The sequence below is a fragment of the Myotis yumanensis genome, unplaced genomic scaffold (genome assembly GCF_028538775.1).
Source record: "Myotis yumanensis isolate MYYU_CA2020_CCGP unplaced genomic scaffold, mMyoYum1.0.hap1 SCAF_1, whole genome shotgun sequence".
NCBI classification, from domain to species: domain Eukaryota; kingdom Metazoa; phylum Chordata; class Mammalia; order Chiroptera; family Vespertilionidae; genus Myotis; species Myotis yumanensis.
The window spans coordinates 72,477,846-72,582,471 of NW_027223752.1; the positions used below are offsets into that span (position 1 = coordinate 72,477,846).

Below are 104,626 nucleotides of genomic sequence, written 5' to 3' on the forward strand. Positions count from 1 at the left end.
TCAAGACTTTGAATTCTAAGGTTCACAAACTTCTCCCAATGCCAATGCTTCTTACTGTACAGATGTGCCTTTATTGGAGGGGATGTGCCAGAGCACGTTGACTGTGGGATGGGAGTTTAGTATTTGGGCAGAGCTCTGGTTCAGTCCTCACAACAGGACATAAGCAAGAGAGAAAGCGGGGCAGAAGGCTGTGGACAGATAGGGCTTCTCTCCCTGAGAGTCGCATCCAAAAGGATGTTAGGAGGAAGGGAGTCCCTAGGCGCTGGAAAGAAGACTGGCCCAGGACATCGTCCCTGAAGGAAGATGGAGGGCGAGGTAAAGATCACTGAACTTTAATAACAAAGGCCAGTGTGGCTCAGTGGTGGAGCACCGGCCCATGCACCAGAAGTTCTCGGGTTCGATTCCTGGTCAAGGGCACGTACTTGGGTTTGTTCCAGGCCCCAGGCTGGGGCATGTGGGAGGCAAGCAATCGCTGTGTCTCTCTCACAGGAATATTTCTCTCTCTGTCCCTCTCCTCCTCCCTCCCTTCCACTCTAAAATAATCAATGGAAAAAGTGTCCTGGGGTGAGGATTAACAACAACAAAAAGGGAGCCCTTCTTCAGAATAAAGGGAACCAGCAGCTATGAGGGCCACCCCTCCTGCTCTAAGAACCAGGAATGGAGCAGGAGGGAAACGTGGGTAGATGCCCCTCCACAAAACTCGGGGTCCTGGAAGGCTGGCTTTCTCTCTTCCTGGACCCTTAAGGCTGGTTGGGAGCCTTCCTCTTAGAATCCCTTCTCTTCTCAACCAACAGACAAGATTGCCCTTAAAAGTGGGAAGTTCTTCATGAGACGTGGCTTTCAGGAGCCCAGGCACAGAGCTGGAGGAACTCAGGGAGGGCACAGAGTGTAACAGGAAACCAGCAGGGAGATGACAACTTTACCGAAGGCCTCAAAACAGGGAGCGCGGAAGAGGCAGGAGGCATCCCTGTGCTGGGCCCATATCACTTCGCAGAGAGGAACAGCAGACCATATTGTAAGGGAGATATGTGTTTTGTTTTGTTTTAAAAAGATTTTTTATTGATTCTTAGAGAGGAAGGTTGAGGGAGAGAGAGAAACATTGATGCAACATCGATCGGCTGTCTCCTGCACTTCCCCAACCGGGATCGAGACTGCAACCTGGGCATGTGCCCTGACCAGGAATTGAACCAGCGACCTTTCAGTGCATGGGACAAAGCCCAACCAACTGAGCCACACCGGCCAGGGTGGGAAGGACCTTTTTTGATGATGGGACACACATGGGCCTTGGGATCCGACAGACTGAATCTGAATCCTGTTTGCCATCTGCCAGCGGGATGACCTTGGTCAATTTAACTTCTAAAAGCCTGTTTTCTTATCTGCAACATGGGGCTGGTAATACCTATCTTGAAGGATTGTTCAAAAAATTAAAGAGTACGCAAAATATGCCTGCACACAATAGGCACTTTATTAATAGTAGCCTGCCACCTGGAAGGCACTTAGTATTTGTTGAATAAATGAAGTAGCTATTTGGTGTGACCTGTCTACTTGGTTTGCCATCTTTTCTTTTACTTTTTCTTCTAGTCTCATCTTCACTGGGTCAGTACACCCTCAGGGAAACAAGGGATGGTGTATAGAGCTCACCAGCGTTTATCCCGGGAAGTCTAGCTGAGTCAAAGCCTCAGGAAGTGGCCCTTCTCTTACAGGGAGGGTTCTTTGTCCCCACCCACCAGTGGGATCCGAGGATGTGCTAGGCCAGTGGTTCTCAACCTTCCTAATGCCGAGACCCTTTAATACAGTTCCTCATGTTGTGGTGACCCCCAACCATAAAATTATTTCCGTTGCTAATTCATAATTGTAATTTTGCTACTGTAATGAATTGTAATGTAAATATCTGATATGCAGGATGTATTTTCATTGGTACAAATTGAACATAATTAAAGCATAGTGATTAATCACAAAACAATATGTAATTATATATGTGTTTTCTGATGGTCTTAGGCGACCCCTGTGAAAGGGTCATTCAACCCCCAAAGGGGTCTCGACCCACGGGTTGAGAACCGCTGTGCTAAGTGCTTCTGCCTGCCTTTGCACATTGGCTCCCACAGTTCAGAGCGGTTTCTCTTTTCCTCTGTTCACATCATTAGGAATCTCATGAACTCCCACCGGTATTTCCCCCACAAACAAACTCGACTTGTGGAGTTTGCTCCATGCCTCCCAGTGTTAAGTTTTGTCACTCAAAGGAGCAGCATGAATATATTTTCTTATGGTCAAGGGATGGGTAATTGGGGATCCCTGGAAGCAGGAGCTCCCCAGCTACCCAACAAGGCACAAGTTGGGAAGGTTTGACCACCAGTCAACTCCAATCCCAACCCTGGCCTCAGGGACTGAAATAACAGGTAAAGATGGTACTAGCTCCCCAGAAGAACAAAGGAAACTGCAAAAACCCACCATACCTTCTTATTTTGGGGACTAATCAGAGGGGATCAAGGGCATAGGGGAAAGTAAAGACACCAACCACTTCACTTCTGCCTCTTGAGTCATTTATCAGCATCCACAGACCGCGGCAAGCGGCTTGCTGAGCAAGGGTTATCGGGGCTTATGAGGAAGGGCTGACACTGGGTAACCACAACCTCACCGAGGGGGAGAACTCAAGGCTGGGAAAGGCAATGAGAGGAGCCAGCATAAGGCCCAGACTGAGGCTGCTTTTTCTCAACAAGGCTGCTGGCCCGCGTCACAGCCTCTCATTAAGCATCCACTTGACGCCAGGGAAGTGAAATTGCGCAGACCTGGCACCAGAAGGAACCAATGTGGCACCCACTGCTCCTTTTAAGGACTGGCTCGAGGAGCAGCAGGCTCAGGGAGGAGGTGAGGCAAACACATCCGTACCTTTGTAGGAAGGGGCGAGAGGACTGCTCTCCAGGGCAAGTTCCACTGTAACTGTCACAAATATTCAACACTGTAGACTTTTCCTGTTTTCGAACAAACTCTGGGGACATAGCATTTCCCTTCCCCCTAGCAGGGCAGCTGGCTTCAACCAAGAAGATCAAAAGTCCCCTTGATAATCATCTGTCAAAACAGAAATACCCTCAGCCCTGGCCGGTGTGGCTCCGTTGGTGGGGCATCATCCCATATACCAAGAGGTGGTGGGTTCGATTCCCAGTCAGGGCATGTGCAGGAGGCAGCTGGTTGATGTTTTTCTCACATTGATGTTTCTCTCTCTCTCTCTCTCCCTTCCTCTCTCTGAAATCAAAATAAATAACAGGAATACCCTCACCTGTTACAGGTTCAGAGGGAAAGGCTGGACCAGTGGTTCTCAATTTTAGTATGCATCAGAATCACCTGGAAGGCTAGTTAAAACACAATGCTGGGCTCTATTCCTGGATTTCTCATTCAGTTGGTCTGAGATGGGGCCCAAGACATGGCATTTCTAAAGTTCCCAGGGATGCTCATGCTGATGGTGTTTGCTACCTGTCCCTTCACATTTCTTTCCATGCATCCATTTTTCCCAAAGGGACAGACATTCCCTTGAAAATATAAGACCTCATGTGTGTACACTGTACTTTTATTCCCAAGATCTCCAAGCCCTGTCGCATCTATCACCTCCATTTGCTCTCAAGGGCCATAACCAATGCCATTATTGAGTCCTCAAGTTTCCAGTTCAGGAGTCCCTCCTAAGAGCACGCGCCTCCCACCCAGGTCCTCACGATACTGTGAGCTGTCAGTGGATCAGGGACTGGCTGTGTGACACACATTGCCCAGACTGACCGGCAGGGAGCTGAGGGGATAAGTGGCCTCCAGGACACAGTGGGGGGAGACTCAACTCATGACTCAGGATACTACGGAGGCAGCAGAGAGAGGTATATTTAAAAATAAGTCCTTGGTAATCAACATAATTGCTCTTTTGGACAAGTTGGTTTTGGGACTTTTGAGGCTCACTTGTCACACTGTAGGCACTAAATAAATAGTTCTTGAATTAATGGTAGTGGTTTATGGAAAACAATCTAAATTAAGTTAGAATCTTGTTGTTGTTTAACTGATAAGCTATTAGCAAAAACAGATTACTGAAGTTAAGAAAACAGGGCAATAACAAGGGTAGATAATTGTTGGCATGGCTGTCCATGCCTTGGGGTGAGAACTGTGCAGTAATTTTCTGGCCCCTTAGCAGTAGCTTAATGAAGGTTCAGAGTAGCACACGGGAACTGTGCTCCTTACTGACCAGGTGGCTCCGTGCATCCTGGGAGCATAGCAGTTTCTGTACTTAGGATGGAAAGCCTGGTAGAGTCTGGCTGTGTGGAAAAAAAAAGGTTTTGTTTTTGTATTCTTAAAATTAGATACTGGAGGGAACAAAGAGCGTAACATAGGTTTTCTGGCAGCAGAAACCCACAGGCTATGTCAGCAAGTAAAACAGATGTGACCAAAAAACTGTTGACGGGGCAGGTATTTTTATAGCTCAGCACCAGGCATAAAGGGTCAGAACGGAGGAGACAATGAATGGGTCACACATTCTGTGTTGCCTCCATTAAGGACCTCGTGGAATACAGCTTCCAGGACTTCTGGAGCCTGGAGAGAACACGCAGGCCCAGCCCAAGTCCCCCAACTTGCAAATGAAGAAAACAGCGGCTAGCAAGGCCAGTGCCGCTGTGATTGGCAGGGGTTCTCTTCGGCAATCAGTCCACTCCCTTGAAGCAGATTATGGGCTGTGGATGTAGGTCCACAAGTGAATTATGACAGCGACACCACAGTGACACAAGGAACGAGGCTATTCAACACAGTGATTAACCAGGGGAGCACCTACTACTGCGCCAGGAGCTGAGCTTCGTGCTGGTCCTGAGAAATGAGCAAAGTCCCTCTCTCAGCCCAGAGAGACCAAAACACACACACACACATGCACGCCCCTACAGCTGTAACCCTTTTGTTAATGCAATTGCAATTCCAGAAATACCTCCATTCTCTGCAAACAGGAAGGGGAGGACAATTATTACCCCTTTTAAATAGCTGTGGTAGCCCTAAAGCCTAGGAGCTGACCTTTCAGTTCCCCTTGAAGAAACATGTAGAAACAAGTAGATGCTCTCCACTCAGCATTTCAAAACAGGATATAAATACTCAACTAAAGAACACAGCATCTTAGAATTCCCTAGTGAAAACTGAAAAACAAGGTAGACAGAAAATGGTCTCATACTGTGCAGAAATCGAGAGCTTAGGAAGAAAAACATTTCTTATGCTTAAAATTTCAGAGAAGCACGTTTTGTACCTCAGCATCCATCAGGGAGAGAAATGATACCCACACAAACTCAGTGTAACCGGCTTAGCAAACTCCTGGCCCCTCACCCTCCCAAACCTCACTTTCAGAAGAGGATTATCTGTCTCTTCCTTCCAACTCGGGCTGTCAGAATAAGCGCACAGCCGTAACTTCTAATATAAGCAAACATCGAGAAATTATCCTGGTGGTGCAGGTACAAAGCAGTTGAAGGAAAAGTAACTGCCTTTGCACAAATCTCTCCTCTCTGGCTCAAAAGCTGTTGGACAATGTTGCAGGTAATTTCTCACTCTTGAAAATAAACCTCTTCAGACCACTGCCCCCCACCAACAGGCCCTGTTCTGGTGGAACAGCGCCCTTCTCATCAGCCAGCAGGCCCCTGCCACACACACACACGCTGCTGCCTGGCCCACCGTGTGAAGCCGGGAGCAGCAGCAAAAGCCATATGTCACCATCCACGGGAAGGGGAGCCTGACTAGAACCAAAAAACCCTCTCCCTCCCCTTCGGCTCTGCCTTACCAAGCCCTCGCACAGAAAGCCATTGTGTAGGCTGATGAGGGAAATAAAAGCAGGGCGGACTTTTTCCACGCTCCCCTGCAGACTACAAGGTGATGTAAAAGAGCAGCAGCCACCCCCCAACAGCTCTGTAGAAGTGCGGGCCCCAGGGGGCCCCACCAACACTGGCTTTTGGTTGTGTACTGGGCAGCGCCGTCTAATAATGAGCTGAGCTCAATTGCTTGCCATGTATTTTGCGGCATAACTAATCCCTTAGTTTTGTGCTTCTCACCCACATGTCTTTTATTGTTTGCTTTGGGGGGAGAAAAAGCCTCACCTTTGAAGCAATCTAAAGTTCTCTCAGCATCTGGCTCTCTCGCCTCCTCCATTTAGACAAAGCTCTGACCAACCACTGCAGCCTCCTCAGTGTGTCTTTCCCAGTGTTAGCATTTCCTGAACTATCTAGGGGCCAATGGTTTGTTTAAAGCTGAGAAGAGTGATGCTATCAGGCGGCTTATCCTCACCTCAGCTCTCAGCCAGCTCAATATTTGCAATAATTCTTAATATGCATGCTGGCTGATCCCTTAGCTTCTTCAGCTAGGCATCTGTTCAGAGTCCTATAAAAGCAGAACTTTTTTTTCCTTCAGTCTTTTAAAGCTGGATATCACTGTTCTGCCAACCCCGTCATTGCTTCCCTGCTTCCCGACTAAGATGGATCTTGCCACCCTTGACTAATCAATTCAGTCAAGCCATCGGGCACAGAGAACATTAGGGCAATTGTTTTTTCCTCCGACAGCTATTTACCATCAGCCATCCACCACATCTCAGACCATTTCCTCTTCCAACTTCTACTCCTTCCCCCAAGAAATTCGAAAACAGAAACAACTTACACAGGCTTACGTAGAGTTCTTAGAATGTATTTTTGTTCACCTGAAAAATAAAACTTTTAAAAAATATACAAGACTTTTTTGAGTACAGGTATATCTTAAATGGCTGAGTTATAAATAATGTCTCTGGTCATGTTCACAGCTAGGGCTGGAACGAATGTCCCAGTTCCAGTGAAGGCGTTAGAGTCAGGAGGCCAGCAGTTGGGCCTAGGAGTGATCCGTCCCAGAGTGGATCCAACAGTCCCGGATGCAGGGGTCAGGATGGGGACAGGGGGTTGGACTCCCAGATGTTCTCCTGCAAGTTCAAAGAATCCTTGGAATAAGAGATCCATTTATAAATTATTAAAATATAGGACTAAAAATTCACACAATAAATATAAAGTACAGGCTATTATTGAAGTTATAAAGTGGCATTTTATGTTTCTCCCCCATGGGTCCCCACCAAAATTTTAAAAGGCCTCAGAGGCTTTCTAATGACCAAAGTCAAGTCAGCTGCTTAGAAATCTCCCCCAGCGGGACACCGTGGGGTGCGATCAGCCTGCCCCCAGGCTATGACAGCTCAGCGGCAGTTTTCTTGCCCACAACAGGACATGGCTTAAAGCAAGGCTGTGCCTCCTTGGATCAGAGCTAACTAGAGTGTAGGCCAGAAAACTGGAGAGACAAACTGTTTCTGGGCTCAGGTGGCGAAATTTGTCCTTTTTTTTTTTTTTAAGGTGCCTCATTTCCCAAAAAGGAAACATTAAGGGGTTTGGTATCTTGTCATACCCACACTCAATTGCCTAAAAGCAAGTGGCAGGAGGAAATGGAATCCTAATTGAGGATGTGTAATTCTTGCTGCCCCAGAGCTCTGCAAGTGTCATTCCCCTTGATGTTTCTCCTCTCAGTAAAGGCACAGGCGTTCTTTACGACAAGCCCACTGAACCTTGCCGCCACCACTCGTCTATTAACTGGCCATCAACGCACAGTCCTGAGCTTTAAAGCCCGTCTTTTAAACCAGAGGATGTGCTCAAAGCTCCGATTTCACAACAAATTCCATCCCGATCGCTGGGCTAAATTGCCACGACAAGCTCAGGAAAGAGGGAAGGCTGGGATGCTTACTGGACCAAGACAAGATTTTGGGGAGGGGGGGATAGAACAAACACGTGCGAGTCACTCTACTTACAAAGCTTGCTCTTCCTAAACAACTGTGAGGAGGCCAAAGACCGAAGCACACAGGCATGGCTCTTTCCCTTCCTTCCTTCCTGGCCCATATCCAGACCCTTAGGGTGCCACAGCAAACCTCCTGGGTGGGGGCACTGGGTGGGAAGAGGAGGAGATCAGCACCCCACCCCGCCTAAACTGCTTCTACTCCTCCTGGGCAGTGGTCGGCAAACTCATTAGTCAACAGAGCCAAATGTCAACAGTACAACGATTGAAATTTCTTTTGAGAGCCAAATTTTTTAAACTTAAAAACTATATAGGTAGATACCTTGTTATTAACTTAATTAGGTTACTCCTAAGGCTTAGGGAAGAGCCACACTCAAGGGGCCAAAGAGCCGCATGTGGCTGGCGAGCCTCAGTTTGCCGACCACGGTAAGGGTTTCCACGGTCCTTTCAACAAGTCCAAGAGTGATTATAGGCTTTTTATGTCATAAACCTATTTCTGAAGTAGGAGGGGAAATAGGGGAAAGAATGGATGATGGAAAAAACAGTTTGTGCCCTGTGGCCGGCTGCACTTTGGGGCCCAGCAAATAGCCCTGGCCCGGCCCCATCAGCCACCCAGGCGGTGGGAGAATATACATAACACGATGCAATTACAACTTCTGGTGCCTATGTCAACAACTATATACAGGGATCTATAAATTAAACGCATTTGTGGCCACTGCCACGAGGCTGACGTACCTGAGCTCCCCTCCTCCTGGTGCCCTCCCGCCTTCCGACAGCTTCAGCTGATTTACGAGCCCGAACGGCTCCCTCTTTCCCCTGAGTCTCGGGGGGAAGCCCGAGTCCCCCCTGCGCGAAGGACGCACCACCGCCAGCGGCGCAGAAGGTTCGGTGCTGGGACCCCCCACCCCACCCCCTTATGGCTCATCCACCCGGCGCCGCCGCACAGTCCTGGGGAGACCAAACCCCCGAGTCCCAGACGAATCGTGGTCGCTCCGCGGAAGGTCGGGCTGCAGGCCACGCGCCCCAGCGCTCGGCGGCCGTCGGGGAAGGCGGCGTTCGCTCCGTGAGGGTCCCCGCCGCGGGCTCTCCGTCCGGCTGCCAAGTCCGGCGCCCAGGCTCCGGGAGGACGGCTCCCCGCCGCCCGGGTGCGAGGACCTCATCGGCTCCGGGGCGCCGCCGCTTCCTCCTCGTCCTCCTCCGGCCCGCGCGCCCGCCCCGGCGGCCCGGCCAGGGGGCTGTCGGCCGGGGGCTCGGGCGGCGGGGGCCGGGCCGCCTGCAGCGGGGGCGCGTCGCGCGGCGCCTCGCGGCGGGACGAGCCGGTGGCGTTGGGCCCCGCGGCCGCCCCCGAGGTCCCGGACTGGCCGGTGGCGTTGGAGCCGCCGGGGGGCGGGCCGGCGGCTCCCGCCGAGGTCCCGGCGCCCACCGGCTGCCAGATGAGGCTGTAGTAGACGGCCAGCACGATGGCGGCCAGCGACACGGAGAGCACGTAGGCGAACACGGTGGCGAGCCGGACCCACTTCTTGTTGGTCTTGGCCGCCATCTTCGCCTTCTTGTCCCCGGTGTAGGTGGCCGGCTTGCCCCGCTCGGACGGGGCCGCGTCGCGCTCCTTCATGGGGGGGCCCCGGCCTCTGGCGCGGCGCTCCACGGCCCCGGCGGGCGGGGGCCTGGCGGCCTGGAGGACGGGGGGCGGGGGCGCCCCGGGGCCCGGCCGCTCCGCGCTCCTCACACCGCCCGCCCGCAGCCTGCCACCGCGTCGCTGTCGCTGCCGCTGCCGCTGCCGCTGCCGCCGCCGCGGCCTGGGCCAGTCACCGCCGCCAGCGCCGCCGCCGCCGCCGGCCCGTCAGCTGCTTCCCCGCCGCCGCCACAGCCACAGCCGCCGCAGCCGCCCGGCTCCGCGTCCCCATCCGCCGCCGCCACCGTCTGCCCGGCCGCCGGCCGCTCGGTCTCCAGTGGCCGCGCCGACCGCGCTGCTCCAGCCCGGCTCCCCCGCCTCGCGCGCCGGGACCGGGGCGGGAGCGCCGCGGGGGGCTGTTCTTAAAGGGGCGACGCCGGGGTCCGGAAGCGCCGCGGGAGGCGGGCTTCGGTCGGCGCCGCGAGCCCGTCGGGCGCCCGGGTGCGCGAGGGTTAAAGGGGGCTGGTCTTAAAGGGGCAGCGTCGCCGCAGCCCCGCGCCGGCCGCGCGCGAGGAGGGGCTCCGGTGCTGCTGCTTTAAAGGGGGACCCGCGTCCTGTGGGGAGGAGAGCGCACAGGAAAGGGGCGGGCGCAGCGCGGAGCTGTCAACTCTGGCGACTCTCCTCGCTGCTGAGGGTCCCGGGGAGGGACAGCGGCCCCAGCCTGGGCCCCAGGCCTGTGCACCCGGGGCGGGGGTGACTGCACGCGCGTGCCGCCGGCTCGCGCCCCGCTCCACGTGGCCTTCCAGACCCCTTTGCCCCCAGCGACGCTAGCCCACGCCCCGCGCCGGCAGGCAAGGACCAGCCCCGCGCGCGGTGCTCCCGGCAGGTCGCGCCCCTTCCCCGCCGGCCCCACCCCCGTCTCGCCCGGGCTTCGGGGCTTCAGGGCTGAAATTGATCCGATTCCTCGTCCTCTGAGGGCCCCACTCAGGGTGCGCGGAGCTTCCGGGCCAGCACCACGTGCCAAGCTGGTTTTCCAGGCTCGCCTCCCATCTTAGTGCCAACGTTTGCAACACGTGTCATCACGCTTTTGGGGGGCTTCCGACCTCCCCCCCCCCCATGTCAAGGGGCTGCACGGAACCCGTGGAGCGGCTCCAAGAGCTTTTCCCACCTCCCATCCCTCCAGGCGCAGAGCCTGGGCGTTTGTTCCCTCGCCCCCACCCCCAACCCCGCTCCCATGTGAGCTTTGTCCTCCGGTCGGTTCTGACGATTCCTCTCCCAACTCGGACTCTTCAGCAGACGCTTTCTCCGGCGCCTTCCCCCTCCTCCTGCCCTCCTCTCTCCTGCCTTCTCTTCTCCCTATTCTCTCTCTACAGGACTTTCCAGAATGTCTAGGTCCCTCCTCCTTGAATTCTGCTTCCCATGTTCCCAGAACCGGATGTATGGACCACCTGGGTGTGGGCGACTGTGCCGGTGTGGGGAGAGGACTGTGGCCGTGATGGGCTTCTGTGGGTGGACAGCTTTTCCCCAGCTTCTGCCCCTGCAGATGCGAGCCTGACTTTTGGCTTCTGACTCTGTGGGGCAGGACCCTCTGCCTTTCCCATTTCCCTCATCCTCCACAGGAGACCTATGGTATCCAGATACGATGCCCCATTGTGAGGAATCCCCTTCCCAACACTCCTGTCCTGCCCGCACTAGTGAGAGAAATCAGAGAACCAAGGCAGGGTGGGGACAGAAGGGGCCCAAAAGGCCATCTTTTGTAAATACCCCCACAGACCCTAGAACAGCGGTTCTCAACCTGTGGTTCGCGACCCCTTTGGGGGTCGAACGACCCTTTCACAGGGGTCGCCTAAGACCATCGGAAAACACATATATAATCACATATTGCTTTTGTGATTACTCACTATGCTTTAATTATGTTCAATTTGTAACAATGAAAATACATCCTGCATATCAGATATTTACATGACGATTCATAACAGTAGCAAAATTACAGTTATGAAGTAGCAACAAAAATAATGTTATGGTTGGGGTCACCACAACATGAGGAACTGTATTAAAGGGTCTCGGCATTAGGAAGGTTGAGAACCACTGACCTAGAACCTCCTGCACAGCGTCCTATGGAGCACTCTTCAGCGTCCCGTAGAGATTCTCTGTGATGGTGGACCTTGCCTGCTCCCGGAGGCAGCTTCTTAGCCCTTGGACAGTTCTGACCAATTACACACAGAAGTCAGGTGGCTTCTGGAACTGAGTGTGCTGATGGCCAAGGGAGCCAAAGGCCTATAACCTGACCCCTCACTCTCATCCCTGAGGCCCAGCTGCGAGCCGCCACTAACAGTGGCCAACGGGATGCTATTTCCAGAATAGCCTGCCTTTTCACTTTCTGAGAAATTTCAAGAACATTGGAAGTTTGGAGTGTGTGAAAGACAACCACTCCTTCCCATCCTGCTCCCAGGTCAGCCACAGGAGGTCTGCTAAGTTAAAACCCCTGAATTGCCTCTGGATGTTGTCCTCTCCTCTCCCCTGCTCTCCTGGCTTTCCTGGCAGGACTGATCATACCAACTATACAAGGTAAATTATTCCGAAAGAATCCAGGTAAGGCCAACCCAAAGCCTCCTCCTTGAATTCACTCGGTATTTCTTCTGTTGCAAATTAAACTTCTTTCTTCTTGCTTGGTTCTCAGTGGAGCGGAAACAGCATGCCATTCTTTTCTATACTAAAGAATAAGCATACTTGAGAAGCACTTATTCAATTCCTCTCAGCCTATTTTTCTCTAAACAGTGCCAGATTCTTTAACCTATCAATAAGCCCTATTTATTATCTGGATTTACATAGTGTCTTTTGCCCCAGAACTCAAATTGCTTTCAGATATAATTGAGCCTGATCTCCCTGGTGCTTGAGCCATTAAGAAACCATTAGTGTATTCCTGCTGCAGGCAACTAAATGGCCCCCTAGTGGCTTGAAGGTGCATATGCTTCCCTAAGTGCCTCTCCCCGACTAAGGGTAGGAGAGTGAGAGAAATCAGCATCTAGGCAGGTTGGGGACAGAAAGGGCCAGAAGGTCATCTTTTGTAAATACCCCAAAGGACCCTAGAAGGACATCCCTATGGAGCGTCAACTAAAAGACCCTCCACGATCGCGTACCTTGTCTGCTCCCGAAGGCAGCCTTGGAAAGTTCCGACCAATGATAACAGCAGCAACATCCATGCCCTTATGGGCTAGGTACCATACTCAGTACCTAGGTTCCTGGTGTCACAGCAACCTATCAGGTAGGCACTCTGGAAGGGTTGGTGACCCATCTTGACTTGAATGGGCATATATTCTTGCTAACGGTCTCAACCAGCACCACTCTCCAAGGGCTGAAAGAGTGTGTGATTCACTGACTGACCTAGGATCTCACATAATGTTGCATCAGATCAAGAGTCCCACTTTCTAGCAAAAGAGTGGTCATATGATCGTCTGGGCACATCACATACTTTGCTGCCCACTGGTGAATAGAGTTGATAGAGTAAAAGAACTGCCTTTCAAAGGTGTAGCTGAAGCACCATTTTAGTACTGTGTGCTCCGGTGTGAAGTATGCACCCTATCCAATAACTATAATCTGGGCTATGGCTCAACAGCTAAAATACAGAGGTCTAGGGAACAAGGGGTAGAAGGAGGAATAACCTCACTTACCATCACTCCCAGTGACCCTTGGGGTAGGGGTGGGTTTTGTGCTTCCTATTCCTACAGTTCCAGGTGGTTTAGAGAATCTGGGTCCCAGAGGCGGAACACTTCCAGCAGGAGACACAGCAAGGATCCCATCGATGTTCCGTGTGGCTGCTTTTCATCCTTCAGACTCCTTGCACCAAGAGACCAGCAGGCAGAGAAAGGAGTCACTTCCTGTCAGGGATATGTGACCCTGGTCCTTTAAAAGGTGAGCTGCTGCTACACAGTAGGGTTAGGAAAGAACATGTTTGGCACGCAGGTGATGCACCTGGGTGTCTCTTGGTACTCCCTTGCCCAATTTTAATAGTAAGTAGACAAATTCAGAAGCCTGGTTTGAGAAGGGCCTGGTGATTAGGCACTCAGACCCCTCAGGAATGCCACCAGGTTGAGCCACCTGGACCAGCAGAGGTACAAACTGAAAGAGAATCTAGACTGGGTAATGGGGCGGGGAGAATGCTGATTATCAGTGACACCAAGACAGGCTGCAGGAGTGGGGAGTCAGGATTGAGCAGAGGAATACATTGACCAGCGATGCAGTCACAACAAAGGACGCCTCCACAGGGAGCTCTGGAGTGGGGGTGACGCTTCGGACCTGGCCCCACCGAGGTAAGAGGGCTGGACCTCTGTGTCCCCACATTGGCCAGGCGGATTGTCCCTGCTCAGGAAGCCGGGCCAGGTAGCTCCCTTTGGAAGTGTTCAGGGAGAGACTCAGCTGTGAGCCCCCGCCGCCAGCACCCCTGCAATTTGGGGTTATGTTTCTTGGTCCCGGGTGCAGGACCTGGGGTGGGGAGGGCGTGCCATAGCCACCGCGATAGTGCCTCCCGGACATGGCTTAGACCTCCATGCTTCGTATGGGAAGTTTGCTTTGTGTGGAAATAGCTCCTCCAGAATTCTAGTGACTGTTTTCTCTGGGAATCTTACAGGAAGGTAAGTAGGAGGAACGATTGCCCCTACTTCCTGAGCTCTTCCTAGGGATAATCTGCCTGGTCAATGGGGGACGCAAAGGTCCAGCCCCCTTGCCTCAGGTGGGGCCAGGTCTGAAGCGTCACCCCCACTCAGGAGCCCCCTGTGGGGGCGTCCTTTGTTGTGACTGCATCGCTGATCAATGTATTCCTCTGCTCAGCCCTGACTCCTTCACTTCCTCGGATGCCATGTTGTTTCTGAGAGTGCTCCCCATAAGCTTTCTGCAAGCAAAGCTTCCTTGTGATGATGTCTCATGAGAAACCTGAACTAAGACAGTCTAGTCACCGAAGATTCTAACCTTGGGGACCCAGGAGAACAAGCCTCATCCATCTGAAGGTGGACCTCCTGGCCACCTGAGTCTCTGAGCCATGGTTCCCTCCACCAGTCCTCACAGAGTGTGGTGTCATCCTACATCCTGGCTGTCCTCCACCAAATGCCCTCCTGCCGTGTGTTCCCCGACGATAAAGCAACTAATCGGAAGTCCCTGAGTACATCAGACGTGGTCTGACGGGACAGGAATGAGAATGTGACTGCGTCGTCCTTGGTTCTAGAGCTCTGGCTGCACATTGGAACCAAGGGTGAAACGTTAGAAATACAAATTCCTCACCTTCTTCCTCCCCTACCTCCTTCCACATCCCAGGTCCTGATTCAGAGGGCCTGGGCACAGCAAGGACAAACAGTGCTACCAGAGCTTCCCAGGTGATTCTGGTTGATATCAAGATGGAGAGCCACTGGGCTCAGTGTTCCACTTCAACTCAGCAGCCTCAGAGTCTGTCTGCTTTTCTGGCAGCCTTTTCATTTGACTCATATGGAGCTGGCTGTCAGCAAAAACCCTCAGTTTTATTCACACTTGCTTCTGCTAAGCCGCCACTTCCCCACTCTGTCCTTGCACAGTCGGTGCCGTGGAGCCAAGCCCAGATCTCAGTTAAGCCATGTTCATTTCACCTTTGAGGTTCAGGCTGTGACTCCAGCAGGTTAGGAGGTTTTGAGGATCCTGAGTGTGTCTCCCAACACACCCCCTGTTCTCACTGACTTCCTGTTATTCACAATAACTTCCTGTTATTCACAACGTTGAGGGGCTTGCTCCCTGTGGCTTTGCCCAGGTCCTGATAAAAAGATGGACAGGACAGGAATAAGGACAGAAGCAAGCCATCTTCCCGAGGGCCTTCCTTACGTGCAATGCACCATGCCCGCCTGGAGAAGGACATCGTCTAACTTGTTTTCCTCACACTTAGGAAAATGGGTTCATTTCACAGACGGGGAAGCAGAGGCAGGGAAGATGCGGACTGTGTCCAAGAAGACCCTGCTGCGGCAGGGGGCCAATCCTTTCCTGCCATCTACAGCTCTACATCTCCCAGAGGAAAGGTGGGAGATAAAAGTGACAAGGTTGACCCTTCTGATTAGAAAAAAAGAGAGATTTTTAGAACTGGAAGGAATCTTAGAAACAATTAAAAGCTAACAGATTAGAGTGCTCAGGTAACTTGCCCAGATCACACAGCAAAAACCTTTCCTCTGTTGGAAATTACAATCTGGGTTTCTTGAGAACGATCCGGTATTCACTCCGCTACATCTCCAAATAAGTTTGGTCCAAAATGGCACTTCAAAGGAAACACACAGGGGACCCGATCTTTTCTACTTCTAAGTCCCAGTTGTTTCCCTCTATGATTCTAGAAGGGCTTAGTTTGGGAGGAGAGGCAACATCTCCCTCCTGGGCTTCTACGGAAAACTCTTGATCATCTCTCCTCTCCTACATGAGGAATTAGAACCTCAGCACCTGCTATCCAGCCTTGTTCCTTCCTCCATTCACACTCAACTCTGTGTGTAGAGGGTGGCTGGATCTGGAGCCACAGATGGACATAAACAGACTGATGGACAGCTCCTGCTGTTCACTCTACCTCATCAGCTGTGGGGGCTGTGGTGGTGGGAGGCTGGCACTCAACTTCTTGAGTTCTGGTCATCTGGGGGACAGCCTGCTTCAAGTCTACAACCAGGAGCACCCCTAACTCGGCCTGCCCTGGGAAGGTGGGTCCAGCCTCTGACCCACACAGACTGCTGGGGGCGGCGGGGGTTGGGGGGGGGGACAAATAAAGAGCAAGTCAGTGAAGATATTTGTTATGGAAAGAGTAGCATATATACTGAGGAGGACGTAATAAGAAATTGCGTTGCTCCTGTCAGTGACTGCTGCTACTCCTACCACTACTAAGCTCACGTGTAGGTATTGTATTGAGTACTTTATATTCATTATAGTATTTAGTTCTTACAACATTCCTTGAAACATAGTTATTTCCATTTTACAGGTCAGAATGTTGATGCACAGGGAGGTTAAATATCACAAGATAAACCCGCTAGTGAGTGACTGGGTTCATAGAGTAGTGAATTTGGCTCATGTGTCAGACTGAGGAACAGACCCCAGAGGATGTCACAGCAGCCTTCCTCATTCCAAAACGAAGCTAGCCATTGGCCCAAGAGGCACAACAGGCCTCAGGGCTCCTGAACCCCAACTGCTTCATCAGGGAAGTCACGGCATCAGCTAAGAAACCCACCTAATCTGACTCTCTTGTTGGCTAGTAACTGGGTCACCGGAAGATCTGAGTTCAACTTCCACCACTAAACTTCTCTGATGAGCAGATTGGGAAACCTCACACAAGCTGCCAAGTGAACCAATGAATTCGGGTCCTGCCCCCGAGGCTTTGGGCCGCCACCATCTCCCCGGGAGGCAGCGATGTGCTGACTGTAAGTTCCCAGTGACTTGTGTGGCCCGGAGCTCACACGTGCAAACTCTCCAGTGTAGGTGCCTCCACCATCACAGCTGACACAGACCCTCCAGCGACTTCACTCAGGATCTGCCCTCCCTTGATCCCCAGCCTTTCCCCAGGAGGCACGAGCTTTTCAGTGTGCCCAGTAGGGGGCATCGTCGCCCTTCCACCTTCTGCTCTGGAAGGGGAAGAGAGGGGGAGAGATTGGCAGATTGCCTGGGGCCCTCTGCTCAGCTCAGGCCAGGAGTACATTTCCCAAACTGGGTATTCGTGACCTCCTGCTTTCTCCATAGCCATTCTGCCATTATTTATACAGTAGTAGTTTTCTTTGTCAATACACGTGTTTTAAAAGCCTCAGTATATTTTTAAAAGAAAAAAGCCCTTTGATGAAGGTTTCCCCAGCTTCCCTCACTGCGTGAATTCCCTGCATTCTAAGGGCTGCTTTGCAGGATATGGAAAGGAAAATACAGGCCCCGCGGAAGCTACAGTGGGGTTCTCAAGAACTTGCTCCAGGCAGTGCCATCACTGGGTAAAGACGGGTGAGGATTTATTCTGTGGATCCATAGCTTGCTCTTTAGAGCCAGAGAGTGGAAGGATCAGAGTAAACTATCCTGAACTCCCTGCTTTCCTGTGGCACCCCCAAACCTGTCTCTCCCCTGCTACCTCTCCCCCGACGCCCCAAGGGAGAGAGAAGGGATTGTCTTTCCAGGCCCAAAGTGGCGAGAAGGCTGATGGCTGCAGAGCAGATAAGAGGGAGGGACGTGGGTGCAGGGCCAGAGGTGGCTGCAGGTGACAGGTGCAGGGGCTTTGAGAAGGAGCTGGGATTTCCCTTGCAAAATCTATTCAAACAGACAAACAGGGAACCTGATCCCAGGAGGGAACCAAAACTACAGGGACACCAGAGGGGCCCTTGGCTAGAGGGATGGGAAAGGAGAGAAGGGGGGCAGCAGGATTTGGAGGGAGGGGTGCGAGGATGAGGGCAAAGGGCAAAGAAGCAGGAGGATTCCCAAGCTGCTTCCACAGGCTCAGTCAGGCCTTGCTTGTTCCAGGCTCCATCCCAAGTCTTAGAATTGCTCTCCTAGAGGTTATTTTAGTGCTAGGAGTCCCCTTAGCTCCAGCCCCACTAGCTCCCACCCCCTGACCTGGCCCAGACTGGCCAGCAGAGACAGTTCTAGGGCCTGAGGATCTCACAGTCGTCAGGGGCTGGCACAAAGGCTCATGGCAGAACCTGGGGCAGAAAGCCAGGCCCCGAGAGGGAAGGAAGTCCTGGGCAGAGCTCCCTGCTCCCCCAGTTGAATTAGCAAGGGCGATAAGCAGATCAGATTAAGCAAGAGGAAGTGGGCTGGCTGAGCTGGGCCAGGACTGAGCTCCCTGGGCTGAGGCAGTGTAGAGGCCCTGCAGGTACCCAGAGCAAGTGCCCAGAGCCGAGGCCTCTGCGAGCAGCCTCCTGCCGCAAGTGTTCTCAGCCAGGCTCTGGGCACAGGTCAGAGGAGGGGGCCTGGCAGGAGAGCCTCGTGAAGTCTGGTGGCCAAGGGTGGCTCAACTGGCTGTATCCTAGGGTGGCTGGTCAGCAGGGCGTCCAGGTATCAGCCGGGCCTAGAGGTCCAAGAGGGGAGAGTCACGTGTGGGGGGTGAGGTGTGTGATTGCCTCACTTGCACCTCATTTTCATGGGGAGGAAGCGTTGAGAAAGAGGAGCTGGGTATTCAACAAACTTTGCTTATTCAAAAATGCTCGGTCCCAGCTGGGCCCTGCCCCACCCTCAACTCCCACTAGCAGGGTGGTCCCAGCTCCTTGGGCTCTGGGAGAAACCCTTGTGCTTTGGACCCCACCTCTGTGGAAGTCCCTTCCCTGGTCACCTCCTTGCTTCCTCCCCTCAGTCCTTGCCTGCGCAACAGTATTCCCAGCTGGCCCCACATTATTCCTTCTCTAGCCCCCGGCTGCATCTAGGGGAGTAGGAACTACTTCTGGGACCGGGAGGCCACAGCTCCAAGCGGACCAGACCTCCTGACTGCATCCTGAACAGCAGCGAGAAGGAAGCCCTGAGCAGGAAGTGCTGAGGCACTGGGTGAGGGCGGGGGCTTCGAGGAGGGGAGCCGGCCTCCCAGGTCAGGAGCAATAACCACAGCCCCCCACTGCAGGCAGGCAGGAGGAGGCTGATTTAAAAGGCAGCGGGGCCTCTGTCCGAAGCACTCAGCTCTGCACCCAGCCACTGCCACCGTGGGCTGCAGGAGCACCCAGACTTCCGGACCAGCTCCGGGCGGGTGCCATGTGAGCCCAGCTTGGCTCTCCTCCTGCCCGCCCTCCTGCTGCCGGCCTCTGCCTTGTCCAGCTTCTCCAAAGAGGAACACTTGGCACCATGTCTCTGCTCAACCCTGTCCTGCTGCCCCCGCAAGTGAAGGCCTATCTGAGCCAGGGGGAGCGCTTCATCAAATGGGACGACGTGAGTCGGGCAGGGCTGTGGGCCGCGGGGACACGGGTAGCAGGTGGGGCTGCGAGGTGCTTTGCCAGGGTGGTGGGTAGGTTTATGTCTGTCAGGACTCGGGCGCCTGTGTGGCTTGGCCAGGCAGCAGACACAACTGCCTGGATAAACAAACCTGGGGCTGAGGGTGTGTGCCCCAAACATGTTCCTGGGCTGCGGGGCTAAGGCTCTGTGTCTGGATGTGAGAAGCTGGCGGGCTGCCTGGGAGGATGGTTCTCCGGGTCCAGGTGGGTCTTTCCCCATCGCCCCCAGGGTGCGCTGCTCCTGGTCCCGGCTGGGTGGGAGGAAAGTGCCCCAGGGCTGAGGCAGGGCCAGAAGCAGCGGTGGACCAGGGCCTGCTCCCAGCCCAGATGCCCCACTCTTGCCCATTAGGATTGTTCGCCCATCCCCACCCGCCCTGTCCCTGTCCCTGTCCCTGTCTCTAGCCCAAGGATGCCCTGCTCTCCCCAAAGCGGCTGTGGGGCAGCCCCTAAAGGCCCCTGCACCCCAAGTAAGAACTGGAGGCTTCTGGTCCCAGGGACCCCGGAAGGAAAGGATTGACTTCTGCTTCTGCAGGCTGCTCGCCCTGCTCCCTGCCGCCTGCCTGTCTGCAGGGGAAGGGGGAAGGCACTGCTGTGCCCTGTAGTGTGTCTCCACTGTGTCTGCTCTTTCCCAAACTGGGGCCTGCCTCCAGCCTCTGGTCCTCCCAGACCCCAGGGGCCAGGGATGCCCTGGGGCAGGTGAGGAGAGCAGGGAGGGGAGGCTGCTGGGCTGGCCCTGTGTGAGAGGCAGAGGGGCTGGTCCCAGAAAGGGAACATGAAGGCCGGGGAAGGGTGTGGGGGTGGAAGAGAGGGCCTTAGGGCTGGCTAGTCCTCCTCACAGGTGGGGTGAGGGGCTCTGGGTCTGTGAGTTAAGGTAGCCTGGGCTCTCGGCCTTTCAGGGCTGGGCTGGGCTGAATAATCTGGTTGCCATGACTGTAGGGAGGAGGCCATGGCCAGATGCTTTCTGCTTCCCTCGGGGTGTGTGGTAGATGTGGCATGGCGGCGGCATGTCCCAGGAGCCTGTGGAATGGGGGAAGTGGCTCAGAATGAAAAGCGAAGTGGCCTCTCTCGGTTCCTCTGGGAAGTGTGCGTAACCCGGCTGGGCAGAGGGTCATTAGGGGTGGGGGCATGCTTTGTGGCCTTCTCTGCAAGCCAGCACCTGGGCACTTGGCTGCCCCCTCCCTTCCCCCAGGCGGGGCACTGCAGGGCCCTCAATCCTGATTTCCACAGCAGGCACCGCCCACACCCGGCCACAGGCACATGGACCTATGGCCAGGGCTCTGCTCTCAGACTATTCAGCCCAGCTGGCAGGTGGCTTGGGTACGCCGTGCCATGTTGCATAAGCACAGCGCACAGAATGTGATGAACTCCCCACTGCATGCTGTCCCCTGTGCCCCTTTACAGTGCATTTGCCGGGAGAAGCTCTCCCCCCGGCCATGGAAGGAAACTCAGGCAGCCATAGGCAATCCATTTGCTCTCAGGGAACACAATTCTATGGTCACTTTTCCTCGCAAAGCCAAGTCTTCTTTCAGAAACAGTTACATGAAGAGCTCCAACCTTTATTTAGAATGACATCTTCTGCCCTCCTCCCGCTAGGAATGGTTTGAGGTGGTCTGCAGGCCTCTGGCGGGGTTTCCTGCTCCTCCTCCAAGCGCCAGGGGTGAGGTGCAGGGAGGGAGGTGAGAAAGGGGTATCAAAGGGCTTCATCGAACAGGCATCATCATCAACTGGCTCGTGCTCTCTGCGCCTGGCAGGCGGTTTGGGCTGATTCTTTCTTTGGTGCACATTTTCGAGGATTCTCAGGACCTCTCCACCCTGCACTGTGGTCCTCTTGCTTAGGGCCCTGCTGCTATCTGTATTCCAGGCCGCTTGCAATGGCTTCTTCAGTCTCTCCGAATCCAGTGACGGCCGCCAGCTTCCTATGGCTTTGGACTTTGCCCCTCTCTCCCACAGGCCATGCTGGACCCAGCAAGTGCGTGCGTGTGCATGGTCCCAACAGACTCCGGGGTCCGGCTCCTCTCGCACACCAGGGTCTCTCTGCCTCCAACAGTCAGCTGGTCTGTCACCAACTGTTTCCTGGGCAGAAGTCAGGCCCCAGTCTGTTATGTCCCACAATAGCAGGGGTGACAAAATCTCTCCAAGTGCAGTTAAACCCCTCACTAGGCTTAAAGTGAGGGGTCAGGCACCCCAATCCTCCCTTGGGGAAGGAAGGGAATGGAGCTCACAGCACAGCTTTCTCCAAAATTAGCCTCCTCACAAAGTGTCCTCTTTCTCCAGTCCATTAAGCACTCCAGATCTGAGAACCTTTTTTGACTCTTTCCTTGGTAAATGCTGCCCCTGTCTTGGTTTGGGGTGCAGGGACTACCATGTTTTGTAGGAAGCTTCAACTTTAATATCTTGTTATATATGCATACAAATCATTACAATCAGAGGTAGCCTGTGTGCTCCGTGAACGGAACAGGAATTTAGAAGTGAGTTCATTCATCATTCATTCACTCTTTTAGCAAACCTGGGGCACGGGGCTCATGGTCTAGTGTGGGCTTGTTTCCTGAGGGTCCGAGCCCCTGGGGATTTCCTGGATGGGTTTCTAGGTCTGAGGATAAGCCCCTCTCAGGCTGTTTCAGAAAAGGCTTTTCTGAAGCCATGAGGCTTCTGCTGGTCCGTAACGGTGTTTCAGGCAGGGAGGGTTGGAGGTGAGAACGCTCTTGGTATCTACGGGGCATGGGTGGATGGGGGGAGCAGTTCATGGAGGGGAAGGCTGAGCGTGTGGGAAGCGAGATTTTAGCCGGATGGTGTAGGGCTGTGGTTGGCAAACTGCAGCTCTCGAGCCACATGTGGCTCTTTGGCCCCTTGAGTGTGGCTCTTCCTAAACCTTAGGAGTACCCTAATTAAGTTAATAACAATGTACCTACCTATATAGTTTAAGTTTAAAAAATTTGGCTCTCAAAAGAAATTTCAATCGTTGTACTGTTGACATTTGGCTCTGTTGACTAATGAGTTTGCCGACCACTGGTGTAGGGCCTTGGATGCAGGTGTGGGAGTTGGGTTCTTGGCTCTCACTGTTGAGCAACCCTGGAGGTGATATGGACTTTTAAGAGAGATATTCTACACCTTTGACTGAGCTGTGGCCCTTACGAACAGGATGAGGTGGGGGCCAAGACTCCGTTTGGGGTCTAGAGGGAGAACCTCTCTTTGGGTCTTAGAGAGGGAAGCCCTCTTTTCTCCCAGAAATACCACCTCCAATCCTCTACCCCTTTCCTCCCCCGGTGCAGAGCTTTTGAGGCTTATGCCCAGCCTTTAGCTCCGCAGGATGAGGGAAATGCCTGCAGATTCCCGGGACAGCCACCTCCTAGGGCAGTGATGGGGAACCTTTTGAGCTCAGCGTGTCAGCATTTTGAAAAACCCTAACTTAACTCTGGTGCCGTGTCACATATAGAAATTTTTTGATATTTGCAACCATAGTAAAACAAAGACATATTTTTGATACTTATTTTACATATTTAAATGCCATTTAACAAAGAAAAATCAACCAAAAAAATGAGTTCGCGTGTCACCTCTGACACGCGTGTCATAGGTTCGCCATCACTGTCCTAGGGAGACGGTGAGCTCCGAAACGCCCGGCGTGGGCCAGGGAAGCTTGGCCTGGAGTCTCAGAGCAGGGCGCTGCCTCTCTCTCCACAGGAAACAACACTAGCCTCCCCGGTCATCCTCCGTGTGGACCCCAAGGGCTACTACTTGTACTGGACGTATCAGAGTAAGGTGAGGCAGCCCCTCCTGGCGTGGCCCTGAGCTCCTGCTATTCCATGGAGTCAAAGCGGCCTCGTGGCCATGGGGGCTGGAGGTGCATGCTGGGAGTGTCGAATGACCCAGCCAGTGGCTCTGGGGGGATCTCCCGTGAGGGGGCGCTATTTGCTTTGGGGGGGGGGTGCAGTCCCTCCAACCACGGCTGCCTTCAGCCTAGATGCTCCGGCCTTAGCTGGAAAGAGAGAGAGAGAGAGAAGGGAAAAAGCTGCTACTGAAGGCTGGCTCTCTGCCTGGGGTTCCAGGTGTACTTGAGGGCTCAGAGACATCAGGGACGGGCCTCAGCACCCAGGCAGAAAGGAGGGAGGGAGAACCGGAGGAGAGTCCAGGATGGTGGAGGCCAGACCGTGGGCTACCGGGTCCTGAGTAACTCGAGTGGCCAGGGAAGGAATGGACAGAAGGGCAGCCCCACACAGTCTTAGCATCTAGAGGGGGCGGTTGGCCAGGATGTGAAGGGGTGTGGAAGCTCCCTCCTCCCTGCTCTATGTCCACCTCCCTTCTTTTCCCCCCTGGATCACCCCAGGAGATGGAGTTTCTGGATATCACCAGCATCCGGGACACCCGCTTTGGGAAGTTTGCCAAGATTCCCAAGGTAGGTGGGCCCAGTAGCAGCGCAGGCTCAGCATGGTCACCGGCTTGGCGGGGCTGGGGCAGGAGCCCTGGAGAGTGAGGAGAGGTCCCTGGGCTGGGCAACCGGGCCTCCTCCTGAGCCGAGCAAGGGGCATGGCTGCTCCTGTCTCAAGGCCAGCCCTTGCCCCCAAATCACCCAGGCTGTCTGGGGTGTGGCTCCCAACCCCCTCTCCCAACTCCCTGACTGGTTTGCTTATATTTGCTTAATGCTCATAGAAAGATTGGAGGAAGGGATTGGGGGAGCAGGATTCCCTGAGCCAGGGAGCTAAGAATCTAGATTCAAATGAAAAAAATGGCAAACAAAATACACAGGACTCCCAGACCCCATGGCCTGGGTTCAGCTCTCTGGTGGGTTTCTCCCTCCCGGCCCCAGGCCCTGAAGGCGGGGATAGGAAGATGCTGGGGCCGGTGGCTCCTACGATGGAACTGGGGTTCTACCCCAGTGGCTGAAGGGGAGGGACAGCAGCGCCACCGTGGGCAGGGGCGACCCTCACCCTGTCCCCTTTGCTGCAGAGCCAGAAGCTCCGGGAGGTCTTCAACCTGGACTTTCCTGACAACAACTTCCTGCTGAAGACACTCACTGTGGTGTCCGGCCCGGACATGGTGGACCTCACCTTCCACAACTTCGTCTCCTACAAGGAGAACGTGGGCAAGGTGCACTGGGGTCACCGGGCCTGGGGCCCGGCGCCGGGCATGGCCTGGACTTCCTGAGAGACAGGCCTGGGCCGGGGGGGTGGCGTGGCCACCGTTGAGGTCAGGGGCCTGACTGCTGTGCTCTGGGGTCCTGCAGGACTGGGCTGAGGATATACTGGCGCTGGTGAAGCACCCGCTGACATCCAATGCCCCCCGCACCACCTTCCTGGACAAGATGTAAGTGCTTGCCTGGCTGGCCTTAGAGGAGGGGGGGGCTGAGTGTGCCAGCCCAGGGCCTGACAGGCTGCTTTCTGCCCACCAGCCTGGTGAAGCTCAAGATGCAGCTCAACCCTGAAGGGAAGATTCCTGTGAAGAAGTGAGTCTCCCCCGTTCCCTCCCCACACTTCCACCCAGCTCTCCACAGCCTTCCCCCTCCAGGCATGACTCCTCTCTTTGTCTCAAGCCTTCCTCTGCTCCTTTAGTTTTTTCCAGATGTTTCCTGCTGACCGAAAGCGGGTAGAAGCTGCCCTCAGTGCCTGCCACCTCCCCAAAGGCAAAGTGAGTGGTTCTCCCCTCCCCACCCCACTGTTCTCCTTGTCCCCTGAGCTGGCTCTGACCAGGAGGCAACTTGGCCAGGCCTGGTGGGGGTTGGAGAGGGTAAGAATGATAGCATATTCCCAGCAAACAGCCCCAAAGCCAGCTAACTCTAGAAGCGCTGGTTTCTGATACACAAAGACAGAACCAGGCAAAGGGAGGGGAGGGTGCGGGGGGGGGGGGGGGGGGAATGCTCCAAGTTTGAGCAGGTTGGTCTCCTCCCCCTGGGTGACAGTGGGGCAGGGGGTGGGGTGGGAGTGGAGTGAATGTTTGCAGCTGGAGGAGCCAGAGGAGGTCAGCAGGGACAGGAGGCGTCTGCAGGGATCTGAAAGGTGCAGCAGGCAGGGACCAGTTCTGCAGGGTGTGGGAGAGGCACAGAATCCAGGGTGTAAGCTGCCAGGACACAGACTTTAGCTCAACAAAGAAAAATGTTTTCCCTTTCTTTTTAGTTAAGTAATTTTTAATTACAAGTTGTATGCAGGTGTATTATGTAATACACCCATAAGGTATATTATGGGCAGATGCAGGGCTGAGCCAGGGTTCGTGCCTGGCTGACAGAGTGGGTCTCAGCCCCCTCTCCCGCCTTGGCCACGCCTTTGCACAGGGCACCACTTGCACCCCATGGAGTCTTTTCTCCTGCTAAGAATTTGGAACATAGTAATTAAACTAAGACCTCGCTAATCACTTGTCCCCAGGAGTCTCAAGAGGATACTTCCCCCACAGTCACAGCTTTATGGGGCTGGTGACCCCTGGGTGCAGTCAGCCCCAGGGGATGCCAGCTTGGGGTGGGAGAGAGGGTGGGAATGGGCTCCCGCTGAGGGCCCTACAGCCAGCATGGCATACTGCGGTCAGTACACAGCCACTCCCCTTTCTTCCTGCCCCCTGAGCTCCCACCTTGGCTAAGTCCTGATTTGTGAGCTCTGCTGTGTCCCAGTAGGGGCCACTGGCCCATCTTTGCTTGAAGCTGATGGGTCCAAGAGCCAATCTTCGGGAAATCTGTTCTCCCTCTCCTGTTCCAAACTCATGTTGGCCTTCCAGTGTGACCCTGGAGGACAGAGGATGGGTGTTTCTGGGATGGGATGCAAAGGCACAGAATCCCTGGCTGGCGCTAGTCTACTTTCTGTTTCTATTTCTATAGATTTGCCTATTTTGGACATTTCGTGTAAATGGAATCATACAAGATGTGATCTTTGATGTCAGGCTTTATTCACTTAGCATGTTTCCAAGGTTCATCCATGTTGTGGCATGTATCAATACTTCATTCCTCTCTATGGCCAAGTAGCAGTCCATTGTGTGGATATATCACATTTTGCTTATCTATGCATCAATTGATGAACATTTGAATAGTTTCCACTTTTTGGCTGTTATGAATAAAGTTGCTATGAACACTCATGTACACATGTTTGTCTGGACATATGTTTGCAATTCTCTTAGGTATATATATATACACCTAGCAGTAGAATTGTCAGATCATATGGTAACTATGCTTAACATTTTGAGGAACTGCCAACTGTTTTCCAAGTGATCACACCATCTTACAGTCCCACCAGCATTGCATGAGGGTTCCAATTTCTCCACATCCTCACCAACATTTCTTTCTTTAACTTTAGTCATCCTAGTAGGAGTGAAATCATATCTCATTGTGGTTTTGATTTGCATTTCCCTGACTAATGGTATTGCACATCTTTCTATGTGTTTATTAGTTGTTTGAATATCTTCTTTGGAGAATTATCTATTCAAATCTATTGCCCATCTTTCAATTAGGTTATTTGCCTTTTTACCGCTGAGCTGTTGCTTTGTGGATATCTGATTTGCAAATACAGGGTGGGGCAAAAGTAGGTCACAGTTGTTCTTATGGAAAGCAATCAAATAATTAATAAGTAAGAATATAAGAATAAACCTTAGTGTACTCACAACTGTAAACCTACTTTTGCCCCACCCTGTATTCTCTCCCATTCTCTCCATCTACACAATGGAATACTATGCTACTGTAAAAAAAGAAAGAGTTCTTACCATGTGCAACAGCATGGATGGAACTGGAGAGCCTTATGCTAAGCAAAATAAGCCAGTCAGAGAAAGATAAATATCCCATGATCTCACTCATTTGTGGAATAGAATGAACAACATAAACTGATGAACAAAAATAGAACCAGAGTCATAGAAGCATCAAACAGACTGTCCAACCTATGAGGGAAGGCGGGGGTGGGGGTGTAAGAGATCAACCAAAGGGCTTGTATGCATGCATATAAGCATAACCAATGGACACAGACAGGGCGGAGGTGGGCAGGTGGCAGCCGGGGAGAGGTCAATGGGGGACAAAGGATAATACTTTCGTATAATACTTTAAACAATAAAGAATTTAAGTTAGAAAAGAAAAAAGAAAAGTGGGGCTCAGCATGTCCTTAATGCCCCTGTGTCTGCCTGAGCCCTCCTTTGGATCGGGCTCCTAGGGCAAGGCCGGGCCTAGTCTGTGGTCCTTCCTGCTGAGAAGGTGGGGCAGAAGTGATCAGGTGACTCTGTCTCCCCAGAATGACTCCATCAATCCTGAGGACTTCCCACAATCTGTCTACAAGAGTTTCCTCATGAACCTCTGCCCTCGGCCGGAAATCGACGAGATCTTCACTTCCCAGTGAGCTTCTTGGATTGGGCTGGGCATGGGGAAAGGGTGTGGCTAAAATTCCTACCTGCTATGCTGACCATTAGGGAGCTTTGCTGGACAAAGGGCCTGCCTGAGCTCCCAGCCTAGAGGATGGAGACCTGTGCTCTTCCCTTTGGCCTGCAGCCATGCCAAGGCCAAACCCTACATGACCAAGGAGCACTTGACCAAATTCATCAACCAGAAACAGAGGGACCCTCGCCTCAACACATTACTGTTCCCGCCAGCGCGGCCTGACCAGGTGCAGGGCCTCATCGACAAGTATGAGCCCAGTGGCATCAACGTGCAGAGGGGTGAGGACGGATGGAAGCCCTTACCCCTGTGGGCTTGTCCTGCTCTGAGCCCTGGGCTGTGGCCCTGATAGTTATCCTCTGCCCCCGCCCCAGGCCAGCTGTCACCCCAGGGCATGGTGTGGTTTCTCTGTGGGCCGGAGAACAGCGTGCTGGTCCAGGACAAGCTGCTGGTTCACCAGGACATGACCCAGCCACTCAATCATTACTTTATCAACTCCTCGCACAACACCTACCTGACAGGTGGGCCCTAGCCTCCTCACACCTTCTCCTTCTATGGGGGCTGCTCCTGTTCCTTGAATTCCTCGCGGGGTTGCCCCTGGGCTGCCAACAGTACAGACCATGCCGGAGTGGGGTGGAGAGAGCCCCTGAGTGAAGCCCCTGCCCCCCGCTTGCTCTGCCTCAGCCGGCCAGTTCTCGGGCCTCTCCTCTGCGGAGATGTACCGCCAGGTACTGCTGGCGGGCTGCCGCTGTGTGGAACTGGACTGCTGGAAGGGGAAGCTCCCCGATGAGGAGCCCATTATCACCCATGGCTTCACCATGACCACAGACATCTACTTCAAGGTGAGACTCCGAGTGAGGAGGCTGGTGGTAGAGGCACTAGGGAAGGGCCCCGGGCCCCAAGCTTTCTGGGTGTCGGGAACCTGAAGCAGGAGGAATGGCTAGGGGCCTCAGACCAGCATGGGGGCTAGAGGAGGTCAGAGGAGGCAGGGGGCCAAAGGTGGCCCTCCGGTTCTGCTTTCCGGTGTGTGTGAAAACTGGGGAGCGGGGAAGGGTGCCGCTGGGGGAGGGGAAGCCTGGAGCACGGACCTCGCTCCAAGGAGTCCTCTCTCTTTCAGGAAGCAATTGAAGCGATTGCAGAAAGTGCCTTTAAGACCTCCCCCTATCCTGTTATACTGTCATTTGAAAACCACGTGGACTCGTGAGTACCCAGGCCCATTCAGCCTCATTCTCTATCTGTCCCCACCTTCCGCCCGTGCTGCCCTCCCCCAACTATCCCGGCCTCTACCCATGCCCTCCACACAATTTCCTCGAGACCCAGGCCCTCCTGCCTGTGTCCCTGCCTCCCCCACCTCTTGGGCCCCTGATGACCCAGATGGGGGGCGGGAGGATGGCCAGGAGGAGGGTGGTGCTGCTGAACCCTCCACGCTTCTGCTCCCTCAGGCCCCGCCAACAGGCCAAGATGGCTGAGTACTGCCGGGCGATGTTTGGTGACATGCTGCTCACCGAGCCCCTGGAAAAGTTTCCGGCGAGTGGACTTCTCTGTGGGACACCTGGGGCTGGGGGCTGGGACTGGTGGGGCCCATGGTGGGGCCAGGTTAACCCCGGGTCGGGCACTGTGCGGGGCTTGGGGGGTATGCTAGTGGCAAAGGCGCAGTCCCAGCCCTCACACTGCTTACCGTCTGGTGGGGAGAAAGACAAGGAACCTGGCCATGACAACCAGTGGCTGCTCTGGGAGTCCTTGGGGAGTCCTGAACTGGTCCTGGGGATCGGGGAAGGCCTCCTGGGGAAAGTGATGGCTAAGCTGAAACCTAAGAGTGATGCTGTGTTTGTGTTGGTGAGAGTGGGGAAAGCAGTGCTAGCAGACAGAACAGGCGAGAGAGAACCTGTCTGAGGAACAGGGGAGAGTCGGGCCAGGCAGCGGTTTGGCCCCCGGGCGGTGGTGAGAGGCCAGGCTGAGCAGTGGGCAGGGCAGTGGAGCAGTGAGTGCTCCGTATGAAGGAACCGAGGCTGCTGACACTCTCCTCTCCCACAGCTGAAACCAGGCAGCCCCCTGCCCAGCCCTGAGGATCTCCGTGGCAAGATCCTCATTAAGAACAAGAAGAACCAGTTTTCAGTCCCAGCATCCCCCAGTGGGGAGGCTGAGGGCAGCTGCCCACCCAGTGCCCCTGGGGGTGGGGACACAGGTGAGTCAGCCCCGGAGGAGTGGGGGTAGCGGTGGGTGTGAGGAAGGATCTGGAATGGGAGAGAGGGGCTGGGCCTGGAGGAGACGTGCTGGAGAGCCAGCCTGGTGTGGGGGTCGCCCCCCGCCCCCACCACCACCCCCCCCCCCCCCCCCCCCCGCCCCAGAGCTGATGGAGTTGTGTGCAGCAGTGTTGGCTGGTGAGGAAAGGGCTGAACCAGAGGAGGAGGAGGAGGAGAAGGAGGAGGAGGAGGAGGAGGAGGTGGGAGAAGAAGAGGAGGAGGAGTCGGGAAACCTGGATGAAGAAGAGATGAAGAAGATGCAGTCGGATGAGGTGTGTGGAGACAGCCCTGAGGCCCTTCTGCCATCTCCGCTGGAGAGTCCTCCGGGGGGACATGGGGCCATGTCCCTGGGCTCTGGGCTCCTACTCTCCACTCTCCTCTCGCTTCCCTAGGGCACAGCGGGCCTGGAGGCGACAGCTTACGAGGAGATGTCCAGCCTAGTCAACTACATCCAGCCCACCAAGTTCACCTCCTTTGAGTTCTCTGCCCGTAAGTTCGCACGGGGTGGTGGTAAGCTGGAGGTTCGGCTAGATTCAGGAGGCCCTCAGGAAGTGTGTCTGACACCAGGCACTTCGATGGGCGGGGGTAAGAGGAAGGGGTCCTCCCCTTCCTTGGCCCGGGGCCCTGTCTATAAATACGCATCAGAGTCAGGCCGGGGCTTAAGTGGCAGTGGCTCCATTTCCCAGCACAGTTCCGGGGGTCTGGCACCAAGCAGAATGCTCTGGAGTATGTCAGTGGCAGGCTGGCCGCTTATGACAGGCCACCTCAGCGGAGCTGGCCTGGGTCTCCTGCGGCTTCCTGCAGGTTCTGTGGCCCCTCAGCCCAGAAGCCCATCCCCAGGGCATAAGAACTCGGGGGGGGGGGGGTGGCGCTGGAAGGCAGAGCAGCCAGCCAGTGCACCCTACTCCTTGCAGCCTTCCCTTTTTGTGCACACCGTCATTTATCTTCCCCGGACACACACAGTGCCTTACTCTCCGCCTCTGTGCGTGTCCCCAACATGATCACCTCTTTCTGTGTACACTTGTGTGAAGTGTATACCTCTGTAACCTTGTTTCCTCACCCCTGAACCCACAGCCTGCACCCCTACCTGTGCCCGAGGGCGTGTACCACCCTTGGTGTATACTTCTCACCGCCGCACGCACTCTTTGTGTTTAGACCCTGCACATCACAGCATGTTCCTGTCTCTCTGGGCTCCTCCTCTCCTGTTCCCCACATCCTCTGCACCCACCCAGGCATGCACCCCTCACCCTCCAGGACTGTGACACCCCCCATCCCTGTGCACACCTACCGCGCATGCCCTTTACCCCCAGCACACAGTTACCAACACAGATCTGCACATCCCCCTGCCCCTCGGGTTCACCCCCCCCAACCCCCGAACCCTCAAGCCTCAGGGGAGATGCTGGGTTAGATGCATCTCTGTGCTGGAGGCAGCTGCACCGAAGGGGCGGGGGGGGGGGGGGGGGGTGTCGGAGGGAGTACCTCAGCCTGACATAGACCCTCCCTCTTCTTACTCCGCCACAGAGAAGAACCGAAGTTATGTCATCTCTTCCTTCACGGAGCTCAAGGCTTATGACTTGCTCTCCAAAGCTGCAGTGCAGTTTGTGGAGTATCCTTGAGGCCTCAGGAGCCAGGGTCCTGGTTGGGAGGAGGGAGGGGGAAGGGATCCAAGGGGGGGGGGGGCTGTTGGGTACTCCGGGTGCAGCCTCAGGCTGGCCTCCTATACTCTGGAGCAGCTACAACAAGCGCCAGATGAGCCGCATTTACCCCAAGGGCACCCGCATGGACTCCTCCAATTACATGCCCCAGATGTTCTGGAATGCTGGCTGCCAGATGGTTGCCCTCAACTTCCAGACAATGGGTAAGGCACTCTCAGGCCCTTAAGCCCCTTCCCTTGCCCTTCCCACCTTCACCCCGTTCCTGTTCCTGGGGGGTGGTCTTTAGAACAGACCGGATGTTCAAGTATTTGTTAGGTCCTCTCCCTCTCTTGGACGGGGACCCTGTCTATAAATGTGCACCAGAGGAGTCAGCACGGGCTCCTACCTCCAGGTAACCTCTGGGCAGCTCCTGTGGATCCCTGGTCCCTTGTGTGCGTGTTTTGGGGTAGAAATGCGTTAGCTCATGCCTATATGACTGCACGTATGTATGAGTGTGTATGCAAAGATGCCAGGAGCCGGCATGGGTGCTGGCTGCTCTCTGAGTGGCTCTGTGGGAACACCTGCTCCACTGGCCTCCACTCCCACTGTGAGCCCGAGGTCTGGCTGTGGCTTTGGTCCTGCTGATTCCAGGCTGTGGGACATTCCTGAGGGAAGAGACACCCTAAGAAACTCTCATGCCATGGTCGTTCAACCTCCCCGTTCACAAGCCGGGAGGAAGGCTGGGAACATGGAAATAGAGGTCGGACCTTCCTCACAAGTACCCTGTCCCCCCAGATCTGCCCATGCAGCAGAACATGGCGCTATTTGAGTTCAATGGGCAGAGCGGCTACCTCCTCAAGCATGAGTTCATGCGTCGGCCAGACAAGCAGTTCAACCCATTCTCGGTGGATGGCATCGACGTGGTGGTAGCCACCACCCTTTCCATTAAGGCAAGGCCCTGAGGTGGACAAGTGGCCGGGAGGGCTGGCGTCTTGAGGAGAAAGACACAGGAGCCCCATTCCTCCACGCCCAACCCCCTCTCTGATATCCTGCAAACTTCAGCCCCAGCCAGCTCCTGCAGTAGCAAGTTGCCTTGGAAACTGCCTCCTCCTCAGCCCTGGAGGCTGCCTCTTGGTCCCCATGGAAACCAAGGGGAAGGACTGAGGCTGGGATGGGGGAGGGGAGAAGAGTGGGCAAAGTGGGGTTGTAGGAGCCCAGGCCCTGGGAGAGAGCCCTATTCCTTCTTTGCCTGGGAGGGGAGGGGAGGAGGCCCACACCCCTTCCCAAAATGCTGGAAACACCCTCGTCACCAGAGCTTAGCTGTAACCTTGAGCCACACAGCCTCTGGTCCGTGGCCAGAGCTGAGTGGCGCTCTTCACGCTTCCCAAGAACGGATGCTTCAGCCAGAGAAGCCAGAGGCCCAGGTGCTGGGGAATGGCTGGGTGGGGGAGCTGATGCTGGTCTCCCACCTCCAGGTAATCTCGGGGCAGTTCCTGTCAGAACGCAGTGTGCGCACCTATGTGGAAGTGGAGCTGTTTGGCCTTCCTGGGGACCCCAAGAGGCGCTATCGCACCAAGCTGTCCCCCACTGCCAACTCCATCAATCCCGTCTGGAATGAGGAACCCTTTGTGTTTGAGAAGGTGGAGGGCTAGGGCAGGGCAGGGGCTGGGGTCTGGGCAGGGTAAGGGCTGTCCCTAATTCTTGGCCTCTACTTATAGAAAAGAGAAAATACATAGAGGGAGTTCCTTGATCCTCCTCCTCTCCCCACCCCTCACTTTGTGCCCTCCTGAATTTCAAGAGTCCAAAAAACCAAGTTTACAGAAATATACTTGGTGCACAGGTTGTGTGTGTTTGTGCACATGTGTACGTGTGTGTGTTCATGTTAGGATCAGAGGCAGAAATATGAACGCCCAGACCAGGGTGCAAGGTCCCATGGGGTCACAAGGGGGCCTTTGCCCCCCTGGATACTTGTGATAAAGCTGTCACAGTTCTCTGCACCAGGACCCCCAGAGCCGTGGCTGCATGTCCAGCCCTACTCCCCTGAGTGGACCGGCCAGGACATGAGCTGTGAGGATGTCTATGTGTGTGGCCTAGAGTGTGCCCTCTGTCCTCACCAAATCTGGTCACACCTGCTATGTTCACACTGGCCCTGGACTTCTCAAACTAGGGAGGGGGTCAACTTGGCCACCCTCTCCTCCCCAGCGTGTCCTGTCCCGAACTCTCCCCAGATCTTGATGCCTGAGCTGGCCTCCCTCAGGGTGGCTGTGATGGAGGAAGGCAGCAAGTTTCTCGGACACCGCATCATCCCCATCAATGCCCTGAACACTGGTAAGGGTAGGGGCCCTTCTTCACTGTCCCCTGCAGGTCTGAGACCAAGGCCAGCAGCAGGAGCCCGTCCAGAGGGTGGGCAGCTTCACGCCATCAGCCCTCAGGAGTGCAGCAGGAACAGCACCTCTGCAGGAGACGGACAGAGGCGGGGCTCCGGCCATCTAACAGAATGTCTGTCGTTTTCTGAAACCACTGGGGCAATCTCCCAAGTAGCTGACATCTATTGGGCACTTAAATTCTTTAAGGGCTTATATTCTCATGTAATCCTGCTAACCTCATGAGGTAGATACCGTTATCCTTATTTCACGGACAAGGAGCGGCTCAGAGATTTAACCTTCCCAAGGTCACACAGCCAGGACTTGGACCCTGGCCTCTCTGACTCTGCAACCACAAGCCTTGAGTGCTGGGCTGCTGGCGTACAGTGCTGGGCGGCAATGGCTCTGCTCACGGCCCCTCTGTCACGCCCGCAGGATACCACCATCTGTGCCTGCGCAGTGAGAGCAACATGCCCCTCACCATGCCTGCGCTCTTCGTCCTCCTGGAGATGAAAGACTATGTACCTGACACCTGGGCAGGTTAGGCGGCCCACGGAGTGCCGGGAGCCTGGGGCTGTCCATTTCCGCTCGCCCTTCCTCAAGGCAGCCTCCAGAGGGGGGCAGGACAGGGTATCCTGGGGTAGGTGAGGGTTGGGGGGCTTCCGGGTACTCTCCATCCCAGGCCTGTGACGCCCCTGTGCACCCAGATCTCACTGTGGCCCTCGCCAATCCCATCAAGTTCTTCAATGCCCATGATAAGAAGTCTGTGAAGCTCAAGGAGGCCATGGGCGGTCTGCCTGAGGTCTGTGTGGCTGGGTCCATGGGCGGTGGGGGCAGCAGCTTTGCCCTCTGCGGGAAGGGGAGGGAGGCGCAGAGTCCAGGGCTGGGGAGAGAGGGCTGTTGGAGCCGTCTTCCTAACCTGCTCTCCCTCCACAGAAGCCCTTCTCCCCCGGGAGCCCACTTGCCAGCCAGGTGAACGGGGCACCTGCCTCGACCAGCAATGGGTCAGCAGGTATGCACTGCGGGGGTGCTCCCACCTGCGGGAGGGGTCCTGGCCTCTCTGGCTGCATCTGCAGGCGCCTCCCACCGGGGCGGCAGATCTGTACAAAACTAAGACTTTCACGGAGGAAGGGAACGCGGTGTCTGAGGCCTCAGCGCTGAGAAAGTGCACCGCGGGGGGCCCACGCTGGCACCCCCAGGGGGCGGGGAGGAGCAGAGCTGAGCCGGGGACCCCAGGACACCTGTCAGCCCGTCCTGTGGCTCCTGTAGCAGCTGGGCCCGGGCGGGGCAGCGATGGGCTGGAAGGAAGCTGTGGGTGAGGCCTGCTGAGTGGTCTTCAGGACCCGCTTGGGGGACGTTCGGGCCTCGTGGGAAAGGCGGGGGCTCCCGGGCGGCGGGACGCCTCACCCGGTTCCCCGCAGAGCCGCGCACGGCCAGTCTGGAGGAGCTGCGGGAACTGAAGGGCGTCGCGAAGCTGCAGCGGCGGCACGAGAAGGAGCTGCGGGAGCTGGAGCGGCGCGGCGCGCGGCGCTGGGAGGAGGCGCTGCAGCGGGGCGCGGCGCAGCTGGCCGAGCTGGGGCCGCCAGGCGCGGGGGGTGGCAGCGGGGGCCGCAGGCTGGGCCCGGGCAAGGGCTCCCGCAAGAAAAGGTAAGGGCAGTGGCGGCGGCCTGCCCTCCGTGCGGGTGCGGGCGGCCCAGGGCTCAGGACCTGCTCCCTCGCGGCCTCCGCAGGATCCAGCCCGGGGAGGAGCCGGCCGGGGCCGTGCCGGGCGAGGGCCCCGAGGGCGCGGACCTGCGCGTGCGGGAGCTCAGGGACCGGCTGGAGCTGGAGCTGCGGCAGCAGCGCGAGGAGCAGTGCCGGTGCGTCCTGAAGCGCAAGGAGCAGCACTTGGCCGAGGTGCCAGGGCGGGGGAGGGGAGAGAGCTACAACCGGACCAAACCCACACCCTCTGCACGACCGAGGGCTCCCCGCGAAGCCAATTTGCTAAACCCATCCTTCCTCTCCCTGCAGCACATCGCCAAGATGATGGAGCTGGCCAGAGAGAAACAGGCCGCAGAGCTTAAGACCCTCAAGGAGACCTCAGAGAGGTATGCCTGCCTCCCTCCCAAGCCTGACTCTCAACTCCCAGGAGGGCTCAGGCCCCCACAAAACATCTGGCCCAGCCCCCCACCCCAACATCTCCCTGACGCCTGTCTCTCTACAGCGACACCAAAGAGATGAAGAAGAAGCTGGAGGCCAAGAGGCTGGAACGGATCCAGGCCATGGTGAAGGTCACCTCTGACAAGATGGCCCAGGAGCGGTGAGCCCGGGAAGAGAGGCCCAGGACTCCAGCTCCAGGCCCAGTGCTGAGCAGGAGCCACACCAGGGGGGGAAGGGGCCTCCCTACCGAGGATCCTGACTCGCTTCCTAGCCATGTGCCTGTCCCCTGGCTCTTGAAAGTTAATCTTACTTCTGTCACCTCCGATTAGAGTGACCTCCTTAGGCAAAACACAGGTGCCAACACTGTTTGACCAGAGAGGAGAATTTAAGGGAAAATCAGGAGGGAGGTGAAACCTTGGCACATCTTGAAGGACAGTGCACGCTCCTTCAGAGGGTCCCCCAGGACTTCCAATGGACCCTCAAATCCTCCTTGGATCCCCATGTCACCCCTCTGGCTGCTTCCTGCCCCTACTGCATAGTCCTTATTTGGTCTATACCCTGAGGAGTCTTCATCTCACCCAGCTCTTCCCAGGGGCCTCCTGCCCTCTGTGAAACTCTGATCACCCCAACAGGTTGAAGAAAGAGATTAACAACTCCCACATCCAGGAGGTGGTACAGGTCATCAACCAGGTGTGTAACACTGTGTCCTTCACACACACACACACACACACACACACGCTCTCCCTCGGAGAGAAAATGGGTCTTACTTTGCCCTTAGGAGATATACTGTCCAGAGTGGCCCATGCAGCTAGGGAAGGCAGGAGGCAGTGGCAGTGCAGGCGGAGGGTACCCCCTAGGCCGCCTGAGGTTCTGGTCTTTCTGTGGAGATTGGGGTACTAGCCTACAGGCTTCTGTCAGCCGCCCTGTATGGAAAGGATGTGAGCCAGCTGGCCAGGGAGGATGGAATTGGGGTGGGTGGGTGAGAGGGAGTGAGAAGGAGTCCGAAGAGAAAGGAAACGCCTGCTGGGAATGGACCGAAAGCTCTCCTGGGGATTAGCAAAAGTAGCAGAACTACCAGCTACCGAGTCCTGCCCTTATGCCAGACACTAAACCAGGTGCTTTACATGAACTGTGTCATGTAAACCTTCATAATCCAGCGAGGCAGGTACTATTATCCTCATTTTACAAATTAAAAAGACAAAGGACTTTACTCTAAGTTTTATGGCTGGTTAACTGGGATCACAGCTGGCTGCCAAGCCAGATGGCCTGTCTGAGCTGCCCTGATTCCTGCCTCTCACTCCCATCAGATGACAGAGAGCCTGGAGAGGCACCAGGAGAAGCTGGAGGAGAAGCAGGCGGCCTGCCTGGAGCAGATCCGGGAGCTGGAAAAGCAGGTGACGGGAACCGCCACCCTGGCCCCCAACAGAGTTGTCCTGGCCCCAGGTGTAAAGGGGCCCTGCTCCAGGGAGCGTCCAGTCAGGAGTTCAGGAGGCGGGGACTCACCCCTCACCAGTGGGTTCCATTGGGGCCCCAGAGCCCTTTTGCATGAGGCAGCTCTGCAGGTCTCTTTGCTTGTTTGGCACCCCCTCTCCCGAGAGGCTCCCTGATGGGCTCCACTATGCCCACTTCCCACCTCCATCTCCTGGGAGCTTGGCAAAGACTGGGTATCTCCTTGTTCCATTGTCCAAGGGCGGGTGAGTGGGCAGGTGGCCCCTCCTGAGCCAGCTGGTGGTGCTTGCTGTCCCCACAGTTGCAGCAGGAGGTGCTGGCAGAGTACGAGGCCAGGATGAAGGGCCTGGAGACTGAGGTGAAGGAGTCGGTGAGGACCTGCCTCAGGACCTACTTCCCTGCTGAGGCTGAGGACAAGCCTGAGAGGTCCTGTGAGGCATCCCGGGAGCTGTGTGAACAGGACTCACTTACAGTCAATGCAGACACCCAGGAGAGCTGCCTCTGATACCCCCATCCAGCTGGGACATTCTGCAAGGACATTCCCTCTCCTGTTGGATGGAGCGCCATCCCCCCCAGGAAGAAAGGCCCCAGCAGCCCCAGTGCTCAGAGGCTGTAGGAAGCTGGGGTTCCCCTGGACTCTGGAGCCGTCTCCTCAACAGCCAGGCTAGAGGAGGAGGCAGGGATGCCATCAGGGCAGGGGCTCGTCTGAGGCCCAGAGGTCCTCTCTAAGCTGCCTTCCTGCTCCTGCTCCTTCTCCTTGAATTAGTGTCATCTATTTGTTGAGGGCAAAAGAATATGGACTGAGAGGCAGGGAATGGGGTCCTGGCCTCACCCTGCGTTTCCTAGGGTGCAGCTAGTGGCGCCCACTCTGGAGTCAGTTTCCTCACCTGGAGGGTTAGGCCTGGCCTCCTGGAACCTCCACTCAGCACCTGTAATTCAAGCAGGACTTGTTCTGCCGTAAGGCTGGCAGCTCACCCAGGCTTCTCGGCCCCATCGCGGGCGGGCCGGCCCTGAATTGGCCTCGTTGTCTGCTCCCTGATTCAGAGCCTGGCACTACCTCCAAGCTCCCTGGGGCCTGCTACCCCTAGGATTCCAGGCTGAGGTCCCTTCCCTGGCTCCCTGCCTGAGGGGTGGGGTGGGGGGACGCTGACATGAAAAAGCTGCCTCAGCTGTCTGGCTCTCCGCCCCAGAGGCAACTGGGGCTGTGGCTGGTGGTGAGAGGAAAAGGATGGCCTTTTGAGCAGTTTCCATCCAGAGCCCGGCTCACCCCTTTTTCTATGCTTGGGGGGTCTATTTGCTAACATGTACTCCAACCCAGGCCTCCTGACAAGGTCACATTTGTTTTCTATTCTAACTTTATGAGGTTTATTTATTTTTCTCATTTTTTTTATTCCTACAAAAGAACTCTGTCCCAATATTTCCTGCCTAAGCCTGGCCTCTGTTCCACAGCTGAGAAATGGGGAGGAGGGGAGGAGAAAGCCCTGAAATGAAGCAGGCTGGGAAAACCCTTGGGAGTGGAACCCGGGGGAAAGGTGTCCTCCAGAGCCCAGCAGAATGGCCCTGCCTCTAGGCTTGACGAGGATTCACTTCCCCTTCTGTCGACCCTGCTGCCACAGCCACTGGAAAATGATGTCACCCCTCTTCTCCACCCTCACCCAGATGTGGCCCTTCCTTGTCTCCACCTTCAGGGCTGGAGCAGAAGAGCCTATGCAAAGGTGCCCCCACCCTCTTGGAAGTTGCAGACCTTCAGGCCACCTTACAGGGGTCAGCTTCTCAGGCCCCTGGGGTAGTGAGGGTTCACCCAGCACTTGCTGCAGAGGGGCTTGTGGGCAGCCACTCACTGCACCTATGGCACCGTCCCAAATCCAAATGGGAGGAGACACTGGTTTGGGAGAGGCAGGGTGGGGTTGATTCTGGGAAGAGGTTGTTTTCTTATCAGAGGGTTATAGCAAATGCCATTAGCTGTGAGCACCTGTGCCTTTGGAAAATGAACAGGACTCCCCCCCACCCCCACCCCATCCCTCTGGGATCCCAGCAGTCCCTGGCCGCAGGGTGAGGCTAAGGGCCTGCTCATTGATACAGCCAAGGGCAGTGCCCTGTCTTCAGTCCTCCAGCCCAGGGTAGCACCCAGGCCTAGAGGAACTCACTGACCCAGGCATGGGGCAGAAGCCAGAGCTAGCACCAAAGAGAGCCCATGTGGCATCATCCCCCTTGTTGTGCCAATGACTGCGCAGGGGTAGGAGGGCTGTTTCCCCTGCCTCTGAGCCAGGCCTGGCAGAGTCTCTGAGCCCCTGGTGTGGAGCTGGGAAGCCCAGGAATGGGGAAGGAAACACAATCCTGCCTCCTGAGGGGCCTCTGCACACCACGCTGGAGGCTTCCCGGCCCAGTACCACCTCCCTGCCTCTGTTCTCTTAGAAAAGGGCCAGGTGCCCCCGGGGAAATACCAGTCTCTGGGCCTCGGAGATGAGTTAATTTCTGGCATCAGGGGATGTGCAGAGGAAGAGTTGCCCTCCCTCGGGCACTGGGCAGGTGAAGGGTACCTGGGTTCCATTCCTGATGTGTATCTATGGGGCTGGGGCAAGGTTCCCTGCCCACTTGTCATGCCTCAGTTCACCCTTTGAAGGGTCCCTACCCACTTCCCAATCCCAATGCTGATTCAGTTGCCCGAGTCCCCTGTTGACTCACCAGCCCCCTGCACCCCCACAACCTTCAAGCTCTCTAGATCTTCCAGCCTCGTGCCACCAGGCCCAACCCTGCTGAGCTGGTGCAACGTGACAGGGTGAGGGGGTTGGTGACACTTGAGGAAAGAAGCAGGCCTGGGGGGAGGGGGCCAGCGGCAGACAGTGACAGACTGCAGACCTGAGCCGCCTCTGCTAGGAAGTCCTTTTGCCAGCCTGGGGCCTGCAGGGGGAGAGGATCAGCGGGTGGGAGGGGAGGGGAGTGTGGAGCGCCTGCCTGCCCCCTGCCTGCCTCAGCTCTATCTCCTGTCAGCCTTCAGCTCCCTAAGCGACAGCTTCTAATTCGGGCTCTTGGTGCCTCTGTGCTCTGCAGCGAAGTCTCAGCCTTTTTTTCAGCTTTTGCTATTTCTTTTCTGTTCAGAACATATTGAGCCCACAGGAGGGAAGTCAGAGTAAAGGCTCCAGGGCCAGAGACCTGGCACCCCCCCCCCCCCCCCGCCAGCCTCCCTACCGCCACACACACACACACACACACACACACACACACACACACACAGGTCAGGCCTGCTTGGCAAGGCCAGCTGGGGGAAAGGGAGCCAAAGAGCAGCCAGCATGGGGCTCTCCGACAGGCCAGGATGAGGCCCTGAAGGGGACCTGCCTCAGCGCCTCTTCTTCCACGGAACTGTCCCCTCCTCCACACTCCACAGGGACATAAATGAGACAGAGTTGACTCAGGGAGGCTTGGGGGAGAGGGGCCTGACTCTTTAGGACCCAGTCCGTGTTCCTGCTGCTTCTCTCCTTCACCTGGGGGGGGGGGGGGGGGGCGGGGGGACAACACTGCCTGGGTGTAGGGTGGTCTGCCACACGCAGATTCCAGAGATGCCCTCTCCCCTGACCCTGAAAACAGAGAAAGAAGGGAAGAAAGCAATCCCTCAGGGGGGAGAAAGGGGAAGTTGAGTCACAAAGGGAAGAAAAGCGTTTCTTCTGCTGTCTGAGTAAAGAGAGAGAGCATTCCCCATCCTTATGGGGGCTGGAGAGTCTGTACGCGCCCTGGGCGACAGCCAGGAGGGGCCCCCAGGTCTGAGGGAGGCACTGAGCTTTCTGCTTGCTGAGTAATTGTGCAGCTCTCTTCCTGACACTCGAGCAAGATCTTGCTCAAAGCAGGCAGGGTGGTATTATCCACTTCATTTTGAAGGTGGGGATATGCAGGCCTGGAGCCGCTCTGCTGGTAAATGCCTTCAGGCTGGGACTTAATTCTGATGTTGAACACTGTGCCCTTTCTGTGACACCATGAGAGGAAGCTGGCAGAGCCCTGAGCAGAGGGATGAAAAAATGCAAAGGAAAAAGAGTATATGCAAGCATACATCACATGTTCCCTCAGGACAGAGTGATCTGGGAACACCTGCTCCAGGGCTGGCCCCCATGGCAAGTGGGCATCCCTGGGGCCTGGGAGCTAGAGAGAAGCAAGAAGTTCAGGGTGCAGGGCCATGTGCCCACTTTGCCACCCAACCACCGTCTTCTTCCTAGAGGCAAATCCTCTGCCTGCCCCATACCTTTCCCCAGGCAACTCCTGCTGCAAAGCCTTTTGTCACTGCTCTGCCCAGGCTAAGGACACTGTTATTCTTCCCTTAATTTCCTGTCTTTCATAGGGAGGGACCCTTCCAAACAGCCTCCAACACTGTCCCTCCTCCCTCCATGCCCTTGCTTCAGTAAGCCCGTCTGGAATGCCTTCTTCCTTGTTTCTTAGCAGCCAGATCCCATCCCACGCTTCCTTGATGACCACCTTGGAAGCACTATCCTTAGAAGATTTCAGAGCCCTCTCTTCCCAACAACTCCACCTTTTCCTTTGTCTTTACCAGATGTGTTCCGCCCTCAAGTGATAATCTCCACTTTTTATGTCTTGGTCCTGTCTTCCCCCTTGAGAGGGGAGGTCTTTTCTATCCAGAACTGAACTTCTGTTTCTGTATTTCCCACAGCTGGAAACAGTTGGAAATCTGGCTCACTAAAAAAATCTCAGTAAAATCTGTAGTTGGTACCTGATTCACTTCTTCCTTTACAAAAATCCATTCCAACCCTACACACCCTCCCACATCCCTTCAGCTCTGAGCGCCCTGACTCCCCTCACCGGAGGCCTGCCCGCCCCGCTCTCCAAGGCCACCACCAGGGCGGCCCACCGGAGGGAGACTGGATGCGGTGGTTTCCAGGGCAGCCATTGCCATAGAGACCCCCCCCCCCCCCCCCCCATTGACTTGAGCTCTCTTCTCTCTATTGGAAGGGGTCAGGTAGCGGACAAGGTCCGAGCCTTGTGGTCTAGGGGTGGTGTTATGCTGAAGAGGGAGCTGGGAACTGGGGGAGCCTTGCGTGTGTCCCTTGATCATTGCTCTTTCCCGGAGGGCGCCTGTCCTGAAGCGGCGAGGAGGCGGCGCCCGGGAGTTGCTACCGTGGCTGCAGCACTCCGGGATCCGAAGGCGCCCGCTCCGCCTGCTTCTCAGCCGCCGAGAGCTGGCAGGCGGGCACGTTGTAGGGGTTGGAGACGTCTGAGATTGGCGGGCACCCTCTCCTCCCACCCCCACTCCGAGTGAGCCTGTGCGGGAGGAACAATTGTGTGTGCGTGGTTTGCGACACTTCGAGTGGCAGTTCCCAGCCAGACTGAGCGCCCCCCATCCCGCGCACAGCGCAGCTACTCCCTCCTCCGAGTTACTCCCAGCCCGCCTTTCGCAGCCACCCTGGCTCGCTTAGGGTCCAGTTCTGCTCTCATGGGGCACCATTTCCTTCCACCCGGACGGCTGGGGGCAACCCGCGGTCTTCCCCGACGGCCCCGAGGTCCCACCAGTTTCTAAAGGGCCCAGGGCAGCGACTCCGCCGGGCAGAGGGCGGGGAGAAATGACTGACTTTTGGATTGGTGCCTGTGGCCCACAGCGAGCAGCCCCCGCAGCCGCCGCTTAGCCCCAGGGGAGCGTGGAGGAGGAGCCACTCCCCCACCTCGAGGCCCACGGAGGTGTGCGGGTCAGGGGCGGTCTCCCCCACCCCGTCCTTTTCTGCCTTGATGGTTGAGCCCGCTTCCAGGGCAGCCATTTCCAGAGAGACACCCCCCACCCCCCAGGCTACAAAGCCAGGTATCCAGGTGGGCGGCGGCTCCCGCGCTGCTGAGCCCCCCACGAAAGGAGCAAGCGCCCCGGCGTGGCCCGGCCCCCGCGAGAGGGGAGGAGGCGGAGGAGCGGCGCTAGCAGTTAGAGGAGAGGCGCGCCCCGCCGGGGCTAGAGGCAGGCGCGGAAGGCGGGCGCCACCGTCTCAGCAGGGGAGCGGGGGCTGCCCCGGGTGCGGGTGAGTGGCGCGGCTGCAGGCCACGGGGGACTGAGGCTCGCCGGACACGAAGAAAACAGCGGGAGAGTCAGGAGGGGGCAGAGTTTCGGCTCCAGTCCTCTCGTGGCGGGCCAGGCGCCGAGCGTGGAGGAGCGAGCAACCTACACCTCCAGGCAGGCGGGAAGCCCGGGGAAGGAGCAGCGTGCGGCGCAGTTGCGGCAGAGCAGCGGGAGCAGCGGGGGCACGAGAGTGGGCAGCTCAGGAACCTCGGCCGCAGCCGCCCACGCGGAGAGGGCGCCACGCCAGAGCACCGGAGGCCGGCGGGGCGCGGGAACAGGGGCGCCCCCGTGCGGAGCTGCCGGGCCGCCTGGGTGCGGCGGCCGGTGCCATGCTCAAGCCCAAGGACCTGTGCCCCCGAGCGGGCACGCGCACCTTCCTGGAGGCCATGCAGGCGGGCAAAGTGCACCTGGCCCGCTTCGTGCTGGACGCGCTGGACCGAAGCATCATCGACTGCCGCGCGGAGCAGGGCCGCACGCCGCTCATGGTGGCCGTGGGGTTGCCGGATCCCGCGCTGCGCTCGCGCTTCGTGCGGCTGCTGCTGGAGCAGGGCGCGGCCGTGAACCTGCGGGACGAGCGCGGCCGCACGGCGCTCAGCCTGGCGTGCGAGCGCGGCCACCTGGACGCCGTGCAGCTGCTGGTGCAGTTCAGCGGCGACCCCGAGGCGGCCGACTCGGCGGGCAACAGCCCGGTGATGTGGGCGGCGGCCTGCGGCCACGGGGCGGTGCTCGAGTTCCTAGTGCGCTCCTTCCGCCGCCTCGGCCTGCGCCTCGACCGCACCAACCGCGCGGGCCTGACCGCGCTGCAACTGGCCGCCGCCCGCGGCCACGGAACCTGCGTGCAGGCCCTCACCGGCCCCTGGGGCCGCGCCGCCGCCGCCGCCGCGGCTCGGGGCTCCAACTCCGACAGCCCCCCTGCTCGCCCGGCTCCCGCGCCCAGCCCGGAGCGCCGACGACCGAGCCCCCGCCGCCTGCCGCGGCCTCTCTTGGCGCGCTTTGCGCGAGCGGCCGGCGGCCACGGCCACGGCGGCGAGGCTGGCTCTGGGGGCAAGAGCTCGGGCCGGCACCGGGCGCAGGGGAGCGAGCGGCCCGAGCTGGGCCGGAGCATGAGTCTGGCTCTGGGAGCTGTGACGGAGGAGGAGGCGGCTCGCTTGCGGGCGGGAGCCCTGATGGCCCGACCACACTCTCCCCAGTCGTCGGGGACCGGGCGGTGGCGTTCGCATGAGGTGCTGGAGGGAGCGCCGCCTTCGACCTTGGCGCAAGCTCCCATCGGCCTCAGTCCGCATCCCGAGGGCGGCCCCGGCTCCGGCCGCTTGGGTTTGCGCCGACGCTCCACGGCTCCCGACATCCCCAGCCTGGTCGGGGAGGCACCGGGGCCCGAGAGCGGCCCGGAGTTAGAGGCCAATGCTGTGCCGCACTCGACGCCTGGGCCCCAGGCTTGCCAGGCTGGCACGGAGGAGGCCGTGGTGTTGCATGATCAGCGGTAAACAGCATAGAGGGCGAGCCGAGTTCCCTGCACCTGCCTGCCTCTGCTCCACTGGGATTTCTCTTTCTTCCAGCTCCTCTCTTTCCTGGCAATTCCCCTCCCATCTGACCCCACTGCCAAGACGAGTGGCCTTCTCTCTGAAAGGGACCCCTATTATTTCTTTTTTGTGCTTGTTGGTATTTTTGGTATTCCCTGCCTAGCCCCACCTTCCCTACAGCCTGCCTTTCTTGTCCGGAAAGGCTGGTACCATGGGCTATAGCCTCCCAGGAAGATGGACCCCCGCCCCTCCACCCTAAGGCTCAGTCCTGAGTCTGTGGCTCCTGCCTGGTCTCCTTCCCATTGTCAGGTTCCCCCACACCCGGGCAGCCAGGCCCGAAGACTGAACCTGTACAAGGGCCTAGCCACCCCCTCTCCCAGGGATGCTGACAATAATGCCACACACGACTTAAGCTTCCCTTTCCCTTAAGTTGGAGAAGGGGAGCAGCTAGGTGGGCCTCAGAGACCAGGGCTGATTAGGAAAGAATCACGAGGTTAAGTTTTCCTGGGGAGACACTCCTGCCCCAGGACAATGAAAGCCTATCTTGGAAGTGGCAGAGCCCCGGTGTTGACTGCTTTTTGTCCCTGGAACCAGCTTCTGGGTAATTGCAGTTCCTCCACCTCTTCCCCAGGCCCGCCCAGAATTCATCGTCGTTGACAATGCGTGGTCATTGCCCCAGCCAGCGCCCACCCCGCCCATCCCAGGCTCCGCTACATTTGAGCCCCATCTTTGAGGTCTCACCCCTCCTGGCCCAGCCTATTTCCTCTCACCCTCAGAGGCCTGAAATGAAAAGGACTTAAGCACTTCTCCCGCCCCCACCGCCTCCCAGCTCCCGCATCCCACACCATGGGGTGCTCCTGCCGGTAGAACGGTTGCGAAGGTTTTGCTTAATTGTATTTGTTCCAATCCTCAAAGAGCTGGTGTTTTGAGCCTTTGTATATGAAGCAGAAAGCAGCAGGTCTGATCCGAGGCTTAAGAACCTGACAATGTCTCTTTAAATAGAAGCTCCGCGAGGGGGATAATTGACTTGAAGTGTTTGCCACGTTAAACGGCGGCGCGCGGGAGTCGGAAGCCCACACGAGCCCGCAGGCCCGGGTTTAAATTACATCAAACTCCGGCGAGAGCCGGGAGGGGGCTGTTAAAAGGCTCCTGCCTCTCGCTGGGCTGTAAATGGAGGGCAGGGCGGATGATGGATGCTAGAAGTCGAGACCAAGGACCCCTGCTTCTGCTCCAACGCGTGGGACGCAGGCCCGGCCCCGCTTCATTGCTGGGCAGATTAGTGAGTCAGAGGCAACCGCAGAGAGGAGGCTAAAAGCCCCTTCCCTGAGGCCGGGTCCTCGTTCTGTTCCCTCCCTCGCCGCCAGGCGGGTCTGGCGAATCACGTGCTCTAGGACCCTGCGGGAGCGCTAGCACTTGTATCTGTGCACCTAGCCTGTCAGGTAGAGGCGCGTGGGGGCTCTTTCTGTGAACCCCGAAGGTTGAACGTGCACCCCTTTTTTACCAGCAGAGGGGTCTTTGCAAGACGTCGATCTGCTCGTCTTTGCAGAACGGATGGTTTCTCACCAGTAACTCTAAGGGAACTGCCCAAGGAGAGAATGACCTGTGCTGAGAAATTGGGCCTGGGGATGAGGAGCGGCTCATGTGGGGGTAGATGTCAGATAACTCCCCAATCCTTCCACCTTTCCAGGCCCGTGAGGCCGCCAGGGCCCTACACTGGACGTGATCTCTGGTGCCCTCTGGTGGCAGCGCTGCGCCCTAGCTCGGAGTTTGGACTTACAAGTTTTATTTGGGATCACCGCTGTCTACTTCTCCCTCCGTGTGCATTTACCCATGGAATCCTCAAACTCTTGTAGTATATTAAATCCTTATACTTGAAGTCATTTCACAGCAATGAAGCGAGGGACAATGAACAAACACTTCGCATTTGGAGTAGCGGGAACCCAGACCCGTCATTAAAGACCCCAAGATCTTCCAAGTTAAGGTTCTGTGTTCTGAGCGGTCCTGCTGTCTTCTGAAAAACTGGAGCCCCCAAACCCTCCCTTACGACCGCTGAACCTGGGGACCTACCGATTATGCATTGTTTTTGTTTTGTTTTTTTTCTGACGAGCTTTGCTTTTGTTTGGGGGCATTTTGCCCTTTCCTCACTTCTTTCTTCTCAGACATCTGTCTGGGTGGTGGGTTAACAATACAGAAGCTCCTGAAAAAGCTAGAGGGGGAGGGTCTGGGGAGGGATGGGGGTAATTGGACACCCCAAGTGCAAGCTCCTTTTTTTCTCATCCTTGCTTGCTCACTTATTCCAACTGTGTTTAATTTTCATGAAATTTCTAATGGCCTAAGAATACAAACATTTTGGCTTCAAAACACCATGAGGTCGGGGTTGCACATTGTGTTGAAGGTGCTGTATCTTTCAAGTGTCACTGATGGGACTTTGGTTGAATGTCACCTTGCGCCTTCTTTATTGGGTAAGCAGCCATGAGGGTTGCTCTCCCTGGATTTGCCCAGGGCTGGGTGGTTGAAAGTGATGTTTCTGAAAAACACAGCCGATTGTTCCTGCCTGAACTGAATTGTGTGTCCGACTGACTTGCTGTTCTTGCAGATTTCTTACCAGGCCCAGCTCCGTGCAGAACTTAAATGTTTTACCACATTCGCTTTCCTGAACTTCCACTCATTGTCAGCCCCAAGGGCGTTGGGGCTGGGGTCCTCTCTAGCTCTCTCCACTTTAGAAGATTTTCTAAACATTTTGCTTTTCCAATTCTCGTTGCTTTTGTCATTGTGAAGCGTTACCCATGCCACTGGAGTCTGGTCCTCTAAGGTCAAACTCAGAACTGGTCTGTGTGAGGCTAACTGATGTATGCACATGCTTTTGGGGTGACACTGTGTGGGGTAAGGACTATTAGAACTCAAAAGAATAATAAATCCAGTATTGTTCAGTTTCAAGAACTGGCCTCTCTTTGCCTTACCAACCACTCCTGACTGTGGGCTCCCTCTGGAGAGGTGCGTAGGTACACTTGCCTCTGTCTCTGCCCCTCCCTCTGTGGCTGCCTCCAGAAGGTCAGACTCAGGTGCTGTTTCCGGCTGAGCTGGTGGCACTAGGGCCCTCGGACCAGGGCAGCTATCTAGCTGGGAATGTTATGCGGAGCCGGAGATGGTCTGCATGGCCCCTTGCTCCTGGTTAGGAGGTTTCAGTGAGCCCTGGGTTAGGCGGTAGGATGCTTCCAGCTCTTAACTCTCAGGAAGTTAAGTACTGGAATCAGTGTCAGAGCTAGAAGTTTCAAGATAATTTCATCCACTCACCTCAATCCCAGGACTAGAACTCCGGTTTCTTAATTTCCAGCCACTGCACTATCAAAACTCCTCACTGTCTCCCTCAAAACAGAGACAGCTTTCTCATTGGAAGCAGTGCCAGGCCCTTCCTAGGGACAGCTCGAGGAGAGCAGCCTTTGACTTTCCGGGGAGGGAGAAGCTGCTGCAGAGAGTGGTCATCAGCCCTGGTGGCTGCCCCCAGAGCCCATGTAGGGCCAGCAAGCTCTCGGCCCTTGGCCTGGCTGGGCTCTTCTCCCTGGGGAAGGAGCCTGTTTCCCAGCTCTTTCAGTCCCAAGGGTATTTCACTTCCTGTTTCTCCCATTCTCTGCCCACACACCACCAGGGAGTTGGGTTTTCTATGGACTAGCGTGGCCACTGGGAAGCTCCCGCTGGGGAGGAGGAGGGCCACACTAGACATCCACTACAGAGTGTCCATTCAAAGACAACTCAGCTCCACTCCTAGAGACAACAGGAAGTCCGAGGTTTTGAACACTCAGTTTAATTTAAAACAGGCACAAGTGCAAACAATTCACAAAAGTTTCTAGGGAAGATGCTTTTGTTTTTAAAACTGACCTTTAAAAAAGTCCTTGTAATTTTCTTTTTTTTTTTTTTTGCCCCAAATCAGGCCACTAGGGAGCAGAGAGGAATCTAAAAATATGATCTAGATTGGGCCCAGACACCTGGAGTGCTTCCCTGGGCTTCCCTGTCTCACAATAGCCCTGAAGGTGGGGAAGGAAGGAGGACAAGAGACAGGTGCCCAAGGAGGCAGTGAGAGGCAGATGGTTTTCACAAATGGGGTGCCCAGTCTCTTGACCTGATGGAACCCCGGGAGCTGGTTCACCTCCCCCAGACCAGGATTTTGAAAAGAAGGGTCCCTGATGTCCTGGTGATTGAGATGAAGCTAACAGGTAAAATGAAGTTTCTCCGACTCCATAGCACGGGAGAAGCTCGGAAAGCTGCCCAGCCCTCCAATGTGTCGGCCTCAATACAAACCTCTTCTCTGGTCAGGTAGAGACGCAGGACTTAGGGGTGGGAAGCCATGCCAAGGAAGCAGGTCTCTTCAGAGCAGAACTCAGTGGGAAAGAGGATGAGGGAGCCTTACTGAAGGGACCAGGCTGTCGGGGTGACCTTCACACACACATACACACACACACACACACACACACACACACACACACACGAGCACTTGCATCCTGTAAAGTGACACCACCTTTACCACCAACCCCCCAGTATTTCTCTTTCACCCAGCAAATGTCCCTTCTGCTCCCATGGCCTACAGGCAGGCTGTTCACAGTTCGGAGCAGGCTGTGCATGGGAGTGTTGTGTGTTGGCAGTGCAGGTGGGTCGGGAAGCAGGTGCAGGTGGGACTGTGCCTTCAGGAAGTCAGACACAAGGGAAGATAGATAGACTTAGGTAACAAAAACCTCCCCCATGGCCCTCCCGAAACATCAGGGTTAGGAACTGGAGCTGAGAACAGCAAGAAGCCTGGTAAAGACAGGCACTCTGCCCTCTTGGGTGGCCTGGGATGCTGCCTTAAAAAAAACACACGCAGCAGCCATTTCTGCTGTGTTGGCTGTCGTGGCCAGAAGTGCTGGTCTCCGTGTTTCTTAGAAATATCCCTGTGCAAATAACAAAGGGTCATCCTGAAAAAGGGGTCTCCATCATCCCAAAGGCAACTGGGGACTCTCTTGGGAGGGGGAGAGGCTAAGGGGCAGGTCCGGCCTGGCCCAGTGGGCAGAGGGGCAGGAGGGGGAGTTTCACATTCAATCTTTGGAGAGAATACTGAGAGGATGAGGCAAGCAGGCCCTGGCGGCGAGCTGGCTGCCCCGTGTCCCCTGCCTGTGGGCACAGGCGGCAGGCGCACTCGGGTGGGCTCAGCAGGTGGAGGTTGGCTTGCGGTAGAGCTGGATCAGGGGGACCAGGCACTCGGGGAGCCCAGTCTGCAGCAGGAAGGGATGGTCCAGGAGCTCCTGGGCCGTGGCTCTCTCCTGGGGGTCCCGCACCAGCATCCGTTCCAGGAAGTCTCGCAGCACTGGGGAAACCTGTGGAGACAAGGCAGTGAGATGAAGCGACAATTTGCAGTCATTTTGGGGGGACCCATATGCCTGATCCCACCATCATGTGAAAGTCTTAAGTTCTTTCTTTTCTTACTTCCTGCTTCCTCCCAGGACCAGCGCTTCTGGGATTATCAAATAGGTAAAGAAAATCAGCATTAGTCCAGGAAAAGTGGTCAGATCGCCTCCAGGGGGTGCTGCTGAGCAATGGGATTAGGGCACCTGGCGTGCTGGGGGGGGGCGGGGGGCGGGGGGCGGGGGGGGGGGGGGTTGGACTCTAAATACAGACCATTCCACACCCTGTTTCTTTGGGCTCTCTCAGCGTTCAGGTTCCATGGGAAGGGGCATGGGATTGGTATCAGTGATCCAGTTCTGGGTTTATCTCTAATCTCTGGCAAATTGCAATTTTCTCTAGGCCTCCGCTTTCTCATCTGCAAAATGGGCTAATGTCCTTGTTCTGTCTGCCACGTAGGACTTTAGTGAGGACAAAAATGAGGTCAGGGGCGAAGAAGTGTTTTTGGAAAATAGAAAAGAACGGGGGGGGGTGCTGAAAAGAAAGATTTCTTTATTGCTCTAAGACTTAGAGTCTAAGTCAAAGTCTTGTATTGGTTCTTTTTGAGCCAATATCTTGGGGAGAGGCTGAGTCTTGGCTCTGTTACAGAAGGCTACCTCCTCTGAGGAATTAGTCAACTAGAACTCTCCCCTATCTGCAGTGGTCTCCAAGGACCAGCTGTCTCTGAGGCATTCCTGTCTGTCCTCCCATCTACCAGTAGCTGTGTTGGGGCCACAGGTCTTGCCATGTGGGGACGGGGCTTCAGCACTCTGGGACACTTCTCACTCTGGCCACTAGGTGGTGGTGCCGTTTTGCAGCTTTGTGCTGACCTGGCCAGGGGTGGGGTGGAGGGGGCGGGGGAGGGCAGGCTTGTAAGGACTGCTGGTTTGGGTAGATTAGGTTGAAAAGGGTTACACACACACACACACACACACACAGGTTTTAAGGGAAAAACTAGCTCAGATGTGGTCAGAATGTGCAGTGAGGAGGACAAGCCGATTCCCTGCGATGGACTGGGGACACTGCCATGGTACGGCTCCCCTGACAGAAGGGGTTGAGGTGTTCCTGCTCAGCTTCTCTAGATTCTTCTCCAGAGCATCAGGGATTCCTGGAAGCATTGCTTTCCCTTCTCTCGGGCTCCTAGCAATCCCTTGCAGGTAGAAACTTGTCAGAGTGACCATGGGAGTTTGCTTATAGATGTGGCTCCACACCCAGGTGCAGGTTTCATATGGAGAAAGGGGTACCTCTTCCAGCATCCCAGACCCTCTGGCTTCTGTGAAAGGGAGAGGCTGGGCTGGAGGCCAGGCTCTGGTCCTCTGAGCCTCAGGAAGCATTCGGTCTGTGGGGCCACACTATGCACCGACTGACCTTGTGGGAATTTTTCAGCTTGGGTGGGGAGCTGTCCCGGAGCCTCTTCATCGCTTGCACTGGGGAGTCGCTGAAGTAGGGTGGCTCCCCATCCACCATCTCAATCACCATGATGCCCAGAGACCAGATATCCACCTGCAGGAGGAGAACGTCCCTGACTCCACTGGCCAGAGCCTGGCCCCTTGGTCGCAGCACGCTGCAGTCCGGGGAGGCCACAGCTGGTCTCAGTTCTCCTTAGTGAGTTGGCCTCCTTCCCGGCCACTGGCCCTGTGGGCAGTTACTTCCTGCACGAGTGACCTTGACTAGGGACACAGCGGTCAGCCACTCTCTGAGAAAGGACATCACACATGGGGAAGCCTGGCCATACCCCTGGCCCTTGAGCTGAGGGCTAGCATTTTTGGGACCAGTTTGTGGCAGCAAAGTCACAGGCAAGAGCAGATGCATCCAAGAAGGGACAGTGGGCAGTGGGGTAGGGACTGAATAAGTGGGAACCCGAGAAACAGGGCTATGATGGAGGGGCCAAGAGTGTTAGAGCTGTGTGTTCCCAAGCCTCTTCCGGGAGGACTGGGGCGTGGAGGGTGGGGTTACCTCGGTGGCGTACAGAGACCTGGAGATCACTTCAGGGGCCATCCAGTAGGGCGTTCCCACCAGGGACTTCCTCTTAGGGACATCTTTGCTGATCTGAGCACAGAATCCGAAGTCTGACAGCTTCACCTGGGGTGGGGGTAAGAGGGAAAAGGGAAGTGGTGAATTAGGAGGAGGAGCTATGCTGGGAGCAGGGCAGTGGGGAGCATGGGTGTGCCAGGGTGGGGAGGGTCCTACCCTGCCATCCAGGGTCAGCAGGATGGAGTCGCTCTTGATGTCCCGGTGTATGACGCCCTGGGCGTGCAGGTACGCCAGGGCCTGCAGCACGGCCTCACACACGGTGGCGATCTGCTCCTCGTTCAGCCTGGACAGGGAAGGCAGGCCCACCGTCGGGAGAGAATGTTAGCTTTGGCTGGGAGCCCCTGGTACCAGGCCCCACAGCCCCTGGGCCTTGTGTGTGGGAGCCCAGACCTGGCGGAAATGGGCCTGGGCCTAGGCTGGACACCTCCTGCCCTCCCACTCCCCTGAGGCCCTCGGGTCTATGAATCCAAACAGACAGGTGAGCTCAGGACGATCTGATAGTTCCCCCAAGTCTGCTGGGCCCGAGGCTGCCTGAAACCCTTCCAGGGCAGTGGTGGGGGCAGCCAGCACTTGGGACCCAACCCTCCAGCTGCCCACCTGACTTGGGAGATGATGTCCGTGAGGGCCCCGCCCTGCAGGAACTCCATGAGCACCCACAGCTCCTCGCCCACCAGGTAGCTCTTGTACATCTCCACCACGTTGAGGTGCTGGTAGTCCCGCATGATCACCACCTGGGGGCAGGGGGGATGCCTCAGTGCCGGGTAGGACCCACCGCCCTGCTTGTACCTGTCCGGCCTGGCTCGGTGTTCACTGCCCATCCCAGATGCCCGCCCACATCCACCCTCTCCTCCCACCTCATTAAAGAGCAGCTCCCTGCGCTGCTGCTTCCTGAGGTCCATCATCTTGACGGCCACCTGGCGGCCCGAGTGCTTCTCCCGCGCCAGGCAGACGATGCCCGTGGAGCCCTCGCCAATCTTCACGTAGCTGTCCAGCAGCAGCCGGGGGTCACCCTGGTCCACCACCATCCTGAGTGCAGCCTTGAACTGCTCGTGTGTCACGATGCCCGTGTCCTCACTGGCCAGGGCACCCTTGGCTACTGCGGGGTCCTGGGGCAGGTACAGGTTGCTGGTGCTGATCTGGGCGTGCCGGGTGCGGGGGGAACCAGCAGGGGAAGACCGGCCTGTAGGAGGGCCAGCGGCTGGGGCTGTGCGGAGGGACTTCTGGGGGCTGCTGGTATCTGAGGTGGTCAGAGGGCTGAAGGTCCCCATGGGCTGGTCTGCGGGCAAGGACTGGGCCTTGGCCACCAGGCTTGCGGGGGAGTCTTTCTGTGGTGGCCGGAATGAGGAGTTGGGCTGCAGGGAAAAAAATAAAGAGACGGAGAGGGGTTTGGCTGTGAGAATGTTTGGAGCGAACTTCCCAGAGGCAGAGGGTGCCTGCTGGGACCCCCAGACATGGGCAGGGTTAGGCAGGGCATCACACCAAGTTGGGGAGGTGCCACAAGCAAAGATTTTCAAACGGAGCTGAAGCCAAACCACAGTTCTGCTCAGGAAACCAGCCCCCATGGCTCCCAGCTGAGCAGACCAAACGGGAGCCTCTACAGCCAATTTGCCTGCTCCTGGGAAGACAAAAAGGCAGAGTCCCTGGGGTGCCCTTATGCTGGGTGTTTCTTCCTGGGGAATTGACAGTCAGGCCCCAGGAGGCCACTGGGAGGCAGTCCCCCCTCTGCTGCAGGGCTCCCTGGGGAATCTGGGTCAGAGGCAGTGGCTCCCATGGCTCCTCTACCCAGGGCCCACGCAGGCGGAAGAAGCCCTGTGGTGTTCCCCACAGAGGACCACAGAGCCATGTGTCCATCGGGGGGGGGTTTCCAGCCCCCCAGGCTGGGGATATGGTTCCAGAGAAATCCAAACCCCATCCTTGGGGCCAGGGGTCCCGGGGAGGTTTTCTAAGGGCTCCCCAGAGGAGCCCCTCCACTTGCTCCCAAGCATGGAACTCCTGCCTGAGGACCCCCCACAAGGAAGGGAAGGTAGGCCTATCCTGTGGGCAGGGAGCGAAGGTGGCGCTGAGTGGCAGGCTAGGCCCACCCCTGGAGGCTTTGAGGCTCCTTGCCTTTCTGGGTCCAAGCTCTCCTGCCAGCCCAGCCAGGAAATGGCCCCCTTCTTGGGGTTCTCCCCAGGCAGCTGGCGTGTGCAACATGAGTAAGGATTTTGTGGGTTGTTTTTAAAAGATAGATTTGTATTGATTTCAGAGAGAGGGATAGAAACATCAATGATGAGAGAGAATCACTGATCAGCTGCCTCCTGCATGCCCCACACTGGAGATCAAGCCCACAACCCGGGCATGTGCCCTACCAGGGCTTGAATCGTGACCTCCTGGTTCATAGGTCGAAGCTCAACCACTGAGCCACACTGGCCCAGTGAGGATTTTGTGCTTTTAAAAGGGGCACAGGGAGAGGGCCCTGTATAACCTACAGGGGACCTTCAGGAGCTGCAGACAGGCTTCTTGGAACTTCTCAGATCCCATCACATCTGGTTGTCTAGGTGCCCAGTGGCTCCTGTCCTGATTCCTGGAGCTGAATCAACTTCCAGGAAATCTCAGGCAGCCCGCTTGGGCTGAGTTACTTGGGCTGGGGAGCTCTAAGTCTGGGCCTCAGGCCCACCCGGCTCAGCCAGCGCCTTTTCAAGCTCTTCAGCATCCCGCCCCCACCACGGTCCTAGGCCTTGTCTAGGGTCAGGGTGTCCCTCCCTGCAGAGTTGAGAGCCCCGCACTGACGTGCCTGGGACAGGAACGTGGGGTGGTGGGGCCAGGCTTGGCCTTCGCCTCAGCAGGGTCGGGTCCCAAGTGTCCCTTCGTCAGCCCTGCTGCCTGTCTCCACAAGGAGGCAGCTTTTGCTTAATGCAACCCCAGGAGGGGACCAGATGAAACTTGCTAAACCACCCCAAGAAAGGGAAAGGAGACAAACATAAAATTAATGAGTTGTTATGGGTTGTGGACTAATCTGGAGTTGCGGTGTGACTGAGACCTCTTCTTGAGCAGGAAGCCGTGGGCAGAGTCCTGCGTGGACTTACAGTGATGCCTCGTTTTCCCTCCTGGGCCACGGTGACAGCACCAGGCTCTCTAGCTGGGGGCCTGGGGGCTGTACTGTATGTGCCCCAAAGACAGAGGCCATGTCATGATATTACAAGAATAATAAAACCATACATTAAGGGCTTAACACTTTGACAGGGGCCTTCAAGACATTGTCTCCTTTAACGCTCATAACCCTGGGGGCTGTCTTACGATCCCATGGGTACTACCATCACATTTGTGATGGGGAAAGAGGTAAACTTGCCAGAATCACGAAGTCGTAGGTGGCAAGGCCAGACTTCACCCCGTCAGCCCGACCCCTCACCCCTATGCTATAGTCTTGTTGGTGTCCTGTATCATTGGCATACAATGGAGTACATGGTACACAGTAGGGGCTTAACCAATGTCTGCTGATTATTGAGGTCCTTTGACTTGGCCTTTCTGCCTCTAAGCAGAACCACTTCCAACATCCCCAAACTTAGAACCGTCTTACCTCTTTGGCCCTCCTACCCCCACTGAGGTCTTCTTTTGCTCTTTAGCCAAAGTGAGTGGCCACAGACCAAGCTGCCTGGGCCGAGTCCCAGAGCCACTGGGGCCACAGGCCTCCTGCAGCCACTCCTGGCACACATGGCCACTGGCAGCCTGACCTCTCGGGCACCAGTGCTGCCATGGAAGCTGCTGTCAGTGTCCAGAGCCAGCCCCTGGCATATGCTGAGGGCAGAGGGCTGGCTGCTGGCTTGGTCTGGGGGTTCCTGGGGCTTCCCGTCTGAGGTAATTTGTCTAAAGCAGTGGTTTTCAACTAGGGGTGACTTTGCCCTGCAAGAGGCACTTGGCAATATCTGGAAGGATTTGTGGCTGTCCCCTCGGTGGGGTGCTGCTAGCGTCTAGTGGGTAGAAGAGTGGGGACACTACTAGATCCTACAGTACATAGGACACCCCCATGCCAAAGATCGTCTGATCCAAATGCCAACAGTGCCGGGCTAAGAAGCCCTGGCTCAGAGCGGCTTGGGCCCGGCTTAGAGTTTTTCTCTAGTGCAGTGGTTCTTAACCTTCCTAATGCCGCGACCCTTTAATACAGTTCCTCATGTTGTGGTGACCCCCAATTTCATTGTTACAAATTGAACATAATTAAAGCATAGTGATTAATCACAAAATCAATATGTAATTATATATGTGTTTTCCGATGGTCTTAGGCGACCCCTGTGAAAGGGTCATTCAACCCCCAAAGGGGTCGTGACCCACAGGTTGAGAACCGCTGCTCTAGAGACATATGCCCAAAGCGCTGAGAGGGAAAGCACACGGCTGGATTGGAGCTGTGGCATCTCCAAGCCCAAGACAACCACCCCCTCCCTCACAGGTCAGGGCCCAGGCCTGCACACCCAGCAGCAGTGGCCCGTGGTAGGTACTCAGTAAGGTGTGCAGGTATGGGCAGGCTAACAGAGGCTGTGGGGTGCTGCTAGGAGCCCAGAAACATGCATGCCTGTGCCCAGACACCCCCTCTCTCCAGATCCCTGAAGCCCTCCCAAAGGACTCCCAAGAGGCCAGTGAGTGATCCCGTTCCCGTTCTCACCTCCCAAGCAGTGTGCCCTGTGCGGCTCCCACCCTGGTTTTCTGGGGAACGTCTCCATTCCCCTCAGCTCACACGTTCCTTACATGGACGGGTGCCTCAGGCCACAGCTCCTCTGTTTGCCCCCCAGACCCCCACCCCACAGGGGATACCAGCCCACTGTCCTCGTCCCAGTGCAGGGCTGGAGTGCACAAAGCCCAGAGCTTTCCCTGGGTGCCTGGGGCTGGTGGTCACTTAGAAAGGTTGAGGGTCCAGGCCACTCTCCAAACTCCCCAGCCCCGTCCAGGCTGGACCAGACTGGCACCGTCACTGAGGGGGGAGGACTCAGGCTCGTCCTCCTCCAGGAAGGGGAGCCGCCATCCCTGAGCCGCCCAAGTCTCTCAGGTCTGCCTTAGGAGTCTCGTGCTGCCGCCTAAGCTCACTTCTGCCGGCCCCTCAGGAAGGAGCTAGAGAACAGTGGCTGCCAAGACAGCGAAGCCCCCTGAGCCAGGCCTCTGTGCCTTCCTTCCCTGACTCACTCCCGACACCTGGAGCTGTCTCACCCTCTCTGACTCAGGCTTCTGACTAAAATGGGAAAGGATGTCACCACAGACAGGATGCCATAGGGCATGTAAGAAGCGCATTGTTCTCTGCCTGCCCAGAAATGTCACCGTGGGGGCCCCCTTCACCGCTTCCTTTCTTACAAGAAAAATATGTGCGTTTTAGACTGTCACACAGGCCAAAGGCAGTCCTCCCGCTACCTCCGGACGCAGGCCAATTCAATCCTCTAGCTTCTCATATGGCACACAAACTTGAGAATAAGTCATTCCAGAAATGTTAATGACACAAAACCACCACCGCTAAAGGAAGCGCAGGTGGGCGGGTGGGCATGGTCACCAGAGGGGGCGAGCTGAGTGCCGAGGGAGTGGCAGTGCAGGAGCCTCTGCAGACCTCAGCGGAGGCGGAGCCGCGGAGCCTCGGGCCAGGTGAGGGATGGAGGCGGAAAGATGGTCTAGAGGAGGGAGGCAGGATGCCCTCCTGCCCGGTGCTGGAGCCCCTATTCTACTGGGGCCTGGGTGGGGGTTGCTGGGCCCGGGGGCAGGGGAAGGTCTGGGCTTTTGTAGTTAAAAATACTGCTTTTCTTCTCCCCCTGGCCGGCTTGGCTCAGTGGTTGAGTATCGACCTGTGAACCAGGAGGTCACAGTTCGATTCCAGGGCATATGTCCAGGTTGCGGGCTCGATCCCCAGTAGGGGGCATGCACGAGGCAGCCAATCGAAGATTTTCTCTCACCATTAATGTCTCTCTCTCTCTCTCTCTCTCTCTCTCTTTCCCTCCCTCTCTGAAATCAATACAAAGAATATTTTTTAAATGCTGCTTTTTCGGGGGGTATCTGCCAACCACACCCCAGGGGGCAGGAGTGGAGGCTGGGTGTACATAGCTCCTCTGAAGCCCCCAGGAAAACGACCTGGCTCACAGTCTGACTCACACATGCTAAGCCTTTGGAGGACGAGGACTCAGTGGTTCAGGGTAGAATCCTCAGTGGAGGCTGAGCTGGTGTCTTGATTATTTTGTTCCCTCATGCTGTCCCCCAACCCACCTCTGTACATGGGGAAGGCCAGGCAGGGCCTGCGCGCCAGACATGCATTCATTCCCCAGTGGACGCCTGCCAGGCCACCTCCCAGCCTTGCGGAGAATGGCCGGAGGCAGCCCCGCCGACCTACCTTGCTCTGTGGTGCGGGGCCTGGCTGGCTGCTGCTCGGAGGGGCTGTGGCAGGAGTTGACAGGAACATGCTCCGGAACAGCCTGTGCTTCAAGCTGCTCTCCTGAGTCTTAGGGCTGGGGCTGCCCTCCCCGCCCGGCCTGCCCGCAGCAGAGCCCACCAGGCAGGACTGTGGCCGGGCCTCCTCAGAGCCATGCCTGACAGCTTTGGCCCCACGCCTTCCCGTGGCTGCCGGGGGTGAAGTGCCGGGTGGGGTGCTCTGCAGGCAGGCACCCAGCTGCAGGCAGCGCTGGGTGGCACCCTGGAACTCGGCGGGGCCCAGGGACTGTGCCTTGGTGGCCAGCCCATTGGGCGGGACCCGTGGACTCTGTGGTTCTGGCCATGGCACCTGCCGGCGGCCTGCGGGTGCACCCCCATTGCAGCTGAGGTAGAGGTCAGTGCGCTCAGACTGGGGGCTCTGCAGGTACATGTCCGGGTCCGCAGTCCAGTGCTCCTCCCCCAGCAGCCCCAGGGACTGTGCCCGCCTCCGGTTGGTGGGGCTGTGCCCGCGAAGGGTGTTGGAGCTGATGACTGACAGCTTCTGGATGTCGTTGAGCAGCCCCGAGATGTAGCCGTCTGTGGGCACAGAGCTGCCCCGCACCACAGTCTGCAGGAGAGAGGAGAGCGTGGGTGAATGGCCGATTCGCGCCAGGGAGGGCAGCCTGGGACCAGGCCCGAGGGCCTCCCTGGGGGCCTCGAGGAGGAACACCTAAGGACCTTGCCTGCTGCGTCATCCACCCATTCCTTAAACTTCCAGTCATTTACCCGGGCCCATGGCAGGTCAGGCCTGTGCTGGTGCAGAAATACAGGGAAAAGGCCCATTTTCATGGGGCTCGAGGTCCAGCAAGGCACATAGGTGAGTAACCACGGGTTACAATCCAGAACGCCAAATGGTGTGGGCAGCTGAGCTTGGGGAGCCGAGGGGAACCACGGGGACAGGACCACCTACGATTCTCCAGCTCTGCCTGTGGCCTTCTGGGAGAGGAGCCCTCTGAGGAGGCAGGGACCAGGCCGGCGCCCTCCTCCGCACACACTGGCTTTGTGGCCTCTAAATCCTGACCCCAACCCCTCCCAGGTTCTCGGATCTACCCTTCTTGACCCAGACCACTAAATCCCCGAGTCCCCCAGGGGCTGCAGGTCCAATATTGCCTGGGCACGCTGATACGAAAAGGTTGTTTGTTCTTATCTGACATTCCAATGTTCTTGGGCAGCCTGCATTTTATTTGCTATATTTGGCAGCCCTACCACCCTTTAGAGGACTCCCCAGGCTCCTCCTCCCTGGGTTACCCAGGGAGACACAGGGCCGATGAGCAGGGAATGAAAACAGCGGCTAATTGATAGCTGGTAATTAGGTGGTTCCTCCAGGTGCCTTTGTGGTTTGGCCAGACCCGGGCGTCTGCGGAGCCTCACTCTCCCGCCGCCGCCCACCTTACTTACCTTCATGGGCTGGAGCTGCACCCGCGTAATGCGCGAGGGGTCCACCACGGGCTTGGGGCGTCGGAGAGTGTCCAGGATGTTCTGCCATTGAGGGGGGAGGCCCACAAACTTGCCTTCTTTAGGGTCAAAGGAGGTGTGGACGCGGTGCTGGAAGTTCTGTGGGGCTGAGATCTCAGGGCGTTTCTTCTTTTTCTTGCGGAACATGGTGCCTGTGTGGGAGGGGCAGGCTGAGCTCCTGCGGGGCTTCCCGGAGCCTGGGCCCGGGGAGCAGGGTGGCTGCAGCGGGTGGTGGGGCACCAGGCTCTGGGCTCTCCCCGCCCCCTGCCCCCCTCAGCACAGATGTCTGGGCCCAGGGCTTCCCCTCATCCCTCCTCTCTGCTTCCTCAGGAAAGTGGCTAGTTCCCAGCAGAGGGTCCCACAAACAAAAGCACCATATTGAAGGCAACACAGACTAAAGAAAGCAGGTGTCTGTCTTCTGGTCTGTGCCACGTCCCATGTCGAGCAGGCAGACTCTGGGGGTGTGTTCTTATAAAACCCAAGCCCATTACAATTATCGTCCGCTGTTGAAGAATTAAACAGGGGGAAAGGGAGGGAAGCCGGCCACCCATTTTATGAAGTGAGCATGACCTTGACTCTTCAACCAGACAAGATTAGTACAAGAGGAGGAAAATGTAAACCAACCTCCCTTACGAACATGAATGTGAAAATCCTAAACAAAGCCAGCACGCTGAACCCAATAATTTGTTAAAGTTTGTTTGTTGGTTTGTTTTTTTGTTTTCTCACAATCAACTGGGGTTTGTCCCAGGATGGTTCAATGGCAGAAAACCTGTCCATGTGTTTATGCACAACGTTCACAAAAAGCCACCCCACCGAGTCGCAGACACGCTGCCCCGTCTGGGACCCTCCTGTTCCCAGGCACTCCGCCCTAATTCTGGAAAGCCCTGGGGTGGAGGGGAGGGGGGATGTCTCAGGGGTAAAGCTCTCCAGGCAACAGAGAGCCCACCCTCTGGGCCTCTTTTCTGGGTCTCAGAACTCTGACTGTACAAAACATCACTTGCAGCCAGTCCCCTCCCTCTCCCTGCTGATGTGGGGTTTTCTAAGGCCCTGGTGAGCTCCCTCACCAGCTCAGAGCGGTGTTGGCGTGCGGATTGGAGAGGGAGACTGGAAGCACTGCTCTGGCCTCACCTCAGGGAGTCCCTGACGGGTCCTCATGTGATGTGAGTCAGGTGCCCACTGAATGCTTTTGTGTCTGAGGCAGCTCACTGAGTTTTTAAATTTTTCTTTATCGTGGTAAAATACACTCCGTGGGTTCTTAGGTTACCGGGAAAAGTCACTTCTAGGTTTCAAGAAACATGTTAGTTCCCTGAATGCTTGGGCCATTCATCTATCCATAGATCTGGGGTATCTTCGGATCCTGGGGCATTTTCTCTTGGCTGCTGCTCTGGACACAGCATTTTCCTGGGCACTTGAGCAGGTTCCAGAGTAGGTCACAGACCTGGGAGGCACTTGGCGCCCACTCAGAAAGGCTGCGGGCTCACAGACACAGCTTCCCGACTGGAGTCCACCAGGGGAGAAACCATCCAAGTCCATGGCATACCCCTTGGAATGTCAGCCACTTTTCGGGACCTTAAGGTTCAAGAGTCCACCAAACACCCGCTACAGGCAAAGCCCCCTATGCAGGACCCCTAAGGACCAAGGACTTCAGAGGGACATACACCTGTCTGAGTTGCAGGTGAGCTGTAGGGAGTCTCCCACTAACCTAAATGATTTGAGCCTCAGTGGTCTTCATCTATGAAATGGGGTTAATAAAATATATCTCAAGCGCTTGGGGAGTATTAAGTGAGCAGATCCCCAGTAAATGGGGGCTGTCCCTGTTGCTGTGTTACTTCTGTGTATTCCTGTCTCTAAGCTCAGAGCTCTATAGATGTGGGAACGTGAGCAGATACCAGTCTGGGAGCGATACCAGACCCCGAGCTCAGATTCACCTGTCAAGTGCCCAGGCCAGACTTCTGTGACCTCAGGCCCTCGACAACTCTCCTCCTTCACTCTTGAAGGTTTGGTAAAACTTGATCTCTTCTCTCTCAGCCTTTGGCCACAGAAGAGTCTTCATCCCTCAGTCTGTCCTCACATCTGACACAGACCCTCTATCCTGGGCTTAGTTTAGCTGATGGTTTCACCCTATACCCCAACTCTGTTAACTCCTCTGGAGATTCAGGGACACATCAAAGAGTTAAAGAAGAGCTGGGTAAGGGGCTGGCCAGGGAGCTCAGTTGGTTGGAAATTGTCCTGATACACCAATGTTGTGGGTTCAATCCCAGGTCAGGGCACATACAAGAATCAACCAATGACTGCATAAATAAGTGGAACAACAAATTGATGTCTCTTTCTCCCTTCACCCCTTCCTCTATCTCTAGAAAGCAATAATCCCGTATAATAAAACCCTAATATTCAAATTGACTGAATGGCGGAATGACCAGTTGCTATGATGTGCACTGACCACCAGGGGACAGATGCTCAATGCAGGAGCTCCCCCTGGTGGTCAGTGCGCTCCCACAGGAGGAGCAACGCTCAGCCAGAAGCTGGGCTTGTGGCTGGTGGCTGGCAAGTGCAGCGGAGGCGGTGGCAGGAGCCACTCCCACCTCCGCAACAGCGCTAAGAATCCCTCGGGGTCCCGGACTGCAAGAGGGCGCAAGCCAGACTGAGGGACACCACCCCAGTGCACGAATGTCGTGCATCAGGCCTCTAGTAATAATAATAATAATAATAATAATAATAATAATAGAATAGAAGAGCTGGCTAATACTTCTTCCCCCCAATAACATCCCTCTCCCCAACTCCCTTGCCCAGCCCAAGGGCCCAGCTTTTGCAGGGGACAGAATCTTTAGCAAATCATCTAAATGACTTTAGGATCCTTGAGGCTACCCCAACAACGATTCCAGAACATTCTCCACAGAGGCAGAAAGGCCTGAGAAAAGGACTCAACTGTTGAACACCCAGTTGGTAGGTATCCAAGCTGGAGAAATGGTCTCAGGAAGAACTCTCTCATTTGATTCAGAAGTGTTATCAGGGGGGAAAAAACCTCAGATACCATTAAAATATCAAACACCTAGGAATAAATCTCATGAAAAATGTGCAAGTTTTCTACATTGAAAAGTATAAAACAATGAGAGATATTGAAGAATGTTCATAAATTGAAAGACTCAATGTTGTAAAGATGTCAATTATTCCCGATTAACCTACAGATTTATTTCAATCTCAATCAAAATCCCGGTGTATTTCTTTGGTGGAAATTGACAAATTGATTCTAAATGTATAGAGAAACATAAAGAACCAGGAATAGCCAGGATAATCTTTAAAAAAAATTTTTTAAATTGATTTTAGAGAGAGGAAGGGAGAGGAGAGAGAGAGAGAGAGAGAAACATCAACATGAGAAACATGATCAGCTGCCTCCTGCATTCACCCTGATTGAGGATTAAACCCACAACCTGGGTGTGTGCCCTGGTTGGGAATAGAACCCACCACCTTTTGGTGTGCAGGATGACGCACCAACCAACTGAGCCACACTGGCCAGAGCCAAGACAATCTTGAACAAAGTTGGAGGATCACGCTACTAGATATCAAGGTTTATTATAAAGCTGCATGAATTAATGTAGTGTGGAACTGGCACACAGATTGATGACTAGACCAACGGCCTAGAAGAGAGAATCCAGAAATAGACTCAGTCACATAAGGTCACTTAATTCATGACAAAGATGACACTGCCATGCGGTGGGAACAGATGACCTTTCCCATAAATGTAGTGAAGCAATTAGACACCCATATGAAAATGAATTCATATCATCCCTCAGAATTAACTGGATCTAAACGTGAAAGGTAAAATAATTAAGCTGGTGGGAGTGGTGGTGGGGACTGCAGAGGGGGCGCCCAATGCCTGGCCGTCCCCTGCCCCGGGGCCCCTGTGAGTAACTTCGTGGGACCCCTACCAGGTTTTCTTTGTCCAAAGCAGAATTTTTTAAAAAATGTTGATAAGAGTTTATTTGAGCCAAACTGACAACATGTGCTCGGGAGCAAGCTCTGACACGCTCCGGAGAATAACAGTGCTGGCGTTTCTCTTATGCATTTGAAAGTGAGGAGGACGCACTGGGAGGATCACATGAAGGTGGCACTGGATTGCAGGACAGTTAAGATGATGTGCTCCCAGGCTTAAAGGAGGGTCTGGAAGGGGGAATTTCAAAGGTGTGTTAGCCAAGATGCACAGAAACAATGGCCAGGGCTTGCTGAAGGCAAAGATAAGCCTTTTACTAAAGAAGTTATAGGCCTGGCTGGCGTATGACTCCCCACCATGACCTGCCCAGTTAGGAATTGATCATCAGATCACCCTGTAAGGTTACTTTCCACAAAAACCCTTTTTCTTCCACACCAAAGCAGAATCCTTAAAGTCACAGGTTAGCAGCTGGGCTTCTTTCTAAAGATTTCACCTAGGCCCTGGCCAGGTAGCTCAGTTGGTTAGAGTGTCATCCCAATACGCCAAGGTTGTAGGTTCCATCCCCGGTCAGGGCACACACAAGAACCAACCAATGAATGCCTAAGAAAGTGGAACAACAAATTGATGTTTCTCTCTCACTCTCTTTTTCTCTCTCCCTTCTTCTCTCTCTCTCTCTAAAATAAATAAATTAAAATTAAAATTTCACCGAGATTAACTTGTAAATGTAGTATGAATACAATGAATAGTTGAAGGAAATACAGCAAAATATTCATTATTGTTGTGTTTGACTGGTGGGCTACAAGTGATTCTTCCTACCTCATCTTTCTACTTTTCTAAATTTTCCTTAAAGATGATAGGCTGCTTTTCTAAAAACAAACCAAATACACACACACCCACACCCACACACACACCCACACACACACCCACACCCCCCCCCACACACACACACATGTTTTTTAATATGTTTGTATTGATTTCAGAGAGGCAGGGAGAGGGAGAGAGAGATAGAAACATCATTGATGAGAAAGAATCACCAATTGGGTGCCTCCTGCACACCCCCTTCTGGGGACCCACAACTCAGGCATGTGCCCTGACTGGGAATTGAACCATAACCTCCTGGTTCATAGGTCAACACTCAACTGCTGAGCCACACTGGCCAGGCCAAAATATATATATTTTTTAAATATGCCTTTATTAATTTTAGAGAGAGAAAAAAGGAGAAGGGGAGAGAGATAGAAACATCAATGATGAGAGAATCATTGATCAGCTGCCTCCTGCAAGTATCTAAGGTTGCCAAGTCTTGGATATGAAACACCTGAGACACAAACATTCTGCATCCTTCCAGCCACAGAGCCCATGCCCATAGGCACACCCGCCTGCCCAGACAGGGGGCCTCAAATTGCCATTTCTTTTTTTTTTTGTAATCTGTATTGTTGAAAGTATTACACATGTCCCCTTTTTTTCCCATGGACCCCTTATAGAGCCGCTCCTGCCCTCCCCCCACCCCCCATTGTCTGTGTCCATGCGTTATGCATACATATATGCAGACAAGGTCTTTGGTTGATTTCTTCCCACCACCCACCCACCCAATCCTTCCCTCTGAGATTTGCCTTCCCTCTGAGATTCGACAGTCAAGTTGCCATTTCTAGTTCTCCATCTTCTACCACCACCACCCCCCACCGTACGGCCCCCACCCCCAACCCCACCCCGCCCGGGGGCTGAGGGAGAGTGGTTGCTGCATCGGCTCTGAGGGTGCAGTGTTAAACCAAATCAGGCCGTGCCAACCCTTAAAGTTGCCACCCCCAGTATCTCACCTCTTTGCATCCACACTCAATTCATCTAGTGGAGGAGCTTTCCTCAAAGGAGATACCCCTGAGGAGGAAGGAGGGAGGAGGAAGGAGGAAGGAGGGAGGAGGGAGGAGGGAGGAGGGACGAGGGAGGAGGGAGGAGGGAGGAGGAAAGAGGAGGAAGGAACAAGGAGGGAGGAAGGAGGGAAGAGGAAGGTGGGAGAAGGGAGAGGAAGGAGGGAGGAGGATGGAGGAAGGAAGACAATTTTCCTTCAGAGAGCCAGTCCCTACCTTTCCTTGTGCTGAGCCTGAAGGCAATGATATGGGCCTGAGACTCTGCAGTAGAAATGGACAGAGGCGGGGGGCCAGCTCAGCCTCAGGGTGACCTCCTGTCTGCCTGACACCTCTCCCCATCACAGGGCAGGGAGGTGCTGAGGATTCTTTCCCGGGCTGGGAGGCATTGCTGTGACAGGAATGCTTTGAACTCTGCTCTCCTGAATGTCTGCAGATAGTACTTTCTGGCTGGCTGGCCCATGACTGGACCAGAGGGGGATGCCAGTGCCGGGAGGGGAGAGCCCAGGCCAAACCAGTTTGGGGAGGAGGCTCCCTGGGCACAGCTCCTGCGGAGGCTGCTTCCTCCGGCCAGAGCCTGGCAGAGGAGGAGCCAGGCAGTTCCTGGCAGAGGTTTTCTGGAGGAAGTGCTGCCACGCCCAGTAACCCCGAGGGCCGAGCTGGTGGGAGAGTTCAGGGAACTACAGGCTGGGGTCACTGAGGAGCGGGACTGTCATGTTAGAGGAGACTCGAGACAGAAAGGAAAGTTACTGTTCTTGAGCACCTACTATGTGCTAGGCCCTTCCAAGGATCCACTGATTTAATCCTCACAACCACCCTGGTAGGTAGGGATTATTATCACTCACAAATGACAATCAAATCCAGGTGAGGCTCAGAGAAGGAAAGTAAGTTGCTCAAAGTCACAGAACTAGGATGTGACTGGGTCGGGCCCAGCCCGGGATGTGGTTCCTCAGTCCCTGCTCCATCCACCACGCCCCCTCGGTGGGCCCTGGACCGCTGTTAACTGCCTTCCCTGAGTTTCTATGACAGGAACGGGGCTGAGCAACCTGAGTAAACTCATGGGAGTGTGGAGCAGGGGGAGGGCCAGGGCCCGCTTCCTCATCCAAGATTGCTAGGTTCTTTCCTGGGCTGATGCGTGAGTCAGAAGCCAGGGGAGCTGGGGCTGCCCCGACTTGCAGGCTGACCCTTACTTTGTTTGAAACCAGGTTTCCTTTTGCCTTGCAAAGGGCGGATAAACGATTCCAAAAAGCTCATGCTGGTGGCCTTGCTGTCGGGGCCTGGCACAGATGAAAAACGCCTCAAAAGCAGCAGGAGTGTATTCTCCCCAGCAAGGTCAGGTCCCCTCCGCAGGGTCTCGCTCAGCCTGAAGTTGGGCAACCCACAGGCGTGGCTTGAGGAGTGGTAGGCAGAGCTTCGTGGTAGATGCTCCTGCTCCTCGGCCACATGGGGTTTGGGTGGTGGCCCTCAGAGCAGGGCACTGTGGCTGGGCTGGTCTTGAGTCCATCGCAGAGTAAGTAGAGCAGCCATGGTGGGTGGGTCACCCTTTCAAACTGCTTCTCCTCTGGGAGGAGACATCCATCACCTGCCAGGGCCTGGGGTGTCAGGGCCACCACGCTGTAGGGCCCCACAAACCCAAGACACGGCCACAGAGAAATGAGTCTGCGTTTAAACCTCAGACTGGAGCTCAGACATTCAAATGAGTGCTGCCCTTTGAGGCAGACCCTTGGGAGTGACTCTGTTTGAAACATGCCCCAGCACTTCCAGAAGTTCTCTTTGGACAATTGGGGCCCATCTTGAGCCAACATCAACTGTTCTCCTAACCTGCCGCCTCTGCTTTCACCGGAAGCGGCGGTGTCTGGCTTGGTTAGCCACCTTACCTCCCAGGCCTGGCTTCGAGTGGGTTTTACTATTTCCACACATCAAATCCCTCTCAAGGAAACGACGCTTAGCCCACGGAAGGGATTCACAAGAATTCTCTGCAGGCTGGGAAGGTGGCTTCCAGAGAGCAAGTCTAAAGGAGCATGCAGCTACTCTGAGGGGGTGGGCTTGGTGGGTTAAGTTCTGGGATGGTGGCTAACTGTCTGTTAGGAATGAAGCCAGGCGAATGGAAGAGAGGAGGCAGCTGCACCCGGGGCCCTGCTCTGAGTGCCAGCGAGCCAGAGTGGGGGGCACACCCCGGCTTCCTCTTCGGGAGGCTCAGGCCTGCTAATCAGAGCTGAGCTCTGGCTCAGTGTGGCCCCAGGGAATGGGGACCCTGAGCGGCTTGTGGCCGTGGCCGACTCTCTTTCCGAGGCCTGAGCGTTTCAGCTGGTGACCAGGGAATGGATGCCTTCACCCCTGCTGGCTTCTCAGGCACAATGAGAGGAGACAGCACCTGCTCCAGCTTGAGGGTCCATTTGGGTGTTTTCAGTAGCCACCACTCAGGGAATGCCTAGTGTGAGCACCAGGCTGTGTGCTGAGCAGCTTTTTAATTAAAAAAAAAAAAAAAAAAAAAAATATATATATATATATATATATATATATATATATATATATATTGATTTCAGAGAGAAAGGGAAAGGGAGAGAGAGAGAGAGAAACATCAACGATGAGAGAGAATCATTGATCGGCTGTCTCCTGCACGCCCCACACTGGGGATCAAGCCCACAACCCGGGCCTGTGCCCTGACCAGGAATTGAACCGTGACCTCCTGGTTCATAGGTTGACACTCAACCAGGTACGCTGAGTATTTCACATACAAAATCTCCTCGCCACAAGCCTGTAAGGTAAGGCTGTTATTGGCCCATTATGCAGATGAGGAAACTGATGTTCAGAGAGATTAATGATTTGCCCAAGTCTATCTGACCCAGATCCTGATGTGAACATGGCTGCAGTCGGCTGTCACCTCCCACCACCCACGCTGCGTAGTTCTCAGGCCCACCCAAGGTGCTGCTTTGGGAAAGGAACTATTCTAGAATTATGGCACTGAGGCAGAGGAATGAGAGCAACCACACAGGCACCCCTACTGCTGTCACCATCCAGTCACAGAGTGACCACAGAGGACCCTGTCACCTCCGGAGCCTGACCTCCCACGCTGACCTCTGCAGTCGGGCTGCCCAACCTCCGCACACCTCCTTGGGAACTGGCATCCCTCACACCCTTCCTGAGGAGCCGTGTGGGTCTCGGGCCCTGGTTGACAACAGTGTGGACTGAAGCCAGCCTCTCATTAGAGGATTCTCATCCGTCAGAAGATTTTTCTCAAACTTTATTTTCTGGGGTTTGTTTAAATATAAAATTATACTATTCACTCATTTATTCAAAAGTATTTAGATGTTAGACACCCTCCTGAGCTCACCACCTGCCGGAAGAGATGGTGCTGCTCACCCTGAAGGACTCGTGCATGGGGTCTGGCCTGCCCTCTGTCCCGGCCCAAACTGCAGCCCCTCGGTGGCATTCCCAACAGAAGCCTGTCCCTGCTCTCACACTGCTCCAGGGAGTCTGCTGATGGGGAGCTCCTCCCCGTCCCCAGGGCCCCTGCCCTCTGTCTTCCCTCAGCCTCCACCAGGGGTCCAGGATATCATCTGTCCCTCTTCATATGACATGAGTGTCAGGAGAGGTGGCACCTCAGCACACGTTCCTGGCCCCCAAAAATATGCCAGGGAAAGGCCTGAATAGAATTTGATTTGCTTTTCTGCCTGGTTGTCACCTGCAGGGGGTGGGCCCAGACCCAGGCTGTGGCCCTCACTGCCATTGCCCGGGCCTCCATAAGGTCTGCCCAGGACCATTGTGCTGCGGTGTCCCCAGGATGCCCAGTAGCACTCAGGTCCTGTTGTCCCCCTGGAGTGGCCTGTGTGTGCAGGGCAGAGGGCACTGTGCACATAATAAGCCCACATGTCTGGGCTCCCTGCCCCTGTCATCATTCCCACACTGCAGGCCCCAGTGAATCCCCAGGGGAGAGATAATGGGGCTGCTGTTGAAAAGAATATGATAATAAAGCTCATTCAATCACTTGTGTCAACACTCCAGTTGAATAAGAGGCCAAAGAGCCAGGCTGGCCAGCCAGAGAAGGTTAATATTGACTCAGGCTCGCCTCTCAGGCCCAGCTCCAGCTTGCACACGCAGAGCTGTGGTCCAGCAGCAGCTCCAGCCAGAGCTCTCTGACCTCTGTTCGCTGTACTCGAAATTCTAACCCCCTCCTGGGTCCACAGTACTGTGCTCTCCTGGGCACGGGGTTATCTCCAAGGGAAGAGAGAAGAATGGCCTTTCTGGGAGGGCCGCAGGCCAGGCACCTCCTCACCAGCCCAGATTTTCAACAGCCTCCGCATGCAGAGGCCTGAACTCATCACAGAGTTCTCAATGCCTAGAAAGAACCTCTAGAGTCTCTACTCACAAAATTAGGTCCCCAATCACACATACAACCCACACACACACACACACACACACACACACACACACGCATGCATGATTATATTTTTACAGCCCTTAACTTTCTATATTTACTTTGTCTTCCTCCTCACTTTATGCTCACAATACCACTGTGACTTGGGCCAATCCTGCTTTACTGGGTGCATTTTAAGATGACAGGAGGCTGGGCAGAGGAAGGAGGAGATGAGAAAGGGATATACACTGTACACGTCAGGCACTGTGCTGGGTGGGTGCTTTTTACTAGTGCATTTAATGGTCACAACTCTACGAGGGAGATATGATAAGCTCTGTTTTGCAAGGGAAGAAACCAAGGCTTGGAGAGAAGTAATTGTTTGAGATGGTAAGTGTGGAGTTGGGATTCAAACTCAGATCTCTCCAACTCCAAGCTCCAAGCCCCTCTCCTCTGTCACGCCCAGAGAAGTTAAATGACCCGTCTCAGATCACTCAGCTACTTAGAGATAGGACTGAAAGCCTCAAGCCAGAGGCTCCTCCTACCCCAGGCCACATCTGTGACCAGGGTCACCCATGAAAATGTGACCACATGTGACATGTACAGAGCATGCTGTTGTTTCTGCCTCCAAATTCAGATCCCCTTCCAGAAACGGCCCCTTCCCCGGGCCACCTCACTACCTGCCCCCACGGACACTCTGCCTTTACTGCTTTCCCATGGCTTTGCTCTCACGGCCTCCACAATGTCCTGCCACATAGTCAGACCATTCTCCAAGTTCTCCAAGTGAGGAGCGCTCAGGTTGCTTTTGCTTTTCCAATACTGACAAGTGGAGGTGAGATATGGTCCCTTGCTGGGCTGCTCTCATGTCTCACTGTGACTCCTCACAACTATCCCATGAGGAAAGCATGATCCTCCCCATTTTATCGCCGAGGACATTCAAGTTGGGAGAGAAGTAAAGCAACTTGCCTAAGCGATCAAAGGTAAAGTGAGGATTTGAACCTCGCTTTTTCTGGTTCCGAATTGTGGGGAGCTGATATAGGGTTAAGCCTCGGACTGACCTGTTGGCAAAGTCACAAACAGGTCTTCCGAGTCTTAAACAACCCAATCTGAGAGGTGGCTGCTGATTTACACGCGCTGTCATTTAAAAAATAAAAATGGGGGAATTTGCCAGAAGCCGGTCCACCCTTGTTGCTTGACACAGTCACTGGAGGGAAGAAACATCTGCACAGCTTATGTTTCAAGGGACCTGGCGTATATGGCATATGTTTGCTCCCCCTCTTAGCGCTATGTGTTTTTAAAAGGACCACCTCCCCGAGAAAGGTTGTTTCCCCAGGTGAGGATTTTTCCCTGGAGTTAGGGATTAATAGGACTAAGGAAGAGAATAAATTAGTGAAACTCCCTAGTGTTACAGAAATACCATGTACTACTTATGAAGAACTTGGACTAAGACTGTTGGCAATAAATTTGGGACTTGTTGGGCCCACATCCCCAGGGGTCTGCCCACCAGGGAAAACTCCAAAGCCTATACCCCTGGAGATCCACCAACACAGGGCAGTCCCAGGGAAGGCAAGCAGCAAGGCTGGGAGGACATAACCTTTACTGGGTAGGATAATCTCCTTCAGTCACTTCCTTGTAGCCTATCAGTAGAGCAGTGACCTTGGAATAGCTCTTGTAATGGAACACAGAGATTAACCTAGACAAGATTAAAATCAACAGAACTAGATAGAGACAGGATTTTTGGTAAAGGTCAGATAAGAAACTATGGAAAAAGGAACTGTGGAAGGTTACCCAAAACATACCATGATGTGATTATAGAAGCATGCTTATAGGATCAAATGGGATAAATACAGATGTAACAGGACAATAGAGAACCTCGCTATGCTGATCAACTGAACACTGCGTCCTTGGCATTCCTTCTTCGCCGACTCCATCCTCACCTTTGGGAACCCCTGGACCTGCTGGGATTGGACCCCAACACCGAATGGGTGCTCAGCCACTGTCCTGTGCACGGCATGAGAACGCACAGCATCGCAGTGTATGCTGCACCTGCCACAAAAGACCTGAGCACACACAGTCCCAACTCCCCCACCTAGAGAAGCACGGCAGACGAGCCTAAGAGAATGCCAGGGTGGGGCAAGATACAGGGAGCACAGTTTATGTCTTGGGAGCTCTTTATGTCTCGGCCCTTAGTGTTCCTCGAAGCACCTACATCCCAGGTTGGATGCTGCACCCTGGGTGCCAGAAAACCTGGAGGGATTTTAGCAAATTGGAGATCCTGGGAATGCGTTGCTCAGCATGGGCAATGGGCCTGCTACTGCCCTTCCTGTTCGGGAGCCTCTTTCCCAAGCAAGAGTTCAGTGCAGGGCTTTGGTGACACTGTCTTGCCCCAGACGGGCATCAGACCTGATGACTCGCAGAGGCTGGGCCAGGGGCCAGGGCGGGCATTTGGAGCTCAGTGGCCTGCTGTGGGCTGAAGCGATGGAAGTAACAATGCACATCCACTAAGGACTGAGAAATGGCGCCTAAAAGGGACCGCTGCTGCCCTGGTTCTATTCTGGTCAGGGCATCTGCCAGGTTGCAGGCTCAATCCCCAGGCAGGGTGCCTGGGGAGGCAACCGCTCAATGTTTCTCTCCCTTCCTCTCTCTCTAGAATAAAAACTTTAAGAGAGAGAGAGAGAGAGAGAGAGAGAGATCACTGTTGCCTAGCAGTACCAAGAACGGGCTAGCCCAAGAAGGCCTCACGGCTCCTCCAACCCGTCCCTCATGCTGGTCTCCTGGACACCCTACCAGGGCTGGCGGTCCCTCACTCACCTGCCGCGGGGCTGCCTTCCTTGCCTCCTCTTCTTCCTGGCTCCTTACCCTTCAGTAGGCAGAGCTCTCAGGCACCAGGAGAGGGAAGACTAAGGACCTTCCCGCCCAGTCCCGTGGGCCTGGGGGGAAACAGATAAGAAAGTCATTGTGACAAATGCGATACGTGTCCCCGCGGGTGGATTTTGCGCATGGCCGCAATCCAGAGCATTCAACCCGCCCCAGACCAGCCTCCCCACTAAGCCGCTTGCTCAGGTGCAAGGGGAGGCGGCGGTATCTCCACCGGCGCCTGGGGAGGAGGGGACAGTACGCGCAGCGCTTCCGGTCCTGCTCCCGCCACCCTGGGAACCCCGGCAGCCACAGGGCCCACCTCGCAGGCGCCGACCGGGCGGGAATCCCTCCGCCGGCGAGGCGCGCGCTGGGCGCCCTCGTGGAGCGGGTGCCGCTCGCGGAGCCCGACCTCTCCGCCCTGCGCTCGGGCGCCTCGCCGGGCGCCGGCGGCCCGAACTGCGGGGAATGAGAACCGGGAAAAGGGGCCGCGCGTACGGGGAGGCCTGCCCGCTCGTCCCGGCCCCAGCCCGGGGAGGACAGCCAGTTCCAGGGGTTGGCTGGGGCACCCACCTGCGAGCAGGAAGCCTCGGAGCCCTCGGAGAGGCAGGGAGCGGCCCGCCCTCCGCAGGAGGGACCTGGGCGCCGGGAGCGCGAGGGAGGCCGCGCTGACTAGTACAAGTCGGTGCAGCGCCGGCCTCACCTGGCCAAGAGTTTGATTTCAGGGTGTGGCTCCAGGTAGGACTCGGCGGTGAACAGAGCCCTGGAAAAGCCGCCCCAGGACGCGGGGGGCCGTGGCCGTGGCCAGAAGCCTCTCTGGCCGAGGGGCGCTTCCACACTCAACCCTTTCTAACGCGGGGCTCCGGCTTACTCGGGCCCTTCGCCTCAGGACCCCGACCCCAGCCATGCCCCGCTGTGACCTGCCTGCCGGTGGTTCCCAGCCCCTGGGGGTCCCTGGGCCGCCAGGCGGGGCCTGACCTGATTATCCGCTGAGCCCCCTCTGTGTAATTAACTCCTTCATTTGCATTGCACATACTCCAGCTGCCTCCTTCCAGGCCCTGGAGGTGCTGCGGGCCCACCCACACCCCCTTGGAGAGCCCCAGCTGGAGTCCTACCACCTGCCACCTTGGCCTGTCCGTCCGGCTGGACAAGGCCCTAAGACGGTCTTGGGCAGGAAAGCTGGAATGAACGAGATTCCAATTTCCTTGTCAGACCCTGCTCAGTTCCAAGAACCCTCTGGTTTCAGGTAGGGGACCTCTGGGGGAAAGAAAGCTTTCAGGGGCCCTGCACCCAAACAGGGTGGGGCTCGGCTCCACAGCCCGCATCCATCCATCCATCCATCGCTGTGCCCAGCAGTGCCCTGGCCCAGGAGCAGGATGGCTGTGCGGAGAGGCTCACTCCTGGCTGCCCTTTGCCCTGCTTCCTCTGGCTCGGAGGGTGGTTTCTCCTGCGTATTAATGTTGTGGGGGAGGGGGGGAGGGAGGGACCACCTGCCTGTCTCTTCCCCAAACAGGGAAGTGAGAAGACCCTGGCTGTCCTAGACTCGGGCCCCCAGGAAGGCCTGTGTCCAATTGGGTGTTGAGAGGATTCTGGCTCGGAGGTTCAGCACTTCTGCACTCCAAATGGCCCCCAGGCAGAGGCTGGGTGGCTGCAGTCACAGCAGGCGGACCCAGGACTGCAGAGATCTCTGTCACTGTTGGGCACTTCAAACTTCAGTTATTAACTGAGGTCACTACTGTCATGTGTCATTTTTGTTCATTGATCCTTTAGATATATCAACGCAATTTATGGATACCGAGTTTGCATATGGGCTCTATTGCTTATGCGCAGTTTACTCTAGACTCCTGCCGAACACAGCTAAGGTGGTGAGTGGGAATTCGCCCGCCCCAAACAGGCCCGCACCCTGTCTGGCTGCAGCACAAGCCCCAGTGCCCTCAGCCTCTGTGGGGAAGCGTGGCGGTGCCTGTGGAGATGCTGGCCTGTGAGCGGGAGCTGGTGTGGAAGCTGGGGCAGCTGCAGGCAGGTCTCTGCTCCTCTCCTTACCCTCTGTCTCCTCTCCTCTCTGTGTCTTTCCCAAGGGGATTCTTTCTCTTTCCTCAGGCCACACCTTAGGCCTGACTCTGTTGGCCAACCTCTGACCTCCCCGCCCCCACCCCCACCCCCCCTCACCCCCGCCCCCACCCCCACCCCCTCTCACCCCCAGGAAGCTGCCTGCGGAGCCAAGGACAAAGGGGCCTATGATACAAATATGGCTTTCCCCAAGCTTAGTTACCCAGGGACACAGGAGTCCTGGCTGTGGAAAGCCCATTATGCTGTGGGGGGTGGGGTGGGGATGGGGGGGTGGTTTGCAGGGAGAATTGGTTGCTGAGGATTTGAAATGATCCATGAACCAAAGCTAGAATGAAATGCCTAACATTGTTGAACCTCGAATCAACACCCTAAATTATATTTTACTGACTCACAGATGCACACATGAATTCATTCTTTTTATACAAATACCTTATATATCAAAACGACAACTCCAAGCGGTACTTCTGAACTGTTGAACTGTGATAAAGTGTGAACATTAGAATATTATCAAAAGTGAACTGGTATTTAATTTGGTTTGAATCCAGGCTTGGGTATCCCATAAAGGCTACTATCCTCATCCTGTAAGGACTGCGTCTAGGTAACCCTGAGGTCCTCCTACCTTTTGGAATATCGATGGGGTTTGCGGAGAGTCAGAGATTCCCAAATAAGACTGATCGTGGAGGTAAGACTGACCATGAACCCCCTGCCCCCTCACTGAAGACCCCAGATACCTATCAGTCAGGTATGCTAGAGCAAAGGTTCCCGTACTGGATACTAGGCTAGACGAGAGGACTCTCCGGCCCATCACAACCCCACGTTTCTGCACTTGTGGTCGCATCTACAGGTGGGTCAGCGCCCCTGGGCTGGGTGACCTCTGCAAATTAGGATGCTGGGATGTGCAGACTAGGTCCTGAGTGGTTAATTCCTGTGTGTGATCCCCCTTCTCTATCCTCCTCTGATTCACCCCCAACTCAGCCCTGTCCAGGATGAGAGGGCAGAACAAGAGTGCAGGAAGTGGCAGGACAGCGTCTCCTCCAGCATCCATGTGCTTCCCTCTGGCCCTGTTCCCATGGCGCTGTGCTGGGCACAGGGAAAGGGACCAGGCACACCCTCCTTTGAAGAGCCCTGGCAGCTGGCAGAGGCATTCAGGTCGAGGGAGTTGTCCATATGCTGCCATTCTACAAATTGGGCAGGAGCTCTAGACAGGGACACTGAGAACTGACATTTCACCACGGCCAGTGGCTCTTGGAGCCCCACCAGCACTGGGGCACTGGCCAACCGGAACTGTCTGGGAAGGCACGCTGGGCGGGGCGGGGCGGGCGCTTCCTGGCTCATTCTCAGCCTGTGGCTGTCGGGGCCTGCTGTAACGTCTGAGCACCTACAGCTAGGGCTGGGAGCCTGGGTTAGGACCAAAGAGGAAAGATACGGATCGACTGTGGTTTAGAAACACAAACACATTATCCTTTCCCTGCACTTTCTGCTGCATGACTTGAAAAGCTGCCTGGGCATCAGGAAGACTGCTGACAAGCTCACTCACTCGCAGGGCTCCTTTCTCTGGAAGACTCTGCCCTCCTCTAGTAATAGTAATAATAATAGTAATTATTATTACTGCCAATTATATGCTTCCGGTGGGCCAGGCCCCGTGCTAAGCTATTTACACACATTATCTCAGCCAAGTCTTTGCCACAATCTTGGCACAGAAGCATGATACTATTGTTCTCATTTTACAGATGAGGAAACTGAGGCTCAGAGTGGTTAAGGAACCAGCTCAGGGTCTTGTGGTGATTGAGTGATGGAGCCAGATTTTCAACCCAAGTGTATCCCCCCAGACTGTTCTCTTAACTCCATCCTGCTCAGAGGCCCCTGGTTCCAAAGACTGTCTGTATGACTTGACCAAGTCGGGTTAAGTTCCTGGGAACAGTTGCTGGGGGAAGCACTGATCTTTGGCCTTCTGTGCCACCCTGGATGGGTAAGTCATGTGACACTGAGCAGTGGGGGACAACCCTCCCTCATTTCTGACGAGGGCGTGAGGACCCTCACATAGCAATGGGTGTGAGGTGCAGAGGAGGCCACCGGTGCCCCCACCCTGTCACTGAGCCTCTGCTAGGAACCAGGTGCTGGACTGCCCCAGTCATGAGTCAGCACCCTGCCTGAAGTCCCGGCATCCAGCCTGTGTCCTTCACAGACCTGGCGTGGGCCCAGCACCAGGAGACCCACGTGCAGGCACTGCTGGGAAGGTGGGGCCTGGCTCACCTGCTTGCTACTTGGCTGGAGGAACCCCCTGGAGCCTAGAAGAGAGGCAGCCTCTGGCCCTAGGAGAGGGGCAGTCTTTATAGTAGACTAGAGGCCCAGTACACAAAATTCTTGCACAGGTGGGGGGGTGTCTCAGCCTGGCCTGTACCCTCTTGCAATCCGGGACCCCTTGGGGGATGTCTGACTGCTGGTTTAGGCCCGATCCCGCAGGGATCCCTGCGGGATCGGGCCTAAACTGGCAGTCGGATATCCCTCTTGCAGTCCGGGACCGCTGGCTCCTAACCACTGGCCTGCCTGCCTGATCACCTCTAACCTCTGGCCTGCCTGATCTCCCCTAAGCACTCACCTGCCTGCCTGCTTGCCCCTAACCACTCACCTGCCTGCCTAATCACCCCTAACCCCTCTGCCTGCCTGCCTGATCACCCCTAACCCCTCTGCCTGCCTGCCCGATCGCCCCTAACCACTTGCCTGCCTGCCTGCCTGCCTGATCGCCCTAATCACTCACCTGCCTGCCTGATTGCCCCTAACTACCTCTGCTTCAGCCCCTGCCATTGTGGTTTGGTTCGGAAGGATGTCCGGAATGAAGTCCGGAAGGTCGTTCGTCTATCCGGTCTAATTAGCATATTACACTTTTATTATTATAGATTCCTTCATCTCCCTCTCTTCCAGGCTGTCCAACAGCTGTCCCTTCCTGTTCTTGGGGTGGCCTGAACAGTGTCCCTCACCCTGATGGTCCCTCACCATCTCTCTCTGCTGATGAGGCTGAGAGGCAGGTGGCCACCTCTGAGGGCCTGGGAGCGTGAGTTGAGGGAGTTAACATTGCCGGGCCCGTGGGGTCCTTAAGCAGAGGAGAGAGAGAGATTAGCTGTAGAGAACATGGCTTCCTGCACGTTCGGACCCCTTCTGTCTCTCTAGACTGCCAGCCCGTCTCAGGCTCAGCTTCTTGATGTGTATAAGGGGGGAGGGATGTGTATAATGGGCCAGCTTCCTTTCAGAAGGTAGGGAAATGATGAGATCTAGGACATTGGAGTGCAGGGGCCTGGAGGATCAGCACCCCAAACCGGGTGAAAGGTTCTTGACCCTTGGCCCTCACAGCTGCTACAGGGACTGAGGAGGAGAGTCGCCTCTGCCGTGCCATGCACGCCTGTAGCTGCCATGGGGAGCCACTGAGCCCCATTTGGAGTGCCCCAGGGGCAGGATGCCAGGGTTCTTCCAGGAGAACTTGCTAAGCAGTCAGTTCTGCAGATCCTGGAGAGAGAACCCAGCCCAGGGGCAGCATTGTCTGGGCCCAGTTAGGTATTTGGGAAAAGTCCATGGGGCTCCCCTGCCTGGCCGCTGCCCTGAACCTCAGTAGAGGGAAACTCCCACATCCAGAAGCCTCTAGCCCAGCGGTTCTCAACCTGTGGGTCACGACCCCTTTGGGGGTCGAACGACCCTTTCACAGGGGTCGCCTAAGACCATCGGAAAACACATATATAATTACATATTGTTTTTGTGATTAATCACTATGCTTTAATTATGTCCAATTTGTAACAATGAAAATACATCCTGCATATCAGATATTTACATGACGATTCACAACAGTAGCAAAATTACAGTTATGAAGTAGCAACGAAAATAATTGTATGGTTGGGGGTCACCACAACATGAGGAACTGTATTAAAGGGCCGCGGAATTAGGAAGGCTGAGAACCGCTGCTCTAGCCTCTCCGCCTTTTTCTCAAGCTCTGCACCTGTGATAGGCTCCCTACGACAACAGAAATACACAAGGCCAGTCCTCCCCAAACGCAAACTGACACTGGGCCCGAACTTGCTTGACTGTCCCAAAGGGGCCTGATGACCTGGACAAGCCACTCAGATGCAGGGGCCACCGTCTACCCACCCCAAGGGGCTGAAGCAGGAGCAGCGTAGGCTGGGCACCCTTCCCAGGTACGAGGGGCTCTAAGCCACCCTGGGGAGGGCTGGGAAAAGAGAGAGTCACCTCTGTGCTGAGAACACTCATTTTTAGAGACATGATAAATTCACTTAATATCTTCTCACTATGATCACTTTGCAGGTTCTGCTCTGAATGGGCTCCAAAGTGCCATCCAAATGTCTGCTGCTGGCAGTTTCGCTCTCTGGCTGGCATTTTTGCTGGCAGGACTCACAGCTGGAAGCCTCCTTGAATGGAAGCCATTCATTGTCCTTCCTCTCCCTCCTGAGCCTCTGGTGGCTGCCCCAGTCTGGAATGGGTGCCCAGGGCCTGACTTTAAGGAAGGACAGGTGAGTGGGGGGAGTAGGAGGCATGTGGCCGGGTAAGGGCTCAGGCCAGAGAAAGGAGAGTCTGAGGAAGCACAGTGTTGGCTGTCCAAGCCCCATGCACAGCCCTCCGGCTGGAGCACCTTAACTCTAAATGCACACGTTGTGCACAAGTTCACGGGCTGTGGGCTGTGTGGTCTTGCGGGAGCACTGACCACCTGGCTGTAGAGCTCGCTGGACTCTGCCTTCTGTGTCTGCCCTGCGCTGTGCTGTGCTCAGAGGGTCCTGGAGGGGTGCAGGCAGCTGCTGCCCTCCCTTCTCAGGGTCATTCCTTTCTGAGTCTCTGGCCCACACCTTGACTGCCCCGTGGTAGCAGCCTTCGGGACCTTCATGTGAGTGCTGACATGCAGGGGCCTGGCGTGTATGGCTTCGCCCTCACTGGTGGCTGGCATGACGCCCTTGCTGGGATGATGGACCATCTGGAGGCAGCTCCTCCTCCTGTCCTGACCCCCCTTCTCCACAGGAGCCCGCACCCTTGCGCTCTCCTGGCCTTGCATTTGTTCTCCTGGCCTTGGCTCCATCCCTCCCCTGGGTCTGAGACCTCCACCTTTCTCCACCGTTCCTGACCCCAGACACACCATCTCCAGTAAGACCCACTGCAGTGTAATACGGAAGTCTTCTTGTCCACTTGGGCCTGGTGATAGGGTGACAGATGACAGGCCTCCTGCTTCTGAGATCCAACATCTGATGATGGCCATTGGACGTTTACACTCCTGCCTGGGGTCAGAGTATATACCGTTTAAAAGGCTGCCTCCCTTAACCTCTGCCCAGATTTCCCTTTCATTCCTAGATGCCCTCATCATTCCCTCCTTCTCTGGCTTAAGGCAATGACAGCCTTCTAGTTAAAATGTAAAATGCTTCCTGGGGCAAATACAACTTGAGTCCATCCATTTACACTCAGAGAGTGGCCTGGGTGGGGTGGACAGAGCCTCTTCTTGGGGGCTCTGTTGACCAAGCAGGAGCTGAGCTGGGGCTCCATGTGGAGCAAGATGGGGGCAGGGGTGGCAGGACTAGGGCCCCATTAGGGCAGGAGGCACAGAGGAGTGCTGGGACCTGTCCGGCCTGCCACTTTGTCAGGTCAGGCTGCCTCTCTCAAGCCATCAAGTGTCTGTCTGTCCCTCCTCGGGGTGCCTTTGATGCTGCTGCCTATGGAAAGGCAGTCTGGGTGGTGAGAGTACTGGGCTGGGAGCCGGAGACCCCAGGCCTGAAACTGGCCCTGCTGCAGCCAGCTGTGCGCTCCCAGGACCCACTTTCCTTCTCTGGGGCTCTTCTTTCCTCTAAAAGTTTGGGGGCCGGATTAAACATTCTTGGGGACTTCCTTTGGCCTGCATGTGCTACGGCAATCCAAGGCCAGGTCCTTTCTGGAGCAGCTCTTTCCACCTCTGTGCTTCTACCCACTGACTTGGGACTGTGCTCTTGACGGTCAGGGAGGCTGTGGCATAACGGGTCCCGGCTCCCTACACCCTCTGTGCCTTTTTGCGTAATTCCACTTGAAGCCTCATTTGAAGCTGAAAGAAAGAAAATGGAGGCTGGAGGCTCTAGGCCAGGAAGCTGAACCAGAGAACCAGTCCTTCCGGTTTTAACCCTGCCGCTGCTGCAGCCTTCAGGAGTGGGGCACACAGGCAGGCGGCACGGGCCGTGAGCACGGTGACTGGTTCATTGCTATTTGCCTTGGGGGGACCTGCTGCACTGGGACCAGAAACCGGAACCATGTGGCAGCTGACCTGAGCTTTCTAGACTTTCTTTTCTGAGCACCCAGAGGCCCCCACTCCAGGTCCGGGGCAGCCTGACTGTGCAGATCACAGCCCTGCCCCACCCCCTTAGCCAGAGGCTCAGGGGCCTGAGTGCTTTGAGGGTTGGACAAACCAGAGTCAAGCAGGAAAATGCCGGCATTTGCCGACGACACAGCACTCTGAGGGGGCAGTTTTAACACAGAGAACCCATAAGTGTACAAAAAGGTCCTCATTGTCTTTCTATAAAGACTTGGGTCTTTGCACTGCCTGATTTGTCATAATGAGATTTTATAGAAAACTAGAGGCCCGGTGCACAAAAATTCATGCACTGGGGGTGGGGGGTCCCTCAGCCCAGCCTGCCACTGCGGCTGCCCGCCCTCAGCCCTCACTTCTTAGCACTGGCCCCGCCCACTGGTGGGTGGGAGGCGATTTGGGGCCAGGCCAGCTCGGGGAGGGGCTGTGGGAGGTTGAGGCACAGCAGGTCGCACCCTATCCAGCCTCTGTGGAGGCTGCCTCTGTGGCTGCCTCTGCAGAAGGGGCAGCAGTGGGACTGGGGCCGCGCAGCCCCCTCTGCTGCGCTGCCTCTGCGGAAGGGGCCTCGATGCTGGACAGGTTCACGCCTCGGCCTCTCCCACTCCCGCACTGCCAGCCCTCAGCCCTCGCAGCACTGCCGCTTTGTCCAGAAGGATGTCCAGAAGGACGTCTGGAAGATGTCCGGTCTATCTGGTCTGATTAGCATATTCCCCTTTTATTAGTATAGATGCTGGCCAGTGTGGGTGTCCCTTTGCTGGGGCTGATGAGGCCACATGTAGTTATGAGGGAACCAATTTTTTGTTTGTTTGTTTGTACGCTAATTCCCCCAGGATATGAAAGTCTGTAATGTTCTGGGTTTGCCTTGTTCTAGGTGAACAGAACCTGGGATTACCTTTCTTAAATTCATAGAATGATAACCCTTTGAGTCTGAGCCTTATGATTCTTGGGCATTTCTAAGTCACGTCATGGTAGTCAAGGAGATTTCTGTGGTCTCCAGGCTGGCCCTTCTGCACAAAGCACCTCCAAGTGTGTGCTTTAGATGGGGCTCATTAGAACGCAGTTCTTCAAGGAATCAGGGCCACCCTGTGACAAGATTGCAAGCCCAAAGAAGAGTGTGACCACAGTCAGACTTTTGATTCCTTCACTATATACAGTCCACGTCAAGTTCTCAAGACTTCAAACTCTAGAACCCCCCCCCCAAAAGAAGGAAACTCTTAATAGGCTCAAATCATTCCTTAGAGAATTTCAGTGGATAGACAATTTGCTATTTGGAAAAGAATGGATCTGGTATTGCTTTCCTTCCCAGCATTATTGGGCATGGATCTATCAGCATTCTGAAAACTAGCTTTTCTTCAGGGAAGGGTTCTTCCAAAGCCACCTCCTCCATGAAGCCTTTTCTGATTCCCCTGAAGACCCCAGTGTGGTCTCTACCTCCTGGCACTTTGTTCCTCTAACACTAATAGTCATCACAATGATAACATTATCTTTGCTGAGCACTTACGTGCCAGCCATGCTGCTAAGGGTATTTGCATATAGCCTTACTTAATCTTCTCAACCGCCCTAACTCATAGGCACTATAATTATCTCCCTTGGACAGGAAAGGAAATTGAGACCTAGTGAGATGAGGTAACTTATCTGAGGTCACCCAGGCAGGAAGAGGCAGCCCCGGGCCTGACACTCACCTGCTGTTAACCATCCACTATTCTGCCTTTTCCTATATATCTCTCTGAGAATCTGTCTTCTGCCCATAACAGTAGAAGCTGTTTCTTCCTTTGTGTTTTCACTCTTGGCTAATCTTTTTTTATTCATCTTTATGAAGTTCTATGTTAAGAACCGTCTCCTGGTACTGGTCTAAATTTATAAATTATCTGGACTCAATGGCTAACAATTACCGTGATGAATCGGGGACCCAGAGTGAACAGAAGGGCAACCCCCACCCCTGCCCATTGCTGATCATGGCTCTCGGCAGCTCGGCTGGTTTGGGGTGGGGTTGGCTCCATGCTCAGCTTTCCTTTCCCTCCTCTGCTGAAGGACTGTACACTCCCCAGGGCAAGGGCTCTGTCCTGGTCATTTCATGGCACTTCCTCCCAGCCCCTGCTCCTGCCACCAGTGTTTTGTACTTAGGAGGCAATCCCTGTTCTCTGCCTACAAGCAAGTGAGCCAGAACAAGGTGCCAACTGCCATCTCCAAGGGCTGCCTGGAGCACTCATCTTGCCAAGAAAAGACATATTCCCCTTCATGTCACCCCCTTCACATCTCACCTTAGCCCTTAATGGGCCCCAGGGCTAAGCTCGGAAGAGGGACTTCCAGTCAGCTTGCTCTCCCAGGCAAGAGGCCCAGCGGGCCAGGAGACTGAGAGCTCTTCCTGCCTCTGAAGCTTTCACCTTTCCATGCTCTTCCAGCCTGTGGCCCACTTCTTTCCACCAAGGCCGGTTCACAGACATGAACTCTCTTCTCAAGGCCCTCACAGAGGCAGCTGCGGAATGCCTGTGGGTGCGGGTTGTCAGCACCCTTCCTACTGCCCAAGCCTTAGAAACGGCTCCGAGGCCTGGGCCTTCCCACTCCTGGTGTAGAGGGCATCCTGTGAGAAGGGCCCTGCTTCAGGCCGCAGGACAGCTTTCCACGAGGCTTTCGGGCCTCTGCACCCAGGACAGAGTGTGCTAGAGGTGTCTCTGGGCCCCTTGGGTAAGGAATGCAGTCTCTCAGTGTCTCCGCCCACTCCCTGCCGGCTGTCCCACAGAGGTGGGCAGGCATAAGACAGTCAGTGTCCAGGGCCTCCCTCCGCCATCTTAAACTCCAGGCAGGCTTTCCCTCTCCTGCCCCCATACCTGGCCTCTACCTTCTGCTCCCTCCTGGCTCCATCAGCTGCCACCCTGCGAGCCTGCTGTTTGTCGGGCACTCCACAGCCTCTGCCACTCTGAACCCAGCTGGGCACCAGCTGCTGCTCAGCTCTGCACACACGAGAGACCACCCCCCCGCCCCCCCAGGCTTGGAGTCACCTTTTGCAGGGGGGGAGAGCAGGACTTGCTCACCCTGGAGCCAGGTGGGGACATGTCAGGGTTCATCCTGATGCTGGGCTCATGTGCCCCTCCTGCAGCACCTTCCCTATGCCTGGCACGTCCCAGGATCTCAGCGCACAGAGTCAGTCTGTCCTGGGGACCCCTGCAGCCCCCACACTCCCCCCTTGTGGCTACCCATAGGGGCACACAGCTTCCCACCCAAATCAAGTGCTTCCAGAACAGAAGCCTTGCTCCTGGTGCTCACCCACTCCTGACTAGGCACTAGGGTTCCCCGCTTGCCCTCCTGATCTGCAGAGGGATCCCTTGCTTGGCCCAAAGGCCTGATTCCCAGCTCGATGAGCTTCCATGGGACCTAAGGGCCCGGCAGCCCAGAGCTTATCTTCAACTCTTAGAGCCCAGTTCCCGGCGTAGAAAAGAACCCAAGCAGCTCCCCCCTCCCCCCCCCCCGGCCCCCGACCTTGGTGTGTGACACCAGGGAAAGAACAAACCACGCTATATTAGCCTTGCTTCTTGGTTGGGCCCCAGCACTTTAACACCCCAAGCTCACTGGGCCTGACACCCTAGAGCAAACCAGGACGCTGGCGCCTGCAGCAGGAGTGAAGAGCCCAAGGCCCTCACTGCTCAGCCAGGCCCCCTGAACCCGGCCTGCCACTGAGTGTCAGGGTCAGAATCTGTGCCCGGTTAGGCTCTGCATAAGGGCATGACTTGGAGCTTGGGCCCCAAAGATGCTCCGTGAATATCTGTGGGATGAATAAAACAGGGGAGCGTCCTCGAGGCGGTAGGGTAAGAGGACATCCTGGAGGGTGTCCTGGTGGCACTGGCTCGGCCCAGCAGGAGGGGAGGCACAGGTGGGAACAGCAGAAATAAGCATTTCGCTCTCTAGCCGGAAGCCAGAGGCCAGCTTGGATTGGGATGTTTCAAAATCCATCTGGAAAGGGAGTGGCAGGTAGGATGGGGCCCACAGGAACCCACAGCTGCTGCCCCTGTCCCAGATGGCACGTCGCCTGGACACCTCCACATCCCCACCCCTGCCTGGGAAGCCCGAGCCTATGTAGGTAGCCGGGACCTTACCGTGCCGCTCCTCCGGGCAGCTGGGCCTCCAGCTCCCCACTGCAGGCTGGTGCTTGTCTCTAGCCCAGGAAGCGCCACTCCCTTCAGGCAAAAAGGGAAAAAAAAAGAAAAGAAAAAGAAAGCCTCAGTGCTTGTCTCACCCAGCCGCTTCTCCCAAAGGCTCCTGGTTGGTGTCGTCCTGCCTCTGTGGGCACACAGCCTCCTCCCTCCGCAGCTTACTCACCGGTGTGCCCGTGAGGCTGCCAGCTGTGTGGGGGAGGCGGGGGGCCCACGCCCCTCGGCCTGACACACACCGGAGCATGCCTCGTGGGGGCCAGGCTGAGCAGTGGCCCCTGGCTGGGCCCTGAGTATGGGGAAGCTGTGCCCTGGCCGGCGCTCTTCTCAGGAAACACACCCCTGTGAGCTTGGCAGAGAACACACATAGATGCTGACTGGCACTGCATGGGCGAGTGACAGCATTCCTGGGTAGAAAGCTGTCTCCTTAGTGCCCAGGGCTGTCGGAAGAGGGAGCAGCGATGTGTCCGGCCGGCTGGCGGGTTGGCTTCCATCCTTGGCCTGCCCCTCGGACCGCTCCCTGCCTCGGCATTCTGCCGCGTGTCTGAGCTGTGGACTCAGAGGGCCTGGGCTTGTCTGAGCGGGCGCTGCTCCCACCCTGCTCAGGCCAGGTGCTTGTGTCCCTTTTCCACAACACCCGTCTCAGGACCGGGGCTGGCCCAGCATCAGTTAGGACGAGCTGCTGCCAAATCCCGCATCCTCAGCTCTCTGTGGGCCCCCTGCTGTCCTCAGCACTGGGACCACACACACTCTCTCACACGTGGGGCCACACCCAGCACAGAGCCACCTACCTGCCCAGGTCGGCCTAAGCCAATCCAGCCTCGCTCTCCAAATGCCACTCTGACCCTAGAAGCCAGTCATTTACAGAAAAATCTCGTGGGAGGTGAGTTCAAAGCCAGCCCGGGAGGAATCCAGTCGGCATGGACCAGACTCCCCGCCTCTCCCGGCACCTCTGGAGGACAAGGCAGCCGGATCACCATATCGGCTATTGCACTTCGGTGACTGGCGTCTCTCCCATGGCACTTCCGGCCCCCACCGCGTCTTCTATAACCTTAGGAAGGGGTGGCAGAGTCTCAGCAGGTCCCATCTTCCTCGGAGCCCACGGCAGGGAGGGGAGGCTGGAAGGGGCGGGACTCAGATGCAGCTCCAAGTTTCCAGCTCCCAAAATAATCAGATGCAAAAGAGAAGAAAGAAACCCCCGGGCCCGCAGGTGACTCAGTGCCAGTGGGCCAGCTTAGTCACCTGGATGGCTGCTCCCGCTCCCGGCACGGCAGGCGGGGAGCAGCCCTCCCCCACCTGCTGTCCACCGCTACGAGAGGGAGCGCGGCCCGGGAGCGCCCGCGGGCGCAGGGCTGCGGGGCCGGCGGCGCGGGCGGCGGGCCCCAGCTTCCTTCCCCGCCACGGCGCGCCCCTCCTCCACCGCGCGCCCGGGCTCACTTTGGGATTTCTCCGTTAAATCCTCAGGCAGCGACCTGCTCCAACGTTGCTTGGCAATTTTGATATCGTCGAGTGTTGCCATGGGGAGGAGAGTGATGTCATTGACATAAAAAAAACCACACCAAACCCACTGAATTTACAAATCAGCTGGGGCTGGAGCTATTTATAAAAGCCTTTTCGCCTGCCTTCCTTCACTGAGCGGGAGGAGAGGAAGAGCTGCCTGCCGGAATCAGTGGGCGCCTCCCCCAGCCCCGCAGCCAGACCTCCCAGGCTCCCCACCCCCGCAGCGCTGCGAGATTCAGACCTGGCTGGCCCTGACCACAGCTGGGCTGAGCTCCCTTGCCGGGTCTCAGCTGGTTTTGCTGTGAGTGGCACACAGGGAGTGCTGGGCAGCGTGAACGCTGGCGTCCTGGGTTTGCAGGGACCAGTGAAACCAGCCACTCAACCGCCCCGAACGAATCATGCCCCCTCCCCCGCCAGAAACCAGGGCGTGTGCAGGTGAGTATCGTGAGCTCTTCTGCGCATGCACCTACCGGTCAGCTGCCCTGAGCGCGCCAGGTGGAGCCCAGCCTGCCGCGGTGCCCTCTCTCTCCCAGCCTCCCGCCTCCTTCACTGGCTCCTTTACTTCTCCCAGAATCCAGCTGTGGGTGCCCAAGCTCCAGCTCTGACTCCCTAACCCTCTCTTCCCACACTTACCACGCTCGGGTGGAACACCGTCCTCTCCGTGGCTTTGACCGTCAACCTGGAAAAGCTCACCGCGGGGCCCAACACCCTGGCCCGTGACCGGCCAGCTCCTGCTCCCAGGGCCCACTGTTGCTGACAGATGGGAACCTGGCCCTTATTTCCGAGGTGGTACTAGGCTGCTCATATTATATTGGAAACTCATCCATTTTCTTCCAGAGTAAAGCAACGTGGCATTCGGTTAAAAGCCCAGGCTATGAGTTTTCGCTGTCCTGACTTCAAGTCCCAGCTCTGCTCATCAACCAAGTGACCTCGGCATGTTATTTAACCAACTAAACTCAATTTCCTTATCCACAAAATGGGGGTGATTTTGCCCACTTTCCAGGATTGTGGGAATTAAGTGAACAAAGCTCCTGGCACAGGAGCTCAATAAACATGAATTTTCTTCTTAGCTGTCATGACTGTGTTGCTCATTACTTATTCTTATCCACCTACCAACTGGTGGCAGATTAATCTTCCAAAACCGGGACCTCAGTCACTTCCTGTGCAAAGGTCTCAAGCTGAACACATACACAATTTGATTGAACTGCACAGTATTGGAGCACATGGCATTAATCATAAAAACTTCAATTAGTCAGGTCCTCCAACTACCAGCCATGGAACCCACCTTAACTCCATTTTGAGCAGGAAAGAAATTTTTTTTTTATAGCCATCAGGTAACTAATTCCCAGCACTGATGAGAAGTCTGGAGCATCAAGTTAGGACAGAAGCCAGGGCAGCCCCAAGGTCTCTAGGCATCAGGACTGACCTGGGCAGAAGTGCTCCCACCACACACTCCACCTAGTGCACCTCCACACCTAGTCCAGAGCAAGGTGCCTCAGGTTGGCCGCCTCAGGTCATGTATCCACCTTTGGTGGTGGTGGGGTAGCCTGGGCACAGTGCTTCTGTCACCAGACACGATGTTTCTAAAGGAAAGGGTGATGGAGGCCCCAAACCAGCCAAAGGTCACCACAGCATCTTTGGCACTTTTTCTAATAATTTTAAATTTCTAAGTGTCATAGTCTGTAATTGTTGATTCTTTTTTTAAAAAAAAAATATATTTTATTATTTTTTTTACAGAGAGGAAGGGAGAGGGATAGTTAGAAACATTGATCAGCTGCCTCCTCCATGCCCCCTACTGGGGATTTGCCCGCAACCAAAGTACATGCCCTTGACCAGAATCGAACCTGGGACCTTCAGTCCGAAGGCCGAAGCTCTATCTACTGAGCCAAACCGGTCAGGGCTAATTGTTGATTCTTGTGTTGTCTTCATGGACTGTGGGAAGCCACTGCTTGCCAATACTGTCACCAAGGAACGCGGAAGGCTGATGGACCTTGGGCATTAGCAGGGCTGACGCTAAGGACGGATTGTTCGGGTTGAGAAAGCGGTGGCTCAAGGCAATTTCCTAACCTGATAATCCTTTTACTGTTTACCAGACTTTACCTTTGATATGCCTGTATGCATTGCTAAAGGGCAAATGTGTATTCAAGCAAATAAATAGTACACCAGGCCAGAAGTTGGTGTGTCTCTTCAAGAAAGAGGCTCCACCTGGCCCCCCATGCCTTCTAAATTCATATTTCTTGTCTAGCATTTTCATTTGTGCATCGGCCCCTCCTTCAGTTCCTGAACCCAGCCATGCAGGTCGCGGCAAGGGACTTCTGAAAACTGATGACCTGCACAGTCTCATTCCTCTGCTCTATAATGTTGCATGACTTATTGATTTGGTGAAAATATCTGCAAACTGACATCCACTTCTTTCACAGGTTGTAGAAAGGGGATTGTGTGATCTGCCAGCCTTTGGAGATGGTGTGAAGCTTGACTGCCTGTTGCTCCTGGGCCAGTGGTGTGCCCTGTGCCCTTCTTTATCCCAGTGGACTCACCTCTCTGCTCATCCCAGTAGGCTGTGAGCGCTCTAGGGCAGGAATCCCAGCATGGTGCTTGGCACATAGGAGATGCTCATGCAAGTGAGCATCTTTGTTGAATGACTGAATGACTGAAGGAACATCTGAAGAAGTTCTGTGCTCTGGCCACCCCTACTTGGACTATGGTGAATTATGGAGCTGAGAGGAATTCTAGGATCATCAGCCCCACCCCTCTTTCCAGGTGAGAAAACTGCAGTCTAGAGATTAGGTGACTCAGCAAAGCCACATTGGAAATTGGAGGCAGAGTTAGGACTGGAACGTGGTTTTCCCTCCTACAGGCCTGTGGTTCCCTTTGCTGTCCCGCAGGTCCATTCTAACTCAAGCCCCAAGTGTGGTTTTCTGTAATTTAGTCAAGGCAGCAGTGGCGATGTCACCACAGGCATTTCTGCCTTTGAATCTTGGCTCCCTAGGTTGCAGCAATGCAAATCAGCCACGATGATGTCCTTATAATTTCTTTCTTCCTTTTTTTCTTTCTTATTTTTATTTCTTAATCCAAGGGTATTTCTCCATTGATTTTTAGAGAGAGTGGAAGAGAGAGGGAAAGACAGAGAGAAACATCGATGTGAGAGAAACACATTGAGGCACGTGCCCTTGACTGGAATTGAAACTGGGACCCTTCGATCCACAGGCTGATGTTCTATCCACTGAGCAAAACCAGCTAGGGCAACAATCTATACTAATAAAAGGGTAATATGCTAATTAGACCAGATAGACCAGACATCCTTCTGGACAAAGCCTCAGCAGCTGCGAGGGCCAAGGAGGACCGGCAGCCACAGTGGCTGGCAGTGGCAGCAGCAGTGGGGCAATGGGGTCACCTCCCGCAGAGGGAGGCCAGACTGTGGCCTAAGCCATCAGTAGGACATCCCTGAGGGCTCCCAAACTGTGAGAGGGGGCAGGCTGGGCTGAGGGACACCCTCCCAGTGCACAAATTTTTGTGCACCGGGCCTGTAGTTTCTTAATAAAGTCTTTCACTTGAAGCTCTTTTGTTTTTGAAAATGGATATATACTTACAGCCTCAAAAACAACTTGCCTCATCTGCACCATTTTGGTGAGTCAGGTTCAGCTGGAATGATTGCCCACATCAACGATGCCTTACTGCATGATTTTAAAAGAATCATCTGGAGATATGTTTAGAAAGGCCATGTAACAATGAAGTCCTAAAATTTTCCTGAACTAATGCTTCATAGGTTTTCCCAAAGAATGAAGTTTCAGAAACAGTCTAGGGTTCTAGCATATGGGAAAAATTCCCGTTCACTGCCACATTTTTCTAGATCTTTAGATTCTTCTACACACTTCCCACCTTCTTGTGCTGCATGGATAGAGGGTGCCTTACACAGGTTTTCTGACGGCTGAGTGGGCCTGTCTTCACCTGCCTACACTCGTCAACACCTCGCACCTCAGGGCCAGGAAGGGAGGAACAGATTCTGCTTGCCTTCACCTCCTACCATCCAAGCCAGGGCAGGCTCCAGAGAGAAAGCCTGGGATTAACGAGCAGGTGTTGTCACTGGAGGCGCCTCCTGCACTCCAAGGCTGCTGTTGCCTCAGAAGTGTCCCTCAGCCCTGGGCCTCCAGGAGAGCCAGGCCAGAGGCAGGGGCCTCACCTCCAAGAGATGTTCCCAAATGGCTTCCTGCATGGCAGGTGGGGTGCCTGGGGAGCAGATGCCTCCAGGGCACCCACCCAGCCTCCGCCGCGTTGGTAGCAAATGGGAGGATGACCAGGTCAAGTCCTGAAGGTCCAGTAGGAAGGATGCTTACGGGCCTGTCAGATAAAGATGCTCTGGGGACCTTCTGTGCCCACTTCTCTGGCCCCGCTCCTCCTCCCATCCAGTGTGTGTGTGTGTGTGTGTGTGTGTGTGAGCATGTGTGTGTGCACGCGCATGTGCACACGCCCAGGGTAGTGAAGTGCCCTGGGGGCAGGGCCAGCTGTGTGGAGGATGGCCGGCAGGGGCTTCTATCATGCTCCATGGAGTGCCTACTGGGCTGCAGGTTGGGGGTTTCTCCAGGAACTCGTTCCTTTAACTAGAGCACATTGGAAAAGCCTGGGAGGAGTTATAACCAACAGCCCTGCCGCCAGGCTGCTGCCACTCTGGCCTTGATCAGAAGGCCCAAGGCTGGCCCTCTGCCTAAAAGCAAAGAGGGAACGTGGAGGCGTTCCAATAGCCTAGTCTAGGCTGCAGAACCTGCCTGGACCAAGGGGCAGGGGAGTGGGAGGAGGTGAAGGGACCATAGTGCTGTCTGACAGAAAACAGGGCTTATGTCCTGAAAAGCTGGTTTAGCATCCCCCATGCCTCTGGGGCACCTGGAGGAAGTCAGAAGAGAGCGTGGCAGCGCCATGGTCAGCGGGGAGACACCCAGAGAAGGGAGGGTCAGGTGGTCTTCCCATGTTGCCCAGCCCATCACGGTGCTATAGGGGGCATGAGAGGGGGGAGCACAGACCAGAATCTCATCAGCATTCGGGGTGACCCCGGCTAGGGGTTCTGCTGTTGACCTCCAGAGTTTCCCCTCAGGAGAAACAGTATGCTTCAAGTAATGGGTTGCTTTCGCAGGGGTGGATGGAAGTGTGAAAATACTTGGTTTTGTGAGATGGGGTGGCAGCAGCTGAAAACAATTCTATGAAGTATTTGGCATGTGCCAGCGTAGTATGGCTAGGATCTCTTTCTCCACCTGTTAGTTCATTGAATCCGCAAAACACCAAAAGGTCAATGTTATGATCCCCATTTGCACAGATGAGGAATCAGGCTCAGAACACTGCCCTGGTGCTCACTGTGACCCCCGTGGCTGAGGGAGGCACTCCTGGGGCAGCTCTGGCTCGACTGTTGGTGGGTGACACTGCACAGATGCCTGAAGGGAGCCCACAGTTGGGGTCTGACCACATCTGCTCTGATGGGCTGAGTGCTGCCTCCAATGGCTTTCGTCCCTGTGGGACAGCGCGGGCCTTTAGACTTCAGGAGGGAGTCAGTACTCACGCCCAGTTCAGTGGCTGGGAGCAGGCCTTTCCTAGGGTCAGCCTGTCCTGGGAGCAGCCTCTATGGGCAGGTTGACACATCTCTGTCAGAGCTCGGAAAAGGTGGGACTAGCAGAAACTGGCTAGGCTGTCGCTGAGACGGAGTGAAAAGAAAGGTGAAATGGGCATCCCTGTCTGCTAGGCTGGTCCCAGGCACCTCAGGAGTTGGACCCTGAGGTATTAATAGCAATGTGAGGGCGGTTCAGAAACTGGTCAGAGCAGAGTTACACACAGCAGAGTCCCAGGGGCTGGATCACAATTGTGTCCTCTTTTCAGCAGAGGATGTGAGGGTCTTTGCCATCCCAGCCCTAGTCCACCAGGAGCAGTCTCCTTAACACGTCTCTGTTCGCATGAGCAAGGACTAGCGATAATCTGGCAGCACAGGTGCTACAAAGCGGCGAATGGACCTAGGTGGAGGGTTCCTGATGTCTCTACAATGACTGGCTAAAAGCTAACTTTCTTGGACACATAGGCTATGTACTATGCTAAGCCCTTACCATACATTAACTCATTAAATCCTCAACTAACCCAATGAATGAATCCATTCAATGAATGGATTGGATTGAGTACTTGCTAGGTACAAAGCTCAAGTCCCTGTCCTCATGTAATTTACAATCTAGGTAGGAACTATTATCCTGGTTCAGAAATGAGGAAACTAAGGCTCCCTAAGTTAACCCACTTGCTCAGGTCACTAACAGGACAGGGGTTTAGAATCCGTTTCAGAGTCCAGGATGCTATTCTTTTGTTGATGTTAATCCTCATCAGAGGATATATTTTTTCATTGATTCTAGAGAGAATGGGAGAGAGGGGGAGAGACAGAGAAACACATCCATGTGAGAGACACACGATTGCTTGCCTTCCACATGCACCTCGACTAGGACGGGATCGAGCTTGCAACTGAGGTAAGGTACGTGCCTTTGACCGGAACAGAATTCATGACCCTTCAGTCCAGAGGCCAACGCTCTAATCACTAAGCCAAACCGGCTAGGGCCAAGGTGCTGTTTTGCCACCAAATCCCTTTTCCTTCCCAACAGCACCCATGCAGCAGACACTACTGGTTGCCTCACTAAAGCAATCTCATCTCCCTTACTTGCTGGAAGAAACCCAGTGTATTAGGATGTACATTCCTGTGTACTCAGGGAAAGGCCCCCAACATCAGTCCCGGGGGTGAATCTTAATTAGTTTGGACCAATTTTGGTAATTCCCTTCCTTTTGTCAGGGCATGTGACAATATGGCCAAGAAAGGAGGGGAAATTTGCTGGTAGGGTTTTTGGAAAGTTTTCTTGTGCTATTCCAAGTTGTTGAGCTTGGAACTGTGGTTCCCTAAGGGGACCAGTCTGAAGACAAACCAATATGCTGAACATGGCAGGACAGACAGGTGGAAACTGGGTTCTTCCTGAGCTGAACGCCAGGCTCATTATTATGTGAAACAGCAGATGTTCTTACTCCTTATGGCAGTGGTTCTCAACCTTGGCCGCACATTAGAATCACCTGGGAATCTTTTTAAAATCCTGACTTCTGGGCCTCATCCTCCAGAAATTCTGTTTCTTTGTTACTAATGTTGTGGCCCCACCCCATAACAAAGAAACAGAATTTCCGGAGGATGAGGCCCAGAAATCAGGATTTAAAAAAGATTCCCAGGTGATTCTAATGTGCAGCCAAGGTTGAGAACCACTGCCTTATAGTATTTTGGATTTTTTTTCTGATTTTTTTTTTTTTTATGCGCAGGTGAAGACGACCTAATGTAAACCACCTCCAAACCCTGTCACAGCACGATGGCTTCCAGGACACCCCAACCAGTGGGCCCTCAATCCCGCTGAGTGTCCTGACACACCTGCTCCTCTCCTTCGGCTTCTGGTCATGGCTTACTTTGAGATGTCCTTTGACCTACTTTTCTTTGTCTTGGCTTTTAACCTGTAATATCCTGTTTCTCTAAATTATAAACTTCCTGAAGGGAGTAAGCATGCCTTATATTTCTTTACATCCTTACTGGAGCTCTAGTAGAGCTTAATAAATATTTATTGGCTAACCTTCTTTGACACATTTAGAGATATTTTCTGGTAAATGGACACATTAAATTAAGGCGTCAACAGGTAGCAGCTGGAAGCCTGACTAAATAACAATGTTAGGCATTTCAATAATGTTTAGATTTCACAATGGATTACACCAGTTCCACCTGCCTCCCATGTGCCCAGCTCTGGGCTGGCTGCTGAGGAGATAGGACTCTGCTGCTTGCTATGAGCCAGGAAACTTTCATGTTTGGCAACCATAATATTTTTTTTGTGTATTAATCCTCGCCTGAGGACATTTTTTTCATTGATTTTTAGAGAGTGGAAGGGAGAAAGGGAGGAGGGGCAGATATATACATCTGTACTAATAAAAGGGCAATATGCTAATTAGACAGGACATCTTCCAGACATCCTTCCAGACAAAGCCACGGTGGCAGGGGCCGAGGCAGAGGTGGTTAGGGGATGATCAGACCGGCAGGAAAGAGCAGTTAGGGGCTGTGGAGAGCAGCTACAGTGTTTGGACAAGTTATGGTCTGAACCTGTGGTCCCACGTGGCTAAGTGATATAAGCTGCGGGAGGTGCAGCAAGTAAACAAATTGATCAGGTGCATGTAATTGAGTAGATTCAAAACCCAGGAGAACATTGTAACCACGCCCTTACTTTGCCTCGTGGAATCTGGCTATAAAATAAAGATTTGGCTTGCAGGCCTTGGCGCTGCCTCTCCATCAGAGAGAGCAGCATCCCACACAGCCCCAGCTTTCTTCTCTTGTCTGTCTTTTCTTAATCTTCACCGCCCCCTCTCAGGCTCACCAAACCTGGCTGTGCTGGCACTGCATAAGGGGTGATCAGACCAGCAGGGGAGAGCAGTTAGGGGTGATCAGGCAGGCAGGTACAGTGGTTAGGGGTGATCAGGCAGGCAGGCAGGCGGTTAGGAGCCAGCGGTCCTGGATTGTGGGAAGGATGTCCAACTGTGGAGATCGGGCCTAAACTAGCAGTTGGACATCCCCCGAGGGGTCCCAGATTGGAGAGAGCGCAGGCCGGACTGAGGGACCCTCCCACCCATGCACAAATTTCGTGCACCAGGCCTCTAGTGTGTGTGTGTGTATATATATATATATATATATATATATATATATACACACACATATATATATATCTCCTATATAATAAAAGCCCAGCGATCATAATGGCATAACAACCAGAACGACTGCTTGACCAGTCGCTATGAGGTGCATTGACCACCTCTCGGTCCCTCCCCCCCAACCCCGCAGGCTCCAATCGCTGGATGGCAAACAGGGAACCGGGGTGGGTGGCAGCGGGGCGGGACTGGGGACTGGTGAGCGGGTGGAAGATGGCCCTGATTGCAGGCTAGGCCTAGGGACCCTACGCATGCACGATTTCATGCGCTGGGCCTCTAGTATATATAATGAGTTATATATACTATAGTTATATATAACTATAGCATATAGTTATATATAACTATAACTACAGTGCATGAAATTTGTGCTGGGGGGGGGGGGTGTCCCTTCAGCCCAGCCTGCACCGTCTCCAATCCGAGACCCCTTGGGGGATGTCCGACTGCCGGTTGATGATCGGGCCTAAACTGGCAGTTGGACATCCCTCTTACAATCCTAGACCGCTGGCTCCTATTTGCTCACTTGCCTGGTTGCCCCTAACTGGCCCCTGTTCTGGCCTGATCGCCCCTCACTGCCTCTGCGTGCCGGCCTGACTGCCCTTATCTACCCCCCCTACTGGCCTGGTAGCCCCTAACTGCCTCCCGCTGCTGGCCAGGTCACCCCCAATAGCCCCCTCCCTGCTGGCCTGGTCGCTCCTAACTGCCCCCACCCCCGCCAGCCTGGTCACCCCTTACTGCCCCCCCTGCCGGCCTGGTTGCCCCAACCGCCCCCCCCCCCTCACTGGGCCTGGTCACCCCTCATGCCCTCCCCCCCCCCCCCCCCCCCCCCGCCAGCCTGGTTGCCCCATGCAGCCTGCTTGTTCAGTCATTTGGTCGTCCCTCACTAACCCCCCTGCTGGCCTGGTTGTAGGCAGCCATCTTGTGAGGGTGTGAGGATTAATTTGCATATTACCACTTTATTATATAGGATAGAATATACAGTATATATGGAGAGAGAGAGAGAGAGAGAGAGAGAGAGAGACCGATTGCTTCCTGTATGCACCAGGGCCGGGACTCGAACACGGATACCCTGATGGGAATCGAATCCATGACACTTTGGTGTGCAGATCGACACTCTAACCACTTACCCACACCGGCCAGGGCACCATATCATGTTTTTAATTCTCACAACCTTTTGGGGTAGGAACCATCAGCACTGGTTTGAACATGGCAGACTGACCCGCCCAGACCCAGCAGCTGGTGAGGAGCAGACGGACGGTATGAGGCTCCAGTTCCTGGATCAAGTCTAGGGCTTCCTGTGCCTCCCCTTCCCTATTACGCAGTCGTCACCTTTCACCCATCGGCTCAGGATAGGGATGGAGCAGAGCAGAAAGTGGAAATAGCTCCAAGCTCTACAAGGAAGTCTCAGGAAGACTAAGTATCTTGGCTTGAGTAGGACCTGCTCCCCAAGCCAGAAATTTGTTCCTCTGATATGGGACAGGGAGAAAGAGGAGAGGAGTAAGATGTGTCTGTCTGTAGGTGGCTAGAGAAGGGATCTGCAGCCTGCTTCCCACCAATGTGAACAGCAAGACTCAGCCCGAGCCATCAGAGCAACCGGACCAGGGGCCGTCTTTTCAAGATTCCTGTGTTCTGAACTTGGCACAGAAGCAGCAGAGGCTGTAAGCCAGAGACGCTTTGGGTTGAAATGATCTTGAGACTAAGGATTGGGGACCAGATGGACCTTCCTGATAGCTCGGTATTTGACTGATCTTGAGACTGTCTTGGGACTGTACAAATATTTGGTTCCCTTAAGGTAACTCCCAACAGAAACAAATTGTTTTCCCTTATCCTTAAAGTTACAGAATACATTTCTTTCATTTATCTTCATTATGTTACAGATTTCGCTATACTCTGTACTGTAAATTAATCCAAGACAGTGAGGCTCCAATCAACTAACTGGGATCCCAATGTACTTGAGAGGTTTCCAGAGAACTTTAGACCATTTAAACTTTAGAACTAAATCAGTACAAGCATCTACAAGTATCTGTACTAAAAGCTTTAGTTCTCCATACTCTGTAAACTAGGCACTCAGGTTCCTTTTATACAGGAAGATTGGCTCAGAGAGGAAGTAACTTGTTCAATGCCACACAACCAGGATTCAAACCCAGGCATTTTGATTTCTAGAAAGCATTTGTAACCACCATGCTAGTGTTTGGTTTGGTACTATAGGCAGGGAGGCACCTCAATATGGAGGAGGTTCTAGGCCTGTGAAGTTGATGTCCTATAATGTGAGCACTACATGCAAGTTATAACTAGGTATAAAAAGACACAGATCTTCTCCCAAAGAGCCTATTTGAGTTAGAGGTAAGGCATGTACACATACCTTTCCTAGGCAACTAATAATGTGGTAGGGAATGCTAAAGGTAGGCGTTATGGGCTTTCCCAGTGGTCTACACAACATGGAACCTCGACCACTGGGATGTGCCTGACTGGGGGAGTCCTGAGCCAATGGCCTTTTTATCTGTTCAGTGACAGGGCACAGCTGACCTGGAGTCCCTCCTAGCAATGCTGGGTAACTTTTGTCTACTCTGCCTAGCTCCTGTTTCTGCCCACCTGACCTCCTGGATTCACGGGTACTCCCTGACTCACTGTACCACATACACACTCATCCTTAACTCTCCATTTCCTTAAATGATCCAATCTTCATGTGTCATGCTTTTCAATATTTTTATTACTTTATTCTAGTGTTACCAAATTTCTTTTACAATTTTGTTTAAAAAATGCAAAATCACACAAGTAAATGGGAAGAGGGTATGGGGGAATAAATGGTGATGGGAAAAGAAAATAAAGAAAAAGGACACAAGTAAATGTATACTCATCCTTTTGTTCACAGATTTTAATGGGTATCTGTTTTTATGAAATGCCATCCTCACTTTGCTAATTGCAGGACTGAAGCAATTAAATAAAATGCATCACATGACCAGGCCAGTGAGATTAAACCACTCTGAAACTGCAGCATACACTGATTCATATAACGGTTTCAAATAAATGTGAGGCTGAATTAAACATACATGGGAAATGAAGTACACATTTTGATGGAATAAGTAAATCTTTGAAAATATTTAATTCTGAAAAGAGTAAACAGGACAATAAAGTGTAGCACGATGTAAGGTCAGCAGCCAATGCCAACTGAAGGTTAAAGAAACATACATGAAGTGACACAAGAGATATGAAAGTGACATTGCCATACCAGGCACATTTAGAGCCTAGGATAGATTCCACCCTCCATCCTCCCCAAGGCTCTAATATACATTTTTAAAAACTCATTGCTGCATGTTTCCAACATTTAAATTCACTACTTATTTTTGAGAGCTATGTGCTAATTTCTGGGAGTATATAAAATTAAAAGACACACAGTCCTTTGCTCACATGGGGTTTGAAAACTAGCAGTTTGATTGGGCAACCACTATTTCCCGTGGAGAGAAATCTGAACTTATGGGACAATAATGTTTAGCAGCCAAGTTTGCCACAGGAGCCTGTACAAGAGCAAGATTACTTAAAGCAGTATGCTCTGATGGGAAAAAGGATGTTTATAGAAGTTTAGCCTAAGTTCATCATTGTTTATTCCTTTCTTAATCATACAATGTCAAGTTTTTATATGAAAGCCAAAAAATATATTTGTTTTGAAAAAAGTTGAGCTTTATATAATTCAATCCCTTCACAGACATAGGAAGTTGTAATAGTAGGAAGATGGTAATTTTACAAAGCATATCTTGAATAGAAACATTACAAAACATTTGAACACATATGAATTTTCAGCATACTAAAAAGAAAAGTTTAGATATATCATCTTCAGTTATTTAAAATTATTTTCAGTTTCTCATTTTAATTCCAAATTAATCTTAATTTTATATTTGGATAATAAAGAGTCCTACATTTCCCATAAAAAAACAAAACAAAAAACTAACACTCACTAGGCTTTCCTTTATTTTTAAAATGTAGATAAGGGAAAAAATGACAAAACCATGGCCCATAATTTCTTAGCCTGGATTATCCTATAGACATATAACAAAAGTAATAACATGTGCAGAAATGTACAAATTGAAAAGTAAAAGCCTTCATTCTTTCCTCTCTCCACTACTATACACTCTCCCTAAAGGCAATAACTTTTCCCCCCTCAGCTTTTTTAAAAACATAAGCTGAAAATGCCTGCAACTCATCTTTCAAAGCCTAACTCAGGCTCTGCCATCTCTATGGGCTCAATGCCAAATTGGAAGACTGGCCTCCAGTAGCAATGCCAAGGCACCCCCCATCTACAAAAAACTCCAAAATGGCCTGACATTTCTGTATTAGTTCCAGGACTCCTATTTTCCCCGGATCTGTCACATTGATTATCCTCAAACACAATTTTCAACTATTTACTATGTGAATGATGAAAATTTCAGGTTTATGTTGCATTTTTACAGGAAACAAAACCCCTATCCTTAGGAGCTTAAATTCTAGTACAGTGGAACCTTGTTGCTAGAACTTAATTCATTTCAGAAGGCTGAGAAACAATTTGTTATAAAACTGAATCATTAGAAATAATGTAAATTGAATTAATCCATTCCAGACCCCCACTTGATTCTATTTTAAACCTTTCTTATATACAGTACTAGAGGCCCGGTGCACAAAATTCGTGGATGGGGCAGGGTCCCTCAGCCGGGCCTGCACTCTCTCCAATTGGGGACCCCTCAGGGGATGTCTGAGTGCCGGTTTAGGCCCTGCAGGATCGGGCCTAAACCTCTCACAATCCAGGACTGCTGGCTCCTAACTGCTCGCCTGTCTGGCTGCCTGGTTGCTCCCTAACTGCTCCCCTGACGGCCTGATAGCCCCTAACCTCCTCTGCCTTGGCCCCCGCCACTGTGGCTTTGTCCAGAAGGACATCTGGTCTAATTAGCATATTACCTTTTTATTAGTTTAGATATGTCTTTTCTTAAACACTTCTTGAATTTATAGAACCATTCTCTACTAGCCTTAAAGAAATTTTTCATATATCACTGCCTGCGAAATGCTATCACCTATCACCGGCTAACTGCTTTACCTTTATCCAATCAACAAGTTTTTCTATCTATTCAATTGCCTGTGATTGCTGTTTTGTGAGCACTTTCACACCCATAGCAACATTAGCACTCTTGATGGCCTCTTTATGTTTTAAAATAGTGCTAATCACCTGCAACAAAAGCACTCTCTCCAAAAAGCTTGATGCTTTTTGTCATGCTGAGGTATCAGCATGAAAAGGTTGTCAGGTTGAAAACTGAAGTTTTGGTGAACAACCAAGACATTTTTGTCTGTTAACTTGGTCGAGAACCGAATTGTTCGAGATGGGAGACATTCGAGAAATGAGGTTTGATTGTAGTGGGAGACAAGAAAAGAAATATATACTAGTATAGAGAGTAAAGAAGGGTATAAGGTGATAGCAGTGAGTCTGGGGGATGCTGTTTTGTACAGAATGGCCAGGGAAGACTTCTGATAAAATGGGTATTTGAGAAGACACATGAAGGGAAATAAGGGAGTAATTAATGTGAAAACCCAGGAGAGGACATTACAGGCAGGAGAAATGGCAAAGCAAACAGGCCATAAAGAGAGAAACTAGTTGGCATGTTTGAGGAGCAGCAAGCAGCTGGGCAGACTGGAGTGGAGTGAACAAGGAAACAGCGAGGCCAGATCTGGTAGGGTCTTGTCAGGGTGATAGGTCTTTAGATGTGCTGTGAGAGGGAAAGCTACTGGAAGGTTCCTATATGACTGGAGGTAGGTGGGGGAAACACTGAGACAGTTATGAGACCTTGAGATAATCCAAGTGAAAGATGACGCTAGTATATGTTTTAAGTAGTTTTTCCTGCTTTGAATTTATGGCGTGTTTTTCTTGTTTCTGAGGGGAGAGATAAGTGGCCATGTTAGATTTTGTTTACCTACTATAGTAATACAGCAATCTTGTTTATATCTTAGTTTTATGTTACACAGACAAGATTACGAAGTCATCTAGTATTTTATATTTTCATTTTTTATACTAACATTTTTGATCTATCTAAAATTGTTTTGTGGGTAAGCAGTAAAACAGGCAAAGGCCACAGTACATAGCCATGCAACTTACTCATTGCACAAGGGCATCAGGCTGAGCAGGGGCTGAAATCAGCCAAGCAACAGTGCACTGAGAGGCAGAGCCCACTAGAGCAGCGGTTCTTAACCTGTGGGTCGCAACCCCTTTGGGGGTCGAACGACCCTTTCACAGGAGTCGCCTAAGACCATCGGAAAACACATATATAATTACATATTGTTTTTGTGATTAATTACTATGCTTTAATTATGTTCAATTTGTAACAATGAAATTGGGGGTCACCACAACATGAGGAACTGTGTTAAAGGGTCGCGGCATTAGGAAGGTTGAGAACCACTGCACTAGAGGAAGGGCCCTTCTCCAATTCGTAAGGAGGTACTGCACACACTAGTGGTGGCACTGATGATAGAGCTCAATCTCCAATCCACTGCTTCCACAGCAGTGAGGAGCTAATCCACCTCCCCACACTGATCTGAATGCCACCTCCATCCTATTCTAGTCGTGGCTTCTCACGTCTGTGGTAGAACCATGAACCTCATTAAGGTTGAAGTTTGTTATATTAAAAAAAATTTTTAATGTGTCTTTCTCACAAGTCTTAACTTTAGGATGTAGATTGGAAGCAAATTTTAACATATTAGAAAGAGTTGGATGAATAATTCCTCATTTTCAGATGTAACAGAAAAGAAGCACTTCTTTGCTTAAAAACTTTAGCCTAAAAACAATCAGGAGATTCATTTCAAAGAGCCTGTGTTAACCATCTGAAAGGCTTCTTATCATCCTTGAGGTAATAGCTCAACTCACAGTCTAAAGTCCAGCTGTTATAGGAAACCGTTTTATTTCTACTCAGGCCTGGCATCAGTTAGAGCGCTGTAACTGGAAGGTTCTTATACAACCGGCACAGGAGGACACAGGCTTTCAAGGTGGTAGATTAGTGGATGCACACTTTGTGAATGGTGAGGCACTATATATTCCATGGCCTCGCCTCAAACAAAAGTGAGAATCCTGTCTTTTCAGCTTTTTTTTTCTTCCAAATCCTCATTATGCTATCCTTGCCTTAGTGAGACAAGAAATAAGATTTGAACCTTCTGCCAAAAATCACAGGCTTCCTTCTCCCAAGACAAACAAGCATAAAATATAAGAGAAATGAAAATGTGCCCGCTTTGCGGTTTTATGCTTATGCTAAGATGTCCTAACTGATCAGATACTGTTTTCTCTCCTTTACAAAGAAGGCCTGGAGTTGGAGGGGATGGGAAATGGAGGGAGAGGTGGCAAAACTTCCTCAGAGTCTCCTCCTCTCCTCTAAGTGAACTTTCTCCAGAAAGCAATGGTTTGTCAGCCATGCTGTCAAGCTGCTGAAGAATTCACTGGACTGTAGCTAAGCTTATGCTACGAAAGAATCTAAGTTTATTGTCCAACCTCAGAGTAATCACTTTGGGCAAAGCAGTACATGGAACAATGAGGAAAGAAGAGGCGCTGAAGGGCTCAATTACATAGAAGATACAGATACGTAACTTTACATCATCAGTTGTATGTGAAGGAAACATGAAAATGTTATTTTGGATAAGAGCAAGAATTTCTAACTTGGATCTTCTAGATCCAAGTCATGTTTCAGTGCTTCAACTATATATGCTTAAATATTTTTAGTTGAGATATATTAAGAATTTTCTACTTCCCAGCAATCTTCACTGTCACAGCAGTAACAGTGACAACTAGAGCTTTAAAAAATATCAGGCATCTGCATGGAATTATATTTGGTAATTTTGATGTTTAGATATGAAATAGATAATTTTCAGTTCCCTTTTATACTAATTTTTTCCCCTATCACCAAGGCCAGGTGTAGTTCATGCTTCCATTTGGGGGTTCACTACTTCATCTAGAACTATTCTCTTACAAATTATTCCATACTTCAAGTTATTTTTTTATTCTGACCTCTGCCTCTTTAAATCTTCTAAACAACAAAATCTTCTATTCCTTCAAGCCTCCACCAAGTCATTCTGTATGTAACAGAATGATGATTATTCCATTTCTAAAGGGTTGCTAAACCACATTGCAAACCTATCCTTTTCCTTTCTAATAGCCACTGTCACAATCAAGAGGCCCAGTAGCAACACCACCACTAGATTATATAAACAGACAAAGGGGCTTGGTGGGTAAAAATTAAAACGTCCTATATAATAAAAGCCTAATATGCTAAGTGTCTGGTCGTCTGTTCAACCAATCAAAGCGTAATATGCTAATGATATGCTAAGGCCACTCAACCGCTCGCTATGACGTATGCTGACCACCAAGGAGCAGAAGCTCTGACTAGTAGGTTAGCTTGCTGCTGGGGTCCGGCCAATTGGGACTGAGCCCTCCCACAGTTCCTCCTGGGCTGTCCAATCTCCCGTGTCCCTCCCCAGCCCCAATTGTGCACCGGTGGGGTCCCTCGGGCTGGACTGCGCTCTCTTGCAATCCA

The 104,626-nt window shown here is 54.4% G+C and overlaps 4 protein-coding genes across 12 annotated transcripts; 2 read left to right on the forward strand and 2 right to left on the reverse strand.

Moving 5' to 3' along the window:
* Positions 1–6,653: 6,653 nt before the first annotated feature.
* INAFM2 (InaF motif containing 2) lies at positions 6,654–9,777 on the reverse strand. Of its 2 annotated transcripts, none has more exons than XR_011472748.1 (2): positions 7,802–8,514; positions 6,654–6,934 (listed from the first exon to the last, which is right to left on the reverse strand). XR_011472748.1 is itself a non-coding variant. In XM_070425188.1 (2 exons), the coding sequence occupies exon 1, from the start codon at positions 9,395–9,397 to the stop codon at positions 8,942–8,944; it is 456 nt and encodes a 151-aa protein (XP_070281289.1). In that variant the 5' UTR covers positions 9,398–9,777; the 3' UTR covers positions 6,654–6,934; positions 8,521–8,941. The 2 variants fall into 2 exon arrangements, 1 of the variants encoding a protein (XP_070281289.1); XM_070425188.1 differs by lacking the exon at positions 7,802–8,514 and adding an exon at positions 8,521–9,777.
* A 9,204-nt stretch (positions 9,778–18,981) lies between these two features.
* Positions 18,982–39,108, forward strand: PLCB2 (phospholipase C beta 2). 5 transcript variants are annotated; one of them, XM_070425197.1, is made up of 31 exons: positions 18,982–19,261; positions 23,002–23,079; positions 23,645–23,713; positions 24,265–24,405; positions 24,542–24,621; positions 24,707–24,760; positions 24,867–24,942; positions 27,507–27,607; positions 27,761–27,927; positions 28,021–28,167; positions 28,331–28,488; positions 28,764–28,846; positions 29,089–29,173; positions 29,681–29,831; positions 29,995–30,161; positions 30,282–30,378; positions 31,411–31,495; positions 31,623–31,747; positions 32,319–32,473; positions 32,999–33,163; positions 33,752–33,851; positions 34,322–34,426; positions 34,594–34,688; positions 34,823–34,898; positions 35,308–35,533; positions 35,617–35,782; positions 35,897–35,973; positions 36,090–36,185; positions 36,658–36,715; positions 37,333–37,419; positions 37,776–39,108. In XM_070425197.1, exons 1-31 carry the CDS (start codon positions 19,178–19,180, stop codon positions 37,977–37,979), a joined length of 3,558 nt encoding a protein of 1,185 aa, XP_070281298.1. In that variant the 5' UTR covers positions 18,982–19,177; the 3' UTR covers positions 37,980–39,108. The 5 variants fall into 5 exon arrangements, 4 of the variants coding, with proteins under 4 accessions (XP_070281298.1, XP_070281309.1, XP_070281315.1 ...); XM_070425208.1 differs by having other exon boundaries at positions 30,016–30,161; XM_070425214.1 differs by having other exon boundaries at positions 30,019–30,161.
* Positions 39,109–43,480: 4,372 nt separating this feature from the next.
* On the forward strand, positions 43,481–47,957 carry ANKRD63 (ankyrin repeat domain 63). The gene has a single exon (XM_070405085.1). It carries the CDS (start codon positions 43,844–43,846, stop codon positions 44,996–44,998), a length of 1,155 nt encoding a protein of 384 aa, XP_070261186.1. The 5' UTR covers positions 43,481–43,843; the 3' UTR covers positions 44,999–47,957.
* An 863-nt stretch (positions 47,958–48,820) lies between these two features.
* PAK6 (p21 (RAC1) activated kinase 6) lies at positions 48,821–87,466 on the reverse strand. 4 transcript variants are annotated; one of them, XM_070425233.1, is made up of 11 exons: positions 86,660–87,466; positions 85,815–85,895; positions 73,293–73,411; positions 60,284–60,492; positions 58,809–59,453; positions 53,332–53,829; positions 53,075–53,208; positions 52,634–52,760; positions 52,400–52,525; positions 51,812–51,946; positions 48,821–50,379 (listed from the first exon to the last, which is right to left on the reverse strand). In XM_070425233.1, exons 4-11 carry the CDS (start codon positions 60,485–60,487, stop codon positions 50,212–50,214), a joined length of 2,037 nt encoding a protein of 678 aa, XP_070281334.1. In that variant the 5' UTR covers positions 60,488–60,492; positions 73,293–73,411; positions 85,815–85,895; positions 86,660–87,466; the 3' UTR covers positions 48,821–50,211. The 4 variants fall into 4 exon arrangements, with proteins under 4 accessions (XP_070281334.1, XP_070281350.1, XP_070281343.1 ...); XM_070425249.1 differs by lacking the exon at positions 73,293–73,411; XM_070425242.1 differs by lacking the exons at positions 85,815–85,895; positions 86,660–87,466 and adding an exon at positions 73,911–73,939.
* Positions 87,467–104,626: the final 17,160 nt, after the last annotated feature.

Coding starts and splice junctions, on each gene's coding strand:
- INAFM2 (XM_070425188.1), bottom strand. CDS start 9,397: ATGAAGGAGCGCGACGCGGCCCCGTCCGAGCGGGGCAAGCCGGCCACC.
- PLCB2 (XM_070425197.1), top strand. CDS start 19,178: ATGTCTCTGCTCAACCCTGTCCTGCTGCCCCCGCAAGTGAAGGCCTAT. Junction 24,761..24,866: donor GGGAAGATTCCTGTGAAGAA/GTGAGTCTCCCC, acceptor CTGCTCCTTTAG/TTTTTTCCAGATGTTTCCTG. Junction 32,474..32,998: donor CCACCACCCTTTCCATTAAG/GCAAGGCCCTGA, acceptor TCCCACCTCCAG/GTAATCTCGGGGCAGTTCCT.
- ANKRD63 (XM_070405085.1), top strand. CDS start 43,844: ATGCTCAAGCCCAAGGACCTGTGCCCCCGAGCGGGCACGCGCACCTTC.
- PAK6 (XM_070425249.1), bottom strand. CDS start 60,487: ATGTTCCGCAAGAAAAAGAAGAAACGCCCTGAGATCTCAGCCCCACAG. Junction 53,209..53,331: donor GGGAGCTGCTCTTTAATGAG/GTGGGAGGAGAG, acceptor CCCTGCCCCCAG/GTGGTGATCATGCGGGACTA. Junction 52,526..52,633: donor TGCTGACCCTGGATGGCAGG/GTAGGACCCTCC, acceptor CCCCCACCCCAG/GTGAAGCTGTCAGACTTCGG.